This window comes from Periplaneta americana, chromosome 1, assembly GCF_040183065.1.
Source record: "Periplaneta americana isolate PAMFEO1 chromosome 1, P.americana_PAMFEO1_priV1, whole genome shotgun sequence".
Classification (NCBI taxonomy): domain Eukaryota; kingdom Metazoa; phylum Arthropoda; class Insecta; order Blattodea; family Blattidae; genus Periplaneta; species Periplaneta americana.
Genome location: NC_091117.1, coordinates 211,640,709 through 211,784,887, shown reverse-complemented (window position 1 = coordinate 211,784,887; position 144,179 = coordinate 211,640,709). Strand labels below are relative to the sequence as shown.

Genomic DNA, 144,179 nt, shown 5'->3' with positions numbered 1-144,179 from the left:
ACATTGGAAAGGAAAATATTAAGAAAAATCTATGGACCTTTGAAAATAAACGACATATGGCGAATTAGAACAAATTATGAGTTACAAAAGTTATGCAAAGATATTGATATAGTTGGCGATATACGAAAAAAAAGACTGCAATGGATAGGGCATGTTATAAGAATGAAGGAGGATAGATTGGTAAAGAAGGCCCTAAATGGAAAAATTGAGGGCATAAGAAGAAGGGGCAGGCCTAGAACAAGATGGTTAGATGCTGTTGAAAACGATCTGAGGGAAATGAAGGTTAAAAGATGGAGAAAAGCAGCAGAAGATAGAGAGGCATGGGCAACTATTATGAAGGAAGCTAAGGTTCTCAGAGGACCGTGAAGCTCAGGAGTTAGTTAGTTAGTTAGTTAGTTAATTAGTTAGTTAGTTAGTTAGATAACATCTTCACTTTCTTTGGCCATCTGCAATAGTAATATACGTTACAAGAGCGGTATGTTGACGTTTTCATGTTCGAGGAAAAGATTGAAAAAGCGAAACGCAGTTGAGCTTTTTTAATTTCCTCGAACATGAAAACAAACATACCGCTCGTGTATCTACATTATTTTGTGCGAAGATCGCTTATTACATACTTGAAAGACGAATTTCTAATTAGTTGCAATGAAATCTCCATGTAGGTTAATGACGGCAACTTCGGAAAACCAAAATATCTTTCTTCAACATTGTTGTTATAAAATGTTTTCTGTGTTTACTATACTCCAGCAGGCCGTGATATACGTCTGTATTTTTTCCCCCCAGTTTATAAATGAGAACTTAAAACAAACGGTAAGGTTATGTAATGATTTATTTTTCATTTTAATATTTTAACAATATTATTTATATAACATATTGCAGTAATAATATCGTATCGGTATCTGGAATCTCTTTGATTTTTTCACGGCTTCCTTAATGTTACTTGTATCAGGAATGCAATGAGTTTCGTGGAGTAGTAGACATTACTTAATTTTTGCAAATATTTAAAAACAATAATTAACATTGCAATTTAGGTGAAATTGCAGTGGTAAGTTTCCAATTTATAATTATTACTATGTTAAACGTCTCTAAAAATAATATGTTAAAAGCCTAAAGCAGTAAAATGAATGTCGCGCTTAAGCGGTAAGAAGAGGGAAATTGTTATGTGTGTTAGGTTGGGAATACTGAATGTGGTATTTCACACTTACCGCGTATTGGTTCTGTGCGGAAAACAAGCAAATACGCACGATCTCGCACAAAAATATTTATTTCATATTTTCTGTCATATTTTGCCAAAATATTTACTTCAGCAAAGTTACCTTCATATTGTGCCGGTCTGTAGCCATGAACACTGATAATGGTTGTCATCATTTGAATCACGAACACATTCCGCTCTACGTAGTTGCATTATTAATAAAGCAATTTATCACAATCAATACGTCGTGAATACAAGTGACAACGAAATAGCGCAGAGCGGCACGCGAAGTCGTGAGTCGATTTCCTGTTAGAACGTCAGTCTTGTGGGGTCGGATGAACTAACCAGCCAGATGCTGTCGACCACGCGATGACTTCCACGCGAGTCTTGCGTAATGAAATTTCTTCGCCGCAGTACTACGTCACAGTAACAGATTGACCACAGTAGGTAAATCTCTTAAATGCAGAAAGTATTATTATTGTTTTGTGTCTACATTGCCAGTGATTTGTCTCGTTATCCAGGTGAAAGAGCCGTGCGTAACAACTAAGAATAGTTCTGCTAATGTTGTCACTGTTAATTTGACATGTGTATACAGAGTTTTCAATAACTATCTAATAAATATCGTGAATATGTTAGGAGAAAATCCAAAAACGATTAGGGAAAACACGGGAATTTTACTGGAAGCAAGTAAAGAGATAGGTTTGGAAGTAAATCCCGAAAAGACAAAGTATAGGGGAGAGTCGGGTAGTATCGGACATCGGGTAGTATCGGACATCGGGTAGTATCGGACAGTGCGTTTCTTTCATCTACCACCGTATCGTAGTACCTGAATGACATGGTTACGTTTCTCTATGCGACTTCATAGAAACGTAACCATGTCAATCAGGTACTATCAACGTGTGGTAGATGAAAGAAACTCACTGTCCGATATTACCCGATGTCCGATACTACCCGACTCTCCCCTATGATTATGTCTCGTGACGGGAATATTGTACGAAACAGAAATATAAAAATTGGAAATTTATCTTTTGAAGAGGTGGAGAAGTTCAAATATCTTGGAGCAACAGTAACAAATATAGATGATACTCGGGAGGAAATTAAACACAGAATAAATATGGGAAATGCCTATTATTATTCGGTTGAGACGCTTTTATCATCCAGTCCGCTGTCAAAAAATCTGAAAGTTAGAATATATAAAGCAGTTATATTACCGGTTGTTCTTTATGGTTGTGAAACTTGGACTCTCACTTTGAGAAATGAACATAGGATAAGGGTGTTTGAGAATCAGGTGCTTAGGAAAATATTTGGGGCTAAGCGGGATGAAGTTACAGGAGAATGGAGAAAGTTACACAACACAGAACTGCACGCATTGTATTATTCACCTGACATAATTAGGAACATTAAATCCAGACGTTTGAGATGGGCAGGGCATGTAGCACGTATGGTAGAATCCAGAAATGCATATAGAGTGTTAGTTGGGAGGCCGGAGGGAAGAAGACCTTTAGGGAGGCCGAGACGTAGATGGGAAGATAATATTAAAATGGATTTGAGGGAGGTGGGATATGATGATGGAGAATGGATTAATCTTGCTCAGGATAGGGACCAATGGCGGGCTTATGTGAGGGCGGCAATGAACCTTCGGGTTCCTTAAAAGCAAATAAGAAAGTATCTAATAAATATAACGAGAGGTAATGAGGTTATCGATAAATTTGCAAGCAATATTAATTACGAGGAAATTTATCTAGGATAAACTCAAATTCTTGAGTAATATTTATTAGAGCTATTTCACCAATAAAATAAAAGCATAATAAAACCATAAAACGTGACAAAATATTAATCGTATGACTTGAGGCTTTCCCGGCGTTTGATGTAGAATAACTCTTCTCGGGTTCTCAGACAGGAGAGTTGAATAGTTGCTTCCAAGCTTTTGATGGCTTGCTCTGCCTTTTTCTTCAGGGATTGAAGTGTCCTCGAACTTGAATTATTGAATTGAGAGAGAAGAAGTGGTAGGAGAAATTTAAAAGGTACACAAAACGCGTCCTCGCAAAGCATTCGGGGCTGAAAGAAACTGAATATGTGAGCTCCAAGCCTGTTTGCCACTTGTCTCACTCCGGGTTACGCTGCTCCACTGAAGAAGCTCTAGAAAATTTTCACCATTCCACCATTGTGCGACATTTATTGCCACCAACTGAGACGTCTTGCACACGCAATCCAAGAAAAACGACCAACAAGACTGCGTGAAGTGATGCTACTCCACGATAACGCCCGTCCGCACTCTGCTAACCTAACACAAAACACTATCCAGGAGTTGGGTTGGGAAGAAATTCCGCACCCACTTTATTGATCTGATCTTGCGCCCTCAGATTTTCACCTTTTCCGCTCTCGAACAACTTTCAAGGAACTTCCTTTCCTGATGAAAATGCGCTCCATATATGGCTTGACGACTTCTTTAACTCAGAACCACACGATTTCTACAGGCGTGGAACCGAAAAACTACTCCAGCGTTGGCAGATTGTTGTAAACAGTGAAGGAGAATATATTATTGCTGATTAACTTATCTCTTATGTGTAACTTAATAAACTTATGAAAAAACGCTCAGGAATTATGCACCAACCTAATATAACACTTGCATTAGGAGCTGAGTATTTACTACATGAATATTTTCTCAAAATGTGTACAAAACAGCCTAATAGTTCGAAAATGAATTATTTCTTCTCTATAGGAAAACAAACATTTTCTGTACCTTCGACAGGTAAAAATGATATTTCTAGTCTTTATCGCCTTATTTGTTTATAATAGCCTCATTGATCGTTCGACTAGCATGTTTACTTTCAAATCGTACGTTCGGTGCGGTAACTGAATGAATGGAACGTAAAGTATTATATTTGTAAGATTACATGTTTGGAAAACTGAGGTGCAAGTCCACCCATTTTTTTGTTTGATTAATCTATCCTTAATGTCCTATATATCAAATGAAGGGACTATATTACATCCATACATAAGAGTAATATTCAAATCCATACAGTTGTATGATTCTTATCAGGAGAAAGAAATATAAGGTCAATTTTGAAACTCATTCTTTGCTCATTTCTGTTCAAATATATATAAAAAAATTGCATATGAAACTTAAGTATCTAAAACTGGGTCATCACAGGCTCCATTTGGCATTTTAATCCGAGTCCTCAGTTCGTATAAAAAAGTTCTCATGTGCCTGTGATATACAGGGCTACTACAAAAGAAACAGACAAGTTTGAAGCCCTATGAAATAAAAACTATTCACGGTACCGGAAGCACTTTCCACTGTTTTGTAGAGGAAGTCTTGAAGTTTTGTGAAGTCACAAATGTTCAATGTGTGATCCCTGCGTCACACGACACATCAAGAAGATAATCACTCATAGCTGCATTGACACTTGCCACAGCACTTCTGATACGTTCTTTCATTTCATCTAAATCATGTGGAAGTGAGGGACGAAAACTCTGTCTTTGACAAATCCGCAAAGGAAAAAGTCACGCGGCGTGAGTTCGGGACTCCTTGGTGGCCATCGTGCAAGAGCGTTATTGTTGTCTATAGCTGGCCAATACAACAAAATACCTTACTATAATAATACCGGACAGCTAGCAGTTCTGCGCGCGAAAGACACTGGTGCTGCTACCTAAGCTGTCGGTGTGGCGATACTCGCGAAACAAGCTGTAATCAACTGCAATGTAAATTGTTGCTGGGCTAGTTAATAGTTTTATTAATTAGTGCTGTGTTAAAATGTCAGGGTGTATAATATATGTGCTGTTTATAATTGCTACAAAATTACAGCATTACAAATTGCTTCAAATCGTACTTTCGATTTCCGAGGGATCATAAAACGTGAGTCAACAACATTCTTTAGTAGGTGGTGCAGGCCTAATTCCTTCGTCTTTGTGTTGATAGGAAAATACAAATTAGCTTTTTTATTTAGACCTAATACATGAATAGAAATTAAAATGTATTGGAAATTTTAAGGTTTTATTAAATTAAATTTTATTGTTGTCCACATGCCTTTACTGATTATTACAAGGATCAGATTACTATCAATTTTATCTTTGCAGTTGTCAGCAATGCGTATATAAAGCATTATTGTAAATTCATTCTCAATGTCAGAATTGATTTTGTCTCACTAAACCAAAGAAAAAATATGTAACAATTAATTACGGAAAGTAATATGAAGTATGCAATATTTCTTATAATATGTAGCTTTGATATAAGATAATAATTTTTACATTAAATACTATTCAACTTTTCTTAAGTGTTTCATATATTATTCCACATTAGTAACTCATGTTTTAAACAATAGTCCAAATCCCGCTATGTTACAGTGCTGCGGTGCTCCATCTTGTTGGAAGATAAGTTCAAAGTTGAACGTTTTGATACGGGCGGTCTTCCGGTGGTTTTTGGAAATGTGTTCTAAAATGTCGTTGGACAACAGTTACAGAATGTGTTTTAGCAAATTGTATCAGTATTCGTCATTTCTACTATTTCTGCTTCTACAACAACAATCACATACAGGATTACCAACTGCAAGACTACCATGTAAACTTTCAGAGTTTCTTAACATCGCACCGCAAAACCTATGTTGCTTTGATATCACACATACTTTTTGTTTTATAGGACTTCAAACTTGTCAATTTTTTGTAGTAGCACTGTATATTTATTTCGATTTTTATTATAACATTTCAACAGCGTATAGTTATCAATTTGATCAATTTTAAATAATTTAATTTCAGAATAAATTAATTTACATAGATAACCAATACATTTGTTTAAACAAATTTTAATGGTTCGTTTCTGTAATAAATGTAATAGATTAAGATATATATTTTTTTGTAATTTCACCTTAAACAATAATGGCACATTGAAAAATAGAATGAAAAATGACTAAGTATAAATTACGCAAAATTCTAATGTGCAAGTAGCATCGAAGATTAACACATTTATAAATTGTTTTGAGAGCCTCTTACAGAGATAAATAATGTGATGAAACCATTTTAAATTGTGATAAATAATGATACCAAATTGTGGCTTCTTTCAATGGTGGACATTTACATATTTTAGCATCTAAACACTATTCAAACTATTTTGTGCGAGAAAGTGCGTATTTGCTTGCTTTCCGCACAAAACCAATACGCGGTAAGTGTGAAATACTACATTCAGTATTCCCAACGTAACACACATAACAATTTCCCTCTTCTTACCGCTTAAGCGCCATATTCATTTTACTGCTTTAGGCTTTTAACATATTATTTTTAGAGACGTTTAACATAGTAATAATTATAAATTGGAAACTTACCACTGCAATTTCACCTAAATTGCACTGTTAATTATTGTTTTTAAATATTTGCAAAAATTAAGTAAACTCTACAACACCACAAAAGTTACTGCATTTGTAATGCAAGTAACATTAAGGAAGCCGTGAAAAAATCAACAAGATTCCAGATGCGGATGTTATTACTGCAATATGTTATATGAATAATATTGTTAAAATATTAAAATGAAAAATAAATCATTACATAACCTTACCGTTTGTTTTAAGTTCGCATTTATAGACTGGGGGAAAAAAAAAGACAGACGTATATCACGGCCTGCTGGAATATAGTAAACACAGAAAGCATTCTATAGCAACAATTTGAAGATAGATATTTTTGCTTTTAAAAGTTGCCGTCATTTAACAGAAACCAAGATGGAGATTTCATTGCAACTAATTAGAAATTCCTCTTTCAGGTATGTAATAAACGATCTGCGCACAAAATAATGTACGATACACGAGCGGTATGTTTGTTTTCATGTTCGAGGAAATTAAAAAAGCTCAACTACGTTTCGCTTTTTCAGTCTTTTCCTCGAACATGAAAACATCAACATACCGCTCTTGTAACGCATATTACTATTTCCATTAGGTGTCCTAAAAGGGTAGGTCGATTGACTTTTGCCAGACCACTTACCAGTCAGTTCTGTTTTGACTATTTTGCCTGCAACACGCTGTAAGGCGAATCGTATTACAAACGCAACGAGTGGATTGCTAAGAGAGATAGGTTTGCATTCTGCTAGCAGTACCATGGACACCTCGATCGCCCGACCTAACCCCTATGGATTTCTTCGTGTGGAGGATATGAAATGCCTGGTTTACGAGACCTCGATATATACAGCAGTAAAGCTGGTTTCTCACGTTGTTAAAGTTCAATTTTGACAAGAATATGGTGCCTTTTTCTACACGAAACAAGTTTACTCATAAAATTCTTGATCCTTGTTTTTTAATTACCATTATAAACTTCCAAAAATATATGTAACTCTCTCAATTGAAGTTGAATTTTGACAGGAACATGTCCTTTGCAACGAAGTTCTGCGTATTATGCGTATGACGCGTGGAATGGAACATTTCATGTAACGTGTTACTGGAGTAAAATTTTGAGCATCCTTCATCACTTTCCCGGATTATCGCCACTCTGAAAGGAGCTGTAAGAAGACCTAAACTGGGATAGAATGTGGGTACTCCCGGAGAGTAGCAGGCATTCATTCGGACCCAGGAGACGTCAACCACTAGAAAGGCACGAACAGATGTCCAAGACGAGTCTCAGTCAGGAGTCTCAATATCAGCCCGTCATCATAAGGGGCTACATCTTCGACTATTGCGCAAACACAACTGTCCACGGCATGAAGTACATCGCGGAGCGTGGGAGGCACTGGTCCGAGAGGTGAGGCTCTGCATATGTAATATGTAGAAAACTAAAATCATTAAAATATAGCCTAAATATAGCAAACTCAGTGGAATAATAAAATTTAGTTTAAAGAGAAATGTGATGCAGAGCTTTAAGATTATAAATACAACTTAGAAAAGTAGCACTCCAGTAGTACAGTAAAGTTTTAATTGTAAAATTAATTCCCGAAAAAAAAAATTAAATCGCACAAAAGAGATTCTGAGGAACACTATCAGTAGTTCAATTAGATTCATCTGTAAGCTACTATGTGCAAATGAAGCTAATTTATTTTGTCTGTAATACTCGCCAAGCTACCAAATGTTATCATCAGGCTTCGAGACTTCGGACCCAATAGAGCAGTTCAGTGGGAAATCCGCATAACGGCGTACTGAGTATAGTGATAAAGCGTACAGTGGGTGGGGGTACTGTAGAATGGTTGCCAACAAATACGCAAAGGAAAACGCTCTGGATTTGAAGGTTCTGACGAATAATTTGGTTTTCATATAAACTGTGTCTGAAACTATTACACGGTTAGAAAAGTTAGAGCAAGAGATGCCGGAAGCCCTCAAATTAATTGAGAAAATGATGCAGAGAATTAATGAGACATTAAGTACACCGGTTACTGAACGTGTAAAACAGAAGTGGAAATCAATTTTATGTAAAAATAACGGATATGGAACATTGCGTAGCAAAAACAGCAAATTAGTGGACATAGAGTCACCCGAGAATAAAGGACTGTCTCTTAGAGACTGCAATGATGTTTTTCGTTTTGCTCCTATCACGTCATGCGACGTAGAGCAGTACAAACTTTGGCAGATAACCGAAAAAGATTTACGTTTGAGACACTGAGAATGTATCTTGTAGTACATTGCATTTCGGTACTGTAACTGCACTTCGTAAAGACGACCAATAGGATAAATGAAAAAATTAAAATTGCTACATGCTTATTTCCACCATTAACACTGTGTATAATTAAACACAAATGCTTATAAAAGACAGGAGAATAAATGCTTTTCACATTCTTTTGAAATTATCATTGTGTAATGTATATTTACTTTTAGAATGTACATATGTGTGTTTCCCCATACTACCGTACTCTACTCTAAATAGCAACGTTGTTACCTCAGCACATCTCTATCTACCTGCAGCGAGTCAACAACCTATAGTGCATGCACAGTAAACTTATTGTATCGGGTCCCAAGTCTCGAAGCCTGGTTATCATTGTTGAGCCTAAAGGAACGCCGTCAGCTACACTGTCTATCACTGTAATTCAAAATACTACATTCCTCTACTCCTCAGTAGCTTGATCAACGCTTGCAAATATTGGCAATCCCAAGAGCAAGTAATTTAGGTCTACTTCTAATCCCCCAATATAGAACTTCTGCACATTCTTCATCATTTAGTGTTGCACTCCCCCGATTTTGGAATTCTGTCCCGCGCGAGATCAGAGACTGTCTGACCCTAACGACGTTTCACAATAAGCTTAGAAATTTGTTATCAGGTAGGAGCTAGACATGTTTATTATATTTATGCCTATGTGTAAACTAGTGTTCCATATTAATTTAGTATTTTCTTTTGTCCCTTAAGGATTTAGCTTAAGATTTATTCTTATTTGTAATATTATTTCAATAAATCTCGGTACTTTATTTTTGTGTATTACTGTATATTCTACATTACAAGTAGTCTATGTAAATGATGTTATATTATATTGGTTATGTTAGGTGTGCAGTGTGTTGGAGTGAAATTGCAGTGAGATTCAATCAAATTCTGAGAGTTATAGTGGCAGAGAAAAGAGATTGATTTACAGTGAAAGGGTGTGAGTTATAGTGAACGTACTAAAATAACTTGCAATAAGGTCTAGGTTAGCGATTTTGAGGTAAGTACGATTCTATGGAATAATAAGGGTGTAATTTATGTTTTGTTATTTGAAGTGTTGTATCAGTCAAGTAGTGTGTTGTATCAGTGAAGTAGTGTGTTGTGTCAGTGAAGTGTGTTTGTATCAGTGACAGTGGCGGTTCCTCTATATGAGCACAGGAGCACATGAACACCTTAAAAATCAACAATAATCGTACATATTACTGTATTAATATTATTACATCTATTACTTTCCAATGTGTAATGACGTTCCTACATATTTCGCCTCGAGAGAATGTCCCCTTCGTGTGTCGTGTGTCTTTAAATCTCCATTGGACAGGTTGACAGCAGCTCGCACAATTTTTCCGTAGCAGGGTGGAATAGCCTCAGGCGAGAATATTTTCTGGTTTGGTACAATGGTTACAATAGCTCTGCTCGCACAGGTCTTAACGTGCTAATGACAGAGAAACAGAGATGCTCCATCTCCCTTGGGTCTGGCATACTGTTCCTTTCTCCCTCTTTCCTCGTTTTCTCTCTTTACTGTTTCTTTTCAGAATACCGATACGCACGGGGGCTGATTCTGTTGTCTTTTGTTCAGCAAAGTAAGTAACACATGTGCGTAAAGTTGTGAGGGTGTTAAATTAAGAGATGATTAAAATATTCTTCCGTAGCACAATGACATAAGAGCGATTAAGTACATTGGCTATGTTGACCGTGGAAAAAAAACTTGTTAACAACATTAGAGTTATTGATAAATTTGCATCACTCAAAACTAGGCCCATGGAGTTTCTCTACAAATAAATCTAGATCTTCAACAACAGCAGTGAAGGTGAGTCCTATGAATTAATTTTACTCTACTCTTGTTTAATGGTTTTAATTTTGGTGTATATGCGTAGATTTGGTACATGCATTTTAGAACTCGTTTATCTCTGACGTGTGACTCACCTATACAAGAACAGCCTATATCAGTGTGTTCATTACCAATATTTTTTTTTTGTGAACACCCATCCAAGAAAGGCACGAGCCGCCACTGATCAGTGAAGGTTTATAGTTTATAGTGGTAATACAAAGTATTTGAACAGTGAAATGTTTTTGAAGTGTTAGTGAAATCAGGATAGTGTCCGTGAAATGTATCGTAGTTCCAGTGCAGTGAGTGAGTTTAGAGCGAAATGAGTGTAGCGTTGAAAGGTACTTGTGGATGTATAAACATATGATATATGAAGAGTCCACTGCAAGAATGATGGATGTCATTTGGAATACATTTTGCAGGAGAAGGAATTGAAAGTTTGAAATGCTTAGCGCTCAAAGCTTAACTGTGATTTTCCGATCATTACTGGACAATGACTATCAGTGTTAATGCCATATAACTCTCTATGTACATTATGTCTTAAGCTATGCATCGACAGTCTTGGTTCATTTTCGACAAGAAAGTGACATCCATCATTCTTGCAGTGGACTCTGCATATATACTCGTGGGTTAAAGTTCGAACTTAGGGTTGAGATATAAATTTTATTAGATTGACTTTAAATTTATTTTAAGTGATCGTGCTTCATGTAATTTAGGCTGTTCCTTGTTAATATTACTATAGTATTGCTATTATTATTATTATTATTATTATTATTATTAGTAGTAGTAGTAGTAGTAGTAGTAGTAATAGTAGTAGTAGTAGTAGTAGTAGTAGTAGTAGTAGTATTAATTGTAATATATTATTAATTGTATTTATTATCAATTGTCATTATTGAGTGTAATTAGTTACCACTGCCACCGGATATTTATTCATTTGCAGTGGGAATAAATACATACACATAGTACTTACACATTATTACTAACATCTGTGGCAGGTATCATTAGCTAATCTCATTGAAAGTAATAATTTATTTTATTGTACGGTTTACTTTGTATCTCAGGTTGATTTATGATGAAGTGGAAGAGAAGGTCTGATGGCATTAACTTCAACCTAAAAAAACAATTCTAATTCTAATACGTATATTCTAATTGTAACTACTTCAATTTTTCAGAATTCTCTGGAGCTTGCTGTGTTCTATGGCGGCGTGCGGAAGCATGTATCTTTCAGCCAAGAACTGGCAGCGATTTGTCCACAGTCCTACTGTGTCTGTCATTGAAAGTACCAACTTCCCAATATCAAATATACCATTTTCATCTGTAACACTCTGTGATGCCAACAGAGTTCATTGGACTAAAGCTATGAAATTTCAAAAAAGGTAAATCTACTGGTGTTATACTGCAGTACAATATTCATATTCGTTATTAGTCTTTACTACCACAAACTATATTCACTAACCTACGTGTAGTGTTCTGAAGGTATCATTCTACAAAGATGCGTAGTGACTACGATGCCACACAGAAAGATGCCAGTAAAGAAAACTAAATGTTTTTAGGGGAGTTTATATGAACATAAAGAAATTTTCTCATGAAATTTCGGCCAGTGTATGGGACCGGTGCCAACCCAGCATCGTGATGCACTTGTGGAGCTACGAAAGGTAGCGAAATCCGATTGGGAATGCCAGCTATAACGGCTGGGGGGGATCATCGTGCTAACCACACGATACCTCCATTCTGGTTGGATGATCGTCCACCTCTGCTTCGGCATGTGGGCGTGAGGCCAGCAGCCGGCTGGTCGGTCTAGGCCCTTCACGGGCTGTAACGCCACGGATTATTATTATTATATGAACATATACCCTGTTCTTAATAATATTTGACATACCTACAACTGTTTGAAAATCAAGGGCTTCAGTCTCATGTCCTTCATCAGCACTCCCATGCGGATGCAACCAAAACGACATTAGGTAGTAGCACAGTCTACTATATACAGTCACGAAGCTTGAGTTTTGAGGGTGCAAGAAACAATAGACTGTAACGGTTCTATTTTGCATTGCCTGTAATGAGGCGATATTAGCGATCCTAGTGGTGAGCAACTATCTAATGTTTGCATATTTACTACGTATTGAGCTTCGCGACTGTATATACTAGATTGTGGTAGCAGTGGAATCAATGAAACATATCCTAGGCGTTGGATGGGTTGCGGTGAAGTCATTTCTTGGTCACAGAGATTACCCGACTTTACTCCATTGAATTACTGTGTGTGAGGTTGGCTTAAGAGCGAAGTCTACAAGCGCAAAGTGGAAACAAGGGAGGAACTTCTCGCTCGCATTTTACATGCTTGTGCTCAAGTAAAGGAATGTCCGAATCAGCTCAGATGAGCAACACGGCAACTGTCTACAAGAGCTGAAAAGTGCATTGAAGTTGACGGTGGACTTTTTGAACATGTCCTGTAAAGAAAAGTACACAATTAAACAGAACATATGGTAATAATGTTTTAATTTACTATCACCTGCACTTTTCACGTTCCTCGTTGTTCCCATTAGTTTTTTCCAGAAACCGTTAAGAACAGGGTATATGTTAATATAAACTTTGTTGTTCAGAATCACCAATATTATTACCCCTCAAACCGTGTCCAGTTTCCGCACTGAGTACATACACGCACACGCGAACTGGCAGATCGCTTGGCGAAGGATGCAGCCTACAACGACAAAATAGAGTCTACAAGAAGGTGCCAAAAAGTGCAGTGCTCGGTGTAGTGTGTGAAGAGAGTATTCAGGAGTAGCAGAGAGATTGGGTACCGGTACCAACTAATAAGGGTGAAATCACAAAGTCAGTTTTTCTTACAAGGGAAGGGTTTCGGCTCGAACAGGAATTTTTGGTTAAAAATTTGTACAGAGACTTACCTCACAATGGTGATGAAGATCATAAAAGCATTCATTTGTGTAACTCTCCGTTTGGTTGGTATTGGTCAACACACTTCTTTAAAAATGTACATGAGGGTTCTTCATAAGATGCCTGAAACAGCATGGAGCAGAGCAATAAGCACAACACACAGAAGCAACACCTGAACAATCTTCTGAACCACACTCTAGTGCTGAAAAATCAAATGCTACCTGAATTACATTTCTGAAGTCCGAGACTTGTTCAGGATTCACGTAACCAGCTGTCTGCCAGGAATACGGAAGCAGAGGGCGGTATACTGGAGCAGACAACTGATTATGGATAACAGAGTGCATTTTCATTATAAACACTCGATTTCCCAAGTTAAGTTCTGGATTCTCAGCAAGAGTCCTTATGCAATCTGTTATCCTCCGAGCATAGCCTGTATTTTGTATTGTCTAAGGAAATAGATATCCAGAGGCTGGATATATTTAGTTTTTTAGGTGGAATGATCATACATTCCATGTCTTAGCCTTGGAATGATCCATTTATTAAGGTTGTGTCCTTGTGCGCATTCAATGACTCACACAACAGTGTACATTTGTGAATAGCTGCAATATTTTCGGACAGAACGTTGGAGAAAAATGTTTTTAAATGGGCTTTAGACATTTTACCAGTCGCACTAGCGTCTAGGCTAGGCTAGGCTTACGGGTAAGGTGTCCCATTCCCTTAACTTGTGCAGTGCTGTCCCCACCCCTCAACTTGTACAGTGCTCTAACAGACAAACCACACATTACACAAACGAATGCTTTTGGGAGCTTTACAGAGATGTAAAGATGGGCCTGTATACAAATTTTGGATACGAAATTCCTGTTCGAGCGGAAACCCTTCCCTTGTTAGTGTAAAACAGAGGCTCTCAATAAACCTAAAATTGAGTGGGACACTAACTATATTTTTAACAAGTCACGGTGAATTAAGAGCGTATTTGTGTAGATTTAAAACAATAGAAAATCCAAACTGTAGTTGGTAATAAAGACACACAAATAGTGAATCATCTCCTGTGGCAATGTGAACTTTTTGAGAGACCAAAGGCAGATTTTATGTTGAGACGTAATAAAAATGGAGGAAATTGGCCAAGAGACAATAAGTAACTAGTTAAGAAACACTTAAAAGTTTTGTTAGATTTGTAAATTCAATCGATTTGGAGAGTTTGTAAATATACATTCTGTATTGTATTGGGAAATCTAGCTAGGAAGTTAAAGCGTCATTCAATAACCAAATCTGTAGATATAAACGTAAGATTGTAGTAAGATTACTCAGCATGTAATATTTCATTTTCTTTGCAATGGAACATGCAGATAAACAAAGTTCATTAAAGAAACACACGCGCTCACGCACACACACACACACACATACACGGATTTAAATTCGTCACGTGAATGCAAGAACTAGGTAACTCAAAATTTGCGTTTTTTTAGTTACCTCTTTTATAGCATAGCAAAAATCGCACAAAATGTAATGCAAGAACTAGGTAACTGATCGAACGATACCAGTGACATCTATTTTCCAATATAACAAATAAGTACAAGAAAACGAGACATTTTCCTTAGTGCAATAAATAAGTAAATAGGCAATGTTACAGAATATGAAAAATCAAGTTACCTAGTTCTTGCATTCAGGCGACGATATTGTCTCAACTGAATAGGAGAGTTAGTCTGAGCTTAGTAAGAAGAAGAAGAAGAAGAAGAAGAAGAAGAAGAAGTGTATGTCTAATTTTTATTTCTTAATTTAACAGGTATCTTCCGGATGCTTCGAATGAAACTTTAAAGATGTTCCACAAGTTCGTGAAGGCGATTTCCGTCATTGAGTTTGGAGACTTTGATATACTAGATCTAGAATTTAATGGAACATTTGTGAACACGCCTGAACTATCTCGACTGAACATCACACAACTAATGTTTGACGTAAGTAGCGATTAATAACAATCAATGTTTGAATATCTAGTTTAAAAATTCTGATATATTATTACTACGATCATGCCTGGTGCATCCTTAAATGTAGTAGAATACACAAACATTTGTCGTCTCATTGCGAATGCAGATTTCTTTCCTTCACAATCGACAGGGAATAACACGACTTCGATACTGGTATTGCGAAGGTACAAGCGCCATTGATACCATCGTTCCCATGTCATTAAGGGCATAGTGGAAGGGGTAGAGGGAGGAAAACTTACATCAGTGATGTCAAAGCAAGAGCATTTTTCTGACCTTGACGTCGTGCGCGGGCAGCAAGCGCTAAGTATGGAAAGAGGAAGGGTTGTGTATATGAAAAAGCAACTGCTGGATTAATAAAACAGTGGTGCACAAACTTCAAAAGGAATGTGAAATTTTATATCGTTATTTTTATATGGCTTCTTTCTGTTTAATATTATCTATACTGTCTGTAAAACAAAAGTACTAACACTGATTTCTTAATATTGCACTTGTGTTTTAAATCTTAATAACATAATAGAGTGCTAAGAAGGAATATTCACTTAAATTCCATAGTAGTATAATATTATACTGTATTAAGTGGATGAAACACATCATTCATAAAGAAAGTGATATTCCAAAGAAAGAGATTGAGTATGACATGATAAGCTTAAATTGGAATTTATATTGATGGAATCTTTATCCTTACAAAAGTAATCAATAAACTAATCAAAACAATATTATAGTACAAAGCAAAGTTACCTAGGTACTGTATCTGTTTTAAGTGTAACTAATATTACATAACAAACCTCTTATCGCATTATGCTTTTAAGGTGATATTGGTGAGCAACTTCCTATCATCAGAATATTAAATTATTTTCTCGAAATCTGCTGAAGCTATAGAGCTGACATTTTTACAACACATGGGCACGTATCTTTTGCTTATGATGTAACAGTAGTTGCTTTGTTAATCCATTTCCTTACAAACAATTTCCATGCGAATATTTTCAAAATTTTCAATACACTAACTTCAGTAATACGTATATACGGTATATTAGATTTACGAAAACATTTACTGAATTTTCTGTAAGGCTACTAAATAAATAGGCCTATACCAGAAAATTTCACTTTTCTATACGAAAAGTTGAGAAAATATTTCTTTTGAATAAAAGAATCAAACTTGTGAAAAATGAGCATTAAAATTAAAACTTACATTCTTATAATGCACTTATACTTCTCAGACAAATCTAAAAATTAACATGGATACAGTTTTAAAAAGTTCTCTTCCCTTTATCTATTGAATCAGTGCTGGCCATCCCTGAATATAGCTCGACCAACAGGCATATACCACCTCTTTCGTCTGTCTCTTTCCTTTCCGTTGTAAAGCGCTCAGGCTTTCCTGGGCTCTAAAGCGCGCGCTTGCTCCTATGGGCATCAATTGATATGCCTTCATTACATCTTTCAATGCTCAACGCTCGGAACTCACGTTTGCAACACAATTCAGTAAATGAACACGGCTGGTCTAGGGGTTTCCATGCGTGACATAGCTTTAAGATGGTAGAAATCTGTAGCATGGTTTTCTGCGAAATAAAAATTAAACTGGGAGTCCAGTATAATCTATGTACGTCACCTAAAAGAATCCAGAAGGACTTCAAGTAAACATTACCGATTATTTCCTCAAGCATACTTTCACTTTCTTTGAAATGTTTTTTCAGGCTCTCTAATGCTACAAGGGCTTATCCGAATCACAATGCCAATTAAATAAAAATATTTATTACGGGGAGTCTGTACTTCCATATCTCACAATGTTAAATTCCTCAATTTTGGGCACACTTTTCTCAGAAGTTATAAAAGATAGAAATGTACCAAAAATAGGGCATATGTAACATAACTTTATGTATACAACCGGTTAAATAAATTTAAAATTCCACTTAACGGTTGGCAAAAAAAATATTGATAACATTTTTTGCATTAAGAATGACTACAAATTATTATTTTTATATATTTTTCTGAAGACTATTACACTTTTGCTACGTCACACTACTTTTGACCAATAAAACGGTACGAAAGGACGTCTTTCAACCAATCATGGCTGCTTATCTTACAATTTTATCGCGTCCCTAGCATTTGTTTAATTTTATCGCGTCCCTAGCATTTGTTTATTTTTATCACTACCCTAGCATTTGTTTCTTTGTTTGCCAACATTTCAAACTGAACTGGTCTGGACGTCAAAAAACAGAAAATTACAAACCACTCCAGTCGATGCACAGCACTTTCAAATATGACTCGCATTGGCATTCAAGAACAAGAATTAATAAAGATCACCGGTCATATATGAAGAGCACCATTCGGAAATTCTGAATAAGTTGAGGGATACACCATGTACATCAACGAGTTCACTTCTTTTACGCACACGTCCAGTATAACATCAACTGAACCACCAACCACTAAAACATTCAAATTTTAAAATTGTACTTTCAATAATTATTGTTTCTTTTAAAATTATTCATGTTTATTTTTTATTTCATCATCGTTAATTAAAACGTTTCTTGTTTATTTCATCATCTCTAATTAAAACTTTTCTAACACTTGTTTATATTATTTAGGTTATGTTTGTTATAGCTTCTGCTATATGATATTATGGATAGTCACGTATCAGAGATTGTTTAATACTAAGATTTATTGAAAATCTTCTGTCAAGTGACGTTGATTACTGGGATCCGGATGATTGAAGTGGAATGCAACTGTTTTAATAAAAATGAAACTGAATCAACAAAGCCTTCTTGACTAGTAACCGTCCACAGAGTTCAATGAAGATTCCATACTTGGCACAACTGATAACAAGAAAACATAATCATAAAACAGTACTGCCATCTAGCGTAAAGTTGAGAGGGTACAATAATACATTTGAAGACAGTTGTATTTTCGTAAGCCAATTAATATTTTATTGTATTGGAGTACTTTGTTACTTCTAATCTTTATATACTTTCTTCTAATCGTGTAATAGTCAATTAAATCCCACCCGAGTTTTGATTTTCTCTAGATAAATCAAACCTCTAGTGAGATTACTGTTGATAACATTTTGCATTAAGAATTACTAGAATATTTTTGTTGAAGATAGGGTTAAAGCTGACAATGTATACTAATAATAAATCTGTAGCCGAAATTTTTCTGGTAATTTTCGATTTTCCAAAAATAATTGGTCCTACCATATATACTTAATCACCCTGAAACCGAAAATAGCTTTTTTGAAATTTTTGTTTGTATGTCTGTCTGTCTGGATGTTTGTTACCTTTTCACGTGATAATGGCTGAATCGATTTATAAATTAAGTTCGTTGTAACTTAGAATTTAGGCTATATGACATTCAAAATATTTTATTTAAAAGGAGGGTTATAAGGGGGCTTGAATTAAATAAATCGAAATATCTCCCTTATTATTAATTGTCATGAAAAATATTACATAACAAAAGTTTCTTTAAAAATAATTTCCGATAAGTTTTATTCTATACAAAATTTTGATAGGACTGATATTTAATGAGATAAATGAGTTTCAAAATTACAATAACAACGCCATCTAAGGTGGTGTAATGAAATAAAAAACAAATGACTTCGTCTATAAGGGCCCTTGGACAACAACAATCGAAAGCTATGAAACATAGCCTACAGATAATGTCTTCTAGGGAGCCTTCACTTGGAGGAAGCTGAATAAAATTTATTCGAAATAAAATATAAGTAATATCGGAAGCTAATTAACCGATTTGTATAATTAATTATTAATTCACCATTGTAAAGTGTAGTTTCTCTAGATGGACATAATGCTAGACCTATAATGTTAATACAGTAACTTCTCAGTGAATCGAGGACAGGTACAGTAAGATTAAAATAGCTTCTTATGCACAGAAAACTTGATAGGCATTTGTTTCCTGTATTTCCTAAAATAATTTTTATGACCAAATGAGTGGTCTCTGGATCAAAATGATAGCATTTTAATTTTTTTAATACAATTTAAATTAAGTAACATAATAAACGATTTATCCTTCTATCAAATACGAATGTTCCCTGGATCAAATGTTCTATTTTAATTATGTAATTACTTTATATTTATTTCTAACGGGTGCAGCGGAGCGTACGGGTACGGCTAGTTAGAAGAAATAAAATGATATTATAATTTTACACACATTAAATTACCGAAAACGATAAAAACCAAAATTTCATTTTTTTTTTGTCAGAATTCGGTGTACAGACTTCCCTTAAACCAATACTAACACTTTCTGCTGATGATTATTTATTAACGTCTTAAACGATGTAGAGTCAAACAGATTCCAGAGAAGTTGCGAAGGTAAAGAAGTAATTTGTGTTGAAATAATTGAAAGTGAAGTGATAAAGCTGCCTGTAACTTTAATTTATCAGTTTACCAAAACATATTCTTCCAATCAGGTAAAACCAGAATGCAAGGAGATGTTTTCTCAAGGACTGTGCTGGTGGAGGAACAAGGACTACAACTGCTGCGAAATTTTCGAACTCCAGAGAACTGAGTACGGATATTGCTATGCATTCAACTCCGAGGTCTCTGAAGTGAGCACAGGGTGAGTTCGGGATTCTACCCTTGAGCTTCAGTAAGACATTTGGCCAATTTGTCCAAGTAATGTTTAATTTTGCTTAACGAATGTTAAATTAACAGTCTGTTTATTTTTAACACTTTGTTAATGTATTTTCCATTTATTCAACATAATTTTGTTTAAGATAACCAACACTTAACTATAACGTCTGTTAGCACTATTTTAACTACTCAACAGCAGTCGGTAATGATTCTATACTGTTTTCGCTGTAAGAAAAATCCTAATGTAAACACAAGCACGTGGCTGTCATACCCGTGATAGGCTCCCAGTCGATACACTCACACGACGCAGGAAAGTATAGTCCGTATTTGGAAACTATCCTCTTGTATTATTTGAAAATAAAAAATTGAATTCTAGTTGTTAAATACAATGAAACATATAACTTCACTCATATGTAAAACGATATGTAAAAGAAAAGCTACTTTTATATTTTGTTATGTACTATGAACGCGGATGAATACAAACAGTAATACCGAGGTAGTCTGTTCTTGTAACAAGCTAGCGTCACTTGAGCTTGTCGTTCACGTTAGCACGTGGTACTGAAGTATGGCTTCTGCATCCTCGGTGTGTGTGATCATTAATCGTAAGAGTGGAAACCCTCTCAAAAGCGGAGAAAAACAAATAGTCTTAAATGTATATAATAAATTATGTGAGTTTTAATTAGAGTAATTATAAAGTAAATATTTCCTAAACAAATGAATGCATAGTAGTGAGGTTAGGTCTACTTGACGAGTGACGGGAAATGTTTAACATGAAACAGAATGTACAACAGTAGGCGGGAACACGTACTGAGAATCTATGGCGCCAAACAGTGGCCAATGAAGCCTCACTTCAGTCACGTGCTATTGTTTATATTAGGATTTTTCTTACAGCGAAAATATTATACACATGTAAGACAATTTTTGATTGGCTAAAATTAATCTTTAAATTCTATATTATAGAATTAGTCATGAAACTTGCATAAAATGACAACCTGTTATAGTAGGCCACGCTCCATAAACAAACAGTTGACAAATGAAAGTTGTAGGTGACGTGCTGAATAATAATTACAAAGTAAGGTTATATTTCCTCATTGCTATTATGGATACGAAATACGAAAGAAATAAAATAACACTGATGTATTTAAACAGTCCAAAGTATTTTTATTAAATGTTATATTACCAGTCATATGCTAAACATTCCCTACAGAGAGACACAAAATATTAATTTCGCAACTTCTGTTCGAACAGCTGTGGAGACATCGGCCATATTTAACTAACTGTTAAACGAGTTAACTGCCCGAAATCCTACCATTTAAAATTAAAATACAGTTAACAATCTGTTAAACCAAACTGTTGTTGAAAACATACAATTTTATTAATTAACGAACTGTTTAGAGTTTAACAGTCGTTAAATTTTCTAACAATACTTGGAAAAACCGACCAATTATCTCACAAAAACCATAATGCTGACGATTACTTACAGTGCGGGATGTTATTTTCAATAGGAGAAACCGGTAGACTATCATACATTTTGGGACGTACAATGGTTAAATGATTGTGTTCAAAATAATCATCGTTGAAGTCTAGAAATTTCAACGGGAAATAAAGGGTTCAGAGCCATAGTGGGCCAAGCGCCATTTATTAAAGTTAAGTGAACACCATAGTTTAATGAAGATTGATATATCATTTAGTTTTAATGTGTATACTTTATATTACTTGTTATATGTTTCCATTGAATTATGGTAATAACTTCATTTTAACCCTTGTTTTCTACGGTTTTAGTAAATGGTGCTTGGCCCACTATGAACCTTTCAAATATACAGGATAAGTATGGACTATTTGTCAGTCTTGACAGTAATCGAAGGAAAACTGTTGATCTGTTCCGACTGTACTCCGGCTACAACTTTCCTGGTCTCCGCAGAACTATTCTCTTGTAGTGAACTTCATAATAATTCGCGTCGCCCAACTCAATAAACTCGTTTCTAAAATAATAGTATTTCAATGCAGAATAATATGTTCCTTTGATAGGTCTCGCTGCAGCAAACTAACTGTATAGTATTTTATTTTAACTTTTTCAATGATTCCCAGTTTCTACGTGCACAGATTTCTTACTGATTAAACTGATGAATTCTTTTTAGTGTTGCGAAATTAGGAAACTTTTGACTATGAATTGAACTATTAGAATCATAGAATCTATCGACATTTCCATTCTTAATATTTTTCTAAGTTATTATTATTATTATTATTATTATTATTATTATTATTATTAAAAAAATAAGATTTAAAATTTAATTATTCTCTTAATAACGTCTGTATTATTAGGAAAAATTCTATTAAAGATCTTGGTGTATTACTCGATTCTAAATTATACTTTCACGATCATGTTCAATATATTTATAATCATTCAATAAGAATGCTTGGTTTAATAAGGTCAATAACTTATTCTTTTTCTACTCCAGAGTCTATTAATTCTATACTTTACTTTGGTTCGATATAAAACTTGAATATGCATCTGTAGCCTGGAATTCCATTACTTCAACTGATTCGGTTAAATTGGAAAATATTCAAAGAAAATTTATTTCCTTATGTGCTTTTCGATTTATACCCAATTCCTCTGACTTTAACTATGAGATTACCTGTAAATATTTTAACTGTTGTAGCCTTTATTCTAGACTTCAAAATCTTGATTATCAATTTTTTTGCAAAGTTATCAAGGGTGATATTGATTGTGAGTCTATCATAAACAACATCAGCCTTCGTATTCCTACAAAAGGTTTAAGATTTCAAAGAAATGTTTATAACAGAAATTCAAAATCACTTTCTCCAGTCTGTAGATGCATAAAATATGCCAATTTGCATGGGCACAATTTAGATCCTTTTAAGGTATAGTTTCGTTTTGATTATTAGTATTTACTGTTCTTGTTATCTATTTTATTTATGTATGTTGTTTGTTTATTTAAGATATTATTTATTTATTTTTGCACCTTTGTATCTTCTGTTTGTGTATTGTGCTGAACTGTAATTGGCCTCTGGCTGTTGTTCAGCACACAAATATTAATAATAAAATAAAAATAAAAATAATTATTATTTTAGTAATAATACACGTTTCCTGTTTTGTTTTATATAACAATTTTCAACCAGTTAACTTTAGTGTGAACTGTGGCATGCTTCCTTTCACTATTTTTTTTCTCTATCACCGAAGTTTTCAAGAACTCCATCATTCTGTGAACCTGAAATGGAATCTTCCCTTCTTCTTCTTCTTAGCCTCTTGCATTACTGAAACGTAATTTGATAACTGACTCATTATCAATTTATCAGCGAAGTCACCGTCATTCTGTAGAAAAAAGTTACCGCAAATGTGATCTTCACTGTAATGGACATCAAGCTGTCCGTCCGAGTGGTTATGTCGTATTCCGGTTTCCCCCACCCGTTTCTGTTGGCCGCTTTGTAAACAGGAAAATACCTGTAGGAAGTTGTAAATGACTCTTCTATAATTATTTCAAGAATTATTTATTAAAAAAAATTAATTTCTCAAAAGAAATTAAAATAAAATATGAAAAGTGATTCAAGGTACAACAGTATTATTCGCTGGAGAGATCTTCTGCATGTGTAAGACTTCATAAGGGCATCTATCTCTAACAAAGTAAGCCAGGAAAAAAAAAAAAAAAAAAACTAACCAATACTTACTTTGGCTAAGACTGCTGACTGTCAATGTAATTTACTCTGTATTCTGATCAACTATTAAAGACTTATAGGCCCAGTTTCTTCAACCTTTGTTAAAATGCACCTAACATAGCGTTAATTAACTGTAAGTTAAAGTATGAATTGCTGTTAAAAATATTGCGTTTCTTCAACTTTACATTTCACATTTTAACATTCTGTTTGTTAACTCTCTGTTAGGACCAGAGATTCTAGAGATTAACCATAACCTATAACCAAGTATAGGCTCACTTCTGATTTCTGAACTCTGACAATTGCTATTCTCGCTTGTTTCCGTTGTTTGATTCAGAGAGGATAGAAGTCTTTCTATTCTCTTAGGTGTGATTTCTGCTTCTTTCCTCGTCTGTACCACAATAGCGTGGAGCGGCCATATTGGTATTGCTGTTATGAAATGGAAAACACTGGAACAAAAAGAAATCGTGGGACTAATTTCTCTTCGTTCGAAAGAAACCTTCTGCTGGAAATTATTTCGCAGTATAAACCAATTAATGAGAATAAACAAACAAACGGATCTAAGTCGAAAGCGAAAAGTGAGGATTGGCAGAAAATAGCCTATACTTTTGTATGAACTTCTGGTCTGTCAAATCACAGAAATCATCCGCTCTGTTTATGTATTCATGGATATCATTTTCTAAATAATGCAGATATATAAGTTCAGCGTCTAACGCACCAGCGATATTGGATACTTCTATGCTAACAGAGAGTTAAATGATTTAACTGCATAAAATTGGGCAGTTAAATTAACATAGGTTTTAACAGCCTGTTAGTACTAACAGTGGTTGAAGAAATGCTTCAGCTGTTAAGTTTACAGTTAAAATGGAATAACACCCTGTTATAATTTAACAAAGGTTGAAGAAACCGGGCCTAAATGTACAATTCTACGAAAAGTCTCAGTTCTGCATGAACTCCTGAATTCATTAACACGACGCCAGAACTGTCTTGGTTTGAATTACATTAATTAATGACTATGGTTTTCGTGTTTCCAGGTTACGGAAATGGTACGACACGAGTGCCTTCTACTTGTATCCCCCATATTACGAGGCGAAGGACGAAGAGGATGAACTACGTCCTCGGCGTACTAACAGTTATGGAACGTGGGGAGGACTGAGGTTCAAGGTCGGCACTTCGAACGATGCTCCTCCTGGTTCCAATATATTGCCAGGCATTATTGTGAGTATCTTTCGGTGCGTTCCATTCAAATACATTAAAGCAGCGTTTCTCAAACTCTTTTCAAGTGGGGAGCACTTTTTTAAGTCAGAACAGTTCCGCGGACCACCTTATCCTCGTTCCCTTCAAAAGCAAATTTATCATTTTTGTAGTACCGTACCTATATTTTAATATCAATATGCTTATTAGAGTTTGGAAAATCTTTAACTTTTTAACTAAAAAGAAATAAATAAATGTTGGTACTCATGAGATGGATGAGCCTTACACAAACGATTCTTACACAGTTGTTATATATTGGATGTATGCTGGTAAGCTTAAGTCGGAGATCGTCACATACATACTGGGTGTTCAGTTCAAAATGTGTCTTGGCTCGCTGTATGCCGTCGTGTGGCTAGCTGATGAGCCTAGAGAATTCAATCTTCCTACACTTCCGCAGCTCAGGTGTATAATCTAAGAGGCAGAGAAGTTGGCTAGCAAGTACGGCGTTCATTCTGAAGAGTACGTGCCGATACGTACGGTAACGCCGGTAGTGGCAGGAATGTGAACTGTTTGGAAATACGTACTGTCAGGATATGGGGAGAGGGTTAAGACGATTACTTACGTATTTATTGACATTAACTTCGACGGTCAACATGGACACGGAGCATTTGATTTGTGTTGTGGAATGTTACCGTACGCAACCGATGATAACAAATACCCTGCGTACGACTTGCCGGCGCAAAACACAGTTCGAAAGAGGTTATGGTAGCACACAGACCGTACAGACCGCCATCTGTTGCTACGACGTTCAAGTTATACCGTACACGTTCTCAAGTTCAGATTGAGGAACGCCTTAAATAATAGGCAACTTCTCTAACTTATAAGCTGAAACTCGCTTCAAATCGGTGACCCAACAACAGTGACGTCATGACACACTTTGAAATGAACACCCAGTAGAGTCGATTTCGGTAGCCTACTTTTTTTATTAGGGTTAGTGATGAAAACCCTTTCTCACACAGATACGTAGAAGCAAACTGAATTATAGTCTCTAAACCACCATTGTACAGTTCACTGTATTCTCTTTTTACTTGTGATGTGATCCAGAAATTAACCATACATCCCGCTTGGAATTTGATTTTAAGTCCGGTCTCATTCAAGAGTTCGATTAACTGTTGTCTTTCACTCAATGAAAGTTTGTTAGTTTCAATATCGCAATGAAAGTGATCACGAACTCATAAAAATTCGTCATATTTACTTGGAAAATAGCTTTCAAATTGTGACCTCAGAGTTGTATTATTGGTGTACGACGTACAGTACGTGACCATTTCAATGTGCAGACTGGGTGTCGACAAAACTATTAAGAAAGTCATCAATACATGAAAAGGTTCGGTCCTCTGTTATGAATTTGGGTGGTCCCTGGCTGGGTTACAGGGGCAGTACCAGATGTGCAGGGAAAAGATGGCGAGAAACACTACGTTCATAGTGCTTTAAATCCCTCTTTTGTTGTTGAGAGTAGAGTGGGAAGTCAGTAGAAGGATAGGGTAATAAATTTCATAAAATGTCAGTACTGAGAGAAAAAATGAAAGGCGATTGCCATGTGTCATTTCCAAACTCTTGAGATTTTCAGTTCTAGAGTGATACGCAATTCGTTTTAATTTGATTTTTTCTTCTGCCTTTTTTGAAGGACCACAAGGGCAGACCTCGAGGACCACAGGTGGTCCGCGGACCATAGTTTGAGAAACGCTGCATTAAAGTAATAACAATATTAGATTGTGTTCCTACTTTATAAGGTCTTAATTTAAGTTACTTTAATGCACAACAAGTTAACTGCTATTTATGAGCTTGTTAGCCTACTTTACTCATTATAGAAGAATGCAGGCGGAGAGGGAGGAATATCTACTTGCGATGTAAGTTTAGATTTTGTCGTCATTAAAAACCTTGTTTGAAGTATTTCAATAGTAAAATTAAGAATGGAAACATAAGAATTGGAGATTTAGCCTTCGAAGAGGTGGAAAAATTCAAATATATTGGAGCAAAAGTATCAAATATAAATGACACTCGGGAGGAAATTAAACACAGAATAAATATGGGAAATTCGTGTTATTATTCGGTTGAGAAGCTTTTGTCATCCAGTCTGTTGCCAAAAAATCTGAAAGTTAGAATTTATAAAACAGTTATATTACCGGTTGTTCTGTATGGTTGTGAAACTTGGACTCTCACTTTGAGAGAGGAACAGAGATTAAGGGTGTTTGAGAATAAGGTTCTTAGGAAAATATTTGGGACTAAGAGGGATGAAGTTACAAGAGAATGGAGAAGGTTACATAACGTAGAACTGCACGCATTGTATTCTTCACCTGAAATGATTAGGAACATAAAATCCAGACATTTGAGATGGGCAGGACATGTAGCACGTATGGGTGAATCCAGAAATGCATATAGAGTGTTAGTTGGGAGACCGGAGGAAAAAAGACCTTTAGGGAGGCCGAGACGTAGATGGGAGGATAATATTAAAATGGATTTGAGGGAGGTGGGAACGTTAGAGACTGGATTAATCTTGCTCAGGATAGGGACCGATGGCGGGCTTATGTGAGGGCGGCAATGAACCTGCGCGTTCCTTAAAAGCCATTTCTAAGTAAGTTATAATACATCTTGATTACACAACTTTTAACACTGAATCACTTCGGAATATGTATAAGAATTTTTTTGTGTTCAATTTCAACGTACTTTGTTAACATGTTTCGACCTATTTTCGGTCATCTTCGGAACTGGTCGTTGTTGGTCTTGGCGCCTCTTGTTTCCTGTGTGGGTGCGTTCATAGTGTAGAGTCAAAGAGTGTATGTGTTTTGAAATTGAGTTGTGTGTTGAGAATATCGTTGGGGTGTGTTTTCGTGTGTCTGTATATTTCATATTGTTCTAGTGTGTTGAGTTTCTGACTTTTTGGTTGTATGTGCAGTATTTCCATGTCTGTGTTGATGTCTCTGTAGGTGTGGTTGGCATTTGTGATGTGTTCTGCATATGTGGGGGTGTTTTGTAATTTTGTTATGGCTGTGATGTGTTCTTTGTAACGTGTTTGAAATGATCTGCCTGTCTGTTTTATGTAGAAGTTGTTGCAGAATACAACACAGACACAAGAACACAAAAAATACATCACACAAACACACGAAAACAAAAACACACATAAAATTGCAACCTCATTCAAGAAATTAAACTTCAACATCGCATACAGAACAAATAACACTCTACAAAAACATCTCAACACACAAACAACACAAACAAACAAATACAACCACACAGGCGTATACAAACTCAAATGTAACACCTGCAACAACTTCTACATAGGACAGACAGGCACATCATTTCAAACACGTTACAAAGAACACATCACAGCCATAACAAAATTACAAAACACCCCCACATATGCAGAACACATCACAAATGCCAACCACACATACAGAGACATCAACACAGACATGGACATACTGCACATACAACCAAAAAGCCAGAAACTCAACACACTAGAACAATATGAAATATACAGACACACGAAAACACACCCCAACGATATTCTCAAGACACAACTCAATTTCAAAACACATACACTCTTTGACTCTACACTACGAACGCACCCACACAGGAAACAAGAGGAGCCAAGACCAACAACGACCAGTTCCGAAGATGACCGAAAATAGGTCGAAACATGTTAATAAGGTACGTTAAAATTTAACACAAGAAAGTTCTTATCATACATATTCCTAAGTTATAATCTTTCTTCGTGAACACCTGTATATAGGGGAGAGTTGCGTAATTTGTACCGTTGCCTAAATTGTACCACCGCACAGTGTGTAATTTAGCGAGTCTAGCCGGCCAAAAATCATTTCTCGAAAACTAATCGCTCAATTTTCATAAAATTTGGTATGTAACTTCAATTATTGAAGTAGATAAGTTTTCAATAATGAAAATGAAAATAACAACTATTTTTACTGAAAATAAAATTAGTAATATTGTAAAAAAAATCGATTTGAGTGAAAAAATAAATTAATGTTCATAATGTGGAATGCGCTTAAAATTGAAAGCGTAAGACGAAGGAATATTGCTACATATCTTACTCGTTCAGATGTCAGATGCATCCCCATCAGAATCTGTATCCTCGCTGCTAGTCTCTCCTTCGGCAGCACCGAGTAATAGAGGCTCGGAGAGAACAGCAGCACTACTATTAAAATCGACAGCGATTTTCTCTTTTTAATTTCTTTAAGCTGATGATGTAAGGGTCCAAAGAAATAAGTAGCCTCAGTAAAAGATCGGTATTTCTGTCTTTCTTGATGTTTTTCTTGCGAAGACTTCTCTGAAAAGTCTAATATAGTATTTGTTCCTCGTTTCCTGGGCTTCCTCAGATAGTTTGCCAAGAGGAGTAATAGTGTCATGTGACCTTCTGTTCATGAGCCAAGAGTTTGTGAAAGGTTGTAGGCATATAATACTATTTGTGCAAGCATAAATATAATTCCCTTGTCTCCCTTGCATACATGTCAAATGCCCGTTCATCAGTATTGCAAAACCTCAAGAAAAATGTTTCTGACATGTGTGTAAACCACTTATTAAATTTCCATCTATTCCCGTAATATATGCGAAAGTGGAAACTTCCCTGAAAAATCTTCTTGCGATATTTGCATCATTTTTATTGCGACTGCTTTGTTTTATCACGCCAACAAGTAGTCCCCTTTCCTGCCTGAACCTATCCTATCTTCAATGTTTCGCAATAAATAAAACGATGGATGTAAATTAACTGTTACAAGATTTTGCATTTTCCTTAATTCTTTATATTGATTAGAGGTCAACTGTAAATCAGTAATCAAAGCGAAATCCTTATGAGGTGACAATTGTTGGTCGTTCCTGCAAAATCAATTTTCACTTTTTTTTTCTCGATTTTGTCGCACGTTGAAGTGATGCAATTAAAAGCTCTCCTACAATATTGGCCGCATCTCTTTTCCTAGAAGTTCTGAAACTCATATGGGCAGCAGAAAGCTTTTCTTCTGGTGATCTTTCTCCAAAAAGTGGACTAAATTTTTTCCGTTTTGATCTTTCGCTCAGTTCTCCGAAAAGTTTATGTGGACGTCCACGAATGCTTGTACGGGCAGACTCAAATTGGAATTTTTTTTTAGTAGATTTCAAAGTATTATATATTTTATTCTCAGACTTTGCATCTTGGTTCAAACATAGGACATTATATTTTAAGAAAATTTTCTAATTCATGCTGTATTTTTCCCACCGTAATCGAATTTTCGAGCATAAAAATTTAATTAATGTTTTTATTGACTGTAAAATGTCTTCAAAGTAATCTTTGAGACCAAAATGTTCAATTATATTTGAGAATTTCACTTTTTTCTCGCTCTTGTTCCATACCTGGAAAACAGCTCTCCGGATTACGGAGCGCATGGCATCTGGTTGCAGGAAAAAATCACGACGTCTTGCTCAGAAAAGCATAATGAATATCTCCACAAAATTTTAGCGAGGTGATAGAGGACTACACCTTTTAAAATTCAACTCAAAATAATGTAATGAGATAGAACTTCGACTCTCTCCACATGCTTATTCAGACACTTATTCTAGACAATAAGATAATAATTTTTAGCAAAAGAATAGTTTATTTGTAAGTATATACTTCTTATAATATATCCACACTGTATATTAAAGAAAATATTATATTAACTTCCTCACTTTGCATCATCCAAATACAAACTGCGCGCCCGCCTCTGCAGCATAAATGATCTTATCACAGACATGCAACTTTCGCTCTGTTGTGAGGGTCCCCTAGCAGATGTAAGCATCTATCTACACTTGGATATTATACTTGGAGATTTATAAACACGTCTATACAAAAATTTAGAATTAAAGATGGGGTGTGAAAATTGATTTTTGGCCGGCTAGCTGCTTGAAATTACACACTGTGCGCCGTCTTGAAAATTAGTTCCTTGATAAGTGTTGTCATCTACGTCAAACATTGTGAACTACATCTACAAATATTCCATTTTATGAGAGACGGAACCTGTGGGTTGTGTTGTGTAGACGTGAAGTGAAAAAACTTGTTTTAGGTAGTTTCAATCTAGTTTTTGCGCTACCTGGCTAAAACAATTACTTGCGAAAGGTAAGTGGAACTCCCCAACGCTATGTATTATTTAAAACTACATTTATATATTGTAATTGTCATTAAGTTACAGACTTCAGTAAGAAACCGTTAAGCAGCAAGAATTTAACAAAGAAAATATGGCGAGGTTGTGTATTTTGTACCGGCTTCAGTTTCCTATAATGTACCGGTACAATGTAGGGAACTTTCATTACATGGTTGAAATTATAGTGCCGTTTGAAGAAAAACATACCTAATTTAAATCAGCAATTATGATTTATTAACTTCTAATCATTTCAATATGAATATAATATGGTAATTTTTATTTTTAGGAAATAAAACACATTCAATTCTGAATTTAAAATAATCATGTAAGACGTTCATCACAAATAATAAAAATTACTGTGACAAAAATAGCAAAAACACAATAAATTATGCATTTAGAGTTTAATCTAACAATTTCCACATTTCATGTTCCGGCGTTTTTAAGTTTCTTCCTTTGTAACAAATTATAATTTCATTTTACATTAATTCCAGGATGGCATGCTGTTGCTGCATATATGAATGGTGATCATGGAATAAATGAATGTGCCCGAATGTACAATTTGCCTTAGCCTACAATACTAAAACATGCGAAAAACAAAAACGTAATTGCTAATGGAGTTGTGAAATCGTTTGGAAGAACCACAGTATTTTCGGCAAAAATTGAAAATGAACTTCAAAATCACATTCTAAAGTTTGAATAAATGATATTTGGATTAACTCCAACAGATGTTAGGAAACTTGCTTTTGATATAGCTCAGAGAAATGGACTGCCACTTAATTTCAATCGTGGAAAGGACCAAGCATTGAAGAAATGGTATTATGCACAGCCTATCTGACGAGGCATCCCAAATAGTGTAGGCGGACAGATGCAACATCCATGGCTCGAGTGAAAGGGTTCAACAAGGAACGTGTCTATGAATTCTTCGATCTGCTGGAAAACATTAGTTAAAGATACAAATTGGAATCCACGAGAATTTTCAATGTGGACGAAAGTGGCTTCTCCACAGTACAGAAGAAGACACAGAAAATCGTAGCGAGAAAAGGAAAGAAAGAAGTGGGTGTGATATCGAGCGGAGAAAATAAGAGTGAATACAACGATGTGCCAGTGCATCTGATCAATATATTCCTCCCATGATTATGATCTGTCTGTTGGTGCTCCACTGGTCATTATTATTACAGTTTCAGAAACTGGCTACATCAACTCTGAATTGTTCGTCAAATGGATGCAACAATTCATTTCCTCCGCCCACCCTACCAAAGAAAGGCCAGTAGTGCTGTTGTTTGATGGACACCATCCACAGCAAGAACTTTGATGCCCTGTTGCAGTGGCGTAGCATGAAATTTTGAGTAGGGGAAGCTAACTCAAGTTGTCTTTCATGCAATATGAGAAAACGTATTACAAAAATACAGTCTTAAAATAAATAGTAGTCAATTTCAAGTCAGCAGTCGAAGATTGGTTGGAACATCGTAAGTAACACCAATAAGGCATGGCCTCAAATGATACGTAATAAAATATGATTTCACGGTTTACACATATCTCTTAACAAATAGACACGCATACGTATAGCATTAGCTCACTCCCTGTCATACTTAGAGAAATCACAATATTAGTATCATTACGTAAGTATGCGTCTGTCTTTTGGTTGTGTCCTTCATTCACAGCAAGGGAGTCGGTCATTTGTTTTTTAAATCACACTTTTGTTCGTAAGTCAGTTTTTATAATACAATTGTCCTAAAAAAATTCAAGTAAATTAGTGTCAGGAACTGTTATTTCGCTCATTATTTATTATATCAGCCACAATGCACACTAACACTTCAACTGAACACAACTGACGAAAAGGGATAACGCGGAAACTACTTATTTTAAATGTTAAAGCTAGCTTCTTTGCGAGCCTTGCGACTAGGGTAGCTTAGGAAGGGATGGAAAATCTGCGGGGTGGATTACACAGAAGAAACCGGTCTGCTTGGAAGCTGTGTGTGCAGGCTTCTTGTTTACTGCTGCATCACAAATCATCCTGAGCTGCCGCATCACAATATTTAACGCGTAAATATAAATTCTATTAAAATTAATAAATAATTTTCTTCATAAACTGCAGGTTTATTATGAAATTATTATTAACTGGGGAAGCTAAGCTTTTTAGCTTACATTGACGCTACGCCACTGCCCTGTTGTATGTGGTACAATTTAGGAACCCAATGGTACAATTTAGGAAACCAGTTGCCTAATTTGTACTCATTGCAGACATTTAGGAAACTGAAAGTCATGACTTCATGTTAACTTGAAGTAAACTTTTCTTTTTAGGAAAATCCTCCCAACATACCAGGAATTAAGATGTCGCTATTGAAATGATTCAACATTTGTCAGTTAAAATTAGAAAAAATAAAATATGTAAAATGGTACAAATAAGGCAACTCTCCCCTATAATATATCACATGTAAGTGTTTTATATATAAAGTGAGCAAATATAAACTAATCCGTTGTAATAAATTGCAGTTCATAGCGAACAATCCCTACGACTACCCGCAGAGCGGGCGGGTGATCCCCGCAGGCCAGGCCGTGTACGTGGACATAGACGGGCAGGTCACGTACACAGTGGAGCGCGTGAGGACCCTGTCGGTGCGGGAGCGCGACTGCTTGTACCACGACGAGGGCAACAGCATGGGGCTGGGCGGCTACCTCTACCACAACTGCATTTCCGAATGCCACCTCAAGTACACACTCAAGTACTGCAACTGTACGCCCTACTTCTTTTATTCATATCGAGGTGAGTGCGAACCTTCACTCATTATTTGCTTTATTAATACATATCCGTAAAAAATGAAAGCTTACTATTAATTTACTGTTGATTTCAAACGAATTATATAGTCTGTGAAATAATATTCTTATTATTATGAATGAAATTTGGTATTCCCAAGAAACTAGTTCGATTAATTAAAATGTGTCTCAGTGAAACATACAGCAGAGTTCGTATAGGTCGTTTCTGTCAGATGCGTTTCCAATTCACTGCGGGCTAAAGCAAGGAGATGCACTATCACCTTTACTTTTTAACTTTGCTGTAGAGTATGCCATTAGGAAAGTCCAGGATAACAGAGAGGGTTTGGAATTGAACGGGTTACATCAGCTGCTTGTCTATGCGGATGACGTGAATATGTTAGGAGAAAATCCACAAACGATTAGGGAAAACACGGGAACTTTACTGGAAGCAAGTAAAGAGATAGGTTTGTAAGTAAATCCCGAAAAGACAAAGTATATGGTTATGTCTCGTGACGAGAATATTGTACGAATAGGAAATATAAAAATTGGAAGTTTATCCTTTGAAGAGGTGGAGAAGTTCAAATATCTTGGAGCAACAGTAACAAATATGAATGATACTCGGGAGGAAATTAAACACAGAATAAATGTGGGAAATGCCTGTTATTATTCGGTTGAGAAGCTTTTATCATCCAGTCTGCTGTCAAAAAATCTGAAAGTTAGAATTTATGAAACAATTATATTACCGGTTGTTCTGTATGGTTGTGAAACTTGGACTCTCACTTTGAGAGAGGAACATAGGTTAAGGGTGTTTGAGAATAAGGTGCTTAGGAAAATATTTGGGGTTAAGAGGGATGAAGTTACAAGAGAATGGAGAAAGTTACACAACACAGAACGGCACGCCTTGTATTCTTCACCTGACATAATTAGGAACATTAAATCCAGACGTGGCAGGGCATGTAGCACGTAAGAGCGAATCCAGAAATGCATACAGAGTGTTAGTTGGGAGGCCGGAGGGAAAAAGACCTTTAGGGAGTCCGAGACGTAGATGGGAAGATAATATTAAAATGGATTTGAGGATATGATGATAGAGAATGGATTAATCTTGCTCAGGATAGGGACCAATGGCGGGCTCATGTGAGAGCGGCAATGAACCTCCGGGTTCCTTTAAAGCCAGTAAGTAAGTAAGTAAGTAAGTAAGTAAGTAAGTAAGTAAGTAAGTAAGTAACTAAGTAAGAAAGTAAGTAAGTATTATTATTATTATGAATGAATGGATAAGTGCATGAATCTACTAGGGCATTGAATAAGTGAGGGGCATCATAGCAACGTCAGCAATCTCATTCTGTGATTTTTTTTTTTTTTTACTTTTTTGTTGCAAAGTGCTCTGTATAAGCATATCTTTCCTTAAGATGAACCGTTTGCAGCAGAATCAGCAGGATCCTATCTAAAAAAACTAACTAAAAATTTGGTGTCCACTGCAAATACAACAATCTCCTCCTTACAATTCACAACAATGACAACAATCCCCAGTTCAGCCAATAGAAAGAGAGATTGATGTCATGTGACATATTATTAGTACACTACTGAGTATCTTTCTTCTTAGTTTATTAAAATAAGTAATAATTATGGAACAAATTCCAATTTAAGTGTCACCAACGAAGTCCTGGAAGAAGGTATCAATTCCAAGAAATGGAAACAAGAGAATTAAGATAGAGTATTAAGATTCCTTCTACTATGCTAGGTGTTTTAGGTTAAAAGATGTCTCAATTTGTTAACTTTCTAGTTATTCAAAAGCATAAAGTTACTTTGGTACTTACTTACTTACTGGCTTTTAAGGAACCCGGAGGTTCATTGCCGCCCTCACATAAGCACGCCATTGGTCCCTATCCTGAGCAAAATTAATCCATTCTCTATCATCATATCCCACCTCCCTCAAATCCATTTTAATATTATCTTCCCATCTACGTCTCGGCCTCCCTAAAGCTCTTTTTCCCTCTGGCCTCCCAACTAACAAGTTACTTTGGTACCTTCGAAAAAATAATAACTATAATCAATCCACCATCACATTTGAAGGGTACACGGAAAAAATGATCAAGGTCCATCAAAAATCGAAATAGAGTTAATAATGCTATCTTATAGTGGAAAGGAAGTACTATCATGCGGCCTAGCTAGTAATAAGAAATCATCGTTCTTGACATTCCACTACGTCAATTTCTATTAAATACACACATAACAAAGTATTAAGTGCTTAAACTTTAAAATTCGTTTTTCTCGAAACTTTCTAAAATGGACCTTGATCGTTATTCCCGTGTACCCTTCATTTGCTAATGAAGTATTTTGTTTGAAAAGCCTTCTTGGCATGAGATTTTTTTGCGAAAACACCAGAGTTCATTGTATAATTGAGTTTCTGTGAGATAGTTATTATCTTGGCAATGTGGGTTAAATTTAATATTTTATGATTATGTTCATTGGGAAATAATTTACACATAATTTTGTTATCTCATATATTTCTTAAATCTGTTCTCTTCAACAATGTTTGCTGTGGAATTAATAGATATTTTTGTAATGTTAATTTTTCTTTAAATTGAATGATAATTAAATATATGTGGCTATAATATTTGAATTTATAAATTTTATATTTTTAACTATTGTAAAGTCGGGGAGTTCATACTACATATTTGAAACAAAATCAGCAATCTTCAAAATCTACCACAGAAAAGTCAACTATCTCCAACTGTTTGTTACAAAGAAAGCAAACTCCAATTTAAGTATCTAAATAACAACAGAACCGTGCACTCTAGAAAAGTATTACCTTAGATTGAATTCCAGGGACTGTAATCTTACCGTATTTGTTCCACACTTGTTCTAATCATATAATGATTTAATATACCGATATAGTTTTTTAATCTTTTTCTCCAAACTTGCTTCTATGGAGATTACTGACTATGCTATGACAGCATGACAGCTCTCAACTAATGGCAACAACATCACAGTCTAGTGTATACAGTCACGAAGCTTGAGTTGTGAGGGTACTAGGAACAATTGACTGTGCCGGTACTATTTCGCATTGTCTGTGATGAGGCGATAGCAGCGATCCTAGTGGTTAGCAACTATCTAAGGATGCACATTCCCTACGTGCTGAGCTTCGTGACTGTATATACTAGACTGTGGCAATACTGTAAATCAACGCTCCTAGTAGTGATGGAGGAAATAAATTAAATACCGATATATTGATATTGCAATATATTGCAAACCTAATTTCGATAAACGATATATATCGCAGAAAATATATCGATATATCGAACGATTATTCCGTAAGCAAACTGCATTTTCAAGCGTACTTTTAGGCCTACTATATTACAATAAAATTACTTAAATTTTAATATTCCCTTTTTACCTTTGAAATTAACATCATAACAGTCAAAAGCATAAATGTAAAATTGTAACAATAAACAATACATTTTCAATACCATATGATGTAGGCCCTAACCTAAATCAAAATTATGGTGGAGGCAAGGGAGCTTAAATGATATAGTGGGAAAGAGTTAAGTGAACTCTACAGGGTTGAATATTTGATATTGGAACAGGATTCAATTATTCTAATGTTATATAGGATTCAATCCAGGACACAGATATAATGCTGTTTTCTACCTAACAACGTAATGAGTTTTAAACGTAAGTAAACAGAACTTGTAATTATTTTAAAATGTAAGTAAACCGTATTTAGAATGTTACAAGTTCTAACAAACTTCACAGTTGATTTGATACAATCCTTCTATAGTAAGTTCCCATTGCAAGTTATTGTTATACTCCAACATTCCAAATAACAATGATGATGATTATAGGGATAGAATTTTATGCACTAAAAGATTTAATAAGATAACAGAATGTCAGCACTAGATTGTGCATAGAAATCATAGACGTAAACAAATGTCACATCGGTATTAAATTATTGTTTCTCTTTCCATTTCAGAATATAGAAATGAAAGTTTTGATACCCGTTTTGAGGTCAGACGGTTCCCTTTCAGGGTGGGAGTTGCTCTCCTGCCTTGGAGAACATTAATAACAATATTAAAAGAGTAGTAGATAGACCTCCCGTCTGTCTCACGATCGCACACGCTGCATTTGGTGCTGCATATTAAACAGTTTGAATTCGAATTCCAGTCCAGCCAATTAGAACAAGGTATTGAGTGAGGTTGCACAATTATATAACTGTTCACCTTCAGTAGCGCCATCTCTCCGGAATTATCGGAGTTGTCTAGTGTGGATCTTGTTGTTGTTGATAATGATAATAGATAAATATATGAGAAAACCGATATATTATACGATATATTGAATCAAAATTTCGATATCGATATATTGCTATATCGAAACGAAAATACCGGTATTTCGTAAAAACCGATATATCGTTCCCATCTCTAGCTCCTAGCGGTAGCATCAGAATCTTTTAGTACATAATAGAGGAGCGATTGTTGCATAAATGTGGAATATTAGAAGTCTTTAAGTAACCATATTTTATAAATACAGTAACTATTTCTTATTTGTATTAAGTAATACCCCCTTAAAAATGTTCAGTAGGTATGAACAAAGATGCTTCATAAAAATACAAATTGTAAGAGGAAAAAATGCAACTCAGTGTTTTACGACATTACAAGAAACTTGTAGGAGAGTAGTCCAAGCATACTGAACTATTGCAAGATGGGAGAAAGTGAAGCATTTGCATTCAATCAGCAGTTGACATCCAAAGAGCTTTAAATCGATCAGTGAGAGAGAGCTCAAGAAATGATGCTGCAGATGGAGTCCGCCGTCTTCCAAAGACTTGGAAACATATTGTTGACATGGCAGGGGACTATATTTGAAGTGTGCAATGCCAAAAATAACCTAAATAAATGTATGTAGTGTGGAACAGTAACTCTGTTGTCATCACTTTTCGAATGCCTTGGTATAATATATGTTGGGGTGTTCATAATATAATGTCAATTTTTTCCACTGCACTGATTCTAACACATAATAGGCTTTTTCCAATGGTACACAAATCCAGACAAGTTTCATCCCATTAAAGTTTAAGGTAATAAATAAATGTATGTAGTGTGGAACAGTAACTCTGTTGTCATCACTTTTCGAATGCCTTGGTATAATATATGTTGGGGTGTTCATAATATAATGTCAATTTTTTCCACTGCACTGATTCTAACACATAATAGGCTTTTTCCAATGGTACACAAATCCAGACAAGTTTCATCCCATTAAAGTTTAAGGTAATAAATAAATGTATGTAGTGTGGAACAGTAACTCTGTTGTCATCACTTTTCGAATGCCTTGGTATAATATATGTTGGGGTGTTCATAATATAATGTCAATTTTTTCCACTGCACTGATTCTAACACATAATAGGCTTTTTCCAATGGTACACAAATCCAGACAAGTTTCATCCCATTAAAGTTTAAGGTAATACTTAAGGATTCTACATTGATTTCAAACTTTACTCGTACAGGGGTAAAGTGTTTATAGATCTGTTGGTGATAGAAATTGGAAACTTTTATTTTTGTAATCTCATATTTCACATTTCAGTCGGTGTATATGTATATAAATGATGTTACAAGCTGCGGGTGAAATTTTCTACGAAAACTTAGACATAGTGTGTCCATTTCATTTTACAATTCCTCATTATAGCCGCCAAGTATTTTTCTTGAATAGGACGTTAAATAAATAATTATGTTAGTAATGTAATTCTATTTTATATTAGCTAGAAAGGAGTTCACAAAATATGTATTTTCCACGTAAAATAGTCGACTTACATTGTAATAATATGTAACAGAGTGCTTAAATTTTATGACACTTCGCCATTTTTATTCGCTTCCAAATTCTACATATTTCTATATATTTTGGAAGCAACAAAGGAATTAAATGAACTGATTAACTATGAGTTACTTATATAGGCCTTTTGCTTTACAGAGAACGCACCATCTTGCGACATAACTGGGTACATGTGCCTTGCAAAATACAATCGTAAGTACACAACCTCTGAAATTTATGGCCATAAATACCCAAACCTGAACTTGATATGCGGACAGTAGTCCTGGTTTGTGTGAAATGTTTTATGCTCTGATGCAGACCTTCCCTTTTCTGTCACCAAATACATCGCAGACGACACTCCGATGAAGGATGACCAGTCAGAAGTGAGTACTGTGTCAGACAAGTAGCCAATCCTGAACTTGATCAGCGAACAGTAGTCCTGGTTTTTATGAAATTTTTTATCCTCTTATGCAGACCATTCCCTTTTCTGTCACCAAATACATCTCAGACGACACTCCGATGAAGGATGACCAGTTAGAGGAGAGTACTGTGTCAGACAAGTAGCCAATCCTGAACTTGATAAGCGAACAGTAGTCCTGGTTTTTATGAAATTTTTTATCCTCTTATGCAGACCATTCCCTTTTCTCTCACCAAATACATCTCAGACGACACTCCGATGAAGGATGACCAGTTAGAGGAGAGTACTGTGTCAGACAAGTAGCCAATCCTGAACTTGATCAGGGTTTTTATGAAATTTTTTATCCTCTTATGCAAACCATTCCTTTTTCTGTCACCAAATACATCGCAGACGACACCCCGGTGAAGGATGACCAGTCAGAAGAGAGTACTGGTCAGACAAGTAGCCAATCCTGAACTTGATCAACGAACAGTATTCCTGGTTTTTGTGAAATTTTTTATCCTCTTACGCAAACCATTCCCTTTTCTGTCACCAAATATATCGTAGACGACACCCCGGTGAAGGATGACCAGTCAGAAGAGAGTACTGTGTCAGACAAGTAGCCAATCCTGAACTTGATCAGCGAACAGTATTCCTGGTTTTTATGAAATTTTTTATCCTCTTATGCAAACCATTCCTTTTTCTGTCACCAAATACATCGCAGACGACACCCCGGTGAAGGATGACCAGTCAGAAGAGAGTACTGGTCAGACAAGTAGCCAATCCTGAACTTGATCAACGAACAGTATTCCTGGTTTTTGTGAAATTTTTTATCCTCTTACGCAAACCATTCCCTTTTCTGTCACCAAATACATCGCAGACGACACCCCGGTGAAGGATGACCAGTCAGAAGAGAGTACTGTGTCAGACAAGTAGCCAATCGTGAACTTGATACGCGAACAGTATTCCTGGTTTGTGTGAAATTTTTTACCCTCTTATGCAATACCATTCCCTTTTCTGTCACCAAATACATCGCCGCTTGGATTATAGTGCTGTGCTAGACAGAAACAGCCAATCCTGAACTGGGTAGGCGCCACCTTCTCACAACCTGACGCTCTTGTAGACGATTTCCATTGGCGGACAGTGACCCTTATTCTACGAAATTATTTTTTGTACTTTTGTGCACACAATTCCCTTCCTTACGTCACAAGGGATCAAGTAGTAGGACACGTTTCATGCTAATACTCGTACATAGAGATGGTAGATATTTAGCAACTTAAAACTACAAATTTAGCATTTATAGTACTTTTAATTTTAGGATTTAGCATTTTGTAGCGTTTTGGGATGGACCATTTTTATGGAAAGTGTCATGGTAGAAATTTAGTATCATCAATGTGTTAACAGGTGCATTTTGTAGATTTTCCAGTTAAAGTTTTAGAAAATAACAAGTAAGAAAAGGAACATATAAAATTACAGTGAAATAAAATTGTGAACAGAGAAACATGCCCAAGACATGGGCCTGCTAACACAGAAAGGCCGCGTCTTCGACTAACTCATTTTTATGACGTAAGATTTCTTTGCTTTCCGTAATCTCTAAATATTTTCTTTGCTTTGTTTTCGAGCTCTGAGAAAGTAGCCTGCCACTTAACCCTACGTTGTTTTTCTGTGACTTTTTAATTAATGTTTTCTTTCGTTTGTGTATGCTGATTATTTTTTATATGTTCCTCGTTTCTTTTCTTCCAAGCCAACCTCTTATTACAAAATTTGCAAATCAAATTATTAGAATGACAAAATAAAAATGGTCACTTTTACAATAACCCGCTGTTGCTTAATGGTGACTTTATCCCGACCCATGTTACTACTCAGTCACAAACACCCGCTACCACAAAGACTACAATTTGTTTGTGAGTGAACATTGGACCTGAAGAGATCGTATAGGCAACCAATATTCTACCATCAGCACCAGACAGATTAGGTGAAAACTAGAGCTAATTGTACAGATAATAACAAAGATGTGTGACGAAACCATTTAAAAATAATGTAATAATATATGTGTGGCGGCGCCTTTACATAGATTCTGTTTTTGTAATAAAAAAAAAAGTATCGTGAAATGTAATTTCTCTCCTATTTCGCAGAAACACATACGTACATTTCGCATTTTATTGCGGATTTAAAAACTACAATGATATACTTAACACGCTTTAAAACATAATAGTACATTATGCAACGAGCCTATAATGATAGTAATTAAGACGCGAGGATGTTTATGAAACGAGCGCAAGCGAGTTTCATAATTTTCATACGAGCGTCTTAATTACCATTATAGGCAAGTTTCATACGACTTTTTATGCTCGACCATATTCCTAACTTGAAATTATTCATAAGTATTCATGTTATTCTTATGTGACTGGGGAGCGAACTGACCTTGTGCAATCTCGTAAATTGTGAGATGTGCGCAGACGCGAAAGTATTGATTTTTCCGGGCAACGAATGTCGACGACCTTGATATAGTCTAGAGAGTAAGATAAACGTTAAACTTGATATAACCTTGAATAGAATTCGACATTGAAAAACGAGATGACAAATTGAATTTATTTGAATATTATTTACAATTAACGCTAATTATTATAGTACCAGGACATAACCTTCTGCGACAGTATTGGATTTCCAGCCTGCGTGACGTTTTGCTAGTTGTCTTTCGATTGCATATCCGAGAATAATCGAAAACCTGAACTTTAATGAGTAGGTGTACTTTAATGACATGCATTAAAGTACTGCTACCAGGTGTATAATTACTACATTTCGGCATGGTCGAGCATAATAGTACATTATGCAACGAGCCTATAATGAAGGTAATTAATAAGTGAGTATGGATATTTATGAAACGAGCGCAAGCGAGTTTCATACGACTTTTTATGCTCGACCATATTTCTAACTTGATATTATTAATTTTTTAGCAATGTCCCGTATGTTGTGAGATGTGCGCAGACGCGAAAGTATTGATTTTTTCCGAGGAACAGATGTCCACATTGACCTTGCTAGGCCATAAGAACCTACAGAGATAACATTGAAATTAAATTAGACATTGAAAAACGAGATGACAAATTGAATTTATTTGAATATTACTTACAATTAACGCTAATTATTATAGTAACAGAACATAACCTTCTGCGACAGTATTGGATTTCCAGCCTGCGTGACTTTTCGCTAATTGTCTTTCGATTGCATATCCGAGAATAATCAATACTTGCGGTTTTATAACGGTAGAAAGCTGACCTGTCATTGGCTGAACAGTTGTAACCTTAGTCGTCATTGGCTGAAAGACCTGACCTTTAATGAGTAGGTGTACTTTAATGACATGCATTAAAGGTCTGCTACCAGGTGTATAATTACTACATTTCGGCATGGTCGAGCATAAAATTAATTATTTTGTCAGCATTTGGGCACATTTCGCATTTATCGTGATTGCGAAAATCTACTTTCTCTACTAATACGCCAGGGTGCAGCAGTAGAAAACATATATAAAAATCTTACAGAAATTGCTGTACATCGTTACCTCTTCCTTGAGATAAGTTGTTTATGTATGTATAGAAACTTATCTCGTCTGCATTCTGAGTAGTATTTTAACTTTATTGCTGATCCAATTTTATCAAAAGAATTATTTGAATTGCAGTTGTCTTCAACTACCACAAGCCATCGGACGACAACCCGTTCTTTAGTAATAATATGGAGGGAATGGAATGCTTCTGTCTGCCCGACTGCAGTTTCCCGCAATATAACACAGCGATGTCCATGTCTAAACTGACGTAAGTGCCAACAGACTCACAGATCTTTGTGCTCAATGAAGTCCAGGTTACTATTAGGTCTAATGGTTCAAAATTTACAAGCTCATCTCCAACAGAGATCGACAGGCAAACAAGACGAGACGAGGCGAGATGACGATGGAGACTTGATGGGATACCAGAGGCGAGCCAGAGGGTTATTCCAACATAAAGGTACGGTCACACGTCGCTACTTTTGCTGCGCAACTTTTGTACTGCAGCTGCAAAAGTTGCGTGTCGTGTTCACACGTAAGCCAAAAGTAGCGCGCTGCACGCTACTTTTCGTGCTGCGCAACCCGAGTGCTGCAAAAGTTGCAACTGGAGGTTGCGAGTCTGTTCACACACAAGGCGCTACTTTTACAGCCGCAGTCATGCTGCAGGTTTCCATCTCCGTGTTGACTTGTGGTTATGTTCGCATTATTAAGAAACTCATGCGAAAGCTTACTTATCTATTATTTGCTTTTCTGTCGTATCTAGTATTCAGAAATTGGCATTATTTTTACTATAAAGCTTTTAAAAACGCCTATATACTTAAATGATAACTAATAGCATATTCACGTAATCAATGTTGACAACCTTCCTGTTTGAAACTACGCTACAGAAAATTAAAAAAGTGAATTATATCGTCAGCAAATATGCTCAGACTGTGTTGTGTATTTAATAACTGTTACAAATAATTTATTTTCATCACATCTAACATTAAAATACATCCAAACAATAAAAGTATCATTGGCACATTTGGGTGGCAACACTGGTCGCAACCGCAGCAAAATCTTCAACAAAACCGATATCAAAAATACTGCGGCTGCAACCCTGAGAACCCTGTTCACACGTCGCTACTTTTAAGCTGCGAGCAGCAGCAGCAGGTTCGGCAGCCGCTACTTTTCGGGTTGCACCGTTGTTCACACGTCGCAGTACGAGAGTTGCGCAGTTTTTTGTACTGCAGCGCTGCAAAAGTAGCGACGTGTGACCGTACCTTTAGTTATAAACCGGGGTACAGCGGGGATCGAACTCGTGTTCACAGGATTATAGGTCCAGAGCTCTAGCTACTGGGCCACTGTGGCGGATATTTAATTTCCATATAACGTCACGGATTGGTGTTAAGGAGTCGGAGTTGGATGTGACTGCTGTTGCTGATTTTGTGAGATGATCTGCCTATTCATTACCCATGTCCAGGCCTACATAACAGATAGACGCTATTGTTCTTTTCCTTCAGTTTGTGTAATAGAAATTTACAGGTAATTTCCAATCAACCTGTTTTAGTGGCTTTGTGAATATTACCTATATTAAAAAGAGCGCTATTGGAATCGGAACAGATGATATTTGGTTTACAACTAGGCAGCGGATTTTTAGGTCCTAAAAATGAGTTTTAGTGCTTAAAATGAGCTTTTTCAGTACCCCATTCAGCTTTATAAAACATTAAATAGACTCTGAAAGTAAAGGATAGGAAAACACTATAGATATTAAAAAATTAGTGCAATGTTAATTTGGTTTACAATTAGACAGCGGATTTCTAGGTCCTAAAAATGTGTTTTAGGTGCTTAAAGTAAGCTTCTTCAGTACCTCATTTAGACTTTATAAAACATAAAATAGGCTGTAAAAGCATAGGATAGGAAAACACTAGATATTAAAAAAATAGTACAATGTTAACAAATTAGCAAATATATTAACAAAGGCTAAGAAACCAACATCTCTATATATATAATTTCAACTGGTAATGGAAATTACGGGAAAACGGCTGAAAGGATTTTAATAAATAATTCCTCATTTTGAAGCTTGGAACCCAAAGTTTTTCAGAAAAATAGTAGTTTTCAGTGGAATATCAATTTTCCTACATTATTTTCCTATTTTCCAAAATCAATCTTTCTTCAGTTTTGAGAACTATTTGCATTTGAGCACAGCCGTGATTTCAGAATAAAACAAAACACACACTACAATAAACACACTATCACACGAAGGCCATGACCTGCAGGATTTCTGACATATTTAGAGTTTTAAATTCAATTGGTTATTAAAAACTTGAAGACTCACTAATTTACAGGTCTGATTCTGCGGTGTGTAATTTTCTGAGTACAGCTGTGCATTGGATATTGAAATCTACGAAACTTGGAGTAGTTTGATTACATTATTACCATTAGAAATGAAATGTTATTATAGTTAATGCCATGATTGACTATTTTTCATTAATTATGCTATACTGATGATATGAAAGTGAAACGTTTTGGGGTTACGTAAGTAGATATATAGATAACGTAAGACAATAATACTGTTATTAAAAATCAAATATTTTTATAGTTATTAATCAATTGGGGTTGGGTCTTTTTCATACACTTAATGGCGGTAAGGGGTGGATATTTATATGCGTCATTCTCTTCAGTATTGGCTCGAGAGAGCGCAAAAATTACAGTTCCTAAGGAAAGACGGTGTTACTGATAAAACAAGAGACCTACAAAATTTTGTAGTCTCCCAATCAATTCAGCAAGATCTCTTAGCAGGATAAAATGATTTTACTTTCTACATTTCAAGGTAGTTTACGAAACATGCAGCAGCTATATCAAGATGCTATGTCTATTGTTCGAAAGCATAGCAAACCTGATTTTTTTTTTAACTTTCACCTACAATCCGCAATGACCTGAAATAGCTACTGCTTTACTCCCACATGAAAAACCGACAGATCGTCCTGAAATTGTTACTTGCGTTTTCGCTTTCAAACTAAAAAAAACTGATGGTGTATAGGTTCAAGAAAAAGTATTTGCCGTAAAAAAACCATTCAGAGGAAGTATGTTTCATTATTATGGAAGCAAATAACTTTCAGAATGTCTAGTATTCTTCATTGAAAATAAATCTGAAAAATGTTTATTTGAACGTCTAATGAACTTAGTTTGCAGCATTTGCTGCACAAGCCACTAGTAAGATCTATAAATAGAGTTGTAAACTACAGGAAACAATACTTGAGCTGTTTTACTCCTGGTTGAGTGTTAGAGGAGGCCGTATGGCCTTAACTCTGCCAGGTTAAATAAATCATTACATTATTATTATTATTATTATTATTATTATTATTATTATTATTATCATTATTATTTTTCTTGTGGTGGCAGAGAAAAACTTCAAAATAACGAGAACATTGCAAGTACTGTGTGTGGAATGAGAGAACAGCATTAAAGTAGTTCAAGCATATTTTGTGAACGAATTGTTTACCTGTCACAAGTCTTGTCCACAGTGAGGGAGCAGAAGGTGTAGAAGACCTGACCAACATATTCCTGGATGTCCATTTCCAAAATCCAGCTGTAGTCAGATATCGGACAGACGTTGCCTATGGTTGGCTGGACCTTGTCGGTGAGTCTTAATATAAATTGTAAATAGTATTGTAATTGTTAAAGTGGTCTATATTTTGTTCTGCCCAACTTGACAAAACAGAATTCGCGTGAGCAGACACAAGTACTTCGTTTGTTACATGCACGCACTCAGGGCCAGATTTAGGTATAGTGCTGCCCCTGGGCAGTGCTTAAATTTGCCGCCCCCAACTCTCAAGAACAATTTATGAGCAGCTATTACACAGGTCATGTTTAGTTTACATTAGTTTTAAATGAAATGTTACAGTTAATAAATTATTGAAATCAAAACACATGCTTCTTACTTGTGAATTATGAAGATTTCCTTCGCACTTTCTTCACAGAGAAAGCATTGATGATGTCATCAAGTCGATCTGACAAAACACATCAAACTCGATGGAAAGAAAGATATTCAAACTTACTCATCATTGAAACAAAATTGATTTGTGTAAGCCAGGGTCGATTTATTTTTAAGTTTGGTTTTGTTGGTGGTTGAATTATAACGAATATCCCTTACTTCGATAGGAATTATAAAGTAAATTCAAAAGTAAACTCCAACTCTTTTTTTTTTCTTTTTTGAGGAATAAACATTTCAAATCGAATTATATAGTGCATAAGCTGGAAAGTGATTAAATAGTATTGTTGACGATATATAGGGTAAATTAGGGTCTGTTGGACAGTCGGGCATGTTGGGCACTTTGAACTTTAACGTCTTACCTCGCCACTTGTGGGCACCACATTCTGCTAGAAGTCAATGACGGAAGTAGCCCCACTCGTGGCTACTTCCGTCATTGACTTCTAGTAGAATGTGGTGCCCACAAGTGGCAAGGTAAGATGTTATAAAGTTCAAAGTGTCCAACAGAGCCTAATTTACCCTACACACACACACACACACACACACACACACACGCACATCATTTTATTTTTACTTCAATTTTTATTGTACCTGAGTTTTTGAATGTACTTCACTCCCACCCCTTCTACTAAGGAAGTTCCAACTCCACACAGAACCAAGACCGCAGATAGTAAGCAGTACTTACCGAGTTACTGAGTATAGTACGTTGTAGAAATATGTTCGCGTTTTCCAGTGACGAAAGAGCTTTCAATATTGAATCATATTTTCGCACAGGTACTGTCCGTTCGCCTACGTCGCATCCCGATTTCCCCCCCTGCTTCTGCTCGTCCCTCTGTAATAGCTGGGCTGTCTTAGCTCTTTTCTGAAAACATTAATTTCTCTTAGGAATTGGAAGTTTACGTAATATTATACAGCTGTTTAATTTAACTTAAATAAAAGGGCCTCGTTAAGTAATTAACAGTCACGTGATTTCCTCCCTTTCTACAATCCTGCGGCATAACCACTTGGACGGACGCACAGGTACTGTCCGTTCGCCTACGTCGCATCCCGATTTCCCCCCCTGCTTCTGCTCGCCCCTCTGTAATAGCTGGGCTGTCTTAGCTCTTTTCTGAAAACATTAATTTCTCTTAGGAATTGGAAGTTTACGTAATATTATACAGCTGTTTAATTTAACTTAAATAAAAGGGCCTCGTTAAGTAATTAACTGTCACGTGATTTCCTCCCTTTCTACAATCCTGCGGCATAACCACTTGGACGGACAGTAGATAGCATGTCTGAGTAATTTTATATTTTCGGGTCGGGCAGAAGTGAAGATTGAATTCACAGTACGTAGAGTAGGTACAGAATTATTTCAACATGAGTTACTAGTACGAAGGACGAAACTGGCAATTGGAATTAGATGCAATAGTCTATAGTGCGATAATATGCACAAAAGAACTGAAGCCTGTATCGAAATGAACGGCCACCATTTTCAAAATTGTGTTTAAATATTCATATTATGATTATTTTTCAATTTAACTTCTTTCTCTATATTGTACGCTAATGTGCTGTAGACAGTATAATATACACTGCATAATGAATACGTTCGCATGGATATCACTTCGTGAGTAAAAACACTTATTCTTAATACAGTACTGAATTTTGATTAAAGAAAAACCTAATGAAAATTATCAAATTCAAAATCGCGATATTTCCTAGTTTACGTAAATGGATGAACTACTTTTCTTCCTTCCTATACCTAGTAGAGTGATTTGTGTTTTACGCCAGTATCATCGAACTCCAGTCTTGGAGGGGGTAGCAAACTGTGTTTCCGGTTCTCTAAAGGTATAGACAGGTTAATATTAAAAATGTTAGTAAAAATAAAATGATGTCCCTGTATATATATATATATATATATATATATATATATATATATATATATATATATATTGGAAATGTAACTGAGAATAATCATAGTGATAAATAATAAACACATCCAATTTGATTCTCTTGTTTATACAAGCATTTAAATTTAGGCAGTTTCGTAGCATAATAACGTGATACCGGCATTACAATATAATTATGCAGCTGCACACTTTCCTTTTACTCTCGCTGCGACCGCGACAATGCGATAACAAAACAATATCCGACTTCCACAAGGTGTTCAAGGACAAACTGCAGAATAGATTTACCAACGGGTGTTTTGAAAACAAATTTCAATGCAAAATAAAACTGGAAAAAGGGGGGGAAAAAAAGAAGAGAGAGAGAGAGAGAGAAAATGCCGCCCCCTGGAAATTGCGATGTTTAAAATAACTATATGCGCTATGTGGCCATTAGAAAGGGTTATTGTGCGCAATACGTACCTCCCGTTTCTTTCTGTGTTTTCTTAACTTATCCTTTGCGAAGTGCGTACAACACTAACGTTACAGTCATCCATAAGTAGGGGCAACATCATATTACTTACAATTAAGTACCTTTCTTTCACTACCCGAAGAAGAAGAGATAGGTGGTCGTTATGGTTTCGTTATCTTAAGCACAACTTGTGTTATTAAAGTAATTAATCCGGGAATTATACATAGTATCCGGTAATTATATATATATAATAATCCCTGTACTTGGTAAATTTCATAATTGTCTTTAAATTTATCATATTTGCCGGATATTATAGTATAATCGCCATTTCAAAATGATTGTTTAGTTGTTATTTAATCAAATGTCCGAAGACAGGTCTGAACCTTATAAGTGATACCAATAAGGCATCACTCACGAGGCAACTAGGCCAGGAGATAATGAGGTAGGGCAGTCAGTTCCTTTCCTTCTCCATTGCATACATCGCTGATTAGTTACATATTACACTAGTCAGACTTCAGATGTATACAAATAGTTGTTCTTCCTCTGACACATATCGTCAAGTGATATGCACAGACCCAGAAACAAAATTTGGGCCACCTAATTTTTCTAAGTTCCAGATACAACGCAATAAACGAGAGCGCCTAAATGTATGCTACTTGTGGACAGTCTTGTCAAGCTTGTTGCCTACATAGAGCGGGACTGCTACAAAGACTCGACCTATTTTTAAGTCCCTATCTGTATTGCCTGATAATACTGGGTGTTCATTTAAAAGTGTGTCATGACGTCACTGTTGTGAGTCAGCGATTTGAAGCGAGTTTCAGCTTTTATGTCAGAGAAGTTGCCTATTAATCAAGGCGTTCGATCTGAACTTGAGAACGTGTATGGTATAACTTGAACGTCGTAGCAACAGATGGCGGTCTGTACGGTCTGTGTGCTACCATAACCTCTTTCGAACTGTGTTTTGGGCGGGCAAGTCGTACGCAGGGTATTTGTTATCATCGGTTGCGTACGGCAACATTCCACAATACAAATCAAATGCTCCGTGTCCATGTTGACCGTCGAAGTTAATGTCAGCAAATACGTAAGTAATCGCCTTCACCCCCTCCCCATATCCCGACAGTAAGAAAAAAACTCACCTCAGTACATGTTTCGAAACAGTTCACATTCCTGCCACTACAGGCGTTACCGTACGTATCGGTGAACTGTACTCTTCAGAATGAACGCCGTACTTGCTAGGCAACTTCTCTGGCACATAGGTAATAAGCCTCTGCGGAAGTGTAGGAGGATTGAATTCTCTAGGCTCATCGACTAGCCACATGACGTCATACAGCGAGCCATGACACACTTTGAACTGAACACGCAGTATATGTCTTGTACAGAGCGTTCGCCTACGGGTGGGGCCAGGAAAGCTCCCTACCTGCGGTATCGCTTGCGGAATTGTCTATCCGTAAGCTTCCGCTTTTTGTACTATACTCTGTAGGGTTTTAATTTTAAAAGTTTAGCAGCAGTAAGGACTGATGTTTTTGAAACACTAACTTCCTGTGAAACACGTCTTAGAGATTTATTAGGAGAGTTTGTAAATGATGCACTGATTTCATCAATTTTTTCTTCCGTCAATACTCTTTGTTTTCGCTTAGGAATTGTAGCATTTATCGACCCTGTTGTCCTTAATTTGTTAACAAGACATCTAACAATTTCTCTACCCTGAATTGGAGCACCCGGATATTTCACTTCAAATTGCCTACGCACCTCTCTACATGAATCTGTTTTCACATATGCAGCATACATAAAAACTCTCTGTTCAAGCGTGAATTTTGCGTTTTGCATTGTTAACAAATTTTACACACACGCTGAATATTTAAGCAACTGTGTCAAGAAACTGCACTGTGCGTGTTAAATACTGCAACATCTGGCTCACAACTGATAACTTGTCGACCTTGATGTCCTTGATTGTCGAGCGTGTCTCAACAACTGCGCGCACAAAGCGGTGTATAAGTACGTGCCGCTTTCCTGGCCCCACCCGTAGGCGAACGCTCTATACATATCAGCAAGAACCTCAATCAGAGATATTCATTATGGTAATAGTAACAAATTTTCGTTACATTTTACTTCTATCAATTTTCCTTTCGATACCTCCCCACACTACACAAGGAATAGAAAACGTACTGATAACATTGAAACTTCTTCACACTCTTCGGGCCACGTCACTTAAATGTCCGGTACTTCTGTAGAAAACTGGTCAATGTCATTAACATCAACGAGGATCGGTGACAGGTTAGGTTTGATTTATTCAGACTTTTGGAGAATGCTAGGTTTGCTGTGAAGGACCTGTCCCGGGCAGAAAACTATGAGTGAACACAGCTCTTAATTTATCAGTACACATCTCCTGCATTTTGTAATAGTACATTATGCAACGAGCCTATAATGGCAGTAATTAAGACGCGAGTATGTTTGTTTATGAAACGAGCGCAAGCGAGTTTCATAATTTTCATACGAGCGTCTTAATTACCATTATAGGCAAGTTTCATATGACATTTTATGCTCGGCCATATTTCTAACTTGAAATTATTCATAAGTTTTCATGTTATGGTTATGTAAGTGACGAACGGAACTGACCTGAATTGTGAGATGTGCGCAGACGCGAAAGTATTAATTTTTTCCGAGGCACGAATATCATTGGCCTTGATATAACCTAGAGAACATTAGTCTTGATATAACCTGGAAATTGATTTAGAATTGAAAAACGAGATGACAAATTGAATTTATTTTAATATTATTTACAATTAACGCTAATTATTATAGTAACAGAACATAATCTTCTGCGACAGTATTGGATTTCCAGCCTCCGTGACTTTTCGCTAATTGTCTTTCGATTGCATATCCGAGAATAATCGATACTGGCGGGTTTATAACGGTACAAAGGTGATTTGTGATTGGCTGAACAACTGACTTTAATGAGGTCCATTAAAGGGCTGCTACCAGGTGTATAATTACTACATTTCGGCATGGTCGAGCATAAAGATATTAAAGTAGCTACATATTTTTGCATGTCGATATTCGATATTTTGTAGTTCAAATTTAAAATATAATTATGACAATGGCATGTGAAATTATTGGTAAATAATATAACTAAGTATTTATGTTCATCCTCTGTTGGTAAAACATTTGCTTGTATTTTATATAAAATTTATTTGTATTTTTAAATCTAGAAAAGTCACATTTGTTTAAAGTACAAATAATGTGAATGCATGTTAGGAATGTTCTCATAATTATTTTTCCCTCAAGCACAGAGTTAATTCAGTACAGTGTTCAATTTATCATACAACCGTTGCATACAATATTTCCTGCCCCGTCTCTCAGCTCGACCAATAGGAGCACACATAAACATACATAAGGATCTTCCACGCTATAAGCAATTGTAGCTTAATCGAGTAGTACTTCCATATTTAAATATGCATTAATATCTATAAAATAAAGTAGAAAATAGTTTAGTTGTGATATATTCTGTTGTGTGTAGCATTAGGAAATTGTAGTAATAAATTCATGCAAGGTCTTCAATAGAAATATTGATATTTAATTGAAATGAAAACTCACCTAAGATCGACTACGTATTGAGAATCATTAACATTGTTCACGTCGATTAATTTAGCATTACAGCATTACCAAACAAAAAAATAAAAATACAAAATTATATGACTGTACACTGACGTTCAAAGGTATCCGATCTACGTTTTTATGGTCGTATAAGTGAACTTTCGCACCACGAGATGTCAGGACCAAATATATGAAAAATTGGCAAACTTCGAAAGAGTTCCACTATTCCTCAATAGGTGGCACCATTATCGGGAGCCGTTAAAAAAGCGTCAGGGAAAATGATTATGTAGATTAAGCATAAATTATTCTTGTTTTCAGCCAAACTCAGTGTTGTTTTACAATCAGTAAAGTGGGATGAAAAATTGAATTCTATAACACGGGTATATTTACCTACAATTGGCAACAGTGACTATTATCTTCGCTATCTTTCATAGAAGTAATAACCAGACTGCTGTCTATACTTGTTTTTTGAAAGATGGGACATGACAGTTAAGCGGCCGAGCTTGGAACTACAGTGCCATGTTGCCAATATGGACCACCACGCTGCCAGCTGATGGTAGCTAGCAATCGTCATTATGATGGCTGACGTTAAAACGTTCATTGACAATTGAAGCGAAGATAAGAAAACAATACAAAAATCGACAGAGAATCAAAGACGAAACGTACCAATGCTAACATTGTGTGCACAGTAAATTAGCCAAGAGAGCTATTAAGCACTCGCCATTGGAAACTGTAAGTTTGGCAACTCAACCGTTGTTACCATAGCAACAGGCCTACCACGCTGTGACATTCAGTTGTTTTTCCGATTGCAACGCTCCTGTCATGTCCCATCTTTCAAAAAAAAAATGCAAGGTCAAATATTTGGGAATATTATTAGACACGAAACGTACATGGAATGCCCATATAACTCGCATTGTTACACTAACCTCTTCTAGAATTCGAAAATTATACCCTTTGGTTAATAGACGTTCACAAATTGGATTGGACTGTTCAATGCTACTCTACACCTCGCTTGTACGACCTCTTTTAACTTATGCAGCGCCAGTGTGGGGGACTACAAATAAGACTCACATGCATCGCCTACAAGTTCTCCAGAACAAGTTCCTGCGTACTGCAACAAATGCCCCCTGGTTTGTAAGAAATCAACAACTGCATCAAGAATTGGGAATTCTTCCACTAGAACAGTACATCCATTCAATGTCAAAATCTTTCTTCAACAAACTTCCTGGCGTTCCTGGAGCTGTGACATATAACATTGGAGCAAGATCTTATCAGCCATCTCGACTTAAAAGGAAACTCCCTCAAGACATCCTTCTTAGTGATACTGACGACTCTTCATAATTTAACACAGAAAATCATCATATTTTTGTTCACATAATTCACAACAATGTTCAATTAATTAATTTAAATTAGAGGAGCCTTTAGAGCCAACCTCAGCATGATATTCTGCATGTGATATTCCATAATTTAACAGTGGTCTGTATAGCAAGTTTGCTGGTCGACCAATATATATATATATATATATATATATATATATATATATATATATTCGCAAGACTGAAGTTTGGAGCGCATAAAGTATACATGACGTCATGACCCATGGTATAGGATGGCTCTAAGAGTACAGTTGGTTTCGTAAGAAATTACATTACCGTCTTTCCAATTCTGCTTGGCGTGGGTCCTTGCAATCACCACACATACTTGAGATGCTGTGAGTAAACAAGTATATTTTATTTTTTTCATTTATTTATTTGATTGTTTATACATGCATATTTGTGTTAGTGTTAATTTCGCTGTTTTATAATTCACACTACTGAGGAACATGTCGAAAATTAAGAGCACCAAGCGTTTTCTTGAGAATGAACTTATAGGGAAGTTAGGAAAGGAATGTTTTCTTATCAAAGGAAAAAACACTAAATTTTGTAAACTGTTAAAAAAAAGTATAAAGACTGATGGAACTCGATTTTTCAAAAGCAGTGTAATATTAAAAGATACATAGAAAATAATATTTAATTATACAGTCAAAACTGGCCTTCAACATGAAAATCGGACATAAAAAGACAAAGAATTTAATCGAGATTTGTGTATAATGTTGGTACATGCCAACATCCCTTTCAACAATATTTCAAAGCGTTTCTTGAAAAAAGTTTTGTTTTGATACGTTGGGAATATAGTCTACCTTGTGCATTGGATTGTGAAAAAATGTATTTTATGTAAGTAGCTACTCGTTGTTCCTGCAATAACTCCTATGTGCAAAATATAACATTTTTCAGTAGGAAGAAAAACACATTTATTCATCCTATGGCAGCTGTACATACTGTTCTCCAACCAGGAGATAAACCGTGAAAGGAATGTGCTTACTATTGCGTCATCTATTGGAGCGAAGTAGATAGATAATATTAGAGTTATAACTCAGTTTAAAAATCAAGCGCTCTCCTGCATATGTTATTTCCTGTATGGAGGGATTAAAAGACCAGGAGATTAACAGTGAACTAATTTTGTAACTAGAGTAGTATAAAAATGTGTATATCAGTGTTATGGTTTGTGCTTTGAGAGATAGCCAATAGAGATACGAGTACCCACGTGTGTGACCTTATGACATCAACATTCATTCACAGCATCACCCCGCTTCGTTTCATTCCCTGGAGACTTTCTCGTGGTTGGAGTACAGTAGGAGACTGTGAATTCTTACATTTTCGAAACAAAGAAATATAATTACATATAGAAGATTTTATTATTTGCTGTATCACTATTTAAGTTATTTAATAGAGCAAAAATCTGAAAATCGATCAATATGTCACATAGGAGTTAATACAGGAACGACGACGTACTGTATATTTTTTCTTTTCTGCTCAAACACAAATGATTATTTTATATTGTTAAAATTTGTATAGTATAATGTAAATTGAAACATGTGATGTTAAGCAATTATTTTTGTACTAAAATGCGCTGTATATATTATATTTATAAACATGAATATTTATTTTGTGTCCTACTGTAACTGAACATTTACATGTTAAGGCAAGGAGTAATTGCACTCTCAACCTCCCATTCCCTCGATCTATAGAACGCAGTGGTCAGTGCGTTCGTAACTTAATGCGTTTCGATACTGCGTCGCAGTCTGGTAATAAGTAAAGAATCCACACTTACACCAACAAATTATCGATCACTATCGATTAGTAGGGTCAGATATCTTTGAACGTCATTGATCATTATTTTCTATTATAGCATGTATTCCTTCTCTTCTCAATAATACGACTTATCTTACACGTTGCAAGCTTCAGGAATGCCTCTGTTTTCGTATAATTAAGACCTTGAATTAAAGAAAGGTCCGAAAACATACAAGAGACCCGATACTAAGCTGCTGATCAGTTTCAGTAAACCGCCCCTACCTGTTAATCTTGTTATGATCGAGGTGGCAGCATTGATAATAGCGGCTATACGGTTTAATAGTGAAGGTTTAGAATTATTAGAATTGCCACCGAACAAGTTGTTCACGAAGGTAGCTACCAGCGATCCTCCCACAGTAAACCGCAGGACAAGTTGGATGAGGATTCTCACAGCTCCTCTGATAATGGCCGCGATATCTTGTCCTATCGAGAAGACGACGTTGAGTGCCTGTCTGAGAGGTTGCTTCTGTACGATTCGCTGCAAGCTTCTGAACAATATGGGGATGAGCTTCGGTCTGTTCTTGAAGATGTTTGATAAGAAGTTCTTGAGAACGTCGAATATCTTCTGGATTCTCGCTCGCCGCCTGGCTCTGATGTCCCGAATCAGTTTGAATACATTGCCGATGAATTTTCCTGGTCTCGGAATGAGGTTGAACAGGAACTTGCCCAAGTTGTTCACTCCGACAACTTTGTGTGCGATAAGTATAGTGTACAGCGTATTCCACACGAAGCCGATCGCGCGGAGTATCAGACTTCTGATGATGGCTTGTATTCCTCTTATGATGCCAAAGATGCCGTTTTCGATAGCTGTGATCGTATCGATTATTAATATGATTCTCCTTGCCAACCGGTTGATGATGAATCCTAGTATGCGACTCAGAGGTCCTCGTAGCGATAGTCTGCTGGCGAGCTTAGAGATAGCTGTTGGAATAGCTTTCAGACCCTGGGTCAGTCTGTTCCTGAATCTATCTGCCGATCTCCTCACAGCGTCGATTAGATATCCAGTCAGCCGACCGAGAATGTTGAACACGACACCCACAATCTTTCTCATTCCTTTCGCGAACGTTTCTCGAGCCTTCTTCACAGCACCACCCAAGAAGTTCAGAAGGTCTCTTAACGGTTTCGGCCTCGTCGTTAGTCGTTTACCCAATTTTTTAACAGTATCTATAAGATTCTTTGGTATACTTAGAATACCAGTGACAAAACTTTTTATAGTATGATTTATTGTGTCGTAGATTGCGTTTCTCAGGTATTCTCCTAGCAACTTATTAATAGTCCTGAATACTCCAAAGAATCCTCTGAATGCTTTCCCCACACCAGCGATCGGGTTTGGCAGCTTCTTCAGGTTGTTTAATAGGTTCGATGGTCTGAGTCCAGCTATCAATGCCAACAATTTCTTCCTCAAATCATCCGCTCTTTGCACAGCTCTTGCACTTCGAAGACCGGTAAGCGTTCTCAAGAAGGCACGTATCATTGCACGTCCTACGGTCGCAATAACTTGGTTCACGGCCCGCCACAGACGCAGCACGAGCCCAAACCCCGATGTCACGCTCTGACCCGCCGAATTTATGATAGCTGACAGCAGTCCCTGCAAAGAAGCCGCTAACCGCGCTGCCCCAGACGGCTCCATCGCGACTGGTCCTCGAGGACGGTTGAGTAGCAAGAGATTCTGCAGGATGGCAATTAAACTGCCGCTACCGGACAGAGCTGCTTCAATGGCTGCCTCGAGCTGTAAAAGATCGTGGACGTAGAATTAATCGTGCACTTTTTTATCATAAGAAGGGCTCTGTTAATGGAAGCAGAAGGAACAAAAATGTTACATCGTAATTCCGCTCATGAATTTACTATCGGACGGGCAACATAGACCGTTATTCCATCAATATGTTTTGTGCACTAACAGAAGTGTACGACTGTATGTTATTGAAAGTCATATTACATATCATAGAAGTTTGTAACATTATCTCCATAGAAATGCTACTGGGGAATACAGACAATAAACAGTTTTATATAATCAGAATATTATGAAATATACAAAATCAATAAAAAATTTAAATAATTGTGAACAAAATGATATGAATTTTTTTTAATGCTACATCTATATATATATATATATATATATATATATATATATATATATATATATATATATATATATATATATATATATATAATTTGAACTGGTAATGGAAATTACAGGAAAACGGCTGGACGGATTTTAATAAATGACCCCTCATTTTGAAGCTTGGAACTCAAAGTTTTTCGGAAAAATAGTAGTTTGCAGTGAAATGTCAATTTTTAAACATAATTTTCCTATTTTCCAAAATCCATCTGTCGTCAGTTTTGAGAACCAGCTAATTGCATTCACGGCTGACTTGATATACCCTTCTCTTTTTTGTAAAGAAGAAGCAAGACCGTCTCCAGACGGTCTTGGGAGAAGCGAAGCGAGCACCAAGTCGGCCGTGTTGCATTTCAGAATAAAACAAAACACATACTACAGTAAACAATATTACACGAAGCTCATGATCTGCAATGATTCATGATTCTGTGGTGTGTAATTTTCTGGGTACAGCTGTGTATTGGATATTAAAAACTACAAAACTTGAGGTGGTTTGATGACATTATTACCATTAGAAATGAAATATTATTGTAGTTAATGCCATGATGTAACTATTTTTCATTAATTATACATATTAATGCTATATTAATGATATGAAAGTGAAACGTTTTGAGGTTATATAAGTAGACGTAGAGAATAACTTAAATTAGATTTTGATTTCTATATTTTACTGAGTGGCGGCTATATAGTATATGTTACTGAAAGCTATAAAACTTACGTAAGATAATTATATTATTAAAAATCAAATATATTTATAATTATTAATCAAGTGGGGTTGGGTCTTTTTCATATATTTAATGGCGGTGTGGTGTAGATAATTATATGCGTGGTTCTCTTCAGTATTGGCTCGAGAGAGAGTATCTTTCATTATTATGGAAGCAAATAACTTTCCGAATGTCTGATATTCTTCATTGAAAATAAACCTGAAAAATGTTTATTTGAACGTCTAATGGACTTAGTTTGCAGCATTTGCTGCACAAGCCACTAGTATTAATATGAATTAACACCATGTAATTTATTGAAGTTACACTCAATGTTATATTATGAATAAACATACAATACTGATCAAAATAATAACACTATTATTAGAAAATAACTGCAGTATTGAGATGTAGGGACATCATTAAATTAATGAATGTTGTAACAATAACAAATGAATAAACAAAGTTAAATATTACAGTTGAGAAATTGTTGAGGGTTAGAATTTGAACCCCTGTCCCGAATATTCAATATCCATCCCAACACATGGCTTATCTGTTAAGTGTAAATTCTATTAATGATGAAGATAATAACATTCGCAGTTTTTTAATGCTGACTATAAGAAAGCTCATTTCTGACACCAAGAGCAAGCTGTGACCACATTTTCTTACAAGAATTTCCACAAATCTGTTCCTGAAACGAAATACCTTCATAAAATTCTAAGATAAGCAAAACACAACAAAATCCAACCAACGCTAGGTAGAGTGTAAATTAAAATGCAAAAATAACAGACAGGAACTTACATTATTTGGGGGATCTTTCGCACTAATTTGCGACTTCGTCCTCTTTTTTTTTTTTTTATAGGCTACTCAAGACTAATATCTCTTAGCGATTTGCTGTCACATCTTTCTACTTAGGGCATTAATATTAATTTGTCTGGATCCTTTTTTTTTAGATTTATTTAGCCAGTCAATATCTACCGTAGAAATATCAATGTCTTATAGTCGTCCATTTTACGAAATAGATCAACCGAAACCTGATACACAGAGTTTAAGTACCCAGTATTCGTAAAGAGAACAACTCCCGTGCAATAACTGCCGATACGATGTAAACAACTGGATACACTAGAAGTGACAAGTGACATATACCGTTGTTCCAACCAAGAAATTCATGGTTGTAACTCGTGTAGAAGCGCTTCTGATACAGATATTGAAAAACAATTTTTGTGACAGCTGTGTAAGACTATACAGAGCATTATTCCATTAAAAATTCGATTTTGAAAAATTGAATTGTAACATAGACCGTTATTCGGCCCAACGCTTCAATTATTCTGTTCAACGATGAATTTTGGCGAATACAAACCAAATAGCGTTTTTATATTGAATATCATGTTCGGATTACGAAACAGTGCTTAGTCTTTGCCTATCACGTCAGAATAATATTAACAAACTGTAATTTTGTTTTTACATAAAATTAAGGAGGCAGCTAAAATGTTTAACATATTTTTTTTTTAAATGATGAACTCTAGAAGGTGTCCAATCCTTCACTTTCTTTGATTTTTAGCTACAAGTGAAGGGATAACAGCTTTCTCAGCATCTCAATGACCCTTGCTTCATATCTGAGCATTGAGCACTATTTATCTTTTGTAAGAAAAATACACAGAGTGAGCGGTAATTAATGTCATTAATTTCAGGGCGTTATTCTTTGAGATATTTCAAATACAAATTTTGCTCGTTTTTGCTACCTTCTCGAGATAAAAATTCCTTTATATGAAATATTTAATATCGTATTTTGGGAAACCCATTGATTTAATTTCCAATATGTTCAGTCAATTTAACAGAGCAGTATATTATGATAATATAGTGACTGAAATAATTTAAGTTTTGTCCTTTAACTGTGCAGAAATTTGTTCCGAAAAAATGTAACTTTTCCTTCTGAAATAGCTATTTATGCAACAAGTTAAGAAATGATAGCGTTTTAAGCACGAGAAGTGAAGAAAGTCCATCGACCCGAAGGGGAGCGCTTAAAACGCTAGTTTCGCACGTATTTCATACAAGGTTTTCTAGACAGTCGCTCGAGATTCCCTAATGTATTTTTATTTTAAAGAGAATAAAATTGTTGATTCGTTCTCTTGCAATGCCGAACTTCCGATTTTAAAGACCAAAGAGTATTGCATTCGTATGGAAAGATATATATTTCACGGCCTTCGGATATGTACAGGCTACGGTGATTTTTTGCTCGTTATTAGGAAGATGTTTAAGTGAAGTTCTGCTTATCATGTAATTTTTAGTGATAAATTTAATATAATTATGAAAATGAGTAATTCGGAAATGAATTTCGATATAGAAAATGCAACAGAAACTGCGATGAGTATGCTGATCCCACAAAAATTAATATTAAATATTTAATCTCAATAATCGTGTTGTGAATATTTATAATGAATAAATAGTTGAAATTTATGTTTTCAGCCTTTCTAATTAGCGTGTTTAAAAGTACTTTATCCATGACCATAACAAAAAACATGCGTTTACTAAATACTTTTGCGTTTGTAAAGTAGGCTTTTATTCAACATTACTTTATTCCAATAGTGAGATAAACTTTACCGCACAGTTCATTAGGTAGTATTTTCCTAGTATCCGGGACTGCACATATACCACTTTTCCATTCAACTATTACTCAAGTTTTATTTTTAACTTGGTTATTTAACGACGCTGTATCAACTACAAGGTTATTTAGCGTCGATGAGATTGATGATATTGGGATATTTGGCGAGATGTGGCCTAGGATTCGTCATAGATTACCTAACATTTGCCTTACGGTTGGGGAAAACCTCGGGAAAAAACCAACCAGATAATCAGCCCAAGCGGGGATCGAATCTCAAGAAGTTAATTTATTAGTTACTAGATGTCACTACCTCTACTTCTTCATTACCATTTCTTATAATCTCCACACACTCAATCTCCTTCTCCTTTCTCTATCCACTACTACCAACACTACGTCGTAACTTGTGATTACATTCATATGTAACATATATTTTTTTATTTTGTAATTTACTTTTTGGGAAGCGAGGAGACTCTAACCGGTGAAATTGGATTTATATGTGATTTAGGCCCAATTGTATAAAACTCCCTGACTAAAGATCAACTTTGATCGTAGATCGAAAAGTGAACCGAGTTCAGACACTTCTTCTATTGTATAAAACTTTTCTGCGATCAAATTACCTTGGTTCAAATGCAATCTAAGTTCACGTGAAAAGGATCTGGCAACATCGCATAAACAGGTGAAATACGTGATGCGCGGACCATGTTATACAGGTTTGTTCAGTGTCGCCAATCTAGCGACTTTAACTCTTTTTCAACAACAATTTCTTTTAACTTTTATATTCCTTAAATAGGGATTTAGTGACCTTTTTAGCACCCCAATAGTGACAGAATTTAATCTTTCTTTGTTGATAATGAGAAATCTAGCGACTTTACAACTACTTTTTGGTGACTTTCCGTATACTCTGTTGGAGACACTGGTTTTTTGTCCAATGTAAATAATGGCGGACAATAAGAAAAAGGTTGACTGCTCTCCGAGTTGTTAACATGTTATGGTGTTTGATACTGCTAAACATAATAAAGCTTTATAAAACGACAATTTTTGTTTAGTAATACAGTAAATTGAAAATTTATGAATGTACCTATCATATCCATTAATAATTAATGGTTGTTATAAACATAATATAATTATAGGTTATGTTATTTGATACTGCTCAACACGATAGAGCCTTATAAAATATAAGATTGTTTGTGTATTAAGGCAAGAAATTGAAAGAAATATATATATAAATGTACCTATCATATCTATTGATATTAATAATAATGGATATTTTATTTGCACAATCTGTCACTCGTATATTTCATGCAGAAAAGAAACTGAACTTGGATCATCTAACTTAATCGGAGAAATTTCTTCAGTCAAAGTTGACTTTAGTTTGAGACAAATTAATCTCAGATTAGACTTTATACAACACAAAATTCCAAGTTCAGCTGAAACAAGGATCAATTTAACCTCTGATCTAAGATTAAATGGTTTATACAATCGGGCCTTAATAAATTTAATAACAAACGCACACGCCTTAGTGAAGTTAGCTAAACAGACACGATGATTAATTACGTTTTAATATTCCTCTTAAGTTTACAGAAGGAAAATGTGAAATTATTTTAATCACATTAGTCCCGTGAACACTTCTAAATAATCCCTGAAACTTGAAAAAGATGAAAATACACGTTTAAAATGAAAAAAAGTATTAAAATCATACAATTGTTATTTATCAAATGCCTAGGATACCATTCTTCACTACATCTTAACCTACCTAATACACGTATCGATTCTAAAATCCATGCTATGATATCTGCATGAAGACTTATTTTCAACATATTTTCTTTTATAAAACAGAATTTTTCGTTATGGTCATGAATAAAATTACGTATGGTACTTGTGAGCGTGATCTTTATTGCGCTCGTGTAATTTAAGCATTCGGCTGACGCCTCGTGCTTAAATCTTTCCAGTCGCAGAATAAAGATACACATACCTCACAAATACCATAAACAGAGCCTTAAATAACTATTTAGACGCGAAAATTTACTTCTAAGCACGCTAATTTATGCATGCGGAAATCAATGACTTTTCGATACTAAAATGAGAATTGAAAAGTTGTCATTATGAAACAGTATAGTACAGTATAATACAAGGTTGGGAAGTACTTTTTAAAAAATCAAGGAAAAGTTTGAAAAACGAGCAAAGCGAGTGTATTGCATAGTAATACCACATTCAGTATTCCCAACGTAACACACATAACAATTTCCCTCCTCTTACCGCTTAAGCGCGACATTCATTTTACTGCTTTAGGCTTTTAACATATTATTTTTAGAGACGTTTAACATAGTAATAATTATAAATTGGAAACTTACCACTGCAATTTCACCTAAACTGCAATGTTAATTATTGTTTTTAAATATTTGCAAAAATTAAGTAAAGTCTACTACTCCACGAAACTTATTGCATTCCTGATACAAGTAACATTAAGGAAGCCGTGAAAAAATCAACAAGATTCCAGATGCGGATGTTATTACTGCAATATGTTATATAAATAATATTGTTAAAATATTAAAATGAAAAATAAATCATTACATAACCTTACCGTTTGTTTTAAGTTCGCATTTATAGACTGGGGGAAAAAAAAGACAGACGTACGTATATCACGGCCTGCTGGAGTATAGTAAACACAGAAAACATTTTATAGCAACAATGTTGAAGAAAGATATTTTGGTTTTCCGAAGTTGCCTTCATTAAACAGAAACCAACATGGAGATTTTATTGCAACTAATTATAAATTCGTCTTTAAGGTATGTAATAAACGATCTTCGCACAAAATAATGTACGATACACGAGCGGTATGTTTGTTTACATGTTCTCGGAAATTAAGAAAGCTCAACTACGTTTCGCTTTTTCAATCTTTTCCTCGACCATGAAAACGTCAACATACCGCTCTTGTAACGTATATTACTATTGTGCGAGATCGTGCGTATTTGCTTGGTTTCCGCACAAAACCAATCCGCGGTAAGTCTTAAATTCCACATTCAATATTGCCAACCTAACACTCATAACAATTTTCCTCTTCTTACCAATTAAGAGACATATTGATTTTACTGCTTTAGGCTTTTAACATATTATTTTTAGAGACGTTCAATATAGTAATAATTATAAATTGGAAACTTACCACTGCAATTTCACCTAAATTTCACTGTTAATTATTGTTTTTTAATATTTGCAAAAATTAAGTAAACTCTACAACTCCACTAAAGTTACTGCATTTCGTGATGCATGTAACATTAAGGAAGCCGTTTGTTTTAAGTTCGCATTTATAGACTGGGGGGGGGGGGAAGACAGACGTATATCACGGTCTGCTGGAGTATAGTAATCACAGAAAACATTTTAAAGCAACAATGTTGAAGATAGATATTTTTGTTTTGCAAATTTGCTGTCATTGAACAGAAACCAAGATGGAAATTTCATTGCAACTAATTAGAAATTCCTCTTTCAGGTATGTAATAAAAGATCTTCGCACAAAATAATGTACGATACACGAGCGGTATGTTTTCTTTCAATTCTCGGAAATTAAAAAAGCTCAACTACGTTTCGCTTTTTCAAACTTTTCCTCGAACATGAAAACTTCAACATACCGCTCTTGTAACGCATATTACTATTAACGACGAAAATGAAAAGTTAGATAATAAATTATAATAAAGGATAAAAACGAAAGAGAAACAAATGAGGATGAAGCAGGTGATGAATAAGATGATGATGACACTGATGATTATGATGATTATAGTTACATGCTTTGTGAAACCATCATACGTATATAGTATAATTTATTGTTAAAGGAATATGGTACACATAACGGTTTTAAATTTTTCCATAGACCTGCCATAGTGAAACAAAATGGTACTTATGAAAAATCGTGAAATGAAGACAAAATAAACAATATAATTATTATAATACACGAAGAGAATCATATATTATAGTCTGTTCTCGTCTCATCGAGTAATGCTTCATTCTTCTCTTGTTCATGGCTAATTGCTTTTTTTACCTATCAGTTCTGTTAACGACTGGTTCAAATTTCAGTCCTTCCAGAATTTTCTCACTACTACCCTGGTCGAAAGTTATACATTTTTTTTTTGCATTTTTTCCTTCTGAAAAAATACATTTTGTATATTTCAGTTTTTTCCTTCTTGTTTTTAAGTTGCAAACTTCCCTGTCATCTAGAAGAATTGGATGGTTCTGAAGGACTTATCACTTAAAGTAAACCTCAATTTTTTTGCTATTCCTGACATAAGTGTGAATTTTTCAATTCCTAGGAACTTTTACATGACATATTACATCCAGTGTAAATAAAATTTTATTTCTGCCTAAAAAATTGCTTTTTTCCAGTGACATCTTCATTCCAGAATCCTTTGTTGCATTTTGATGCGAACATTTACATGTTTAGATAGTCTCCTAAATTATACTTGCATAGATTTTATCTCTGGTCTGCAGAGTTGAGAGCTGACACTCCAGTCATTTCATTACAACGCACAAAAATTGATGTTATATTTGAAAATATCAACATAATATCAAAATGAATATGGACAACTACTGGGTGTTCAGTTCTAAGTGTGTCATGGCTCGCTGTATGCCGTCATGTGGCTAGCCGATGAGCCTAGAGAATTCAATCTTCCTACACTTCCGCAGAGGTGTATAACCTATGAGGCAGAGAAATTGCCTAGCAAGTACGGCGTTCATTCTGAAGAGTACGTGCCGATACGTACGGTAACGCCGGTAGTGGCAGGAATGTGAACTGTTTGGAAATACGTACTGTCGGGATATGGGGAGAGGGTTAAGACGATTACTTACGTATTTGTTGACATCAACTTCGACGGTCAACATGGACACGGAGCATTTGATTTGTGTTGTGGAATGTTACCGTACTCAACCAATGATAACAAATACCCTGCGTACGACTTGCCGGCGCAAAACACAGTTCGAAAAAGGTTATGGTAGCACACAGACCGTACAGACCGCCATCTGTTGCTACGACGTTCAAGTTATACCGTACACGTTCTCAAGTTCAGATTGAAGAACGCCTTAAATAATAGGCAACTTCTCTAACATATAAGCTGAAACTAGCTTCAAATCGGTGACCCAACAACAGTGACGTCATGACACACTTTGAAATGAACACCCAGTATAAATACAAAAAATGGTTCCAAATAGAAATGAATAACTTACAGACAGTACTTGGTTGGCAAAGGGCAAGCCAATTTTAATAGTTCTCTGAGATTCAACTCCTGAAAACAGAGATAAGAACAGTAGTATAGTCTTAGGAAGTACACAGATATTTGCTTTAATTAACCTCCGTTAAATGTGTAGTACTTAAAATGGGAAACAATGAAACTGACAATTGAAACAGTTTTAATAATAATAATAATAATAATAATAATAATAATAATAATAATAATAATAAGCCATTATTTTTATTACCAGTAAGTAGCCAATACAGCAGTGGTTCCCAAAGTGGGAGGCGTGTAAAGAACAGAGGGTGAGGGTCGAGAGATGAGTTAGTGAGGTTTAAAAAGGGCGCGTCAGCTACTATGGCTATTTGCGCAAACAATATAACAAGCAGAATGCTAACACGAACTAAAAAAACGTCACATTAAAAACGAAGTAGGCCTACACAAATGCAATATTAACAAGGTGATCCGTAAAAAATCATAAAAACGAGAAATTCTCAGACACTGGGTAGTGTTTGAAAAGAGGCGATAAAATAATAGAACAAACAGCTGTTTCAAAATGGCAACTTACTTTTGAATAACATTATACATTCATTCTGCGGCCGGGAGGAAAAATGTCTTAAGTAAAAATTTTATACTTTTCAGGAGAGCAGTTAGAAAGATTGAAATTGGTGTCAATTATAGCGTTCTTTTAATTAAAAGGTTTTTCCTGGATATTATTTGTTTATATTTCTTCTAAAATAGATAATGTTGCTCATTTAACAATTTTCTTGATTATTTCCAAAAATAGCAGCACTTAATATTACAACTCAATTTGAGTAGAAGAGACTATTTAAACATAAGACCTTTTTCATGTCAAAGTAAATGGGAAATTTAAATTATTAGGAATGCAAAACAGGTCTTAAACAATATATAACTGTTTACCTGCAGCTGAAAGTTTTAAAAGGAAAGAGCATCAGTACGTAATTGTAATTGTAATTTTATTGTTCATATTATAGTTGGAATCTCCTGGTAGAGGGGCAGAGAAGGCTTGACGGCCTTATCTCTACCAGGTTAAATAAATAAATACTAAATACTAATACGTGATAAAATATCTCAAATACAAATTAGACCTTTTTAATAGGGAAGCATGGAAAGTAAACATGTGATGGTTTGTAAGGAATAAAGCATTAAATATTCTTAAGTCCTTTATTCTGTGTGTGCTCGATTCAAAAGTACTTAGGACATTTGGTAACGCTCTATAAATCCAGTCGGGAGTCTTATTTGACTTTAACCGTTTTACCAGATTGTAGAGAATTGTTTCCGCTTTCAGAATATATAAAAATCTCATTTTCACAAAAAACTGACTTAAGACCTTTTTCCTCCCGGCCACAGCATTTATATCGAAGGCATCATTCCAAAGGGCGTATCAACAAAACTGTAAGCTTACAGTAGAGCCATTTAAATACAGAATAATTTTTCTATCCTTGTCTACTTAACAGGGTACTTTCTTTGATTCTTCCTCATATCCATTGTAATTTTCAAGCGATTGTTTTCAAACATAAATAGGTTCCATTAAAATATTTAAATAACGCTGCATATTTGTTGACATGCCCTTCTGGTAGGGCCTATATTACCCTAGAATGTTCTCTTATCAGATTTATTTACTCAGTACAGCTTTTCCTTTACAGTCACAACTTCAAATATTTTAACAATTTTTTGTATTTCATTTTATTCGCTTCGCTAAGTGAGATAGTATTAAGGGGAGAGGACGGCATTTTTGGTGAAAAATGAGTAAATTGTCAAAAAAGAAATTATTTGAAATACCCTGTGATGTGTGTGGAATGCATAGCATAACATTTTGTGGGTATTTCTGCCCTTATCGGATGTTGAGTCGCCATTTTTAAGCTTCCTGCGTTATGGATTTTTAAATCACTCGCCCACTTTTATTGTTGTTTCCGGTAAATTAAATTTTCAATTTTTTTTTCTTTAAAATGCCCTTTGATATGTATGGAATGCATTGCATAACATTTTGTGGGTATTTGTAACCTTATCGGATGTTGAGACGTCATTTTTAAACTTCCTGCGCTATGGATTTTTAAATCACATGCCCGCTTTTATCGGTTTCCAGTAACTTAATTTTTTTTTTGCTACATTGCCAGACAAAAATGGATATAATTTCTGAACTATTAAAGATACATGCATGAAATTTAGAACACACATTCTTTAGACTATTAGGAAATTTTTCTCTTTAACAGAATTTTGTTAATTGATTTCATTTTAAAAATACGTCCGTTTGTTTGCAAGAAAGGAAATCAGAAAATTGTTATTAAATTTTAATTGTTTATTTTACAAACGTAGGTATTAATACCAAAATTCTGTTACAGACAGTTTGTAGAACATGCGTTTGCAAATACATTGCAAAAAACTGTTTGAATCTATCTTTAAAAACGGTTTAGATATATTGATTTTAGTACACTCCTGCATTGGGTATATTTTTTTTTTCAAATTTAGGCCCCCAAATAATTTTGTTTTCAAAATATTTTTATTTGATTGAGTTGCCACAACTATGAGCTCTCTACATACAAAAAATTAATATTTTACACCAAATAGGAAAAAGTTAAAAAAAATACCATGCTCTCCCCTTGATAATAATTTGTAAACAGATGACATAACAACTAAATAATGAGGAAGTATATTGCAGCTGTATAAATTTTCAGGTATTTATTCTTCTTTTCACATTCTGATATATTATCTCAGTTTCTACCAGCCAACGGAAATACACAAAAACAAAGTATGTAATAAACATTTGAAAAGAGATTACTTATGCTTTACTACCTTGTGTACCATAGTAATAGATTTCTAAGTACTATTCGTATCAGTAAAATGTGTTGCTTCTCTTTAAGTAGCTGACGCAAGATGTCAGCTTTGCAATTCAAATTAGGTATGCAGAGTCTTTCATAAGTAACAAGTCTATCGAAAAATCAACTATTTTGGATAATTTTTTTGAAATGATGTTCATCCTCACGAGAAAGAACCCTCCGGTGCCGTACAGTCGATTTGGAAACAAACACTCCCTCTCCCCGTCACCAGAGCTATTAAACGAAAGAATGATTAATGTCAGCTACTTATCCATGTGTAATGTGCATTTGATGCCAACTTAAAATGACCTGGAGCATGACCTTCTATACGCCAATGATAATGGCACACGGCCATGCCTTACACATTGTTGTGATAGACTGGAATGATAAAATGCCACTCAGCCACTTAACGTTATTGCAGAAGAGAAAAACTGCTGCCTGGTTTGAACTTGGAAACAGTGCCGCTCAAATTAAGTGTTTCTTCCGTAGACGAAGTGTTTCCAGGCAGGTGGATCGGTCGCACAGGCCCAATACTTTGGCCTCCGCGATCACCTGATTTGACTCCCCTGAATTTCTTTTTCTGGGGATTCATCAAGGATCGTGTCTATGCGACTAAGCCACGCATCATTCCTGAATTAGTGGAAATAAATAAACACACGATACAAATGGTTACGCCTAACATGCTCACCAGAGTCCATGAAGAGTTGATACGTCGCTTATATTTGTGCATTCAGAGAACGGAAGGTATTTTGAAAATTGTACATCATAATTTTTCAACAATTGAAATTGTTTTTTACATTTATATATTTTTATAAAAGTTTAAAATACTAACCATTCTTTCGTTTAATATTTCTGGAGGCGTATTATTCCATATTGTTTTTATCTCTTTTTTCTTCAGAAATTGAAAATGTTATGTATCTAATTTATTATTATTGTTAAATTTGTTGTTTAAAATATATGATGTTGCACACTTCATTTGTATTCTGGATTCTAGTGGTCAACTGCAGTTCAGTAATAAATAAATAATAAATAAATAAGCCCACTACATCCTATTAGGGCCAGGGCCTTCTGCAAAGCAATAATAGATGGTCATTTAATTATGAAAAAATTATATTTATCCTACTCTTGTAGCAACGTGTTTCTAACAATTCATTTTATCTAGTTAATTAAGTAGTGTAAAATAAAGTAGGTATCTGCTAATATAGTAGTGGATTCTTCACGGCAGAATGGGGTGAGACAGTCCGCCAAGATTAATCCAATCTCTATCATCATACCCCACCTCCCTCAAATTCATTTTAATATTATCCTCCCGTCTACGTCTCGGCCTCCCCCCAAAGGTCATTTTCCCCTCAGGTCTCCCAACTAACATTCTATATGCATTTCTGGATTCGCCCATACGTGCTACATGCCCTGCCCATCTCAAACATCTGAATTTAATGTTCCTAATTATGTCACGTGAAGAATACAATGAGTGCAGTTCTGCGTTGTGTAACTTTTTCTCCATTCTCCTGTAACTTCAACCCTCTTAGCCCCAATATTTTCCTAAGAACCTTATTTCCAAGTACCCTTAATCCCTGTTCCTCTCTAAAAGTGAGAGTCCAAGTTTCACAACCATACAGAACAACCGGTAATATAACTGCTTTGTAAATTGTAACTTTCAGATCTTTTGACAGCAGACTAGATGACAAAAGCTTCTCAACCGAACAATAACACGCATTTTCCATATTTATTCTTCGTTTAATTTCCTCCCGAGTGTCATTTATATTTGTTACTGTTGCTCCAAGATATTTGAATTTTTCCACCTCTTCGAAGGATAAATCTCCAATTTTTATGTTTCCATTTCGTACAACATTCTGGTCACGAGACATAATCATATACTTTGTCTTTTGGGGGTTTACTTCCAAACCTATCGCTTTACTTGCATCAAGTAAAATTTCCTTTCCCTAATCGTTTGTGGATTTTCTCCTAACTTATTCATGTCATCCGCATAGACAAGAAACTGATGTAACCCGTTCATTCTCTGTTATCCTGAACTTCTACAGTATATTTTAAAGAAAAGAATATGTCACTTCTTAGTATTTCTCTTAACAGCTATCATGATCTTAATAATAATAATAATAATAATAATAATAATAATAATAATAATAATAATAATAATAGCAATAATAATAATCCGTAGTGCTACAACCCTTTAAGGGACCAGACCGACCAGCCGGCTGCTGGCCTCATATCCTCATGTCGAAACAGAGGTGGACGATCATGCACCCAAAATGGAGGTATCGTATGGTTAGCACGATGATCCCCCCAGCTGTTATAGATGGCTTTCGTAACCGAATTTCGCTACCTATCGTAGCTCCTCAAGTGCATCGCGATGCTGGGTTGGCACCGGTCCCATAAACTGGCTGAAATTTCATGAGAAAATTTCTTTTCCCAAGGGAACTCGAAACAACGCACTGGACTGTCATGACGTTTTATTTTTATTTCATTGGGTTATTTTACGACGCTGTATCAACATCTAGGTTATTTAGCGTCTGAATGATATGAAGGTGATAATGCCGGTGAAATGAGTCCGGGGTCCAACACCGAAAGTTACCCAGCATTTGCTCGTATTGGGTTGAGGGAAAACCCCGGAAAAAACCTCAATCCCGACCGGGATTTGAACCCGGGCCACCTGGTTTCGCAGCCAGACGCGCTGACCGTTGCTCCACAGGTGTGGACATCATGATGTTAATTTGTCAAAATAATTTATATGTAGTCTAAATCCGTTCATGGCTAAACATTTTGCCTGAAAAAACTTTTTATCACATATTCTTCCGAAATAAACCAGACTATTAATTCAGTACGATATGACAACAAACTGTCCTTGTCTGAAACGGAATATAACCGACGGCCACGGCATCTGCGCGACGTCTAAACTCCTCTGAACACTTCACCGACTTTGCTCACAGCAGTAATTTAACAAAATAAGTATAATATTGTCCCTACTCTGGTACAAAGAAACTTACCTGCTCCAGCCAGGAGGCAGACGCTGCAGAAGAGAACTCCCACGACTGAGCCCCTCATATTCAGTGGGGTAGAGAGACTGTACGTATGACTCTGTTAAGTTTCCAAGCCCTTCAGAAGGTCAGTAAAATTAGATATATCAAGAGTCAAGACATAATCCAACTGACTTCGCTTCTGGTACACTCCAGGTGATGACCAAAGCGCTCGCTAGAGTCAGAACCCCTTATATTACATAAAGGAGGAGCCCAAGTTAATGCAGTAAAGTGATAAAGAGCGCTTATCAACTCATTGCTCTCCTACTGCCTGCTTTTTGTTACGTCTGAGACTACTTGGAACTTACTGGACGGTAACGAAACATTTTGAATTCATAATCACTAAAATGACTCAGGAGTGAGCAAACGAACATGGGGAGCGTTTTCTTCAGGATTTTTCTGAAATGGAAAGGCGCTACCAGTAAAAATGGAGCCCTAATATTCTGGCAGTCTATTGCTGGACACTCTAAAGAGTTGTTTCTCAAGCCAAGTGTAGCCTGAAATCTGTTTCACACACATTTTAAGTAAGTAAAGGAAGTTTCCTAGTACCCGGTACTCGCTACATAAGCTGTTAGGTCAGCCATTGTTGTATAATCATAAAAGATGCATGATTTTAGGAAAAATTTTACAAGGTATCAATACTGGAAAGGTTTACACTACATTTCATATTACTTACTTACTTACTTACAAATGGCTTTTAAGGAACCCGAAGGTTCATTGCCGCCCACACATAAGCCAGCCATCGGTCCCTATCCTGTGCAAGATTAATCCAATCTCTATCATCATATCCCACTTCCCTCAAATCCATTTTAATATTATCCTCCCATCTACGTCTCGGCCTCCCTAAAGGTCTTTTTCCCTCCGGTCTCCCAACTAACGCTCTATATGCATTTCTGGATTCACCAATACGTGCTACATGCCCTGCCCATCTCAACCGTCTGGATTTAATGTTCCTAATTATGTCAGGTGAAGAATACAATGCGTGCAGTTCTGCGTTGTGTAACTTTCTCCATTCTCCTGTAACTTCATCCCGCTTAGCCCCAAATATTTTCCTAAGCACCTTATTCTCAAACACCCTTAACCTATGTTCCTCTCTCAGAGTGAGAGTCCAAGTTTCACAACCATATATATAAATACTAACTTTCAGATTTTTTGACACCAGACTGGATGATAAAAGCTTCTCAACTGAATAATAACACGCATTTTCCATATTTATTCTGCGTTTAATTTCCTCCCGAGTGTCATTTATATTTGTTACTGTTGCTCCAAGATATTTGAATTTTTCCACTTCTTCGAAGGATAAATCTCCAATTTTTATATTTCCATATCGTACAATATTCTGGTCACGAGACATAATCATATACTTTGTCTTTTCGGGATTTACTTCCAAACCGATCGCTTTACTTGCTTCAAGTAAAATTTCCGTGTTTTCCCTAATCGTTTGTGTATTTTCTCCTAACATATTCACGTCATCCGCATAGACAAGAAGCTGATGTAACCCGTTTAATTCCAAACCCTGCCTGTTATCCTGAACTTTCCTAATGGCATATTCTAAAGCGAAGTTAAAAAGTAAAGGTGATAGTGTATCTCCCTGCTTTAGCCCGCAGTGAATTGGAAAAGCATCAGATAGAAACTGACCTATACGGACTCTGCTCTATGTTTCACTGAGACACATTTTAATTAATCGAACTAGTTTCTTGGGAATACCAAATTCAATAAGAATATCATATAATACTTCCCTCAATTACTAAAAAATCCTGGGTGGTAGAAAATTTTTGAAAATCTATTTGAAATCAGCGCAAAAAATTCTATAAAAATCACCTATGCTTTATCATTTAACAAAAAATATGTTTAATTTTGTCTACAGTGAATTCTCCTCTATTTTCCTTATCTTCTCGATCACATCTTATAGAATCTTCTGTCCACACCTGTGGAGTAACGGTCAGCGCGTCTGGCCGCGAAACCAGGTGGCCCGGGTTCGAATCCCGGTCGGGGCAAGTTACCTGTTTGAGGTTTTTCCGTGCAAATGATGGGTAACTCTGGACTCCGGACTCATTTCACCGGCATTATCACCTTCAATTCATTCAGACGCTAAATAACCTGAGATGTTGATACAGCGTCGTAAAATAACCTCCCAAAAAAATAGAATCTTCCTTCATTGTAGATAGTCATAACTCCTTGAATCCATGTTGCGGTCGACGTGCCACTCTTCCTTCTTCCAGGTACCGGTAGCTTCTAATGCAATACTTGCTTGTGAGTCTTCCATCAGCCATTCTTTATACATAAAATTATGACCATGGGTGGGCAACTCGTGCTCTTGAAGTGTGAACACAACCTCAGTGCAGGTAGAATGGACTATGTCCTGTAGTTTCTGTATGCAAGTTTCGCGTCTGCAGTAAGTGGCGGCTCGTTTTAAGTGAAAAACAATATAATCCCCAGATCATTTCCCTTTAGTGATGAGTCGAAAGAGAAAGATGTTTTATTAATACGGGATGTAAAGCTTGTATTATGTTATGTTACACTTTCTTACGCATGACATTTTATGTTACAAATAATCACAGTGAAGCTTTTAGTAAAGAAATACTGTCTAGATCTGCTTTAGAATAGCTAAAGTTAAAAATGGGATATCAACAAGGTCAGACTGATATCAAATATCGTTAGCACGTTGTGCGTGCGAGTTACAGAATTGCACGACATATGATCGACTAGCTAAGAGCATTTATGGATCAATTTGAAATGTGGTAGTATCATGTAGAACATAGACAACTTCACTTTCTTTGACTATAAACTATCTTGAAGAGTGATAAGAAAATCTTATTATCAAATATAAGACCCTACTTCAAGACCTACAGCAGAATTCACTGGCAAGAGAAACAGTGACAATTGACAAGGAATCGAAATTTTTTTTGAAATCCTTTTGGCTTACAGCCGATAGAAGATCCTGAGAGTTTATAGCTTGAGTTGATAAATCTACAGAACAGCACGCCACTCAGATTTCAGCGAAATCAGGAATCGAACTGTTCGTAATGCTGCCTAAGTCAGAATTTCCAAATATACTCTTTGCTTCCAGATATACTCTAGGACTATGTGCTTGAGTCAGAGTTTAATACAAGCAAGAAGTGTAAAAGCTCTCAATGTACAGAAAGAGCTTAGAAGCGAGTTTATTTAATTTGTCGTGACATGTAAAAATACCTCCTTGAATTTGTGATTGCTTGCGACTACAGATTACAGACTGTTACCCTTCTGAGAACAGAGGAATAGGCTACTCTTTAATGTATAAAGACCTGTAAATTCTCGCGTTCTATGTTTCAAATAAGACATAGGCCTATAAGAAATATTAACAACTAGTGTAATAATAAGTGTTGCTGCTATATTTGTTTATCTTGAAAAAGTTGTATTCAGTTTGTGTTTCCAGTACTAAACTAATTTACAAAGCTAGGAAATAATATAATTTTGTTATGTGTGTTTAGATACAGTCTGTCTAAAATTACTATAATTATTGTACCATGCGTCATTCTGAAATTCAAATCGTGGAGTAGATATCACGACCACCTGCACGAGCCGCCAGAGCGCACCGCGGCAGTGAACTGCTTTTGCAGCGAAACTACAAACAACTGCAATTGCTGCGGCTGGCTCCGTCTGTCTTTCTCTCTTTCAAGGTCATTTTAGCACTTCGTGAGCACGAGTTGCCCATCCATGACTATGACTGAAAGAATCTTCGTTCTCTAATTGATTTTATTTTACAAAATTCAAAAGTGTGCTTCATGCTCGTGACCCATGGGTATGTAAGTTTTTCAACTGTTTCACTGCTTAGAAAAACAAACTTCGTTAAAACACACACACATTTCTTATGGAGACAGTTGTTTTAAATTCTCACCTGCTTCTCATTTCAATTTTAACTCAAGCTCTTTGCCATTAGAAAAGCCAGACTTGCTTCTATCGTTTTGTTAATAATCTACTAAAGCATTAAGATTGGAAATTCATTTGCGCTGATATTATTCGCTACAACCCTTTATCCACTTCCTTATTTAATTTGTGTTTTCACATTTATGCAATACCATTATTGAAAATGGAGGCACAAAAGAAATCATAACAGTAGGCCTACATTATGCAACGAGCCTATAATGGTAGTAATTAAGACGCGAGTATGTTTATGAAACGAGAGCAAGCGAGTTTCATAATTTTCATACGAGCGTCTTAATTACCATTATAGACAAGTTTCATACGACTTTTTATGCTCGACCATATTTCTAACTTGAAATTATTCATAAGTATTCATGTTATTCTTATGTGACTGGCCTTGTGCAATCTCGTAAATTGCGAGATGTGCGCAGACGCGAAAGTATTAATTTTTTCTGAGGAACAAATGTCATTGACCTTGATATAATCTAGAGAGTAAAATGAACATTAATCTTGATATAACATTGAAATTGATTTAGACATTGAAAAACGAGATGACAAATTGAATTTATTTGAATATTACTTACAATTAACGCTAATTATTATAGTAACAGAACATAACCTTCTGGGACAGTATTGGATTTCCAGCCTCCGTGACGTTTTCGCACGAGCCGTTTCGCTAGTTGTCTTTCGATTGCATATCCGAGAATAATCGATACTTGCGCTTTCATAATGCTAGAATGGGGTTTTCTGATTGGTTGAAGAATTGAACTTTAATGAATAGGTGTACTTTAATAAGGTCCATTAAAGGGCTGCTACCAGGTGTATAATTACTACATTTCGGCATGGTCGAGCATAAACGTCTTTGTGTAGTTTACACCCCTGGTCTAGACGGTAAGTTCTAATTTACATGTCACCTTTCTTGCTTCAGCGAATAACGCTAACTTAAAAATAATGAATAAGGCTCTTAGAGGTAATGTATGCCTACTTGAGATAATGGAATCCCATACAACTGGACGTTCGGTGAATTGTCTCTGAGTGCAGAAACCTTACAAAGCCAGGGTCGGTACAATTTAAATGTTTTGCATATTAACTTTTATTAGAGAATAAATACTTCCTTCTTCGTTTCCTTATCTTCGAAACTAATTTGTAAAGCAATTTGTTGTAGACGATATTACAGATTAATAGCTACGAGCATATTAAGATTAGAGCCATAAACGGAAGGAGAAGTGAAGAGTTTCTAATTGTGTCACACTTGCATTACAACTTTCGAAGACATTCATCTTGCAGTCGGCCTGGTTGGCGGAGTTGGTATAGCGCTGGCCTTCTATGTTCGAGGTTGCGGGTTCGATCCCGGGCCAAGTCGATGGCATTTAAGTGTGCTTAAATGCGATAGGTTCATGTCAGTAGATTTACTGGCTTGTAAAAGAACTCCTGCGGGACAAAATTCCGGCACACCGGCGACGCTGATATAACCTCGGCAGTTGCGAGCGTCGTTAAATAAAATATAACATTTAACATTTCATCTTGCATAATCACACACGGAACATTAAAACTAACGACCTGATTTGAACAAAAAATTATTGAAATATTTTCGTAAATATTTACAAAATATACCAAATATACTGTATCAATAAGTCATTAATATATGACGTCAATAGACTTGCCTTATATGCCTACTACCGCCATAATGTGTAATATAAGGAATTCTCCAATTTTCGTCATATCTTTCGAGCTTCAACCGCGTTAGTCCTGAGATTGAACTAGTGAAGTAATTCAATTGATCGAAACGTTAATTTCGTTGACCTTTTTTGTGGCTTTGCATATTCTCATATTTAGGGTAGGTTCTATAATGCATCTATTCGTTGGTTGGCAACATAATATAAACGATATATATCGATAATTTAATTGATCGAAACGTTACTTCCGTTGACCTTTTTTGTGGCTTTGCATATTCTTATATTTAGGGTGGGTCCTATAATGCATCTATTCGATGGTTGGCAACATAATACAAACGATATATATCGATAATTTAATTGATCGAAACGTCACTTCCGTTGACCTTTTTTGTGGCTTTGCATATTCTTATATTTGGGGTGGGTCCTATAATGCATCTATTCGTTGGTTGGCAACATAATACAAACGATATATATCGATAATTTAATTGAATGAAACGTTACTTCCGTTGACTTTTTTTGTGGCTTTGCATATTCTTATATTTAGGGTGGGTCCTATAATGCATCTATTCGTTGGTTGGCAACATAATACAAACGATATATATCGATAATTTAATTGATCGAAACGTTACTTCCGTTGACCTCTTTTGTGGCTTTGGATATTCTTATATTTAGGGTGGGTCCTATAATGCATCTATTCGTCGGTTGGCAACATAATATAAACGATATATATCGATAATTTAATTGATCGAAACGTTACTTCCGTTGACCTTTTTTGTGGCTTTGCATATTCTTATATTTAGGGTGGGTCCTATAATGCATCTATTCGATGGTTGGCAACATAATACAAACGATATATATCGATAATTTAATTGATCGAAACGTCACTTCCGTTGACCTTTTTTGTGGCTTTGCATATTCTCATATTTAGGGTGGGTCCTATAATGCATCTATTCGTTGGTTGGCAACATAATACAAACGATATATATCGATAATTTAATTGATCGAAACGTTACTTCCGTTGACTTTTTTGTGGCTTTGCATATTCTCATATTTAGGGTGGGTCCTATAATGCATCTATTCGTTGGTTGGCAACATAATACAAACGATATATATCGATAATTTAATTGATCGAAACGTTACTTCCGTTGACCTTTTTTGTGGCTTTGCATATTCTTATATTTAGGGTGGGTCCTATAATGCATCTATTCGATGGTTGGCAACATAATACAAACGATATATATCGATAATTTAATTGATCGAAACGTCACTTCCGTTGACCTTTTTTGTGGCTTTGCATATTCTTATATTTGGGGTGGGTCCTATAATGCATCTATTCGTTGGTTGGCAACATAATACAAACGATATATATCGATAATTTAATTGAATGAAACGTTACTTCCGTTGACTTTTTTTGTGGCTTTGCATATTCTTATATTTAGGGTGGGTCCTATAATGCATCTATTCGTTGGTTGGCAACATAATACAAACGATATATATCGATAATTTAATTGATCGAAACGTTACTTCCGTTGACTTTTTTGTGGCTTTGCATATTCTCATATTTAGGGTGGGTCCTATAATGCATCTATTCGTTGGTTGGCAACATAATACAAACGATATATATCGATAATTTAATTGATCGAAACGTTACTTCCGTTGACCTTTTTTTTGTGGCTTTGCATATTCTCATATTTAGGGTGGGTCCTATAATGCATCTATTCGTTGGTTAGCAACATAATACAAACGATATATATCGATAATTTAATTGATCGAAACGTTACTTCCGTTGACCTTTTTTTTGTGGCTTTGCATATTCTTATATTTAGGGTGGGTCCTGTAATGCAGCTGTTCCTCAGGAAAAGTCAACAGACACAATTTTAGAATCTGGGGAAGCGAGAATTCGCGTGTTGTGTTTGAACACGAAAACGTCTGATGCAGCTTAATGAAAGATCGTATGATAAGTTCCTTCTTTTTACAGTGACTACCATAACCTATCAGACATGCTTGAGTTCTATGTTGTGCCGCAGCTTCCTGTTGGAACCATTAAATTTATGAGCAAGACGGCTGGTCCACAATAAACCGGAAGCGGAAACGACAAAGAGAAAGAGAACGGAAATATTGTAAAAATAAATGTATTTGAATGTGAGCATTCACAATTAACTTTCACGTTCCCGTTCCCGTGCTCCGTCAAGTTTCTCGTTATTTGTAAATACTCACATTTGAATACATTTATTTTAATATTATTTCCGTTCTCGTTCTCATTGCCGATGGAATATGAAAGTAATTTTTGACGCGTATTTATGCTATGAAGTGTTGAATTAGTTTCAAAGTTTTCACAATTACATACGAGGAAGATTATTAGTGAAAAAATGTGGACATTATTTGTTGTTTTTTTTAAATAATCCGACACGATTGCCTAGATTTGGTACCTACTATAATTCTAATTATTTTTTTATAGTAGGAATATACTGTCACTATCTGTGGAATTTCCCCAGAATATTGTTCAAAAACTCATTAACTTACCGCGTGGAAGTATGCAAAGTATATTGTTTTTAAGGTATTGATATTTTTTACTATATCTTGCACAGATCTAATAGCAAAACATGCTGAATTAGTTTGGGGTAATTTCTTTAATATGATTTTTCCAATTTAACACATTGTCGTTTTGTAAGCCAAGCACTACTATAAAGTACTATGGCCACTTCGTATACAAGTATTTAACCAGGCCTCCACACGCGTCTGATGTTAGATATTTACGGATACTCGGCCATGGTATGGGAAGTAATGCATATTATGTCCAACCACAGAGGACTTTAAAGACGACAAAACATTTTTAAGAACAGCGTCCCTTGATAACTGCGGTGACGGTAACTTGCACGTGTAATACGCTAGGCGTGCGGTTCATAGATGACTACTTGCCTCCTTCAGGTATTGCTAGATAAAGACTGAAACATTTAAACTTCGTAATACTGTGAACTATGCTTTCTCAATCGTAATATACACCACGCCTATCAAAATATGGTTACGTCATTTAATCATATCAGACATGTATGAGGACTAGGTTAAATATAATACACCGTGTCCCTTTCAAACCTCCCACATTTTAATTAATCATTGCTAACAAAGAATGCGGAATTATGAAATCAGACTTGTATTAAAAGAAAGAGAAACTCGAAGAATTGTTATTAAATTATAGAATTGCAGAGAAGGGAAACCTTGGATAACTCCTCTTCTTAGACTATACTATACTATACTATACTATATTATACTATACTATACTATTCTATACTATATTATACCATACTTCACTATACTATACTATACTATACTATACTATACTATACTATACTACACTATACTATATTATACTATGCTATACTATTCTATTCTATACTATACTATACTATACTATACTATACTATACTATACTATACTATACTATACTATACTATACTATACTATACTACACTATATTATACCATACTTTACTATACTATTCTATACTATATTATACTATACTATACTATACTACACTATATTATACCATACTTTACTATACTATTCTATACTATATTATACTATACTATACTACACTATATTATACTATACTATTCTATACTATACTATACTATATTATACCATACTATACTATACTATCTACTATACTATACTATATTATACAATACTCTACTATACTATTTTATACTATACTACACTATATTATACTATACTACACTATACTATACTATACTATTCTATACTATACTATACTATACTATACTATACTATACTATACTATACTATACTATACTATTCTATACTATACTATACTATACTATACTACACTATTCTATACTATATTATACTATACTATACTATACTATATTATACTATACTATACTATTCTATACTATATTATACTATACTATACTATACTATCTACTATACTATACTATACTATACTATACTATACTATACTATACTATACTATACTACTATACTATACTATCTACTATACTATACTATCTACTAAACTATACTATACTATTCTATACTATACTGTACTATACTATACTGTACTATACTATACTATACTATCTACTATACTATACTTTACTATACTATACTATACTATACTATACTATACTATACTATTCTATACTATACTATACTATACTATACTATCTACTCTACTATACTATACTATACTATACTATACTATCTACTACACTATACTATACTAATACTATACTATACTATACTATACTATACTATAATTACTATCTACTATACTATACTATACTATACTATACTATACTATACTATACTATACTATACTATCTACTATACTATACTATACTATACTATACTATACTATACTATACTATACTGTACTATACTATACTATACTATACTATAATATACTATACTATACTATACTATACTATCTACTATAGTATCTACTATACTATACTATACTATACTAATACTATACTATACTATACTATACTATACTATACTATACTATACTATACTATACTAATACTATACTATACTATACTATACTATACTATACTAATACTATACTATACTATACTATACTATACTATAGTATCTACTATACTGTACTATACTATACTAATACTATACTATACTGTACTATACTATACTATACTATACTATACTATAATATACTATACTATACTATACTATACTATACTATACTATACTATACTATACTATACTATACTATCTACTATAGTATCTACTATACTATACTATACTATACTAATACTATACTATACTGTACTATACTATACTATACTATAATATACTATACTATACTATACTATACTATACTATACTATACTATACTATACTATAATTCTCTGATTGAGGTTCTGGCTGATATATACATCTATTATCAGGCAGTACACCTCACTTGACGTTGTGTGTCAGAGGAAGAACAATTCTTTGTATGCATTTGAAGCCTGACTAGTGTAATACGTAGCAGGCAGGGCCGTGGAAATAAGGGGAAGCGTTATTTATTATTGTTGTAAAGAGTAGTATTAACAATGAGCGAATAAGGTAATTAGGGGATAATGTTCTTCTTGTATTTATTGTGTTTTTTTCTATTTGTGTTTTTTAATTGCGTGTGTATATGTTTTTATATCATACCTTTATATTTATTATTTGGATTATTTATTGCAGTTTCAATAAGGAATTGAATTGAATTGCATATATGTGTGTGTGTGTGTGTGTGTGTGTGTGTTTATCCTTCATATTTTACGTTTATTTTATTTTTATTATTTTTGTGAAATTTGGTATGAAGTTAGATTAGTTATAATTGTGATAATTAATGATAACGGTAGAAATAATAACAATTATTGTTGTTTTACTATTTTATTATTATTAGTATTGTTTTCGTTTTGAAGATTCAAACTGTGCATAGTTACAGCACGAATGGCCGTACGGGCTTGTGCGAAGGATCTTGTGTACATGAGTTTGTATGATTGTGTATCAATAAATGCACTTCATTCATACATTCATAGTCGGTGATGTATGCAATGGAGGTGGGAAAAACTGACCATCCTACCCTATTATCTCCTGTCCTAATTGCCTCATAAGTGGTGCCTTCTTGGTGTCAGTTGTAAGGTTCAGACTTGTCTCCGGACAGTTGAGTAAACAACAACTATACTAACTTATACTAAATCATATTGCCTTCACATATTAATTAATTATTTATTATTAAAAACATTCCTATATAGGCCTAGGCCTATAGTATTAACTTTAACGGCAGGTAGCAAGGTCTTTACAGATGATAAGCCACTTGAGTTGAATACAGATACATAATAGTACATTATGCAACGAGCCTATAATGATAGCAATTAAGACGCGAGGATGTTTATGAAACGAGCGCAAGCTCGTTTCATAATTTTCATACGAGCATCTTAATTACTATTATAGGCAAGTTTCATACGACTTTTTATGCTCGACCATATTTCTAACTTGAAATTATTCCTAAGTAGGCCCATTCATGCAATTCTTATGTGAATGGGAAGGGAACTGACCTTGTGCAATCTCGTAAATTGTGAGATGTGCGCAGACGCGAAAGTATTGATTTTTTCCCCGAAACGAATGTCGACGACCTTGATATATCTAATTTCGTCAAACTTGATATAACCTTGAAATTGAATTCGACATTGAAAAACGAGATGACAAATTGAATTTATTTGAATATTATTTACAATTAACGCTAATTATTATAGTAACAGAACATAACCTTCTGCGACAGTATTGGATTTCCAGCCTGCGTGACGTTTTGCTAGTTGTCTTTCGATTCCATATCCGAGAATAATAGAAAACCTGAACTTTAATGAATAGGTGTACTTTAATGAACATGCATTAAAAGACTGCTACCAGGTGTATAATTACTACATTTCGGCATGGTCAAGCATAAAAATACATACAATACCATGCCTAGGCATTTGGCTGACGAAGGTAATCTCTTTTCTTCAGAGCAGGAAAGAGAATTTCAGAAATTATAAAATTATGGATCTCGACCTGAAATATGTGCAGTGTTTTATTATATTATAAGTTTACAACTGTAATGTATCGTGACTAAAAGATTTATAATATGCTAGTCTGTCAGCAACAAATTATCGCGTTAAACGGAGGCAGAGATATGAAGAAATGCTCGGCAGGCGGTCACTGGAACATGTGATTAAGATAACGGTAAAAGTGTACGAGTACCTGACCTTGAAATTGTCTACCGGTCGCACATTTCACAAATAAATATATTTATTTTGTATATTCAACGTTACATTTGCTAAACATACTTCATTTCGAAATACTTTTAGCTTCAATCTCCCCGTTTCATAATAAATAACTCCCTTTGTAGTCATCGGTAATTTTCTCCAACTTCTGACTTCAATATGAAGGGTTCAGGGCCATAGTGGGCCAAGCGCCATTTATTAAAAACGGAGAAAGCAAGAGTTAAAGTTAAGTGACTATCATACTTTAATGAATATTGGCATATCATTTAGTTTTAATGTGCATACTTTATATTACTTGCTATATGTTTCATTGAATTATGGTACTCAATTCATTTTAACCCTTGGTTTCTCCGTTTTTAATACGAGAGGGGACCCAAAAATAACCGGATTTTTTTTTTTTTACATTTTTATTGAATTCTACATTCACAGTACTTTAATAATAATAATGATTTATTTAACCTGGCAGAGTTAAGGCCATACGGCCTTCTCTAACACTCAACCAGGAGTAAAACTGCGTTACAAAAAACACTATAAATTTACAAAGTACACTACAATTTTACACACAAAACTGAATAAGATAATAATAATAAAATGTAAACAACAAGTAAGTAGAAATCAGACATAATATATAACATACAGAAAGAAAGGAGAAAGCATAATAAAATGTGAACAGTAGGTCAAAATAAATGAGACATACAAAGTATGAAAAATAAGACAATTATTGATAATAATAAATAATAATAATCATAATAATAATAGTAATTAATAATAAAATAGTGCAGTACAAAGCATACAATGAATACAATGTTTTTAAGTACACACATTAAGGAAAATTATGATTATATATAGCTCAACTTATCATATTATAGATATACCATTATCGGAAAATATGAAAACAAAAATATAAAATAAGTTAAATATCACTAGAACAGAAAAAAGAATGTGGATACGAGGTAACATGCACTACAACACTTGTCATAACAGTAAGTTAGTTTGGCAACTCATCCCCTTCAAAGTATTGTCCATGTGTATTAATGCACTTGTCCCAACGCTTTTGCCACTGCTAAAACATGCTGAAACTCTTGAGGCAGGATACTGTTCAAAGTCGTTAGCATGTTTTCTTTGACGTCATCCACATCACTGAATCGCTTTCCTTTCAGACATTTCCTCTTCCGTGGAAACAAAAAAAAAAGTTCGAAGGATCCAGATCGGGTGAGTAGGGTGGATGAGGCACGAGCACCATGTTGTTGTTTGTCAAAAACTGTCGGACCGTCAGAGCTGTGTGGGCTGGAGCATTGTCGTGGTGAAGCAACCAGTTCCCATTTCTCCACATTTCGGGCCGTTTTCGTCGCACACTCTCTCGTAATCTCCGTAACACATCCAAATAGAAATGTTGGTTCACTGTTTGTCCAGGCGGAACGAACTCTTTGTGGACAATGCCGTTCACATAAAAAAAACAAATCAGCATTGTTTTCACATTGGATCGCACTTGACGTGCTTTCTTGGGTTGTGGTGAATTTTGGGTTTTCCACTGGCTCGATGCTTGCTTTGATTCTGGAGCGTACCCACAGCACCAAGACTCATCCCCAGTCACAATTCTTTTAAGAAAATTTCGATCGTTCTGCACTTCACTCTTCAAGTCGCGGCAAACTCTCACGCGGCTTTCTCTTTGGTCATCTGTGAGCAAGAGAGGAACAAATTTTGCAGACACCCGTCTCATGTGCAAATCTTCGGTTAAAATTCGCTGGACCGTGCTCCATGACAGGTACGTTTGCTCAGACACTTCGTCAGTGGTCTTTCGACGATCTTCATCAATTGCACGTTTGATTTTGGTAATGTTTTCGTAATTTCTTCCTGCCGAAGGACGCCCGGGACGTGGCATGTCTTCAGTTGACATGTTGCCAGATTTTAAATGGGAAAACCACTAGTAGACCTGTGATTTCCCCAAGTCATCATCATTAAAGGCTTCCCGATGCATCCCAACGGTCTAGGCTGCAGTTTTCACTAACAGACGTTTAAAATATAAAATGGTCGGCCTGGGTAGCGCAGCCGGTACAGCACTGACCTTCGGTGCTCGAGGTTGCTGATTCGATCCCGGCCCAGGTCGATGGCATTTAAGTGTATTTAAATGAGACATGCTCATTTCAATAGTTGTTATGGCAGTTTTGTGTGTAAAATTGTAGTGTACTTTGTAAATTTGTAGTGTTTTTTGTAACGCAGTTTTACTCCTGGTTGAGTGTTAGAGAAGGTCGTATGGCCTTAACTCTGCCAAATTAAGTAAATTATTGTTATTATTATTATTATTCTTATTATTATTATATATTTAATGGCACGTAAAAAGACTCCTGCGGGATAAAATTTCGGCACACCGGCGACGTATAACCTCGGCAGTTGCGAGCGTCGTTAAATAAATTAAATATCTATATATATAATTTGAACTGGTAATGGAAATTACGGAAAAAAGGCTGAACGGATTTTAATAAATGACCCCTCATTTTGAAGCTTGGAACTCAAAGTTTTTCAGAAAAATAGTAGTTTTCATTGAAATGTCAATTTTTCAACATCACTTTCCTATTTTCCAAAATCCATCTGTCGTCAGTTTTGACAACTAGCTAATTGCATTTCAGAATAAAACAAAACACATACTACAGTAAACAATATTACACGAAGGCCATGATCTGAAAGAATGCTGACATATTTAGAGCTCAAATTAAATTGGTTATTAAAAACTTAACTTAATAAAAATAATATACAGGTTCGATTCTGTGGTGTGTAATTTTGTGGGTACAGCTGTGTATTGGATATTAAAAACTACAAAACTTGAGGTGGTTTGATGACATTATTATCATTAGAAATGAAATATTATTGTAGTTAATGCCATGATGTGACTATTTTTCATTAATTATACATATTAATGCTATAACTTATTGATGATATGAAAGTGAAACGTTTTGGGGTTATATAAGTAGATGTAGAGAATAGCTTAGATTAGATATTTATATGCGTGGTTCTCTTCAGTATTGGCTCGAGAGAGAGTATCTTTCATTATTATGAAAGCAAATAACTTACAAAATGTCTGGTATTCTTCATTGGAAATAAATTTGAAAAATTTTAATTTGAATTGTAATGAACTTAGTTTGCAGCATTTGCTGCACAAGCCTCTAGTTTTATATAAAATGAATAATTTCTTTTGAAATTATGAGAGAAAGTGATTCCATTTTGAATATCAATTGAGGATTCCGTTACACTAACCACTTTTCGATAACAAGCTGCTATTTCAAAGAAACGTTTTAACTCTAACGAAGATAAATTTTGTCCTTCGTGGTCACGGACATGTGGGTTTTAAATACTTCCTTCTGGAGATAAGCTTGACGAGGGCCTCACAGCACAACAATCGACTTCTCAACTGTTGATGGATAAGCGGCTAAATATGTAACATTAGGACTGACGTTAGTAATGCTGTTAACCTTCAAATGAATTCAAGAAGGTGACCTAACTCAGTTACCTAACGGATTACACAAGCCTGCAAAATTAAGGGTCATCAAAATTTTTCTAAAATATAATAATAATAATAATAATAATAATAATAATAATAATAATAATAATAATAATAATAATGGCTTTATTTAACCCGGCAGAATTAAGGCCGTAAGGCCTTCTCTTACACTCAACCAGGATTAAAACTAGCTTACACAATTGAACATAAAACTGGATCGGAATTAAGTAATTACCTAGATACTGATACAATTTAGGTACATAATGAGATCAAAAGAGGTAGTTACATAAAATTTACCTCATAAAATAAAAATAAACATAATGAAATACATATTAATGTCGTTAGAATCAAATACGAATCACATAAAAACAGAAGCCGATAATTCAATAAATTCAGTAAAAATAAAAATAAACACATTAGTATTAGATTACAAGTAATTAAGTAGGATTCACATAATTAAACCAGAAACCGACAATTGAATAAAATGTACACAAAAAATAGATTAAGTTAATAATAAAAAAAACAACACAATGGGATACATATTGGCGTTAAGTGATAAACACGATTTAGATAATAAAAATAAGAAACAAAAAAAATAAATAAATAAAAATAAATACAGTAGAACACATTTCATTAAATATTTGCAACGCGTTAGGTCTGGCAACTCATCATAAGATATTTTTCTAATTTACATTTACATTTACATTACATTTACATTTATATTGTATGCTACAGTTTTGGTTTCTTGGGGTGCTGAATCAAAATCTGAGCTCAGATTTTCCGCTCCCAGAACGTATTTCCGAAACAAGAAGTGACCGTGAATCGAACCCTGTCCGCCGGGATAGATCAGTCCGCTAGCGCTTGAGCCACAGACGCGGAAAGGACAGCAATAGTTTGATAGTAATTTTTCGTCTCTATAAACGTACGATATGATATCTGACTAGTGGCTTGTGCAGCAAATGCTGCAAACTAAATTCTTTGGACGTTAAAATAAAAATTTTTCAGATTTATTTTCAATGAAAAATACCAGACATTTTGAAATTTATTTGCTTCCATAATAATGAAACATACTCCCTCTGAATGGTTTTTTATGCCAAATACTTTTTCTTGAACCTATCCACCTTCAGTTTTTGAGTTTCAATGCGAAAACGCAAGTAAAAATGTCAGGACGATCAGTGGGTTTTTCATGTGGGAGTAAAGCAATAGCTATTTCAGGTCATTGTGGATTGTAGGTGAAAGTTAAAGAAAGTCAGGTTTGCTATGCTTTCGAACAATAAGACATATCATCTTGGTATAGCTTCTGCATGTAGAGCTTGAAATGTAGAGGGTAAAATTATTTTATCCTGCTGAGAGATCTTGCTGAAATGATCGGGAGACTACAAAATTTTCTAAGCCTCTTATTTTATCAGTAAGTAATATCGTCTTTCCTTAAGAATTGTAATTTTTGCGCTCTCTCGAGCCAATACTGAATCTACACCATACCGCCATTAAATACATGAATAAGACCCCACTTGATTAATAACTATAAAAATATTTGATTTTTAATAACAATATTATTATCTTATACTAGTTTTGTAGTTTATATATTAACATCATGACATTAACTATAATAATAATTAATTTCTAATGGTAATAATGTCATCCAACCACCTCAAGTTTTGTAGATTTTAATATCCAATACACAGCTGTACTCAGAAAATTACACACCGCAGAATCAGACCTGTAAATTATTTTTAATACGTCTCGAAGCTTTTAATAACCAATTGAATTTTAAGGGTATATGTACGTGAACAACTATAAACATTATCAGAAAATGCAGGCTCTAAATTTCTAAAATTTTATAAGAAAATGAACTCACAATTGGACAAAAATTACAAGGTACCGCAACAAGACTTATTAGAACTTAAATATCTGATAAAGGTATGAAAACGGTAACTAATATTATTTTTCAAACCAGTTTTATCAAAGTATGGAAAGGAAACAAAAAAATTCTGCAGTTACATCATTTGGTAACCATAACATTGTTATGTCTCTCTGACGTCTTTACTATTTTTCCTGCATGTAATAAACACTTATTTCTGAAAAGTAGACTACTCTCAGACATGTAGACTTGTTTATTTTAATACAATTAATTTTTTATTTGTCCTGTGTAAAATATATTAAAATTTACATAATATTTTCTTACCTAATTTCTCTACTTTCAAAGAAATAGGCATTATTGTACTCTACCTTTTGTATAAATGAATGTTAAACCAGTGTACAAAATTTCAGAATTCTATCTCTAATGGTTGTGGAGTTATGAAACAATATGTGTGAAAATGTTCAAATTTTGGAAAATTTAATTTGAAGAAAAAAGTGAATTCTAAAAAATATTATTAGTAACCTTTTTATACTTTTATCAGATATTTAAGTTCTAATAAGTCTTGTTGTGGTACCCTGCAATTTTTTTCAATTGTGAGTTTTTTTCCGTATAAAATTTTAGAAATCTAGAGCCTGAATTTTCTGATAATATTTGTGGTCGTTCACGTACATATACCCTTAACTCTAAATATGTCAGCAATCCTGCAGATCATGGCCTTCGTATAACAGCCTAATGTGTATTGTAGTGTGTGTTTTGTTTTATTTTTTAATGCAATTAGTTCTCAAAACTGACGAAAGATGGCTTTTGGAAAATAGGAAAATTATGTAGGAAAACTACATTTCACTGAAAACTACTATTTTTCTGAAAAACGTTGGGTTCCAAGCTTCAAAATGAGGGGTCATTTATTAAAATCCGTTCAGCAGTTGTCCCGTAAGTTCCATTACCAGTTCAAATTATATATATATATATATATATATATATATATATATATATATATATATATATATATATATATATATATATATAGATTTTAGTTATCTTCCAAGAACCTGTTTCTTTTTGGTCCTTTTTAATCTCATAGTCTTTGATCGAGTTTGAAAGACGAAAATTTGATCCAGTTATAAACATTATCATCAATAGTTACACAAAGACCACTATGGAGCGTGATAGAGGAGCGTAAAGATAAGGACTATGACACGTGGAGACAGAAAAGCAGCGGCAGCTGCCATAAATTAAAAAAAGAAAAGTCATGAACGGACTAGACAGTCTTATTTTTTTACGGCTATTAATACCTTGGACATTAATTTTCAAACAGCCTTAAATGACACACTTAATTTGGTGCTTTTGTAGAAACATTTTTATTGCCTATAAAATTTACCATTTTTCGTCGTTTTCATAAATTTTTGCACAAAAAAGTGGTATACTTACGTACTTACTTACTTACTGGCCTTTAAGGAACCCGAAGGTTCATTGCCGCCCTCAAATAAGCCCGCCATTGGTCCCTATGCTCAGTAAGATTAATCCAGTCTCTATCATCATATCCCACCTCCCTCAAATCCATTTTAATATTACCTTCCCATCTACGTCTCGGCCTCCCTAAAGGTATTTTTCTCTCTGGCCTTCAAACTAACATTCTATATGCATTTCTGGATTCGCCCATACGTGCTACATGCCCTGCCCATCTCAGACGTCTGGATTTAATGTTCCTAATTATGTCAGGTGAAGAATACAATGCGTGCAGTTCTGCGTTGTGTAACTTTCTCCATTCTCCTGTAACTTCATCCCTCTTAGCCCCAAATATTTTCCTAAGCACCTTATTCTCAAACACCCTTAATCTCTGTTCCTCTCTCAAAGTGAGAGTCCAAGTTTCACAAACATACAGAACAACCGGTAATATAACTTTTATAAATTCTAACTTTCAGATTTTTCGACAGCAGACTGGATGATAAAAGTTTCTCAACCGAATAATAACAGGCATTTCCCATATTTATTCTGTGTTTAATTTCCTCCCGAGTATAAGTGGTATACCTGTCGAAATGACAGTTTCCATCTGAAAATCTGTAAGCTAATTGATTCATTGCCAAATATATACAGGGTGGAAGTAAAATAACCTTGCAGCTTGAAAGGGTCCATAGAGTACACGTAAATGAATAGAAAACCTATATCACGTTTTGTGATTAAATGCACGGTTAATTATAAAATTAAGTTTGAAGTTTCAGCAGTCCGACAACATCGTCGCTAACACACTCTACTCGTGATACAGATGTAAGAGGTCAACGAACGCGGTGAGTCACCGTACGTAAGCTGCCCTCTGCCAAGACGTTACCACTCGCTCGCTTCGTGCAATGGCTTGAATTTAGGGGTTTTTAAAATTGAATTTACACGAAAACCGTTCACGCTATTGAAATACGCCAGAGGGATAAATTATTCTTTATTAGTTTTCTTATCGACATGGACAAAAATCACGATCCTACTCGCAATAGTTACCCAATTAGAGATTGTTAAACGTTTTGGAAAAAAAAAACATTTTTATGAAGAAACTATGAACTTTCCACCTATATGATATAATAGTTTTTTTATTAAATATAACATGAACTATTCGCTTTGGAAATCGTTTTTGGAGCACCGCCATACTAATTCTTTATAGTTTGTGAGTGAGAATTTAAAAGTATGAAAAGATATAACGTCCAGCTTTAGTAGAATTAAATTACCTTCTCTACTTTTGTTGTTTCACTTCATGGCCCTGTTACTTGTTCCGATAAACTAATATACCTTAATATTATTTCTTATCCTTTTCAGTAAGATTTATTTTTAACTAGCCGTACTCGTGCGCTCTGCTGCACCTGTTAGAAATAAATATAAAGTAATTACATAATTAAAATAGGGCATTTGATCCAGGGAACATTCGTGTTTGATAGAAGGATAAATCGTTTAATATGTCACTTAATTTAAATTGTATTTAAATAATTAAAATGCGATCATTTTGGTCCAGAGACCACTCATTTAGTGCAATGATAATTCCTTTAACATATTTCTTAATTATTATTACAAGCAAATAATTAAAATATGACCATTTGGTTCGGAGAACATCCGTTTTTGGTGCCATTTGGTCCCATCTAAATTTTGCTTGGAATGAAACGTATCGGGAATCATTTTTAAAGAAACTTTTGTTATTTAACATTTTTCACAAAATTTAATAATAAGGGAGATATTTCCATTTATTTAATTCAAGCCTCCTTATAACCTCCCTTTTAAGTAAAGTATTTTGAATGCCATATAGCCTAAAATCTAAGTTACAACGAACTTCAATTTTCATATAAATCGGTTCAGCCATTATCGCGTGAAAAGGTAACAAACATCCAGACAGACAGACAGACAGACATATAAACAAAAATTTCAAAAAAGCGATTTTCGGTTTCAGGATGGTTAATTATACATGTTAACACCAATTATTTTTGGAAAATCGAAAATTATCAGAAACATTTTGGTTACAGATTTATTATTAGTATAGATTACTGATTTGCGTGCATGGAAGATTGTAGATGGTGTAAACTAATGCTGCATTACCGATCAGCCGGCAAGAATCTGTTTTTGAGTCCTCGACAGATCATTAGTCCAGTGCTTGCCAGAATGATGATGATGACGATGATGATGATGATGATGAGTTGCGTTCATTAATTTAAGTAAAATTAAAGTTCTGTGTTGTGTTTCTAAAACAGCTGCTTTTTTTACAAGCTTTCTACGTTTATTTGTTGCGTTGTATCAGTTCAGTTCAGTTATAATACTGGATGTTTAACTTCAACCGTTCATTTTTGTTTTATAGATTTACTGGCATGTAAAAGAACTCCTGAGGGACAAAATTCCGGCACATCCGGCGACGCTGATATAACCTCTGCAGTTGCGAGCGTCGTTAAAAAACAATAATTTTTGTTTAGGCAGCCCAAGTAGCAGTCGAGGCATGTGGGAAGTATTTAATAGTTTCGCAGGCGGAATCAGCGGTGCGTAAAACGTCCACTGATATCGTCACTTGGGTTTTTCGAATTTGAATCTTTTTGTAATAATTTTATGGTAAATATACGAGTCAGTCTGTCATGTTATTTATTTTAATTTTTTCGGATTTCCAACATTTCTTCTAGTCACGTTTATATCGTTGGTGCGTTTTACACTTTCGCAGTATTTCAACTTGCTTGTCATATTGTGAATTTTTATTTATTTTAGTATGTTATTTTACGACGCTTTATCAACATCTTAGGTTATTTAGCGTCTGAATGAGATGAAGGTGATAATGCCGGTGAAATGAGTCCGGGGTCCAACACCGAAAGTTACCCAGCATTTGCTCATATTGGGTTGAGGGAAGCCCCCGGAAAAAAACTCAACCAGGTAACTTGCCCCGACCGGGAATCCACATTGTGAATAATATTAAAGTTCGTATTGTGCTTTCTTTAACTAAATACGTAAACGAATGTGAACCACTTGTCCTTCACCCAAATAAAGATTACAAGCTTTGGTTTACTGTAGCGTGGCCCAGTCTTATTCTACTAGCGGATTTTTTCGTCATGTTAAGAAATGTGCGCCGCTAAGTATATTTGCCAAGGGATGTGTGCTACAGACAAAATAATATACGAGGGTGCTTATAAACCTTGTTATAAGGTAACAAGAGTCTCATGGACATGGGTGGGCAACTCGTGCTCTCAAAGTATCAACACAATCTCAATGCAGGTAGAACGGACTCTGTACTAGCTGTACCGTAAACTGGGGTTACTTTGAACACAGAGAAAAATTTGACCATTTTTTTTTTTCAGAAAATCATATTTAGGTTTCTACATGCTGCACTTGTTATAGATGGAGGTAAATTATCATAAAATCATTCTCATACCAAATTTACCTCCATCTGTAACAAGTGTAGCATGTTGAAAACTAATATGATTTTCTGAAAAAATGGTCAAAGTTTCCTCTGTGTTCAAAGTAACCCCGTTTACGGTACTGTCTGTGTGCGGTTCTTTCAAGACACAAGTTCGATCGCGTCTGCAGTAAGTGGCGGCTCGTTTTAAGTTAAAAACAATGTAATTCCCAGATCATTTCCCTTTAGTTACGAGTAAAAGGAGAATTTTTTTTAAGAAGAGGGGTAAAGCTTGTATTCTATTACACTTTCTTACGCATGACATTTTATGTTACAAATAAACAGTGAAGGTTTAGTAAAGAAATACTGTCTGCATCTGCTTTAGAACAGCTAAAGGTAAAAATGAGATATCAACAAGGTGAGACTGATATCAAATATCGTTAGCAAGTTGTGCGTGCGAGTTACAGAATTGGACGACATATAATCGACTAGCTAAGGACATTTATGGATAAATTTGAAATGTGGCAGTATCATGTAGAACATAGACACCTTCACTTTCTTTGACTATAAACTATCTTGAAGAGTGATAAGAAAATCTTCTTATCAAATATAAGACCCTACTTCAAAACCTACAGCAGAATTCACTGCTAAGTTTGGAGAAACAGTGACAATTGACAAGGAATCGAAATTTTTCTGAAATCTTTTTGGCTTACACCGATAGAAAATCCTGAAAGTTTATAGCTTGAATTAATAAATCTACAGAACAGCACGCCACTCAGATTCCAGCAAAATCAGGAATTTCCAAATATACTCTTTGCTTCCATATATGCTGTATATGCTTGAGGCAGAGTTTAATACAAGAAAGGAGTGTAAAAGCTCTCAAAGTACAGAAAGAGCTCAGAAGTAAGTTTATTTCATCTGCCGTGACATGTAAAAAATACTTCCTTGAATTTGTTATTGTTTGCGAATACAGACTATTACCTTTCTGAGAACAGAGGAATACTCTTTAATATATAAAGACTTGTAAATTCTAGCGTTCTACGTTTCAAATAAGACATATAATAAGAAATATTAACAAATAGTGTAATAATAAATAAGTGTTGCAGCTATATTTGTTGTATCTTGAAAAGGTTCTATTCAGTTTGTGTTTCCAGTATTAAACCAACTTACAAAGCTAGAAAATAATATAATTTTGTTATGTGTTCAGGTATAGTCTGTCTAAAATTACTATAATTATTGTACCATGCGTCATTCTGAAATTCAAATCATGGAATAGATATCACGATCACCTGCATGAGCCGCCAGAGCGCACCGTAGCTTTTGCAGCGAAACTACAAACAACTGCAATTGGTGCGGCTGGCTCCGTCTGTCTTTCTCTCTTTCAAGGTTTTTAAGCACTTGGGAGCACGAGTTGCCCATCCCTGAGCATGGATAAACTTTATTTCACAGGCAGATCTACTGATACGCAGAAGTAGGGCACTGGTACGCATTACTTTTTTATAATTAGAAATTATTGTTTTTTTATATTATTCGCTTATTATTTTCTATGTCTAAGGCCATGGACGATTGGAGCACATATTTGGTTACCATCTGGTTGTACGTGTTTGACGTTCTGGTTCACTGACATTGAGAATTACGTTAATACTTTTCATTCGGTACAGATATAATCCAAGCTCACACAACTTAACAGTTTTGGTACCGACTTCCTAGCTCTGATGATTACTAGACTTCGTTGAATTGCCACACGCAGCATGCAATCAGGTTGCTGATGTACGGTAGTATAGAGGAGGTGAGCGACAGCCCGGTCTCGTAGTATAAGCAGTTCATGTTAACAGTTGTGACCGGTCCAAATAGATAGAGCAGATACAGGTAATGTATATCTATGTAAGCACTTGTTTTTGCATTACTGTGGTTGGAAGAGTCAAAGCTTAACATATATTCAGTGCAGACAAGAATTCAATCAAACATACTACAATGAGAGTGTTGCTGTTCCAAATAATTGCTCCTGGAATACCCTTACCCCCGCAGCCAGTCTTGACCCTTTGGAAAACGTGGTTGGATGCTGTTAATTATTATGCAGAACATTACGGCAAAATAATGGAGGTAACTAATGCATTGGATAGCACAGACAATTCCGCTGTTGCAGCTGTAAAATCATTGCCTTCTAAACAGCTATTGGAAGATATTCTGTTAATTGATTCTAATTTTAAAATCGTGTCCAAAAGCATAATCCTGTTAGAATCGTCTAAACTACAACTCTCAGAAGCCCTTAATATAGTGGATAAAGTATCACAAACCGTTATCCAAAATAACAATTCACTAATTTCAGAAAAAGTGAAATGTAAGTTGAGAAACATTATTGCTAAAATTCTGCCTATTCACAACTTCGTATTATAAATGATGTACCATCAGGTCACGACAAGACGTCTGAAGTTGGTGTGCTAAAAAGTAGTGACTTCCCGTTCTTCAAATATGCACGTATTACAGCGTGTGATGTTGAACGTACATTTCCCAATATAAAAACTGTTTAAGTGACCATCGGAGGAGATTACTTTGCAGTCGCTCAAAATGTACGTAACTCTTCACTGCAATGCACATATTCAAGAATGATGTGAGTATCTTACATTAAATTTTAAGAGTTAATATATCTCACTACAAAATAATTTTGTATTTACATGTTTAGACATTTCCTACTTCAATCATCATTCATTATATTTCTTGAATGCAGGATACAGGTTTTATTGTAACCGCAGTATACTGCTCAGTGTTTACATCAGAGGCATACTCCATCCTTTGCAAGCCCCCTTCTCATACAGTCTATACTGCGTGCGCAGTAAACCTTGCGATTCTCGTGGCAATTCCACGAAGTCTAGTGAATACATTTGACAGCAGAGTAAGTTTGTCTTGAAATTTCAAACGAAAGCAGGAACTAAGATTAAAGTGTACATGATTTTACTCTTAAAATCCCGAAAATAAACTTCCTTTGTTTCCACTTCTGCTTAGAGATAGTTATACTCTATAATCTTAATGCAAGAGGCATTTCTTGTAGTGAAATTAACCATTCAATCTATGCTAAAATACGGGTATTACTTCATGGACGCTTATTTCATACAACTGATATAGAATAAAGGTGAGGAATATTACCACATCAATCAAGTTTTACGTAACTACAAGATAATTGTGTTTATCTTTAACATTTCCTTTGAAAGGTGGCATATTTGCAGATAGAGTCGCAAGAGTGCCATTTTGACAAACAGTTCCATAATTAGATAAGTGCTTTATTCGAAAATGAGAGAACTTAATTTAAATAATTGATTAAATGGCGATCTTACTCGTGTTAATTGTGTAAGCATGTGCGGCTTACAGCTGTTTCGGTGCTTCTTCACACCATCCTCAGAGCCTACTAGATCTCGGCGTCATCTCGAACATCGCTGCCTGTTGTGTGGGTGCGTTCGATTGTTGAAAAGTGTTGAAATGTGGTGTCAAATAGTGTGTGTGTTCTGAAATTGATCTGTGTGTTGAGAATTTGATCAGGGTGTGTTTTAGTGTGTCTGTATATTTCATATTGGTCTAGTGTGTTGAGTTTTTGGTTTTTGGGTTGTATGTGTAGGATTTTCATATCTGTATCTATGTTATTGTATGTGTGATTAGCATTAGTTATGTGTTCGGCTTATGTAGATGTATTGTGTCCTCTGGTTATTGCTTTAATGTGTTCTTTGTATCGAGTTTGGAATGATCTGCCTGTCTGTCCAATGTAGAAACTGTCGCAACTATTGCATTCGAGTTTGTATACGCCTGTGTGGTTATATTTATTTGTTTGTGTTTTTTGTGTGTTGAGATGTCTTTGTAGTGTGTTTTCTGTTCTGTATGCTATGTTGTATTTCTGTTTTCTGAATGAGGATGCGATCTTGTGTGTGTTTTTGTTTTCGTATGTTAGTGTGATGTATTTCTTGTGTTCTTGTGTTTGTGTTGTGTTTTTGTGTTTGTTGAGTTTTTGTTTTGTCTTCCTTATGATGTTGTCTAATATGTTGGGGTTATAACCATTTTCTTGTGCTATGTATTTGATTGTGTTCACTTCTTCATTGTAGTGTTGTTGGCTCATGGGTATGTTGAGTAATCTGTACCATTGTCCTGAATGCAGCATGTTTGTGTTGTGTGGGGTGATTAGATGTGTTGTGTATGTGTGTGTGTGGTGGTGGTGGTTGATTTTCTGTATATTTTGAAGGTGTGTTTGTTGTCAACTTTTGTTATGGTGATGTCTAGGAAATTTATAGGGTTATTGCTTTCGAATTCCAGTGTGTATTGGAGTTTTGAGTGTATTTTGTTTATGTATTGATGTAGTTTGTGTATTTGTCGTTTGTTTCCTTTGTATAGTATGAGTACGTCGTCTACGTATCTGTGCCAGTATATTATGTTGTCTGCATATTTGTTGTGTTCATTGTTGAGTATGTAAGTTTGTTCTATATACATCACACAGGACAAAGGACACAATACATCTACATATGCCGAACATATAACTAATGCTAACCCATATTTAAAAATACTGTTATATATAAGCCGTCATTTGTTCACGTTTGTCTACTCTATCATCAAATATAAATCCTGCCTATTTAGGTTATATATTTACCCTTCGTTGAAGAACTCAAATGCTTAGTCAATCCGGCAATTCAGGAAATTTTGTGGTTTTCTTAAGTGTCACACCATTCATGATTGAAAATAAAATGGCGGTCCTATATGAATTGTATATTATTAGTTCTCTACACAATACAAACTCTATCAATCTGTGAAAGATACAGTGTTGTTCTTCTTTTGTGAAAATTATTTATTTCTCATCTCCAGCGATTTCAAAATTGTCTTCACTTTTGAGTAACCCTAGATCAGTGATGTCAACTGATGCCCAGAGGAGCAAGCGCGCGCTTTAGAGCCCAGGACAGCCTGAGCGCTTTACAGCGGAAAGGAAGGAGACAGACGAAAGAGGTAGTATATGCCGCTTGGTCGAGCTATATACAGGGATGGCCAGCTCTGATTCAATAGATAAATGGAAGAGATTTTATTAAAACTGTTAATTTTTAGATTTGTCTGAGAAGTATACTTTTTTTACAGAAAAGTGAAATTTTCAGATATGTTTGTTTAGTAGCCTTACAGGTACTAAAACAATGTTTTCGTAAATCTAATATATCGTAAATACGTATTACTAAAGATAGTGTATTAAAATGTTTGAAAATATTCGCATGGAAAATGTTTGTAAGGAAATAAATTAACAAAGCAAATACTGTTACATCACAAACAAAAGATATGTGCCTATGTGTTGGTAAAACGTCAGCTCTGTAGCTTCAGCAGATTTCGAGATAATTTAATATTCTGATAGCAGAAAGTTGCGCACCAATATCACCTAAAAGCATAATGCGATAAGAGTTTTATTATGTAATATTAGTTACAGTTAAAACATATACCTAGACAACTCTACTTTGTACTATAATATTGTTTTGATTACTTTTATAAGGCTAAATATACCATCAATATCAATTTCAACTTATCATGCCATATTCAGTGTCTTTCTTTGGGATAACATTTTCTTTATGAAAGATGTGTTTAATTCACACAACTGCAATATTAGGCTAAGAAATAGGTGTTAGTACTTTTGTTTTACAGACAATATAGAAAATAACAAACAGAAAAAAACCATATAAAAATAAGGACATAAAATTTCACGTTCCGTTTGAAGTTTGTGCACCACTGTTTTCTTAATCCAACAGGCTGCTTATTCCTCCTAGCATACCTAGCGCTTAATGCCCGCGCACGACGTCAAAGTCAGAAAAATGCGATTGCTTTGACATCACTGCCCTAATGATGGAAATCCGTGGTGTTGGAGTGTAAAGTAGGCCTATTTATGGTCTCTCTACTTTGATGACATACATGTTAAAGTCTGCATTGCAAGAAAAAACCAGTTTCCTGTATACCAAGTAAAAATGTCAGGTCATAAATTAAAGCAAGCTAGAGTTATAATCTTTTACATATTTGTATATGCGTTATTGGTATCACGGCATTATAAATACTTCTACCTGTTGTCCTTCAAGATACGAGGGTCAGTGCTATGAAATGGCGCAATTTTGACCTCACAAATAAGTCACAAATATGAGTACAGAATGAAAGTATTAGGAAATGAAAGTACGACAGACAAATGTAAATAACATTACAATTATTTTTCCTCTTAACCTTCAAACTATAGACTCATAAGCCTGTTATGATCCCTTCTATTAATCTTCTGAAGAAGAGCTGTTGTTATCGCTCCTTTGCGTGTGAACAATGGTACAGAACTTGACTTGCCTATTCTACATATTATGGACTTTTCTGCACGTTACCGTGGCAACATCAAAGCGTTGTCGTTATTTCTACATGGAAGTACAATATTTCGGTCTCTTCGCCGAGTGTACACAAATCTAGCAAGAGTGTAGTTACTACAACGTCGCAAATTTCTAGCGCAATAATTAATAATGGATCCCTATTAGAAACAACAACAACAACTAAATTTCTTGGCTTAAAAATCGATAATGTGTTAAATTGGAAAAATCATATTAAAGAAATTACCCCCAAACTAAATTCAGCTTATTTTGCTATTAGATCTATGCAAAAGATAGTAAATATCAATACCTTAAAAACAATATACTTTGCATATTTCCACTCGGTAATGAGTTTTGGAATAATATTCTGGGGAAATTCCACAGATAGTAACAATATATTTCTATTACAAAAAAGAGTTAGAATAATAATAGGTGCCAAATCTATGGAATCGTGTAGGACTATTTTCAAAAAACTACAAATAATGCCCATGGCTTGTCAGTATATCTTTCATTAATAATCTTCCTCGTATGTAATCGTGAAAACTTTGTAACAAATTCCACAGTTCATAGCATAAATACACGTCAAAAATGACTTTCATACTCCATCGGCAAGTCTATCATGCTATCAAAAAGGAGTGCTTTATATGGCAGTAAAAAATTTTAATAGCCTCCCTATCGATATAAAAAATGAAACTCGAAACATAAAATTATTTAGGGCCAAATTAAAGAAGTATCTAATTTCTCACGCCTTCTATTCTGTAAGTGAATTCATGACATTCAATAGCACTTCATGAAATTGATACTAAAACTTTGTGTTGTACTAGTAGACTATATTGTAAATCTCGTCTGTATATATTTCATCTAGACTGTGACTATAAATTAAGACTTTATAATAGTATTAAGTTTTTTGACTTGTTCCATATTCTAGCTGTAAGCATGTATGAATCCCATGGAATGTTAATAAATACAATACAATACACTTGTCGTTACATCAGAAGATTTGGCTTCAAGATAAATATATCTCTGGGTTCCATGTTGTAAATTCATAACACATGAAAGAACTCTGTCTATGAATGAAAAAACTCAGAACAAAATTCAACTGGAATTTATTGCCTGAGACTTGCTTAAACATTATTAGGCCACATTCTCGCCTATCATCCTATTTTAGGGGGAGTTATAAATTCAGCTATACATGTGCCCTTTGCCTAGCAGAGAAAATAAAGACTTGGTTGACTATTACTTACTTATGGCTTTTAAGGAACCCCGAAGGTTCATTGCCGCTCTCACATAAGCCCTCCATTGGTCCCTATTCTGAGTAAGATTAATCCATTCTCTATCATCATATCCCACCTCCCTCAAATCAATTTTAATATTATCCTCTCTTCTACGTCTCGGCGTCCCCAAAGATCTTTTTTCCTCCGGTCTCCCAACTAACACTCTATATGCATTTCTGGATTCGCCCATACGTGCTAATGCCCTGCCCATCTCAAATGTCTGGATTTAATGTTCCTAATTATGTCAGGTGAAGAATACAATGCGTGCAGTTCTGCGTTGTGTAACTTTCTCCATTCTCCTGTAACTTCATCCTCTTAGACTAAAATATTTTTCTAAGTACCTTATACTCAAACACCCTTAATCTCTGTTCCTCTCTCAAAGTGAGACTATATCAACTTCAAAGTGTTCAAATAAACTGAGTTACAACATATTTATGATATTAGTCAAAATAACTTTCACATATATACAAGATATTGAGGGAACTCACAAATACTATAAACATACATAATATGAAGTTTGCTATTTTTCAGGTTAACATTTAAAAATGCCGTTAAACAAATCAAGTTCTTTTTTTTTTTTCAAATAACTTGCTATCTCTAATAATGGAGCAGCTGTTTGCTAAAATTCCACTCTTGCGACGCTATCTGCAATTATGGCATCCTTCAAAGGAAAATATGTTATTATCTTATAGTTAGGTAAAACTTGATTGCTGTGGTAATATTCCACATTTTTACTATATAACAATTTTATCAAATGAAAGTTCATGAAATAGTACAAGTATTTTAACATAGATTAAATAGTTAACTTCAATAGAAGAAATGGGACTAGAAAAAATTTTGTTTGAGTTTTGAAGAGCAAGTACTTGTAAAACATGTACAGATTAATATTTTGTTCCTGCTTTTGTTTGGATTTTATGGCAAACTTATTCTACTGCAAAATGTAATCAATTTTTCCAATATTTTCATATGCATCTCCTGTTCCGAAATTCTGAAATAATATATTGACAGGGCTGGGCACATTACGTGATTCTGAGAAATGAGCGCTGTGTGCTTTAAAGAGCGAGTCTTGCGAGCGTTGTGACGTAAGCATACTGTACGTCATTCAGTGTCGGTGCAGTGGTGACTCTGCAATATGATGGCGAACTTTGAAGACGGAGCTTTCCCTCATACACTAAAGCGTTCCGCTACTCCCAATGCTTTTAATGTATCATGGGAGTAGGAGTTCTTTTTGGTAGAGAGCAGTGGATTAGCAAAGTGTTTAATTTGGCATAAAACACTCCAACTGATTAAGAAGTTCAATATCCAACGGCATTATTCTTTACAACATGCTACTGAACATGACAAATATGTTGGTAATGAACGCCATAAATTAATACAACTTAAAGAAAATGTTTTTCAGGTGCATTATATTAGAGTAACTATTTGATATTTACATTGCATTATAGGTTATTATACATTTAGTAATATATAATTTTAAATTATACAAATATGATATATCATAGTATAGTATATTACAGTTTATGATATATAATATGATATATATATATATATATATATATATATATATATATATATATTACTAAATGTACTATAATAACTTGTAATGCAATATAAATATCGAGTAGATACTCTAATATAATGTACCTGAGGAACATTTTCTTTAAGTTGTATTAATTTATGGTCATATATTATATTATATTATATTATATTATATTATATTATATTATATTATATTATATCATATCATATCATATCATATCATATCATATCATATCATATCATATCATATCATATCATATCATATCATATCATATATCATACCATATTATATTATATCTTAACAGGATGACAATAATGCACTTAGTGAATCGGTTATGAGAATTAGCTACAAAATTTGCCACGAAATTGCAAAGGAATTGAAAACATTCAACGAAGGTGAAATTCATCAAGCGATGTTTAATTATATTGGCAGATGAACTCTGTCCACAGCAAGTAGGGGAAGTGGAAGCCATACGCCTGTCTCGTAGAACAGTGGTGAGGATATTGCAGTATGTGCGTATGGGTTATGTAAATAAGTCTAATGATTTGTGTGTGTGCATAGAGCGAAGTTATTTGATTAAATTAATAAGAGTGTTATGAATTCTGTACTGTACAATGGATTGATGTAATATCCTTATAAACTATTATGTACTGACAGACTGAATGACTAGAACAACCGTGGCTCTTGTTATATTAATGCAGGGAAGGTAGCTGTAATGCGAGTCGCCACTGCGTGAGCGTTCTGCTCTGGCTTGGAGTTGAAGTGCCTTGCGGAGCGAGAGCAGCTCTGGCCGACTAAATGGAGCCGCTCTCATGCCCGGCCCTGTATTAAGATATTCTTATGTGTATGTTTTGGCACTGTGCATTTATAGTCTACATACGTATGATGTCTTTAATAACATCTAATAAGCTACAGTGTCAGTATATTCAATTATACTTAAATTAAAATATCACTGTTATTAGTATTAATAGCCTATTACCTATACAGGGCTTTCGTTTCAAAACTTCCCAGTCTAAATAAATAATTATTTAAATTGAATTAAATTTAAACAAAAAACACGTCAATTTAGATATTGAAGGGGAAGTCTGAAACCAGGTTTAATTGCATTTTAGATTTCATCCCCCACGTCCCAGCCACCCCTTTTTTAGAAATTTCAAATGGCACCCCTACATTTTTATACTTAAAATTAAGAAAGAGCATTCAAATGCTTATACACTTCATTCAGTCATTTATTTCACATCTATATATCGTTGCCTGGCAACCTCGATTGTTGCTACTGTTGATTAATTAAGTATACATACGCACCATGCAATTAGAACTAAATTGGCCGATGCCCTTAGAAAACTAAAATACACCGTCTATGAAGAAGTCCACGGAACTGCCGACAATGGCAGTAACAGACGAATTGACATAATCGCCATTAGCGAATCCCTGTCTCAGGGTATGATAAACGACCCCACCATCAGGTTTGAAACGTACAAAGGACAGCCCGAAGACGTACACGAGGAGAAACGAGCAATCTACATTCCAACCATCCCGTATTATAAAGATAAAAACCAACTTCACGATATCAGTGTCACGGGATTGATGTTTGGAGCAAGAGGAACGATACCTAACTTCTCTTCTCAATTCTGTAAGACCCTAGGACTGCACAAATCTTTTCTGAATGAACTGGCCCTCCTCATAATTAGAAAGTTAGTCAAACTTTTACGGAACCGCCTATATATATCCACCTCGCGTCATTGGAATTCCTTGTCACAAAGTATTAGGGGCTGCAAGACAACAAACACCTTTAAGAACAGCTTAAAAGATAACCTTATTAGCATTTCACTGTAATCATACTGATTTAAAATATTACTGACTACACTGTTGCTTTTTTCTTTAGACATCATCCTGATTGTGCTGTATTTTCAAAATTGTCTCATAATAATCTCTTTCTATTATCTAATATCATATGAAATATATTAACATTCTATGTATTTTAGTTTAATTCTGCTACACAGTTTATTTCAGTGTTTAATTAATAGTTCATAGTATTTTGTTGTTAAATTCGTAAATAACTCTTGTATACATGTAACTCTCATCTAAATCAAATTGTTGAATTCTTTGTAAGTTCATGCATATGTATATACACTTCCTGCTGGTTGAGTGGAAGAGAAGGCCTTACGGCCTTAACTCTGCCAGCTAAAATAAATCATTATTATTATTATTATTATTATTATTATTATTATTATTATTATTATTATATATGGACTCTAATTCAGTGTATGGAAAAAATTGACGCACCATTATCATTTTTCTTTTTCTTCTTAGCTTTCATTGATTCTTTACTTTTTTTATTCTGTAAACTTCCATTGTTTGTTTGTTTGTGTACTTGTTTGCTTTTTTTCTTACTCTTTTATCTTTCATCATCTATTTGTTCTTGTATTGTTTTGTATGCTTTGTCTAATGGCAGCCTCTAATTTGAGGAAGCTCTGATAAATAAAAAAATATATATAAAATAACAAAAAATCACAAATAAAATTTTCTATAAATTCTTGATGTGGAACAACTTTGTGCACTTTAATTTCAAATCAAATTCCATTTTTTTTTCTAAAAATTGTGATATTTCACGGGCATAATTGACTCGTAGATACCGTACTGAATAAGAGAAAAATTCATCCGTAAGTGCAGCAGAAATCGCTGTACATGGATGGACAGAGAGACGGCACAGGCAAGATCATTTGTTGCTACATCATAACAGTTAGTGCAATGAAAAAGTAAAAATCTAAATACGGACAAAATTAATAGGCGCTGGAGTCTATATTCGGCACTGGAACAGAGGATTGCCTATGAAAAAAGACGGACGAGTTCAATATTTTTGTACTTCTTAACAAAGGCCTCTGAAATAAGTCAAAGTTGGGTCATGTAGATTAAATGAATAAACAATTCACAGAATTTTAAGAGCGATAGGCTACCAAAAACCTGGTCTGTTCCTTAGAATTCAGGTCGAAACAATTCAGCTACGTAAAAACTGAACTGAAGAAGAAGTAAAAGATTAGAGTTGTTGTCCATGATCATTTATGGGCAGGCAACTCGTGCTCCCAAAGTGCTAAAAACCTTGAAAGAGAGAAAGACAGACGGAGCCAGTCGCAGCAGTTACAAGTTGTTTGTAGTTTCGCTGCAAAAGCCATGGTGCGCTCTGGCGGCTCATGCAGGTGGTCGTGATATTTATTCCATGATTTGAATTTCAGAATGACGCATGGTACAATAATTATAGCAATTTTAGACAGACTATACCTGAACACTTAACAAAATTACATTATTTTCTAGCTTTGTAAATTAGTTTAGTACTGGAAACACAAACTGAATACAACATTTTCAAGATACAACAAATATAGCAGCAACACTTATTTATTATTACACTATTTGTCAATATTTCTTATTATATGTCTTATTTGAAACATAGAACGCTAGAATTTACAAGTCTTTATACATTAAAGAGTATTCCTCTGTTCTCAGAAAGGTAATAGTCTCTATTCGCAAACAATAACAAATTCAAGGAAGTATTTTTTACATGTCACGGCAGATGAAATAAGCTTACTTCTGAGCTCTTTCTTTACTTTGAGAGCTTTTACACTTCTTTCTTGTATTAAACTCTGCCTCAAGCACATACAGTATATATGGAAGCAAAGAGTATATTTGGAAATTCTACTTAGGCAACATTACGAACAGTTCGATTCCTGATTTTGCTGGAATCTGAGTGGCGTGCTGTTCTGTAGATTTATTAATTCAAGCTATAAATTTTCAGGATTTTCTATCGGCGTAAGCCAAAAATATTTCAGAAAAATTTCGATTCCTTGTCAATTATCACTGTTTCTCCAAACTTACCATTGAATTATGCTGTAGGTATTGAAGTAGGGTCTTATATTTGATAAGAAGATTTTCTTATCACTCTTCAAGATAGTTTATAGTCAAAGAAAGTGAAGTTGTCTATGTTTACATGATACTACCACATTTCAAATTTATCCATAAATGTTCTTAGCTAGTCGATCATATGCCGTGCAATTCTGTAACTCGCACGCACAACGTGCTAGCGATATTTGATATCAGTCTCACCTTGTTGATATCTCATTTTTACCTTTAGCTGTTCTAAAGTAGATGCAGACAGTATTTCTTTACTAGAACCTTCATTGTTTATGTGTAACATAAAATGTCATGCGTAAGAAAGTGTAATAGAATACAAGCTTTACCTCTCTTCTTAAAAATATTCTCTTTTTACTCGTAACCAAAGGGAAATGATCTGGGAATTACATTGTTTTTAACTTAAAACGAGCCGCCACTTACTGCAGACGCGATCGAACTTGTGTCTTGAAAGAACCGCACACAGACAGTACAACTAGTACAGAGTCCGTTCTACCTGCATTGAGATTGTGTTGATACTTTGAGAGCACGAGTTGCCCACCCATGTCCACGATGGACATAATAGATATGCCATAGTCTCAACACTGTTTACAGGTCTAGGACAATGTGATGTCTTGTGTTTTCCAGTTCCGTTCCCACCCCGGAAGATCCATGGCTTGTCTGCTTAGCGTCAAACGGAAAACGTACAAAATGGGCTTAAAGTAATAAATGTGTAGGAGATAACTGCAAACCATTTTTGTGCATGTTTACAGTTTACTTCGATCATACATGGTGGTGTATGTATCGCTTCATCAGTGAAATTTCTACATAAACTTTCACAATAACATTGCTAGAATAGCATTGTCAGAAGCCGTAAAAACAGCTCACCAGTTTTTCTGAAACGATAATATTCCAGCTCTATCACTTACGGTTATTTGTGACAGTTGGACGCCCATACTATCCACGTCTTTCAGGAGTACAGCCTTCACCTTGTCACGTGTATTTTATCGCACATTCGCTGGCTTTTATCCTCTAATTTTTCCATTACTATTGCGATTTACCACACATTTTTACTAAAAACGGAGTACACTGTAAATTATATACATCAGGTCTGCACAAACAGCGCTCAACGAGCGCGCGCGCTCCTTCGGAGCGGGAGCGCGGCGTTTACCGCTCGCCGAAACGAAGAGGAAGATACGTCAGAATGACATAGACTTGCTATGGGTAGAGGAGAGAGAAACGACCACTCAGCTATCTAGTGGAGTGCAGTGTGTAGGCCTATTCTCAGTAACTGTTTCACGTTGCTTACCTACTGCTACAGTACAGTATGGAGGAATCTAAAAGACGGAACATAACATTTAACGATTTACATCTCGAACTTATTGATCTTCAATGTAACCTAAGGCTAAAGATCGTTTGAATAATACTACTAGCCTGGTTGAGTTTTACAAGACTAAACATTAGCAATAATATCCACGACAGGCTGGCTGTGAAAATGATTGCTATGTTTGGCTCAACATTTATATTTGTGAGCAACTGTTTTCTATAATCAACTTTAATAAAGGCAGACATCGAACATCTGTAACTGAAGTTTCATTACGATCAGTAGGCTACTGTTCCTTTCAGCTGACAACAGCATAAAACCTCGTTTTGATGTACTGATAAATACAAATATAACAAAATGATATTGTACATTTAAATAGCAATTGAATTTCTATTACTTCTGTAAAATAAATATTTCTGTATTAATTAATAATAGTCCAAGATAGTTTTGCAAACACTGAACGGGAATTCATTTCATAAGAACTCGTAATAGTACCTCCTTTTGTGTACATTCTGTACGAGATCACCCCTTCTTCCAGTCCACCCTTATACAGAGCGCAGCTAATATCTGCATTCCGCTCATGAGCTATGAGCCGGCTCGGAGAGCGCAAACCTTGTGCAGGCCTGATATAGATTACTCATTCTTACTTTATATTTTGTCTTGACTGAACGTCTCATTTTCTCGGAAGAAAATGCCTGTGGCGGATATTTTTTATTTTATTTTTGTAGGTTATTTTACGACGCTTTATCAATATCTTAGGTTATTTAGTATATGAATGAGATGGTGATAATGCCGGTGAAATGAGTCCGGAGTCCAACACCGAAAGTTACCCAGCATTTGCTCATTTTGGGTTGAGGGAAAACCCCGGAAATAAAACCTCAACCAGGTAAAGACTGGTTCACAATAAACCGGAAACGAGAATCGGAACGAAAACGAAAACGGTAAAATTGTTAAAATGTATACATTTAAATGTGAGCATTCACAATTAACGAAAAGCTTGCCGGAGCCCGGGATCGGGAACGGAGAGTTGGCCAAGTTTCAACTTCGGCGTTCACGTTTCCGATCACAGCCCACTAGATTCATTCTATTGCCATCTAAAAGCTATTTTGTCGTCGTATATTTTGTAGCAAGAAGACCGTGACATAACCTATGCATTATTTTGTTCTATGCTGTGCATCATGGAGCAAGTTTTATTTGATGAGATTCTAATTTTGAGTGTTGAGGAAAATCCTCACGTTTACGATAAGCGGCGCGCCTCGTATAAAGATGAGAAAATGAAGGAGAATGCGTGGCTTTCAGTAGCTGCATCTTTGAACACCGATCGTAAGTGAATCATATTTTATTACTGTATTGGTTGTATTACACACTACATATTCGTGCTTCAATTCAATACCTACTGTTGTGTTCGTTTTTGTTCTATTACAAATGTTTCTTCTCTAATTATTTTACGTTATGGTAGACTTAAAATAGGTTGTGATAATAAAGATGCATGGGCATATTTATAGTACCGTACGTAATGAAATGTTTCAGTTGAAATTTCGAAGTTGGTTAATCTGTGTTTATGTTGGCTGCCTTGTACTCATGAGAGAACGCCATTGGTCAGTTATACACAAACAACATCAGAATGCGTAATATCGACTTTACATATCGTTATTGACATGCATATCGATGCATAGTCGTCTACGTTCTCGGTTTATTGTGAATCAAAAATTTTCATATTGACGTCCTCTGCTTCTCGTTTTCATTCTGGTTTTCGTTCCCGGTTTATTGTGAACCAGCCTTAACTTGCCCCGACCGGGAATCGAACCCGGGCCAACTGGTTTCGCGGCCAGACGCGCTAACCGTTATTCCACAGGTGTGGACGTGGCGGATATTAAACCGAGTCACAGCCTTTTAGGTATTTCAAATCGGGCCTACTGCATTACTGATTGTGCGTACAGTACGGCAAATGCTGAACTTTTTTTTTGCGTCTTTAGTAATGCCCTTCTACTCAAAACCAATATTTGGAGACATGTGTATGATGACTTCGGTAGTTGCATTTAGACTGCTAATAAATGCAATGTCTTCCCAATCGTAATATATTTCTTTTTCTGTTATTATAGGCCTACCAAAGTACAATTTCTATTATTTTCTTTGGAAGAGCCTATATCTGTAAGTGGGAGGCCTTAAGTCGTGATTTAAGTTGTTTTTGACAAAAAAAAACTTCCTGATGAAATTATATAGGCCTATGTGATGATATTCATTTTATGCAAGTAATCTTCATCCTCCATATGTACGCACTATTTCCCCAAACAATGTAGCAATTCCTTGAGCTTTAATCTCCATATTATTCATTGATGAACGTTACTGATCAAGTAATAACTACTTCAGTGTATAGGTCTATGTGATGATATTCATTTTATGCAAGTAATCTTCATCCTCCATGTGTACGCACTATTTCCCCAAACAATGTAGCAATTCCTTGAGCTTTAATCTCCATATTATTCACTGATGAACGTTACTGATCAAGTAATAACTACTTCACTGTATAGGCCTATGTGATGATATTCATTTTATGCAAGTAATCTTCATCCTCCATGTGTACGCACTATTTCCCCAAACAATGTAGCAATTCCTTGAGCTTTAATCTCCATATTATTCACTGATGAACGTTACTGATCAAGTAATAACTACTTCACTGTATAGGCCTATGTGATGATATTCATTTTATGCAAGTAATCTTCATCCTCCATGTGTACGCACTATTTCCCCAAACAATGTAGCAATTCCTTGAGCTTTAATCTCCATATTATTCACTGATGAACGTTACTGATCAAGTAATAACTACTTCACTGTATAGGCCTATGTGATGATATTCATTTTATGCAAGTAATCTTCATCCTCCATGTGTACGCACTATTTCCCCAAACAATGTAGCAATTCCTTGAGCCTTAATCTCCATATTATTCATTGATGAACGTTACTGATCAAGTAATAACTACTTCACTGTATAGGCCTATGTGATGATATTCATTTTATGCAAGTAATCTTCATCCTCCATGTGTACGCACTATTTCCCCAAACAATGTAGCAATTCCTTGAGCTTTAATCTCCATATTATTCACTGATGAACGTTACTGATCAAGTAATAACTACTTCACTGTATAGGCCTATGTGATGATATTCATTTTATGCAAGTAATCTTCATCCTCCATATGTACGCACTATTTCCCCAAACAATATAGCAATTCCTTGAGCCTTAATCTCCATATTATTCATTGATGAACGTTACTGATCAAGTAATAACTACTTCACTGTATAGGCCTATGTGATGATATTCATTTTATGCAAGTAATCTTCATCCTCCATGTGTACGCACTATTTCCCCAAACAATGTAGCAATTCCTTGAGCTTTAATCTCCATATTATTCACTGATGAACGTTACTGATCAAGTAATAACTACTTCACTGTATAGGCCTATGTGATGATATTCATTTTATGCAAGTAATCTTCATCCTCCATATGTACGCACTATTTCCCCAAACAATGTAGCAATTCCTTGAGCTTTAATCTCCATATTATTCATTGATGAACGTTACTGATCAAGTAATAACTACTTCACTGTATAGGCCTATGTGATGATATTCATTTTATGCAAGTAATCTTCATCCTCCATGTGTACGCACTATTTCCCCAAACAATGTAGCAATTCCTTGAGCTTTAATCTCCATATTATTCATTGATGAACGTTACTGATCAAGTAATAACTACTTCACTGTATAGGCCTATGTGATGATATTCATTTTATGCAAGTAATCTTCATCCCCCATGTGTACGCACTATTTCCCCAAACAATGTAGCAATTCCTTGAGCTTTAATCTCCATATTATTCACTGATGAACGTTACTGATCAAGTAATAACTACTTCACTGTATAGGCCTATGTGATGATATTCATTTTATGCAAGTAATCTTCATCCTCCATATGTACGCACTATTTCCCCAAACAATGTAGCAATTCCTTGAGCTTTAATCTCTATATTATTCATTGATGAACGTTACTGATCAAGTAATAACTACTTCACTGTATAGGCCTATGTGATGATATTCATTTTATGCAAGTAATCTTCATCCTCCATGTGTACGCACTATTTCCCAAACAATGTAACAATACCTTGAGCTTTAATCTCCATATTATTCATTGATGAACGTTACTGATCAAGTAATAACTACTTCACTGTATTAATATTGTAAATTTGATGGTAAATGACCAGATTGACTAGTTTCGACATGGTTTGCGTCATCCTTTGCATATTCTTATAGAGGGTGGAAGGGGACCTATTACATTAATTCACAGAGTTAATATATCAAGTCAATGTGAACAAGTTTTGTCAAATAAGTTTTTTGATACGTCCAACAGTTTCGAGAATACGAAATGTAACGTGTTGCAACACTGCAACGCTCCTTGGGATCATTACTCCACCGTGGGGATGAGTACAATTGCAGTCATCCATTCCGCAAGACTTGCGAGAGGAGAATGTAAACAAAAGCGTCTCATCAGATATATTGCGATCACATTCTCCACACTTAACACATTGCTTAACATTATTGTAAACTTAATTTCTTTTCTAAATCAATTTATTTTAATTTCTTCAAAGAAAATAACTAATAGAGATATAATTATAGAATGTGTATTCGTAATAATGTTATTTTGAGTTTACATCAAATGTAAAGGAATCTTTAATGGAAATACTTTTGTTTTATAAGAATATACATTCTTTACTATTTTGTAATTACGTAAAAAGCAAAGAGAATAAGGTGCTTAGGAAAATTTAGGGGTTAACAGGGATGAAGTTACAGGAGAATGGAGAAAGTTACACAACGCAAAACTGCATGCATTTTATTCTTCACCTGACATAATTAGGAACATTAAATCCAGACGTTTCAGATAGACAGGGCATGTAGCACGTATTGGCGAATCCAGAAATGCATATAGAGTGTTAGTTGGCAGGCCGGAGGGAATAAGACCTTTGGGGAGGCCGAGACGTAGACGGGACGATAATATTAAAATGGATTTAAGGGAGGTGGGATATGATGGTAGAGACTGGATTAATCTTGCACAGAATAAGGACCGATGGCGGGGTTATGTGAGGACGGCAATGAACCTCCGGGTTCCTTAAAAGCCATTTGTAAGTAAGTATGTAAGGCTAAATAAAATTAGTGGCTAAGATTTAAAGTAAATTGATGTGCCATACGAATTCTGCCCATGCTACTTATATTTGTAGTTGATAATCTTGAGTTTTCATACGACTTTGAAAAGTTTATCTTGCATTTATTCAAAACTAACTTTTGATAGTTACAACACTATTACAACACTAAAGCACTCAGTTGTTATATTAAGAAACCATTTATGTGGTATTCAAAATTAGGTAAAACTTGGGAGGATAATTATTAGTTGCATCTATCAATATCAAAATTTGTAAATTATTCGTCTCATATTTTAATATGAATTCAAAAATTGTGAGTTGTCTGTGTCAGATGGCAAGCCCGATTTTGGGCAAGCCTGAATAAATAACATAACCACAATAATAGCCCTATCGATAGTAACATTTCTCTATTAAATGTAATGTCAAGCCATTTATTCTTTCAATCATTTGATAATCACTTTCCTAATTAAATTTTACATACTGATACTCTTAAATTAAGTATGAATTGCAACAAAATCCTACAGAAGTATGAAAAGTTCTCAAATAATAATAATAATAATAATAATAATAATAATAATAATAATAATAATAATAATGGTTTTATTTAACCTGGCAGAGTTAAGGTCGTAAGGCCTTCTCTTACACTCAATCAGGATTAAAACTTGCTTACACAGTTGAACATAAAACTGGATCGGAATTAAGGAATTACATACTGATACAATTTAGGTACATAATGAGATCAAAAGGGGTAGTTACATAAAATTTACCTGATAAAATAAAAATAAACATAGTGGAATACATATTAATGTTGTTAGAATCAAATACGAATCACATAAAAACAGAAGCCGATAATTCAATAAAAAAAATGTACACAGTAAAAATAAAAATAAACACATTAGTATACATATTAGTATTAGATTACAATTAAGTAGGATTTACATAATTAAACCAGAAACCGACAATTGAATAAAATGTACACAAAAGAACAGATTAATAATAAAAAAATAACACAGTGGGATACATATTGGCGTTAAGTGATACACGATTTAGATAATAAAAATAGGAAACCAAAAAAATAAAAATAAATACAGTGGAACACATTCCATGAAATATTTGCAACGCGTTAGGTCTGGCAACTCATCATAAGATATTTTTTTCTAATTTACGTTTAAAGGAAATTAAAGTTCGGCAGCCCTTGACTTCAGGCGGCAGAGATTTCCAGTGACGAGAAGTAGCAACAGTGAAAGATGAAGAATAAAGAGATGATGTGTGCAGTGGTATTTCTAGCGTGTTATCATATTGTGACCGAGTATTTAAGTTATGATACCGAGAAAGACTGTGGAATCGGACAGATAAGTAAGAGGGAGTAGAGGTGTGCAAAATTCGGTATAAGAGAGAAAGGGAATGTAACTTTCTCCTCTCATTTAACCTGAGCCACAATAATGTATCGAAAGAAGGCGAAATGTGATCGTAGTAGCGGACATTACAAATGAAACGAACACACGCATTATGAACACGTTGCAGTTTCCGGGATAAATCCACCCTGAGATCACTGAATAAAGCGTCACAATAATCGAAATGAGGCATAACAAGAGTCTGTATAAGCGTCTGCTTTAATTTAGCTGGATAGTGGTACAATCTTTTTAATGAGTGAAGAGTGGAAATACCAGTGGCGTAGCATGAAATTTTGAGCAGGGGAAGCTAACTAAAGTTGTCTTTCATGAGAAAAGTATTACAAAAATACAGTCTTAAATAAATAGTAGTCAATTTCAAGTCAGCAGTCGAAGATTGGTTGGAACATCGTAAGTAACACCAATAAGGCATGACCTCAAATGGTACGTAGTAAAATATGATTTCTTGGTTTACTCATATTTCTAACAAATAGACACGTATAGTATAACATTAGCTCACTCACTGTCATACTTAGAGAAATCACAATATTAGTATCATTACGTAAGTATGCGTCTGTCTTTTGGTTGTGTCCTTCATTGACAGCAAGGGAGTCCGTCATTTGTTTTTTAAATCACACTTTTGTTCGTAAGTCAGTCTTGATAATACAATTGTCCTAAAAAATTCAAGTAAATTCGTGTCAGGAACTGTTATTTCGCTCATTATTTATTATATCAGCCACAATGCACACTAACACTTCAACTGAACACAACTGACGAAAAGGGATAACTCGGAAACTACTTATTTTAAATGTTAAAGCTAGCTTCTTGCGAGCCTTGCGACTAGGGTACCGGTAGTTTAGTCAGAAGGGGATGGAAAATCTGCGGGGTGGATTACACAGAAGAAACCGGTCTGCTTGGAAGCTGGTGTGTGCAGGCTTCTTGTTTACTGCTGCATCACAAATCATCCTGAGCTGCCGCATCACAACATTTAAAGCGTAAATATAAATTCTATTAAAATTGATAAATAAATTTCTCCATAAACTGCAGGTTTATTATGAAATCATTATTAACTGGGGAAGCTAAGCTTTTTAGCTTACATTGACGCTACGCCACTGGAAAATACTTTCTTGCATGTGTGTTTGATATGCGATAATAATAATAATAATAATAATAATAATAATAATAATAATAATAATAATAATCATGATAATAATAATAATAATAATAATAATAATAATAATTTATTTCCTTCTAATTATACAGAATGACGTACATAATGCTCTTAGGTTTCTGTTGTCCTTCTATCTTATCATCAAAAACTTTTCACAACCGTTTGAGTACCGCTAATGTGTGAATGTCTAACGGTATTCCAGCGCAAACTGATTGCTGTGTTAGATGTGTAGGTTCATAAGAATGTGCTGTCACTCGTTCGTCTTCCTGATTGCGTTCCATGGTATTTACGTCACAAACAAGCGTTGATATCGTCATGGTGAAGAAACACATTTTGTTGACTCACAGTTTAAGCATTAATTTATTATTTCTTCCCCGTGGAGTCAACTCAGCGTTCTATGCACTTTAGCTGCTTTAAACAAGTTTCCTTATTCATAGTCCGGGTCAGCTTACTTCATACCCTAAGTGTGAAACCTAACCATTTTTCCCCCATTACTACATAAGCTAGTGGGTTACGGTGATTTTCTAGTTTGCAGGTTGATTTTATTTTGCCAACTTCGTTTCGAATTTCGGTACTGAGAAATACTACAACTGGTAGTGATTTTATAACTGTTATGTTGGTAGCAGTGACACGAGTTGTCAGTAGTTTAAATTCTGAAAATTAAAATTGTTCTAGATTTATGAGCCCATTACTGGAAGCTAGTGAAATTTGAACATACTAATAATTAATTAATATCAGTATTAATATTAATACATAATAGTTATTGTATGTGTTGCTTTATGTTGTGGTTATAATTTCAATATTAGAGTCAGATAGGCTATGTGTAAATAAATATAACATATTTAGTGTGATACATACCCTTGTGTAATCGATAGAAATACAATTTCACATTGTAATTAATTTCTTTCGTGTTTAAACTTTTATTACAATAATGGAGTAAATATTCTTAAGCATACATTTCAAAGTGGCATTCGTTTTCGGAATTCATACTAATCATTTCACGTGATCAAACAAAATATATTTTTAGGTTAGGTCTCGTGATTCGTAAACTATTTAATCAAAGCAATCAATTTCATGTTGGCAGACAAAATAATTTTAATATTAGATCATACACTAATCTACTAATTACTAACATAATGTGCGAGAGGTCCAGAAGGAAAATATACTCTTTCACAAATTATTATTGAACCTTTTAGAAAACACCTCCCCAACATAAAGATGAGATGTGGTGATGAAGCACGACACGGTTATTGTTAATACTATATGATGATGATGATGATGATTATTATTATTATTATTATTATTATTATAGTACATGACATTGTATGATTTTACCCTCTTTTGGTGATATCTAGTATTAGTTGGCAACACTGAAGAGGCGGCCAAATTAGTCTTTTAGGAACTGCTCTTACGTCATCTTCACTATATGTTCTGCAAGAGTCGCCTTCGACATGACAAGGGACGTCATGATACGAATATGAGCTATTTTAGCGAAGCCCACACCAAATTGTGGGCACTAAAGAGGAACCTAGGTTACAGGCCATTTAAAGTTAATTTCTCGAAACATTGTTTTCATGACTTACCGGTGAGTGGGGACTTATTTTGCCCTCATGAGTAACGGTAACGTGCAGACTAGTACGCGAGAGGAAAGCAGTTGAGATCTGCATATCTTCATCATTCTTATTAAATTTATTTTTCCTTCTTATTTTGTGCTCTTTAGTAAATTCTATATATTATTAGTTATTACGTTATCAAGATGTCGAGAAAAATGCTGCGTAAATTTCTGCGCTGGACCCTGGACTCATTTCGCCAGCATTATCACCTTCACCTCACTCAGACGCTATATAAACTTCTTGTTCTTCTTCTTCCCTTCAAGTATTAGGCCAAATGGCCTGTTACGATCTCACAGTTGAATTTTCAATCCAGCGCTCCTTTGGACGACCGAGAGATCTCTTCCCGTTTGGACGATAGTGGAGCATGACTTTTGGGATGCATGCATGCGATGCAGATGATTTATCCAGTTGTTCTTATAATGTTTTACGTGATTAATTACAGGTTCTAGTTGTAATTCTTCCATTATATCTTCATTGCGTTTGTGATCCCATTTCGTATATCCCGCTGTATATCTCATAAATGTTATTTCATTAGCCGTTATTCTGCTTTCGTCTTTCTTTCTCAATGTCCATGCCTCACTGCCGTAACAAAGTACAAGTCTCGACAAGGTCTTGTAAAGGCGAATTCGAGTATGCCTTTGTACTAGGGAAGGTTTCATAATGGTGTTAATTATTCCCATTGTTTTGGTGTATTTAGAAATTTTCTGTGAAATGTCTACTTCATCGAAAAAAGATAATGTGTATCCGAGATATGTAAAATAATTTATCCTTTCTAATATTCTTTAATCTAAACATATTTTGCTAGGCACAGGGTATTTTCCGCAGAAGGACATAATTTTAGTTTTTTCTGTATTGATTTTCATATCATATTTAATTCCAATTTTGTTAAAATTAAAAATTGAATGTTGTAGGTAATTCATCTTTTGAGGATGCCACCAGAGCTAAATCGTCTGCAAAAAGTAATGAATCTAGTTGTAAATGTCTATTGAGTTGTAATATATCCATGAGGCAATTGTTTACATTCTCTAATTATTTGATTCATATATATATAATAAATAGCAACGGTGAAAGGCCGCAGCCTTGTCTTATTCCTGTATGAATTTCTGTCCAATGCGATAATTTATATAATATTTAATGCTATATAAACATAGCAGTTGATAAAGCGTCGTAAAATAACCCACTAAAAAAAATCATGGCGTCTATATCGCTAGTCATGAATCTGACGACAGCACTGTTTGAAATATAATATTTAATGATCCTCCTCACCGTAACTCGAAAACCAGTAAAGATTTTGAGTAGCAACAACTTTTAAAAGCAATGTCCATTCCTTTTCAACATTTCTCTCACTTTGATCCCCCATTTAACGTGAAAAACAAAAAAGTTTCCCGCTTACCAACTTGTGAAGGTGTGAATGTCTATTTTTAACAGATCACTTCGAAGTTACTATTTTTTCTCTCGGTTTCTAAAAAAGATTTTGATTTCGAATTTTTTTCCCATGCTTTCCTCAGACATTCACCTATCAATCATAAAAATTACAACGCGATTGATTGACTATCTTAGGAGATACAACATGATAAATATTTAACCCAGCAGGAAACTGATTTCTCCCTCCCTCTGGCTCCGGTATCGCCGTCTCTCTCTCTCACAAGAGACATCACTGTCTCGCACAAGCCATCTCCGATTGTTTCTCTTCATATGCAGGAGATTTGCCGCGGAGAATGACCACGACGATTACTTCCGTGTAACGTCAAAAGCTACCCATTAACTACAGGGACATCATTTTATTTTTACTAACATTTTTAATATTAACTTGCCTATACCTCTGGATCAACGCCGTTTGCTACCCCCTTCCACGACTGGAGTTCGATGATACTGGCGTAATATACAAACAAATCACTTTACTAGGTATAGGAGGGAAGAAAAGTAGTTCATCCATTTACGTAAACTAGGAAATATTGCGCTTTTGAGTTTGATCATTTTCATTAGGTTTTCGTTTAATCAAAATACAGTACAGTATTAACAATGAGTGTTTTTACTCATGAACTGAGTTGTCTATGTGGACGTATTCATTGTGCAGTGTATATTATACTGTCTACAGCACATTAGCGTACAATATAGAGAATGAAGTTAAATTGAAAAATAATCGTAATATGGATATTTAAACACATTTTTCAAAATGGTGGCCGTTCATTTCGGTACAGGCTCCAGTTCTAATGTGCATATTATCGCACTATAGACTATTGTACCTAATCCCAATTACCAGTTTCGTTCTTCGTACTAGTAACTCATATTGAAATAATTCTGTACCTACTATATAAAAGAGTACTTTACGTACTGTAAATTCAATCTTCACTTCTGCCCGATCCGAAAAGATAAAATCACTCAGACATACTATCTACTGTCGGTCCAAGTGGTTATGTCGTAGTGTCGTAGAAAGGGAGGAAATCACGTGACAGTTAATTACTTAACGAGGCTCTTTTATTTAAGTTATTTTAAACAGTTGTTAATATTACGTAGACATCCAATTCCTAACAGAAATTAATGTTCTCAGAAAAGAACTAAGACAGCCAGCCACTAGCTGGCGAATAAAATCTGGTGGGGAAAACCGGGATACGACGTAGGCAAATGGACGACATACCTTTGCGAAAATGATTCAATATTGAAAGCTCTTTCGTCACTAGAAAACGCGAACATATTTTTGGAACGTACTGTTTACTATGACCGTAAGGCTACTATAACTGTATATGGGGTCTTGGATCTGTGTGGAGGACGGTTGAACTTCATTAGTAGAAGGGGTGGGAGTGAAGTATATTCAAAAACTCAGGTACAATAAAAATTGAAGTAAAAATAAAATGATGTCCCTGTATTTCATACAGCAAGGTCGCATGTCTTGTAATAATACACATCAGAATATGATATAATGATGAAAAAGTTACCAACTAAGTAATAAAATCTTCTAACATTATGTAAATGTTTATAATAATGATTAGGACGTTCATTTCAGTCGCGTTTGGTGGCATAGCTGGCCTGTGTCTAGGATGTTCCTTGCTGAGCGCTGCAGAGCTGTTCTACTACCTGACAATCAGGCTGTATCGACACTACAGACTGGTGCATCCCAAGGGATCTTCTCTACCTACACACAAGAACGGCATGCAGCATAAAACCGCTTTCTTCAACATGAAACAATATGGAAACCATAAGCAAAAGACCAGTCCTAGAACTCTGCAAGCAATAAGTCCAACGTCGCTCAACATGGCATACATACCTACAACAAATTCGATAAGATCATATAGGTGATGAATTTGTTTTTAATTAACATAAACCTACATAAACTCTCTTTACAACTTTGTTTCCAGATGTAGTGACTGGTCGGATGCATAGCCTATAGATACGTTACAATGCTGGTTCGCTTGAAGGCATGTATTTTTCATTCTTATTTGGTATAAACAAGGTAGCATATACGGGTACAAATTAGCAGACCCGATTCACTTCAGGGTAGTGTAACGAAAGTTTTGCGCCATATTGACCATGTGAGTTCCTGTGTTTGTGAATGTCTGGTCTAGTTTAGTTCAGAACCTTCAAGACTTCGCAATTAATGCTGAATCATTGATACATGATCATGTTTTAGAGGTTTCCTGATATTTAGGGAATATAAGTACGATGAAAATTAAATTTAAAATTAAAGAAATTATCAACTTAACTTAGATTTATATAATAAATTAATAAATATTAATCTTATTTGCTTACGCAGATCTATATAATTTGAACTGGTAATGGAAATTACGGGAAAACGGCTGAACGGATTTTTATAAATGACCCCTCATTTTGATGCTTGGAATTCAAAGTTTAAAAAAAAAAATATATTAGTTTTCAGTGAAATGTCAATTTTTCAACATAATTTTCCTATTTTCCAAAATCAATCTGTCGTCAGTTTTGAGAACTAGCTAATTGCATTTCAGAATAACACAAAACACACACTATAGTAAACAATATTACACGAAGGCCATGATCTGCAAGAATGCTGACATATTTAGAGCTTAAAAACTTAACTTATTAAAAATAATTTACAGGTTCGATTCTGTGGTGTGTAATTTTCTGGGTACAGCTGTGTATTGGATATTAAAAACTACAAAACTTGAAGTGGTTTGATGACATTATTACCATTAGAAATGAAATATTATTGTAGTTAATGCCATGATGTGACTATTTTTCATTAATTATACATATTAATGCTATATTGATGATATGAAAGTGAAACGTTTTGGGGTTATATAAGCAGATGTAGAGAATAACTTAAATTAGATTTTGATTTCTATATTTTACTGAGTGGCGGCTATATAGTATATATATATATATATATATATATATATATATATATATATATATATATATATATATATAGTATATGTTACTGAAAGCTATAAAACTTACGAAAGATGATATTATTAAAAATCAAATATTTTTATAGTTTAATCAAGTGGGGTTGGGTCTTTTTCATATATTTAATGGCGGTGTGGTGTAGATATTTATATGCATGGTTCTCTTCAGTATTGGCTCGAGAGAGAGTATCTTTCATTATTATGGAAACAAATAACTTTCAGAATCTCTGGTATTCTTCATTGAAAATAAATCTGAAAAATGTTTATTTGAACGCCTAATGAACTTAGTTTGCAGCATTTGCTGCACAAGCCACTAGTTAGTTATAAACCCTTCCATTTGTAAGTAGTTATTTTATTATATAAGCTGTTGTTTGTAATGTATGCTATTTATATTAATTAAATTTAATGTTTCTTTTTCTTTTTCCGCTTATCTAATTTGCAATTTTGAACCCCCGATCACGAGGTTCCTCATACGGGTGTAAATACATTAGGTTTAATTAATTTTTGTTTTTATATCAATTAGGCTACTGTTTAATGTTTATAATAGATTTTATGTATTGTTATTGTATTTAATACGTATTCTTGTAATAAATGATATTGACTGAAAAAAAAGTTACCTAACCCAAAAAAGATCCTGAGATCTCACATTTTCAGGACATTAACGTGCTTGTCACAAACAGTAGTAGATTCGAAGGTCACGCAAACTAGTTGAGTGCATTTTTCATAGAAGATATGTAACAAGATGTAGATATACCGGTATGCTCTCCTTTTAAGCAGCAATCTATTACATTTAATGTACTCAAAATTACCTCTTGATAAGGATAGTTCTGCTTGGTTGTTTTCTTACATGTAACCGTTTCTTTGAAGACCTACTTCGTGCTGCAAATGTTACTTAATTACATGATGCGATATGACCAAAGCCATATTTTTACAAACTGGGCTTTAGTGAGCAATTTTTATTATTTATTTTGACCATAAAGTTTTATGGACACAATTTAATTGTATTCTACATTTAAACTTGACATTGTTGGTACGATGTACGTAAAGCATTTGTATTTATCGCAGCTGTACGTTACTATAGAAGGACGGGAAATAAAGGTCACGAACAAAGATGCGCAGTTCATCATTACATCACTACAGGACATCAATTGTAAAACACTTTTATTGAATCGTTCAATATTTTACAATACGTAGCCGTATCATCCATGCTCTATAAATTATGATTACAGATTATGATTATTCACAAAAATAATAAAAAAGTGTAATACGAGGCGCATCCAGAAAGTAAGTTTCCCTATTTAAAAAAAAGAAGACACTTTCAGGAAAACATTTATTGGCAACAGGTACAGCAATGTTTCAGCCATTTTTCAACATAGCCACCATCAGAATTGGGACACTTGTCGTATCGTGGGATCAACTTTTGTATCCCTCTGTCGTAGAACTCTGCCGTCTGTGAATGGAACCAGCGTGACAGACGTCTTCAGCTCTTCGTCGTTGCCAAAACGCTCACCGGAGGACAGGAATTTCTTGAGGTGCAAGAAAACGTGTAAATCGCTGGGAGCAAGATTAGGACTGTAGGATGGATGATGAAAAAACTACCAGCCAAATTCCGTCAAAACAGCTGGTGTGCGCCGAGCCGTATGTGGACGAGCATTGTCATGGAGGAGCACAACACCTGCAGTAAGCATTCCACGCCTCTTGTTTTGAATTGCACGTCGCAATTTTCGCAGTGTTTCACAGTAACGGTCAGCGTTCACTGTTTCACCTCTTGGAAGGAAGTCAATGAGCAGAATGCCCTTCCTGTCCCAGAACACCGTGCAAATCACTTTCCGTACCGACAGCGTCTGTTTGAATTTCGTCCTGACCGGAGATCCACTATGCCGCCAATGCATTGACTGCTGCTTGGTTTCCGGGGTGAAGTGCGAAATCTAAGTCTCATCGCCCGTGACGATCCTGTCGAGGAACTCGTCGCCGTCATCGTGATACCGTTGCAGAAATGTCAGTGCTGCTCCTAAACGTTGCATTTTGTGTTCGGGTGTCAGGTTTTTCGGCACCCACCTGGCACACACTTTTTTGAACAGCAGGTTCTTAGTGACAATCTCATGCAACAAGGATCGCGATATCTGCGGAAAATGGCTGCTCAGCTCCGTAATCGTGAAGCGACGGTTCTCCATGATGCACTGCCGCACCAGCTCAACACGATCATCATTGATGAGGGACGGTCGCCCACTGCGCTCTTCATCATGGACACTTTGACGACCTTCGGAGAACTGCCTACACCAGCGACGCACCATCTGCTTAGGCCTACTCATGATGTTCGGCCCATAGACCTGACAGAGCTGCCGATGAATTTCAATTGGCGCAATGCTTTGTGCATTAAAGAACTTTATCACCGACCGAACCTCGCAGGCGGCGGGAGAAGGAATAAGAGCTTCCATTTCGGACAACTGCTGCCACGCTACTGGCACCAGGCGGGACCTGTCGTACCTACGATACGAGGCTAAGTAAATATAACATGCGGATTCTGGACTACCTCGAAAATCAATACGAAGATCACTAAACTCGACCTATTTTAAATCACAAAATCCACTATAATATGGTAAAAATATAAGAACTAAAAATTATAATGGAAATGTTTAATAATAAAAATAGTTGAGAATATTATTTTTTTTTACATTCTACGCTGAATACTGTTACTATAACTAATTTATTTTAAATTCGTTGTATTCGAAAAACATGTTGTACATAAATATAGATTGCCATTTGCATTATATAAAGGCAGATTCTAAATTTACACACAAACTATGGGGAAACTGTATGCTACGCAGATTTATGTACGAGGTGAAGAGAAGCATTTGAAATGTGGATATGGAGAAGAATGGAAAGTGTGAAATGTACAGACAAAATAAGGAATGAAGCTGTGTTGGAAAGAGTAGGTAAAGAAAGAATGACTCTGAAACTGATCAGAAAGAGAAAAAGGAATTGGTTGGGTCACTGGCAGAAATTTTCTAAAAAAAAATATGACACACGTTCAGATGAGGACATTGCGTCAGTGAGGTCTGATAGGAGTGAAGATGACTTTATGGAAGAAACTGAAGAACAATTTAAAGAGAAGGTGGAAGTAAGTGATTGCGTCGTAGTTTCATGCAAAGGTAAAAAAAAAAAAAAAAAACGATTAGTAGATTTGTTGGATGCATTTTAGAGTCAGGAACTGTAGAAGAATGGACTCTGAAATTCGCAAATGTAAGTGGCAGAAAATTTTATATGACCACAAAAGATTATATTTCTGTGACTGATAACTCTAAAATTGATAGGCCTACTGTACTTTCACAACCTGCATTTACAGATAAAAATTAACGTTTAATTTGTTTTTATTTTAATGAAAGTTTTGAAGGACTGTCTGTGGAATATATGTTAAAATGCACTACGATTGATTACTGATTAGCTTTAGCAAAAATGTTATTGATAATCCATTGTACAACTTTGAAATGCCTTTTCAAAATAAACCATTAGCATTGTAAACCAAAATCTCATTTAAATTTTGTGAATTTTTAATATAAAATTAAATGACTATCATATATCCCCCAAGAAGTGTATCACATATCCCCATGATAGGGAGGACTGGTATACTTTGCATATGATAAAAAAATTAATTGTTTTTTGTGTGTTCAAAAAAGTTTTTAAAATTGTATATTTTGTTAATGTTATCAAAAGCTCTGTATAACTAGCTGTGTAAAGAAAGTTACAGAAAGCAGAAAGCATATTAAAGGCCACAATATTAATTTTTATCTGTGTATCAATCATTCCCAGTCTCCCCTACCCTGCCCTCTTAAATTGCCTGAGCATATTGGGAACTAAATCAATGGCTTTCCCAAAACACGCTATCAAATGTTTCATATAAAACAATTTTTACTTCGGAAAGGAAGCAAAAATGAGCAAAATTGTATTATACTTTTTTGTTTGAAATATCTAAAAATATTACCCTCTGAAATAATGAACATTAGTTACGGTTCACTCTGTATAGCTCTTTTCTTCTGGTAGCAGTATAAATGTGTTTTGAAAAAATCTGGGTGAAACTAGCGCTGAGGTAGTTCCGGTGTTGTCGAAAGTGAAAATCGTTGAATTTATGAGATTTTTTGTGAACATGCAGTTGATCGTATATCAGAGTCGTATATGCAAGGCATAACAAAAGCCTAAACTGATCAAACCAACGAGTTAGAAGAGATCTCTCTTCTAACTAGTTGAATCAAACCTAACCTGTCACAGATTTGTATGTGCAAGGTGTATAAGTGGAGTATGAAGGAAACTATCTCAGCGTTAGTTTAGCTGAAATCTGCGGATATTGTCATTGTCAATTTACTCTTTATGCATAAAAGAAATCTAAATAAATTTTCTGAAGACGTTAAAGAAATTTTGCCATTTATGGTTGGCCACAGTGATTGTAATGTAAATAAAATTGTAATGATTAGAGCTATGTCAGAAGCAGATGCTGTAAAGGGATTATTACGATCTGTTCGAGATCGAATACATGCAGCAAGTCAGAAAAGGGCACCGGTAATTGAAAGATTGTGTAATTTTACATATAGGGATATAGTGACATTTTGATACATGCTACACAAAACTAAGTTGTTCGCAAATGAGGTTACGTTTGCTTTTCGAATGGCCGTCATGACTAGCAGTACTAGTAAAACTAGGTTTAAAAAATTGCATTGTTACTACTGTATGTAGCTAAAATGTACGTGCCTAAATTCCTAACTTGATGCTCTGTAGTTAGTATTCTTTCTTTTTATTTAAAGTAATATGCTGCAGAATTGACGTGAAAGATCAAATACTGATGATATTTTGGAAAGAGGTTGATAAAGTTTGGATAAATATCAGACTACCGGTACTTCAATCTATAGGCCTACTTGAACGATGGATTGCCATGAAAGGTATCGGGCATGTTGGCCTATCTGACAGATGTGAGATTTGTGGCAAACAGTACCTTACTTACAAGTGACTTTTAAGGAACCCGGATGTTCATTGCCACCTTCACAAAAGCCTGCCATTGGCCCCCTATCCTGAGCAAGAGTAATCCAGTCCCTAGCATCATATCCCAACTCCCTCAAATCCATTTTAATGTTATTCTCCCATTTAAGTCTCGGCCTTCCCAAAGGTCTTTCAACTACACTCTATATGCATTTCTGGATTCACCAGACATGCTACATGCCCTTCCCATCTCAAACGACTACATTTAATGTTCCTAATAATTGTTAGATGAAGAATACAATGCATTGTGTAGATTTCTCTGTTCTCCTGTAACTTCATTCCTTTTAGCCCCGAACATTTTCCTAAGCACTTCATTCTGGAATACCCTTAACTGCAAACATTACATGTGGGCAGAAATTTCCTATAAATTTAGTAGGCTACTCCTGTTTCCCTTGCCATTCCAATTTCACATTGCTCCACTTTAGCATTACTTCTTCACCGCAGAGTAATTCTTAAAATGTAAAAAATAATTGTAAAAAAAATTAATTATGATCTTAAATTGAGTATGTAGCCCACTCTTCATCAAACGCATGTTATAAAATACCTTAATGAAGTTTGCAATTAGGTATTGAGAAAGAGTTTATATTCTTGTTGAATGACATGGCATGTATTGTATATTTAGGAATTTCAGAATGTACAGCCTAGATTAGTGGCTGTTAGCAAGACAAAACCCAAAGAACTTATTATTGCTGCATATGAAGGTGGACAAAAAAATTTCGGAGAGAATTATGTTCAAGAACTTGTGGAGAAAGGTCATAACCCCGAGGTAAATCTATCGTTCGTATCTCTATTTCTGTAGCCTTTTAATGTTATAAATTGAAGACTTGAATAACGATCTGAGTGCTATATTTCTAGAAGATGTTTTTTTACTGGAATAAAAATGCGTGTAGCTACCTATCCTATAACATAAAATAAGGATCAAAGTCCAGACTGGTTCCTCCATAATTTTATCAGGTGTTGGGACATGTATGTGCCAATAGATTCAACTCATTTTTTTTAAGTTGATAGTAGTTTGAAAATGGTTCTTAGACTCATATTGACTTCAAGTCTTCAATTTTGTTTCTTCAATTTCTGATACTATCTGTAGTATATAGTAAAAAGAAGGCCTAATTGAAATGTAACAATTCATTTTTGAATGCCAAATAACTTTACAAATATATTCAAATACTTTCAGATCCTTGAAAAATGTTCGGATATAAAGTGGCATTTTATTGGTCACCTGCAGAGAAACAAAGTGAATAAAGTTGTTTCAGTACCCGGTCTCTTCATGGTGGAGACAGTGGATTCAGACAAGCTTGCAACTGCATTGGATACAGCTTGGGAAAAACTTGAAGGAAAAGATTATAAACTGAATGTGATGGCACAAGTTAATACAAGTGGAGAGGAAGGTTAGTATTTGTATTTAGTGGATAACGCATATTTTGGAGAATATAAATTACAGGAATGACCCTAGAATACAGTTGGTTAGTTAATGGGGGTTACAAAGGGCACGTCAGCTACTGTGGCTATTTGCTCCCTTATCTAAAGTTAAAAAAAAAAAAAAACAGAAAACAATACCATAAGCTAATTACGAACACGAACTAAAAACGTTGTCTCACTAAAATCAGATACACAAAATGCATTAGTAACAAGTTGATTTATAAAAAACTCATAAATATGAAGAATTATTATACCTTAGCCAATGTTTAAAAGGAGACCATAAAATGATAAAATATAATAATAATAATAATAATAATAATAATAATAATAATAATAATAATAATAATAAAGACCACCAGAAACAAATGAACTGGCGATTTGAAAACAATATTTTATAAAATATTCGGATTAAACCAAACCCTTTAACTCTATTAAATATAGAATATAATCTAAATTTAACAGAAGAAATACTGAAATCAGAAGTAAACACTGAAATACTGAAACAATTGTCTTTAGAGACAATTAATATTAGGTACCCTCCACAAAACTGGCTTCATTTATACACCGACGGATCCTTGATCTCCAGAGAACAAGGTGCCGGTGCAGGTATTACGTGCTGTCTCTTCTCACTTTATAGATATCTTGGATATGGAACAACAAGTTTTGATGGTGAAATCATTGCAATAAGTGAAAGTCTCAGGAATCTTCTATGCCACGTCAATAAATTTAGGAATGCAGTTATATTGTCAGACTCCAAAGCAGCTATTCTAGCAATCGTCTCTAAACACACACCTTCATCTCAAACAGCAGAAATAACTAAAATGCTCTCTCAATTAATATCACTCAATAAAAGAATTGTATTCCAATGGATACCATCCCATTGTGGAATCCTGGGAAACGAGAATGCGGATGCTTTAGCAAAGAAGGGCAGCACTGCTACTTACAGACCTGTTACTAAATCTACATATTACTCTGTGAAGAGATTTATTAAATCTACATAATTACTTAGACTTCAACAAACAAAATTTGATAACTCAATCCCAAGGGAAAAAATGGAACTCCCTGCATCAAAATCTACAGTTAATTCCCGATTTACCACGAAAATTGTCTGTAGCTGCATTTAGATTGGCAACAAGCCATGATTGTTTGGCCAAACACCTGCATAGAATTGGAATATATCAGTCCCCTAACTGCCCATTGTGGAACTCAAACCAAGAAATGGATTCGGAACACCTCAAAATCTATGCTTCAGTGGCTGGTCATGATAATATCTTTGAAAAATATTGGAGTGCAAGAGGTCAAATGACTTTATTGTCAAACGCCTGGCATTAGAAAACAACAACATAAAATATTCGGATGTAAAAGGTCCCAAATGTCAAGTTTAAATAAAATAAATACCAAACAACAAAAGTAACCTCCGGATGTAAAGGGTCCGGAGGGTAAGCAACAACAGGTGAATAAAAACTAAATCACTTTGTCAAGTCCTGTATGGGATAAAAATCTTAGAACTGCATTTGCAGAATTAAAATCATTTCCAAAGGCGTCATGTAGATTCGGCCGAATTGTGTATTGATGACGGACACGGTCATATTTCCTACAATGCAATAAAATATGTGCGACTGTAACTGGTACAAGGCATACATCATACTCCAGTTGAGGCTCGCGACATAGAGATGACCATCTGTAAGACAACAATGGCCAATCCTCAACCAGGTATTGATGATGAAAAACCTATCATGGGGAAGTTGGTCAACAACAAAGTTCAGGTACACATTCCCTATGACTTTCGTCTCGATGAAGAACAAATTATCCAATGACAGAATGCTCTACTGAATGATGCCAGACTTGTTATGGAAACAAACGCATGCACATGAATATGCAACTGTTTTTAAATCATTATTACATAAACTTGAACAGTTTCTGCATCTTGTCAGATGTAAATCACAACAATATCTTCATCTGATTTCAATTCACGAGCATTTATTTCTCGATCCCTCTAAGTGAAACACGGTGTAATGTTATAAAATAATAAAATAAATGTTAAATAAATAATTATATGTTCATTTCAAATATATTTACCATGAGATTAAATCATTCAGAAGGGAAGCACATTTGTAACGTATCACAGCATATCCCATAGACGGTTAGCGCGTCTAGCCATGAAACCAGGTGGCCCGGGTTCGATTCCTGGTCAGGGCAAGTTACCTGGTTGAGGTTTTTTCCGGGGTTTTCCCTCAGCCTAATATGAGGAAATGCTGGGTAACTTTTAGTGCTGGACCCCAGACTCATTTCACTGGCATTATCATCTTCATCTCATTCAGATGCTAAATAACCTAAGCTATTAAGTGTCGCAAAATAACCTACTAAAATAAAAAATAAAATAAATATCCCATAGTGTAATGAAAAAAATATATACTGGGTGTTTCGGACCACCCTTATTAGCCTTTTTTTCTCTAAAACTATATGATACTGGTTGTTCATAAAAAAATTTTCATAACCTTATGTAAAGTATTATTTGCTAGTAGTACCATTTCCCGTAACAAACCAAAAGTAGGGGTACCTATGATCAACTTCGAAATTTCAAATGAGAACATGGGTCATTGAAGGTACCATTGGAAACTACTTTTAAAAAGAAACAACTTTTACTCAAACTTTTTTTTTTTTTTAACTTTTATTGTTTACTCCAAAGCAACAAAACTGGTATCTTCTGAGAAATGCTGTATGTTGTTTAAGTACGTACACTCTTCATAGCAAGTGTTCAAAATGTACGCCACCCTATGCTAAACAATGTTCTGATCACCTCCTAACGTCCGTGATGTCCACACCTGTGGAGTAATGGTCAGCGCGTCTGGCCGCGAAACCAGGTGGCCCGGATTCGAATCCTGGTCGGGGCAAGTTACCTGGTTGAGGTTTTTTCCGGGGTTTTCCCTCAACCCAATATGAGCAAATACTGGGTAACTTTCGGTGCTGGACCCCAGACTCATTTCACTGGCATTATTACCTTCATATCATTCAGACGCTAAATAACCTAGATGTTGATACAGCGTCGTAAAATAACCCAATAAAATAAAATAAAAACATCCGTGATTGCACTTCAGTACAGTTGAAGGCTTTTTAAATTCCATGTTTCATGTCTTCTCTATCTATCTTTCTTGAGGTTTGACAGTGTAATTATATTCTCACTGCCTCTGTTTCTTCCACAGCTCATTGGTGGTACAGTTTGTGCTGTGCTATCTACTACGACTCGTATTAATTATGTCTTCTTATTATAGATCCTTAATTCACAAAATTATTTTAACATATTAAATATTTCACATTTGTTTTTAAATACTTTTTTCTTTCGCAGGGAAGAATGGCTGCAACCCAAATGAAGCTACACGACTGGTGAAACACATTATAGACAACTGTCCCAATCTGACATTGATTGGGCTTATGACTATAGGAAAATTTGGTTATGATTTATCTCTGGGACCAAATCCAGATTTCATTGTGAGTGTGAAACTCAAAATAATTTAGGTTTTTTGTATTTTGTAACCCTAGAGCTCTTACCAGTGTGTGTAAGGCAGTAGTGATTCAATTTACATTGAGACATTGCCATTAATTGCACTGATTTCAAAGTGACGTCATTTAGTAGATTTACTGCGAATAATACTGAGTGTTCAGTTCAAAGTGTGTCATGGCTCGCTGTATGCCGTCATGTGGCTAGCCGATGAGCCCAGAGAATTCAATCTTCCTACACTTCCGCAGAGAAGTTGCCTAGCATTCATTCATCACGGCGTTCATTCTGAAGAGTACGTACCGATATGTACGGTAACGCCGGTAGTGGCAGGAATGTGAACTGTTTGGAAATACGTACTGTCGGGATATGGGGAGAGGGTTAAGACGATTACTTACGTATGTATTTGTTGACATTAACTTCGATGGTCAACATGGACACGGAGCATTTGATTTGTGTTGTGGAATATTACCATACGCAACCGATGATAACAAATACCCTGTGTACGACTTCCCGGCGCAAAACACAGTTCGAAAGAGGTTATGGTAGAACACAGACCGTACAGACCGCCATCTGTTACTACGACGTTCAAGTTATACCGTACACGTTCTCAAGTTCAGATTGAAGAACGCCTTAAATAATAGGGAACTTCTCTGACATATAAGCTGAAACTCGCTTCAAATCGGTGACCCAACAACAGTGATGTTATGACACTTTGAAATGAACACCCAGTATAATCTTGTTGGTAAACAGAGATAAGTAAAACAAAAATACTGTGTCCACACCAACCATTATTCAACTCATTGTAACCAATGTCATGCCAATAATTGGAGAGAGCTCTCTAATAGAGAAGAGTCGTAACATAATCCAGATTGTGTCATCATTTACGGAAATTATTCCGGAAAATTTACCCAGAAAATTGGAGGAGATTAGACTTCAGCCAAACACTTATTCAGCTGCAAAATTTCGCCATTATATAAACTTTTGCAATAGTACATCGTACCTCAATGATTAGATAACAATTGAAAGACAGCAGCTTGTTATGATGACCAATCTCTACCTGTACCAAACCACTAAAAACATTAGAAAAGCCATATTAAATGATGATATTACATAATAAGTGATCAGGAATTTTATGGTACAATAGAAAACTTCTCAAGAAATAACAAAATGAAGGGTGGTATAGGTATAAAGCTTGTTTTCCTAAACATTTTTAGACTTACTTATGAATAATGTATTTGCAGTGTTTAAGACAAGTTCGAGATGAAGTCTGCAAGAATCTTAGCATTGATTACGACAAGTTAGAACTGTCAATGGGGATGTCAGATGACTTCGAGCATGCTGTAAGTACATTAGATTTTATATTCGTATCTTCACAGTATTTTGTGTTTCTTGTTCTTTAATCAAGTGGTATTTAAAAGACAGTATAATATTTTCTTAAAATGTATGAATGACAAAGCTGCGCCGGAAATTTTTCAAACAGAGAATTTATAAAACATTATTCATTTTGTTACAGTCTCATGCATTGTTCAAGTGTTACATAAATTCTATTCCATTGCTATCAAAACTTTTTTCAGAGCCTATTTTTAGCTGTTGCGACCCAATAACTGACATATTTCAAAATAGCAATTTGGAGTAAGTTCATCACAGATTATGGCCTTGAATACATTTCTATAACCTTTACTTATTTTTATGTTACTGGTATACCATTTCTGATAATAATCAATGTATCAGCATTAGTTTGACATTCTGGTGAATGGTTGAAGTCCACACCTGTGGAGTAATGGTCAGCTCGTCTGGCCGCAAAACCAGGTGGCCCGGGTTCGAATCCCGGTCGGGGCAAGTTACCTGGTTGAGGTTTTTTCCGGGGTTTTTCCTCAACCCAATACGAGCAAATGATGGGTAACTTTCGGTGCTGGACACCAGACTCATTTCACCGGCATTATCACCTTCATTTCATTCATATGTTAAATAACCTAGATGTTGATACAGCGTCGTAAAATAACCCCAAAAAAAAAAAAAAAAAAGAATGGTTGAAATACATACACAATGGGTGCCATTGGCTCCAGCCAGAACACATTGCTTCGATTCTAATTTCATAACTTATACAAAATCATTTCATCCAACATTTTTTTTCTTTCATGTCCGCGTTCTTCTTGTTTATTTTATGATATAAAATATATATTTTGGCATCTATTGATTTATTTTATTTCATAAAAATATATTATCAGTTGGGCAGATTTTGTACCTGAAACTTTATCCGGGTTTTGAGTCAGATAAAAACAAGATTCCTTCCTATTTCTGTAATTATTTTGTTTGTGTGCCAAGATAATTGAGAAGTTGTAAGATTTTTTGTGTGGTCCAGTATCTGCATTTTAAGCTCTTACTGTTTGTGGAAATTAATTTTTCTTCAATTAATCCAAAAATCTCGTCATGCCATGGTTCATAATATACCTTTTCTTGGGTTAAATAAATTAGTTCAGAATAAATTAGTTTAAAAATTTATATGAATGCAAATGTAATTTCGAGTGTGCCAGTTTATTAATTAACCAGTCTTAAAATAAATAGACCATTATATCAAGACTGTCACTGGACAGGAACCTGAATATACGTTTCAGCATCACATTATTCACAAAGAAACAAAAAAGTATATAAAGATTAGAAGAAATAAAGTACTCCAATACACTAAAATATTAATTGACTTACTAAAATTCTATTTCACTAATGTTAGCTTCACCAAAATGTTTGAACAGAGTCGCCATTTCCAGTTGACTATCAATGTGGTAAACAAATGATGATCACAAAGCATGTTTTATAGTACCATAAAGAATTTGCAATTTGAAATGTTGGCAAACAAAGAAACAAATGGTAGGGAGATGATAAAAACAGAAGGAAGTTTATAAAGATTAGAAGAAATAAGTACTCTAATACAATAAAATAGATATCACTTGGTAAAATTCTATTTCACTAATGTTACCTTCACCAAAACGTTTGAATGGAGCTGCCATTTTCAGTCGACTTTGTGCGGGAAACAAATGACGATCGCAAAGCATGTTTTTATAGTACCGTAAAGAATTTGCAGTTTGGAATGTTGGCAAACAAAGAAACAAATGTTAGGGAAGTGATAAAATTTTAGGATAAACAGTCATGATTGGTTGAAACACGTTCTTTCATACCATTTTATTGGTCAAAAGTAGTATGACATAGTAAAAGCATAGTCTAGTATATACAGTCACGAAGCTCAATACATGGGGAATACGCATCCATAAATAGTTGCTAACCACTAGGATCGCTACTGTCGTCTCATCACAGACAATGCGAAATAGTACCTGCACAGTCTATTGTTCCTAGTACTCTCATCACCTCAAGCTTCGTGACTGTATACACTAGACTGTGGTAAAACTGTAATAGTCACAGTAATATATGCTGTATATGTATATATTTCTTCGGATAAGAGGAAAAAAAATTGCGTAAAGATATTTCCAGTTCAGACAATTTCTTAAGCATTCAGTGGCCCATGGGGCCCAATTTCAGCCAATAATTTTTCGTATTATTATTATTATTATTATTATTATTCATAGTGAACTGCTATTTTATCAGTAAAAACAGATTTATTAAAAATAAGTAAGAATGCATCCATGTATGGTGGGTCCCTATCACCACGGCATGGCACGTCCTCAGGTTGCGGATAGAGGAGACGGCCTCCAGATATGGAGGGTAGCTGCGAATATATTGAATAAGCAGTCGTGGACAGCCGATAAGGGGTGGTCCTCCAGCTTGGGGGTTGGGCGAAGGGCTAACAACCCATCACCGTAAAAAACAGCTTGTTACGAATCCCTACAATAAGCCTCGGAAACTCACTCTGAGAGAGGAACATAGGTTAAGGGTATTTGAGAATAAGGTGCTTAGGAAAATATTTGGGGCTAAGTGGGATGAAGTTACAGGAGAATGGAGAAAGTTACACAACGCAGAACTGCACGCATTGTTTTCTTCACCTGACATAATTAGGAACATTAAATCCAGACGTTTGAGATGGGCAGGGCATGTAGCACGTATGGGCGAATCCAGAAATGCATATAGAGTGTTAGTTGGGAGACCAGAGGGAAAAAGACCTTTAGGGAGGCCGAGACGTAGAGGGGAGGATAATATTAAAATGGATTTGAGGGAGGTGGGGTATGATGATAGAGTGGATTAATCTTGCACAGGATAGGGGCCGATGGCGGGCTTATGTGAGGGCGGCAATGAACCTTCGGGTTCCTTAAAAGCCATTTGTAAGTAAGTAAGAATGCATTGTTGTTGTGCACTTTATTAGCTTCTCCTACACTAGCCAAGTGGCCATGTTAGTCATTTCTGGGAAACAGGCCTGTCAGCCCAGTTGATATGGCACACAGCACGGTGTTTTATTACTTATCATTCGTATCAACAATTAATACATCAAAGATCAATTTACACAATGCATTACATTTAAAAATAAATCATAAAAATTATGTGCTACTCAGTCCTATTCAGCCAATATGTGCATGTATAGATGTAAAAATGCACTTATATATGATTTTAAGCTATTAATTTATAATTCAATTAAGATTTTTCAACCTATCTTTTATTTTAAATTAATTAATTTACAGATTGAAATGGGAAGCACAAATGTCCGTGTTGGAAGTTCGATTTTTGGACATAGAGAAAAGAAGCCAAGTGCAAAAGATACCTAGACTTAGAAGACATGTAATTGGAAGTACATTGCAGATTAGAGTATGTGATACATACTGCCAATGGTGTTGTAATCTTTTTTCTGCGATATTTTACATGTGAATGAGACTGAAAACATTAATGATGATGATGAATGTACAAGGTCCTGTATATATCCAAAAGAGAATATTAAAAAAATTGTTTTCATGTTATTTCTCAACATTATTAAAATCATGCACCAAATCAATGCACTCCTTTCCTTTTACTTACTGACTGTATAAATATTGTTTCCTGTATTGTGATGCTGCAAGCAAGGTTTTCGAGATTTTCTCGAAATTGTGCGTATAATGAACAATGGGATTTATATATTCATATTCAGTTGCTATGAGTCAATTGAACCAGGGTATATAATTTTACAAACAAACAAAAAATACTAACAGATCTTTATTTGAAAATCTCGTATTTTTATTTTTATTTAATCCACAGTTAATTCCCGATTTACCACGAAAATCGTCTGGAGCTGCATTTAGATTGGCAACAGGCCATGATTGTTTGGCCAAACACCTACATACAATTGGAATATATTAGTCCCCTAACTGTCCACTCTGCAACTCAAACCAAGAAATGGATTCGGAACACCTCAAAATCAGCTTCAGTGGCTGGCCATGATAATATCTTTGAAAAATATTGGAGTGCAAGAGGTCAAATGACTTTATTGTCAAACGCCTGGCATTAGAAAACAACAACATTTTAATTTTTTTACACAAAATAAAATGGCAGATGAATTGGTGTAAGAAATGTTCTCTAAACCTCCCTGCCCATTGGTTTGGATAAATTACTTATATCATTTTATATCTAAACGAAAATTTCTTCATACCGAAGAATGCAGGGATTGAATATAATCATTATAGACATTGCTTTAGTAAATTAACATAACTCTAGCTGTTAACAGAATTATAGTAAAAACATGTTTCATCAATATATTAAAAAAATAATTTCTTTATAATATTACGAGTACAACTAAAAATTATCTAGACAAATTACACTGTAAAATTGATGTAACTCTGGGACTACTCATCAGCAAATCCAATTTCATAAACCTTATACAGTACAACCCTGATTATCCAGCACCCTATTAACCAATCAGAGGATTATCCAACTGTCTTTCTTTCTTTGCTGCAGAAAAAATTGTAGTACTATACTTATATTATTACTTATTTTTCTGGAGTGTATTATTACAAGTCATTACCCTTACATAGTACTACCACAGTCTAGTATATACAGTCGCGAAGCTCAATACGTAGTAAATATGCAAACATTAGATAGTTGCTCACCACTAGGATCGCTAATATCGCCTCATTACAGGCAATGCAAAACAGAACCGTCACAGTCTATTGTTTCTAGCACCCTCAAAACTCAAGCTTCGTGACTGTATATAGTAGACTGTGCTACTACTGCCGGCAATAAGAACAGTTACTTCAAAGTGTTATCCCCAACTTGTAAAATAGTCACTACCCATTTTCAAAGAAATATCCCAAGAATTTCCGCACAATTTATAGCAAACCCGTGCAGCATTCAGTTCTTGCCCTACTGTTCGAGTGTTGTACTTTATATCTTCTATGTAAAATATCTTCCACGGCTGTCAAAAGTGTTTTGCTAAGTATCTAAATAAAAATCCAAATAATTGAGAGCATTTGGAAAAGAGAAACCACGGTTCATTTCACATCAGAATACGAGATTGGCATTGAAACTGTGCGCGACTTAATGAAAAACAAAGATAAAATGTATGAAGTATGTAAATCCACAACAGGAGAGACTGCTATTTCTATCCTTCCACGAACAAACACAAGAAATTTTCTTGGCCATTATAAACGCATCATTGCAAGCAGACTTAAATTAGTGAACTACTGGTCCACTATCTAGCACATACATGGGCATAATTTTCGGTTACGTGAGGCACTCGACTCGGAAACTTTTATTCAATTTGGCAAATTAATTCGGCAGCTTTAATCATAAATCTCTTTACTATTTCTCCATCATTGAATTGATTTAAATCCCAGGCGAAAAATTGCGTAACTACCCAACAATATTCCATCAGGTCTACATTTATTTTCTTGAATATTCTGGCGTTTATCAAGATTACTTAATAGATTTGCACGTTTTCGACCTAAAATAATTTCAGAAAATCGTATTTCGTTTTCTACGCACATTTAATATTTTTTTAAATAAATTTCTTTTGGAAATAATAACTACAAACAACATTTAATTCCTCGTACCTTTTAATGCAGCGTGTTTAAGGTATAATGTCGTATTTAGTATACTATGCAAATGTTAAGATCATAGATTTTCTTCGGAATAGTACGAAAAATAACATTTAATTTGTCTTACCTTCTAATTCAGCATGTTCTTTATGACATAAGGAGTAATGTCGTTGTATGTTAAATTTATTAATGCCTAATAGGATTTTCGAGCATAACATACATTGCATGTTCTCCCCTTCTAAACAGCTAAAAAACTCTTCCTCCCATTTCTCATGAAATAATCATTTTCTAACGCGTACACACTGCTTTGATAATGCCATTATGCCACCACTGATATTGCTTATGAAACTGATATAGAACCTGCCCACGCCTAGGAGCTGCGTGAGGGAGGAACGGGGACTGTGAAGATGTCACTCAGAGCGATAAGCTCTGTGAAGGTCAGTGAGGCACAATGCCCATCCATGATCTAGCATGTTAAACACAACACCATGGAGGAAATTACAAAACTATGTATTATGCACTTAATTATGAAAGTCTTTTATGGTATGGATTATCCGATTTTTTCTATTAACTGTCCAGTTCACCCCCTTCATTACCATGAAGAACAGATATTCTAGTAATGTTGAAGCTTCAGTCTGGTGCAGTTATATCTCAGTCAGTTTTCAAGAACTTCTTGGATAGGTAACCACAAAATAGACAATTATGAAGAACTGGTGCTAAAATATGCCCACAAACTTTAAATTTGGGTATCACTATAAGCATAAACAGCCACTTGACATAGGTATTCCTTCTCCTGTTCGTAAAATTGAGAAGTCATTCATACAAAATCTGACACCTGACTATTTACACAAAGGATTCTCACTACGAGAGTTACCATTTTCTGAATGACGCCTTTTTTCAACATTTCACAGCAGCACTACAAATTATTTATAACTTTATAACACTAACTTAAATTATGCACATTACCACGTAACACAGCACAAGTATCAAATTATAGTCGTGTCGCTGTTATTTCCAGCGGGACTCCTCCTCTTATGTCTTAAGGAAGTGAAGATCTATAAAGTCCAAGTAGGTAATATCGTTCGCCATTATTGTTCTTTCGTTGCCGAGCTACCATACGAGGAATCTATTTGCCGCACCGTTAAACATTATCATGTCGTAGGTCCTATGATAAAAAAATCAAACGCACTGTAATTGAGCAAATAATTGAGCGGCAAATAACGTCCTTGTGTGTTTTCTACGAAAGCGGACAAAAGAGCCAAAATGGCGGGCGAGTATACTAACTATTTATCGAGCCTTAGGAAGTGAATTACATCATCACCAGCGAATGACAAGACGCACACGTTTAAATGTAGCCGACCTGCAACGTGATTGGCTGCCGGAAATAAGAGCAACGGGACTTTAGCAACACAGCAGCACACCACATAGTGGCAGTAGCAGCTCATAAAAAATGCTACATTCTCATCGGTTCAGAAGGCTACTACACAGCATTCAATTTTTTCATAGGAAGTGTTGCCTTGCCAAGTGTTAGTTAAGAGGCCGGAGGGAAAAAGACCTTTGGGGAGGCCGAGACGTAGATGGGAGGATAATGGTTAGTGGGGTTTAAAAAAGTTCGCGTCAGCTACTATGGCTATTTGCACCCTTATCTGAAATTCTTCACAAAACAGAAACACAATACAATAATCTGAATACTTAAAAGAACTAAAAAACGTCATGGTTACAACAAGGTACATAAATGCAGTTTCAACAGGGTGATTTGTAAAGAATCATAAAAGTGAGCAGTTCTCCGACCCTAGGTAGTATTCGAAACGAACCAATAAAATAATAAAACTAAGGCCACGAAAGATAAATTGCATAGCACATTTCAAAGCAATAAAATATTCAGATGTAAAAGTCCGAAATGTCAAGGTTGTTAAAAACATATACAAAACAACAAATGTAACCTCCGGATGTGGGAGGATAATATTAAAATGAATTTGAGGAAGGTGGGATATGATGGTAGACTGGATTAATCTTGCTCAGGATAGGGATTGATGGCGGGCTTATGTGAGGGCGGCAATGAATCTCCAGGTACTCTAAAAGCCATAAGTAAGTGTTGTCAACATAACAGCTGTCAAGTGCAAGATTACAATGGCCTGGGTATAAAAACGATTATCAAGCCATTTGGTTATATTTTATAGAATGAATAAGTCAATAACAGGACACCATAATATTTCCTTTGTAGCATGTTTACTTATTAAAGACTATTACAATGAATATATATCAGTATACAATATCCTTTCACAAACAGCAAATATTACCAGTAAATCAAATGGGTTTCACTGATTATTCATTCAAGTGAATTTCTCACACTAATTATATGGCATACACATTTCTATGTTTAAAGTTTAAACAATATAAACTAAAGTGGGGCCAGCCAAGGTGGCTTCCGATGTTTACTGGGCATGTGATTGTAAACCATATGAAGAACACAAGCATCCAATCTTCACTCTTGCTTTTGTAGCTTTTCTTAGACACCTGCCACAAAATTTAAGCATCTGGGATTTCAAACATTTTGATATGCTTTTACAGTATGGCCAACCAGAAATAAAGTATACTGAAAGCTGGTAACACTGCACTGCAGTTACTACCAGGAAGGCACTATGAGGTAGCTGTAGTGTGATCTTGGTGCTGGAAGAAAATGGTCATGTTGCATGGGATGCACAATGGTTCTTGTCTAAAAGCTTTTGTTGTGGAGTGATATTTTTGGTCCTATGGGACCAGTCAATCAGCGGGACCCAGTGTGAAATGTAGGTTTGAACTTTCTGAAGAAGAGTTCTGTAACAAACCACCTGTAAAGTGAACTGTTGTTGCTAGTAAAGAAATTTAGGCAAATTGGGTCAGTTCACTGTCAACATAAACATCGTTTTGAAAGAAGAGTCATCCACACTCAATGCACATGCAATCACCAAAAAAAATTCGGTGATGGATTACAAAAGAACTTGATATAAAGTGAATGTGCAGACACTTGTTCATGAACCAACAGCATTTTCATGTTGTATGCAGGTTGACCATCAGTTACAACAGCAAGCTCCAAAGGCATATGATAGCCACTGGCATAGCTCAGTTGGCTAAGGCGCTTGTCTGGCAATGCAGAGTTATGCTCAGGCATGGGTTCAATTCCTCCCACTTGGGTTATCTGGTTGGGTTTTTTCTGAGGTTTTCCCCAACCATAAGGTGAATGTCAGGTAATCTTTTTGTATTTCCATATAATTATGTTCACTACTTCATTAAGGGAAAGGATGTACAGGAATGACCAAATGTGTCAAAATTAATTTTTTTTTTTTATTTTTAACCTAAAAATACTTCATAGTATTGACTCCATTTGCAAAATTCAAGGTCGTTAGGAAGGAAATAATTGCTTTCACGCCATTTTTAAATAGCTGCTGTGCTCCAGTCCCTTTGAATATCCGGAGTTTATTTATTTTACATTTTTCAACATTTAATACGTAATATCT

At 35.1% G+C, this 144,179-nt stretch overlaps 4 protein-coding genes across 5 annotated transcripts; 3 read left to right on the top strand and 1 right to left on the bottom strand.

Moving 5' to 3' along the window:
* Positions 1-7,540: 7,540 nt before the first annotated feature.
* LOC138696054 (sodium channel protein Nach-like) lies at positions 7,541-37,502 on the top strand. Its single transcript, XM_069820602.1, has 7 exons — positions 7,541-7,906; positions 11,783-11,986; positions 15,283-15,451; positions 19,896-20,044; positions 24,765-24,948; positions 33,582-33,852; positions 37,453-37,502. The coding sequence occupies exons 1-7, from the start codon at positions 7,695-7,697 to the stop codon at positions 37,500-37,502; spliced, it is 1,239 nt and encodes a 412-aa protein (XP_069676703.1). The 5' UTR covers positions 7,541-7,694.
* Positions 37,503-39,798: 2,296 nt separating this feature from the next.
* On the top strand, positions 39,799-123,736 carry LOC138709569 (uncharacterized). The gene is made up of 4 exons (XM_069840435.1): positions 39,799-39,848; positions 43,706-43,838; positions 47,074-47,189; positions 122,418-123,736. Exons 1-4 carry the CDS (start codon positions 39,827-39,829, stop codon positions 122,708-122,710), a joined length of 564 nt encoding a protein of 187 aa, XP_069696536.1. The 5' UTR covers positions 39,799-39,826; the 3' UTR covers positions 122,711-123,736.
* LOC138707672 (uncharacterized) lies at positions 56,629-73,349 on the bottom strand. Its single transcript, XM_069837447.1, has 3 exons — positions 73,110-73,349; positions 67,263-67,321; positions 56,629-58,364 (listed from the first exon to the last, which is right to left on the bottom strand). Exons 1-3 carry the CDS (start codon positions 73,165-73,167, stop codon positions 56,772-56,774), a joined length of 1,710 nt encoding a protein of 569 aa, XP_069693548.1. The 5' UTR covers positions 73,168-73,349; the 3' UTR covers positions 56,629-56,771.
* Positions 123,737-128,065: 4,329 nt separating the features above from the next.
* LOC138707671 (pyridoxal phosphate homeostasis protein) lies at positions 128,066-138,633 on the top strand. Of its 2 annotated transcripts, none has more exons than XM_069837430.1 (6): positions 128,066-128,346; positions 129,452-129,586; positions 129,995-130,208; positions 133,586-133,728; positions 134,980-135,078; positions 138,361-138,633. In XM_069837430.1, the coding sequence occupies exons 1-6, from the start codon at positions 128,158-128,160 to the stop codon at positions 138,442-138,444; spliced, it is 864 nt and encodes a 287-aa protein (XP_069693531.1). In that variant the 5' UTR covers positions 128,066-128,157; the 3' UTR covers positions 138,445-138,633. The 2 variants fall into 2 exon arrangements, with proteins under 2 accessions (XP_069693531.1, XP_069693520.1); XM_069837419.1 differs by having other exon boundaries at positions 128,070-128,346; positions 129,443-129,586.
* The last annotated feature ends 5,546 nt before the right edge of the window (positions 138,634-144,179 follow it).

Excerpts from the sequence above, each read along its gene's own strand:
- LOC138696054 (XM_069820602.1), top strand. The coding sequence starts at position 7,695 with ATGTGGGTACTCCCGGAGAGTAGCAGGCATTCATTCGGACCCAGGAGA. Across the intron at positions 11,987-15,282 it reads GCTATGAAATTTCAAAAAAG|GTATCTTCCGGATGCTTCGA; the intron begins GTAAATCTACTG and ends TTAATTTAACAG. Across the intron at positions 20,045-24,764 it reads GTCTCTGAAGTGAGCACAGG|GTTACGGAAATGGTACGACA; the intron begins GTGAGTTCGGGA and ends TCGTGTTTCCAG.
- LOC138709569 (XM_069840435.1), top strand. The coding sequence starts at position 39,827 with ATGTGCCTTGCAAAATACAATC. Across the intron at positions 43,839-47,073 it reads ATGTCCATGTCTAAACTGAC|TGAGGGAGCAGAAGGTGTAG; the intron begins GTAAGTGCCAAC and ends TCTTGTCCACAG. Across the intron at positions 47,190-122,417 it reads TGGTTGGCTGGACCTTGTCG|TCGCGTTTGGTGGCATAGCT; the intron begins GTGAGTCTTAAT and ends CGTTCATTTCAG.
- LOC138707672 (XM_069837447.1), bottom strand. The coding sequence starts at position 73,167 with ATGAGGGGCTCAGTCGTGGGAGTTCTCTTCTGCAGCGTCTGCCTCCTG. Across the intron at positions 67,322-73,109 it reads CTGCCTCCTGGCTGGAGCAG|GAGTTGAATCTCAGAGAACT; the intron begins GTAAGTTTCTTT and ends CTCTGTTTTCAG. Across the intron at positions 58,365-67,262 it reads TTGCCAACCAAGTACTGTCT|CTCGAGGCAGCCATTGAAGC; the intron begins GTAAGTTATTCA and ends GATCTTTTACAG.
- LOC138707671 (XM_069837419.1), top strand. The coding sequence starts at position 128,158 with ATGCATAAAAGAAATCTAAATAAATTTTCTGAAGACGTTAAAGAAATT. Across the intron at positions 128,347-129,442 it reads CAAGTCAGAAAAGGGCACCG|GAATTTCAGAATGTACAGCC; the intron begins GTAATTGAAAGA and ends TTGTATATTTAG. Across the intron at positions 135,079-138,360 it reads CAGATGACTTCGAGCATGCT|ATTGAAATGGGAAGCACAAA; the intron begins GTAAGTACATTA and ends ATTAATTTACAG.